The sequence below is a fragment of the Electrona antarctica genome (genome assembly GCF_951216825.1).
Source record: "Electrona antarctica genome assembly, chromosome: 16".
Taxonomy (NCBI): Eukaryota; Metazoa; Chordata; class Actinopteri; order Myctophiformes; family Myctophidae; genus Electrona; species Electrona antarctica.
Window position 1 is genome coordinate 23,612,326 of NC_136797.1, and position 144,179 is coordinate 23,756,504.

A 144,179-nucleotide genomic window follows, 5' to 3' on the forward strand; every position below is an offset into this window, starting at 1 on the left:
GTCCCTGACATAAAAAGCTTGAGAACCACTTCTTTCGTGTATCATGAGATGATACACGAAAGAAGTGGTTGAGGTTCTCAAACTTTTTATGTCAGGGACACCCAAAAATATATGCATTTGGCCAAAATGCATCAAAACATTTTGACCCAGAAGCAAAGATTTTAGTTGAAAAGTCAAAAGAAATCACACCCGTGTGAACTGAGTGGTGCAAGGTCTTATATAGCCTGATCAGCTGTGGTCTGACGTAATGTCAGTGACCATGGTAACCATGCTCACCTGTGCACGGACACGTACACAGGTGCACGGACACGTACACAGGTACACAAACATACAGACAAAGCTGGTTGTTGGAGTGGTTTGCACCACTCAAAAATATGAGAACCACTGATATAGCAACATAGACTTTTGAGAAAGCTGTTCGGATTCGAACATTTAATCGGCCTCAGGTCTAAACAGGTCTAACATTAACCCTGTGCAACGGTAAAACACTCTGTAAACAGATTACCTGAGAACAATGGATTTAGATTAAGAAAATATTGTGACACGTTTTAAGCAATAGCCTTCTGAAATGAGTATCGCAGTAGGAATGTGATGTTTGTTTTCATCTTATGGTTCTTGGCATCATGATGAATACAGTTTGTATCACAAGATATCAAATAGGCCTACTATCAAATACTGCACCTGCAATCCTGAATTCATTCCCACAGCTGAATGTCTTTCTGATAACCTTTTCCTTTATCTTTATTTTGTATGCAGATCAAGGTTTTGTATCATGCTAACTGAGCACATTTAGGCCTACTTGGGGCAGCGGTGGCCAAACGGTTTGCGGAGCGGTCTTGTTATCGGAAGGTCGCCAGTTCGTATCCCCGGACCGGCATGTTAAAATTACCACCACTGAAGTGCCCTTGAGCAAGGCATTGAACCCCTACCATGAAATGTTCTATGAGCAGGGTCTGGCTGTAAACAAGTTCGTCGAGCTTAGTCCATTCACCCTGGGTAAACAAAGAACTTTGCTTTGCTTTGCTTACTTCTATCCTGTTTCTGTTGAGAGATATAGGGGAAAAGGAGATGGCCTAGTAATATAGAGTGCTTGGGGGAGAGACGGCGAACTCATTGGGGACTATATTATATATAGGGTTTAAATGGTTAAATATTTGTCATGGTGGACATCTTGAAAAACCTGATCCAACATTCAACCAGAACAGCAACCTGTACGGACAAGTAGGACCGAAACCTGTGGCAGATAGCTGAAGTAGGGGCTGGACAGAAACAAAGAGACCACATGAACATTAAACAAACGTGTTGTCGTGAATGGGAGACAGACTGACTGGGGGACAATTATTGGTTTTGATTTATACTTATACTACTCAAAAACCTCTTAACCGATTTGGACACATTTTTCCATCATATGATAGAAGGAGACGTCAGAGTAAAACCATGGAAACCACTACTTCTCCCTTCTTTCAGGGCTCAAGTTAAAAAAAAATCTGTGGGAACTAAAGGAAAGCTAGAGAGTGCACTTTGAATGAACTTGGCCTAACAATGTCTTCTTTGGCGGCACCAGTAGAGCCTCATGGCCACATGACACGGGATGTGGCTACTGGCTAGAGAGCAATTAATGGTCCATGCACCTTGTCTGGAAGTGGTCAGATAGGTGGACTGCGTGCATTTTCAGAGCATGTTTATTTTAATGACAAATCAATCGATTTGTGTTCTGCATGGCTCGGATTGGATCAATGGCATTTCTGTGGTTTATTTTAGACTGTATAGTGGCGCTAATACCCTTAAAGATGGAGTGCCACAATTTTTGTATTTTTCCAGTTTTTCATGTGTCTATGAGGTGACAGTACTTCATTAGACACCCTGGAGTCGTTTTTATGTGCAATGGTGTATTACCTTTGTATTTAGGGTTTCTTCCTGGAGGCTGAACCCTTGACAGTCAAACGGGCCAATGAAATAATAGTAATATAGTGACATCACATTATCAGTCCCTCCCCTAACCCCTCCCCCTTTATCATACAACTACAGCTGTGGGTGCGGGTTCAGTTCAGGTGGATCACCACCCATCACCACCCACCAGGCAAACCAGGCATACTTAATGAACTGGTTGGCGTGCCCACATAAAAACAACATTTTAACAAATACTGTACACTTTTTTTGAAAAAATTATACCTCCTTATATAACAAATATAAGACCTGATGATCATGTTTTAGGGTGGAAAAAGATCACGGCACTCCATCTTTAACATCACCAATCACAACCGAGCGGGGCCAGACTAAATCTGATGAGGGCTATTTATTTTTTATTTTTGTGCACTGGCAGATCGAGTCGTCATGGTTTCGAGGCTACAGAATAACATGAAACTGTGTGTGTATGTGTGTGTGTGTGTGTGTGTGTGGGGGCGGGGGGGGGGGGGGGGGGGGAATTTTTTTTTTGTGTGTGTCAGTAGGTTGAGCATTCTTGCAGCAGCCGTCTACTGTCATCTACTCCACTGTACAGCTGTTGGCTCTTTGGAATGCCTCTGGAATGACTCGTCAGGCTCTACTAGTCTTGTAGAAGTACGTAGCTCACAAGTATAACACACTTGATGAGATCATCAAGTGTGTTGATCTCGATGACTGATCAGCACACTCACACCACTGTCCCCCGCAGCCCAATATTTGTAGAGTGAAAGTATCCAAAAAGAACTGTCTACCAATGGAATAAGCACTCCTTTATGTCATGGGTTCCCAAAGTGGGGTCCGGGGACCCCTAGGGGTACTTGAGGGAGTTCGAGGGGGTACCTAGCTAGAGATAGTTAGGAAACAAATGGACCCATATGTGTCTGTAACTCAGAGAATGTACAAATGGACCCTAACGGGTCCATTTGGTTCCATTTGTACACTCTCAGAGTTAAATTAACAGTGGTTTTACGATATAAATTCAGGGGTACCAGAGATAGAAATGCCATTAAATCGGGGGTCCGTAGCATAATGCGTGTGAAACTGGGGGTCCATGAAATTAATATGATTCGGAAAAACTGCTAGAGCCGTAAAAATCCTCCCGTATCGGGGTCACTGGCATATGTTTTCAAATGGGGGTCCGTGGCCTAATAAATTTATTTTTGGGGGTCCTTGACACAAAAAAGTTTGGGAACCACTGCTTTATGTGGCACCAGTTGGTCTTGGAGTGGAGGGAAAGTAGAGACTGTAAGTGGAATTAGTTTGGAGTTTGGAGTTGGACTTGAACTCTGTGTGGCTCCCATGTGACAGTAATGCACCTATTTTTTTCCACACAGATATTCCCAAGGATTCCTGTGTCCTAAAAGGAACTGTCCCTACTTGGCTTTGTAAACATGTCTGGCCAAAATGCTGTGGTTTTGGAAGGAGAGTTAGTGACACAAGCTGGCATCCATGATGCTGGCAAAGGATGGTTAACACTGGCCAGACGCAATCACTGCATCACCCATATCAGCTGTGGTTCTCTCCAGGGGTCCTTGAAGGGCTTCCAGAGGCTCTCCGGTAAAAGGAGGAGGTTTTAGATATTTGGAGGGCTTTTCTGCCTTTATTTGATAGTACAGTGAAGGTTGACGTGGAAAAGGGTCTGTAACCCGCAAGGGTCTGTAACAACAACAAGTGCTCATAAGCCCTATTGCTATTTTGTTTACTAATTTGCTGTACTCAATCCGTTTTTCAGTTCGGGGTGCATACTTAGTTTAGACTATAGTCATTGGTTAGACATGGGTTAAGGTTAGGTTTAGGTGTGCTGCCCCGTGGGAGGTTAGTTTTAGGGTGAGGGTTTGAGATAGGTTGTAGTTGTAGGACTAATGACTGGTCTAACCAATGACTAGTCTAAACCAAAAACTGTTTAAACTAAGTACTGCACCCTTCAGTTCTCGTTTGCTTCTGGGTCCTCTCACCTGACATACACCGTGACACATGTTGAGAGTCGGTGTTCTAAACCTTTTTTCACCAAGTACCACCTCAGCAAATATTTGGCTCTCCGGGTACCACCATTATGACCATTTAAGTTAAAATACAGAGCACAGGTTCTCAACCTTTAGGGCTGGAGAGACCCGCAAAAATACTTTGGCCATGTCTCGCCATGTGTGTGTAATTGGGACACTGCAGCAACATGCGGCTCTGTATTGCTTTTGAGTCTTGACACATCAGTGAATATAGGCCTAAGCTCTTCTTGGATACATAATAGATTCAAAACAAAAGTAGTAAAGGTGGTTGCACACTGGGCGCAGCTACAAATCCGAAAACGCGTCCAGTGTGCAGGGACCTTAAGTATAATCTGGAAGAAAAAATATATATATTCGTTATTGTGCTTCTACTGAATAGGCCTAGGCCTATTTAACCAGGTTTTGGGGGGTTCCCCAGGTGATACTAAACAGGAACCAACATACATGCAGTATAAGAGCACAGGGTATACATACATCCTAAGAACTAGACTAGACAATTTCTACTAAATTTGGAACAACTGGATAGATAGTACACATTGCCCCTCTGAGAGCAGACTTCGTGTGATCTCACTGGTCCTAATTGCCTGCTTTATGATCTTTGTAGAAAATGTTTAAGACACCCTTCCTCTTCTCATGGTCGAAGTCCAAAGCTGTTTTGTTTTTGTTCCCCTCAGCAATAATGTAAATACTTTCGTTTCTTGGTTTTTTTGTCTTTGTCTTTTTCTGCCCACTCTTTCTTCTTTTTCTCCTTCTGAAATGTACACTCTGAAGCGATATTGCCCTTTGTCCCTGTTAAGTGTTGACTTGATGCCATATGTAGTCCATCTGAAGAAAGCAAGGATTATACAGAGACATTGGAGATGGAGTCACTTGTGTCCTATGTATACAATGCTGTCTATACTGTACTGCTTTTTCCACACAAAAAAAAAAAAAAGAGAGAGAGAGAGAGAGAGAGAGAGTACAGGGTAGCCTATATCTGCACATTTCTAAAGTTGGTCTATAGAACACTGTGTCCTTCCTGTACACAGAACAGAAACGGTGCAGAGCACGTGCGCCATTTCCCATTTTGTGGATTCCTTATATTGTAACTTGTAAGCCAGTGGTTCTGAAATTGAGGTCAGGGTTCCTTTTGCTAGGGGGATCCAAATGGACCCTTACAGGTCTGTACCTCTGAGAGTGTACAAATGGAACCAATAAGGGTCCATTTGGTTCCATTTGTACACTAGTCTACAGACATGTGGGTCCTAGAAATGAAAAAAGTTACGTGGGTCCTTGAACTGAAAATGGCCTATCATCATGAGGACACCAATCTGGGAATCCATTGGCAAAAAAGGAAAGAGAGTGTCCTCTGAGGATACTGATAGTGTGTGTGTGTATCTTTTACCGGATAGAGTAGTATACGCATGCAGTCACTCAGTCCCTGGCCTGAGTAAACATCATTCAGTCATTGCATAGATAAGACAGGGCCAAAGAACCAGATAAAACGCGATTGGGCCTTAAATTAGCAGGAACCAAAACAAAGCGCTTACTGAGCAGAGCCCAGTGCAGCCAGTTATATCAGGATGTGAGAACTTCCTTTCTGTAGGACCTGGGCTGCACGGCGTTACAACTTCAAAACGAGAGCTTGAGATTGTACAGAGGCTGAACGCAGGGCGGAATGTTCTAGTCGGGGTCAAACGGGAACCGTTTGCCTTTTACTGGAAGTCAAAGACGAATCAGATTCTGTGTATAGTGTAGGGGTGAAAAGGTTAATCCAACTGATGACATTAATCTATTATAAAATTAACAATCGTTTAATCGTTAATTGTGAGGGCTCCTTGGCACAAACGTTTGAGAATTTAGAATAAAAAAATACTGGAAAATATATTCTCAGCTAATTACAGGTGTGTGGGGATTCATCGGGATTTTCAGGGTTCAGGCCACAGCAGCTGCCTGTAGTATGGTAACCTCGCCTCACCAGGCTTTCCACCTCGGAGGAAAGCCTGGTCTCTGTTCCAAAAGTGCCGTATGATTCGGTCGGGAGCGGATGATATCGTTACGTCATGTTGTAGTGTTGTTTTGTAGTCATCATAGGCAGGAACAATCAAACGGAACTTATTCCTTTTCCCTCAAACCGGAAGAATAGCAATAAAAGCTCTCGTAGCCTGTATAGCTTTTATTGAGAAAAATCTAGATTATGAAGAGCAATAGGTCTATGCTTGTGTGTCCATCTCTGTCAACCCATTTTGGGCGGGAACCCCTTTTGGTGTTAGCATTATGTTGTACTTTAGCTATTGAAAAATAGCAGATCTACAAGCTCATAGCACGCCATCGAGTGGCGCGCTACGAGCTTGTAGGTCTGATATTTTTGAAAAATCGAAGCACGACTGACATAACATAGCTTTTTCAGAAAACTGTCAGGATGTAGAAGACATTTTTAGAATCTGATCTCAGGTCAAAATGGGTCAACTGGCTGAGCTGGCTTCAATATAACACTGAGGATTTCCCAAAATGACAGAGGATATCAAATGGGGTTCTGTGGCCTAGTGTGTTTCCAACTGGCTCTCCTTGTTTGAAACGATAAAGGTTGAGAATGAATGACTGATCTAGACTTGCAGGCTAGTTGTTACATTTGTGTGACTGCTCCATCTGGCTGTCACAGACGGGTAGTGAATGACTTGGTGAACAGACAAGACCAGCAGAATAGAGGAGGTTAAGGCCATTATGTTTACCAGTGATAGTATATATATGACCTTGTTCTTACATGGTTTCCATAACGGTGAAATGACCTGATTGATTGATTGAAGTATTTATTAACAGTATGCAGAATAGGTACAGCACAACTCGATACAAAAACTGTATCGAGTTGCATTTCACTTTTTTACAATAGGGTCCACCATTTTCAATTCATGAGACGTACAAATATACACCTACCGAGGAACTTTGATGGAAGGTCAAAGTTAATTTGTGTACGTCAGCGGTCTTCAACTCGGGGTCCTCGTCACATATTTGTGTAGTGTGATAGGGTCTTATTTTTTTACATTAACCATTTGAACATTCACATGCCTATTCTGGGGGGAACATTAGTAGGCCTATTTGGTTTGTGTTAGTTTGGCTTTATTTTCAAAAATAATAGTTTTTGAATCGTCTAATCTATAGATTTATAATAGATCTACAGCTCACAATGAGTTTGCGATGGCTATTTTTGGCAAAGAGATATAGGGCTCCGTTTTCGTCACCACTAAACCCCTTATCCCTAAACTTCTTTGCCTTTATTTACTATTTTTAAAAACATTTTTGAATAGTTCAACTAGCCAATCTACATCGACACGTTGTGAGCTTGTAGACTGGCCATTTTAACTATTCAAAAATGTTTTGCAAAATAGTAAAAAAAAAAAGGCAATGAAGTTTAGGGATAAGGGGTTTAGCGGTGACGAAAATGGAGCCCATAGGGCTATATCTTGCGCCACCCCTTAACACTTATTTGCCATTTTTTTACTATTTAAAAAAACCTTTTTAAATAGTTCAAATAGCTGATCTACAATCTCACAACGTGTAGATGTAGATCGGCTAGTTGAACTATTTTCAAAATGATTTACAAAATAGTAAAAAATGGCAAATAAGTTTAGGGATAAGGGATAAGGGTGGTGCAAGATGGAGCCCTTAGTGTAGGCCTACAGGGAAAAAGACCCGACCAAGTAGGACCGTTTAAATCGATCCAATACTGGGTATGTAGTATCAGCTAAGGGGTCCTTCTTGGCCTGAAAAGCTTTGAAGACCCCTGGTGTAGGTGATCATGAGGTGAGATTTCTCCAATTTGCACAGTAAATGTTACCCCACTGGCTGTTTTTTTCCCACTGGCCCCACACCTGCACCGTCTACTTGTGCCACCGTTTCCACTACAAGGACCTGGGCTTATAGTGGTGTCAAAGGGGTCTGAAATGGATGCCTATATTTTGGCATCACTCATCCAGATTAGGTCTGTCTGAGTTTCGCAAAACGGGGCGAAACACTTCATAGTCATAGTGAATGATCACTCATTGACTTCTTAGACCTTCTCACATCGATTGGAAAGATGAAGTTAACTGACCTGAGGTTGTGGTGAAAGATCAAAGTTCTGTTGAGTTGTGTAGGCTATGTGATTGTGAGTTTTTAGTTTTTGGAATCGGTGGGGTCAAACAGTGCTGGCATCGTGTCTGTGGAGGTGGCAGCATAGCCATTGTCATGCATGCAACACTGTCTGAAACAAGGTATAATTGTATATATTTCTTGGCAGGGAAACCTATATTGCAGAAGAAATCAGTCAGTGAGGACAATTATTGGTTCCTTCCTTTTCTTTATGTAAAAGCGACTTTCTCTTTGCAAATGTGAAAGCCACATCTTCGTATCGTGGATCTACACAGTATATTGACACTGGGTGCCCTAACCACTTCCGACATTAAAAGAAAATGGGGCATTGTTTTATTTTCTAAAACAAATTCAAAGTTTTGGATGCCATGGTTGAACAAAATAGGACAACAATGTGTATACCCAATGTTACCACCAGGGGATGCCAGCAGTCAGGTTAAAGTTTAAGTTCCACAGCAGTGAACCCAGTTCATTACTACAGCTTCCTGTTTGATCATGACTCCACTTATTGTTTTTACAGCATTGCTGCCTGTAAAGCCCAAACCACACCGGCCAAACCATGTGCAACCCAGATTCGGCACAAACAAGGGACTAAATTAATTTCGCTCCTATGCCACCAAAATGTGGAACGCCCTACCAACAGTCATTAAGACATGCGAATCCCTTGACTACTTCAAAACCGCCCTCAAAGGGCACCTACGGACGGCTGCAATTAGAAACTGGCCCCCGTAAAACCTGAATCCCCCCCCCCCACCCCTTTTTCCCCTCACTGTATATGTTTCTTTTCCCTTTTTACCTCCTCTATGATGATTTCCTGTTTTGACTATAGTTGTGTATATTCGTACGTCTCTAATTGTTTTTGATGAATTGAAAATGGTGGGCCCTATTGTAAACAAGTGTAATGCTTTATGGTGTCGTCCACTCACAGTTAACAGTTGTTGTATTGAGTTGTACTTGAAATGTACTGTAATTCTGCAAACTGTTAATAAATCAATCAATCAATCAAAAACCGGTAGGGACTCCTTGGGACAAAACCCTTTTAAAGTCAACCACACAATGCAACTCATTGCAACTCAATGAGTTGCATTGGTGTGGTTGACTTTAACCCATTTAGACCTGAGGCTGACAGTTTTCTGAAAAACCTATGTTTCTATGTCAGTGCAGTGTTCAACCTTTTTCATGTCAAGGACCCCCAGAATTATCTGTATTAGGCTGCGGAGTGCGGACCCCCATCTGAAAATATGTTGTTCCAGGGACCCCCCAGAAGCAAAGATTTGAGTTAAAAACATTTGCTCTGAAAAAATATATATTCAAAGATTTGCATCAGATTTTCACGATCTACAAGTTCGTAGCGCGGCACTCGTTGCCGTGCTATGAGCTTGTAGATCTGCTATTTTTCAATAGCTAAATTATTACATAATGCTTAAAACACCAAAAAAACATTTCATCCCGTCAATACCCATTCCATATGTTGATCTGACCCCCCATGCCAAAGTGCCTAACTGCCAGAACCCACCTCACCCCCACTCATTTTTGTCTCCACCAGGCCGAAGGCATGGGGAGAGAGTATGTTTTGCACTCCGTCCGTGTGTGTGAGTCCGTCCGTCTGTTCGTCCGTGTGTGCGTCCGTAGAAAACCATCCCAAGACCAGCTGGCTACACATTCCAAGTTCCAACCATGGACTGTTTGAGATGCTTCCAAGCGGCCCTGTAGCCACGCACAGGGCCGCTAGCAGGAGGCTGCTAAATAGCAACTTCCTCCGGACAATCAGGTTTATGAATGACCAGGCCAGGAAAAAAAACATTAACAGTTGCTGCCTGGCTATGTCCAGAGGAAGCCTACTGTACATGTTTAACACACACACACCACGAACAAATGTACACTGGTACTTGGCACTTTGAATATCAAGACTGCACACATACTGTAATAATTTATTGTGCATGCATGTACATATTATAGAGATACGTGTACAGTAAACAGATTTTTATTATACACACACAGTGTACTGCACACAGTGCGCTGCATGCTGCACACATGGATAACATTTAGAAGTAGGAACCATGCATGCACCACAGCACCTTCAAGCACCTCAAAGCGTGAACCAGAAACAAAGGATTCTACTATCTTGTACTCTTGCACATAATAAGTGATACAAGTCACAAGTGATGAACCCATGGTGGAACTACTGAGGCTCCAGCGAATCACGGTGCAACAGACTATATTGTGCTTCTGATCAACTCAAGTGATGTCAACAAAGATGAACACGCTGGTGAGGAATAGGCTATAGCTCCGGGGTTGGAGTTAAAGGGATATTTATAATGGGAGCCTGTGTTTTCTGTTCTGTCCCTCACCGGGAACTCGTAATTACTGCAAGAGTGCTGTTAAAGAAAGAAGCCTATTTAAACCACAGACCTTCTCTCTCTACCTCTAACCACTCTATGTGGCGCCGGCCGCCGCCATGATGATAACATCACATTAGTGGCCCTGTGTTGAGCCACGGCAGCTCCAAACAAATCATCCAAATGAACCTTCTCATATCAAATGTCCTTCCAACTCACCTATGTAGGCGCTTAACCTCCACCTCATCCGCTGTCACTCCCATTTGTTTCTGCGCTGTAAACTACTTCGATAGATGTTTTATTTAGATCTAGGCCTATATGTTACTTAGCGGCGGCAAAAGTAGGCTACTCTTACAAGCAAAAGTCCAGAATTCAAAATGTACTTGAGTAAAAGTACAAAAGTATTGGCATCAACACACACTTAAACAGTAACAGTACCCATTATGCAGAATGTCCCTGAATGTCCCATTTCATGTACAGGTTTTAAATATAATATAATAATAGTATAGTAGTAATAGTATAATATAAAATGTATACAAATCTTTTGAGCTTGAAGATGGCAAGATGGAGTGAAGAATTTTTGTATTTTTCCAGTTTTTCATGTGTCTATGAGGTGACAGTACTTCATTAGACACCCTGGAGTCGTTTTTATGTGCAATGGTGTATTAACTTTGTATTTAGGGTTTCTTCCTGGATGCTGAACCCTTGACAGACAAACGGGCCAATGAAATACACAGAAATATAGTGACATCACATTATCAGCCCCTCCCCTAACCCCTTCCCCTTCATCATACAACTACAGCTTTTGGTGCGGCTTCAGTTCAGGTGGATCACCGACCCATCACCACCCACCAGGCAAACCAGGCATACTTAATGAACTGGTGGGCGTGTCCACATAAAAGCATGATTTTAACAAATACTGTACACTTTTTGGAAAAGGTTCTTCCTCCTTATATTATAATAATACCTGATGATCATGTTTTAGGGTGGAAAAAAATCATTGCACTCCATCTTTAAAATACTCCAGTAAAGTAAAAAAATACCTCAATCCTGTACTTAAGTACAGTACTTAAGTAAATGTACTTTCTACTTTCCACCACGGTTTACAGTACTTGTTTTGGTAGCACTATAATAAAAGTATAGCGCCATTGGCGAGACATGGCCAAAGCATTTCCGGTGGTTACCGGCCAAAAACCAAAGGAATCTGACCACATGCTGTGCTATACAATTTGTGTACTGTAGGCCTAAGTGAGATGGAAGGTGGGATGACACAACCGCTTCACCAAAACATCAGTCTTCCTTTTGAAGGGTTCAATTTGTCCAGGGAAAACAAGAAAAAGAGGACGGGGTGGGCATTACGCTACCCGTATATATATATATATATAGGTCCACAACTCCACACTTCTTTATACGACAAATAGTGAAAACAGCCTATCTATAGGCCTAAGCTCAAAACGCATGCATCACAATGCAGTGTGAGCTTAAATATCTGCAACTTTTGCTATACTTTAAGTCTTGACAGATTCTGAAAATGTACCCATTTTCTAAAGTAAATTGTTAAACTGTGATATTATCAAACATATCAGACAAGTCTATTGTATTTAATTCAGGTTGCATGAATATTAGCTATATACCCTCCAGCTAATCCAACCCAAAGGTTAAAGACTTAAAATGAATATGACAATTTGATTTTTGCTGACCCGCCCCAACACACACACACACACACACACACACACACACACACACACACACACACACACACACACACACACACACACACACACACACACACACACACACACACACACACACACAATGGACCATGTACACAATGTACTGTAATTGTCCTACTACTACTACTACTATTCTAGAGACACACATAATGCTCAGACGTACACAAACACCAACATCAGAATCACGGCAGGTTCTGCAGAGTGATGGCCGCAGCCTTTTGTATATTTAATGCGTCCGTCCTTTCTTCCCCACGCAGCTGTGAGTGATGAATGTTTGATTATGCTGTATCATCCCAGGCCCCTCAACAACACATGACCCAAGGCCAGCTCACCATGCACATCTCGTCCACATCGTCTAAACCAGTGCAGGTTATAATCCCCCAAATTTGCAAAAATGTATTTGCCCCTGGTTGCGCCCATCTGAAAAAAATATATATATTGTTTTTTAGCCAGGGACCCCAATAAAAGAGAAAATTCTAGATTGTTCCAAATTCTTCTAGTTTTTCAAGATGTTTCAAAAATATGTCACAAGGATACTGCCCTACAAAGCCAAAGTAACTACGTTTTTGGACACATCGACTTATTTGTGTATGATTGTATCCCAAAGGGGATAAACAATTACCTCAAGAACATATTTACAATTAGTGTAATATAACGTATTTGCCGATATCTCTTTTGACTGACCAGTTGAAACACTTTTAAACTAATTGTCAGCCTTTTTTTCCCCCTGATGTTGCTGCACTTTGGCTTTGTAATTATAGGGCAGTATAATATATACTTAAAGTGGTTAAACTGATTCTCGTGCTATATTAATTAACACCCCCCCTCCCCCAAGGGTTTCTGGAACCCCCCCATTTTGAGAACCCCTGAAATATTAATATCCAAGGTGCAGCCGAGTGGGGCCCCTGGCTGGCTTGTCCCTTAGGAATGAGATGTTTAAGTCAATAATGCACCCTGTGTGACCTTGTCCATGAGACAGAATCACATTAGTGAGGCTTGTCAGAGGGAAACCCCTTTGTAAATATTGTGTGTGTGTGGCTGCGTGTGTGCATGCATGGGAGTCACGTTAAACACACTACACACACACACACACACACACACACACACACACACACACACACACACACACACACACACACACACACACACACACACACACACACACACACACACACACACACACACACACAAACACAATCCTTTTCCTGTCATGTTTTTTCCTTTCATTTGTCATTCCTCTGTTGTCTCCTGTCTTTAACACTTGACTGTGTTCTCTAACGAATATGAAACATTTAGATTTGGTGTCTGTAACAATGAGAGAATACAACTTACCGTGAACCCTATAAGCCTATACTGTTTTGACTCACATATGATGCTAATGTTTTAAAATAACATGTATACAGCGTTCCGAATGTCATGTGCTTTCTGTATGATGTATCTTCATTTGTTTTTTTTATCTCTTTCCCTTTGCTCTCACTCTATCCTTTCTTCTCTTAAACCCCCACTGGTTTACACGTGTAAACTGTGATGTGACAAATAAAAGAAAATCTGATTGTGACCATGGTGTCCCCCAGGGGTCTATATTAGGCCCTCTCCTTTGTTCCCCTCTTACACCATTATCTTCACCAAAAATGGCACATCTACGTCTGATGAAGAGCCGTGAGGCTCGAAACGTCATGTCCCTGTGGTGAGAAAATAAAAACATAAGCTTTTGGAGCATCAGTCCAGTGTGCGGACCTTACTTTCTTTTATATTGTTTGCTTCAGCCCAGCACCTGGCGTTCATAGTTAGTGGATGTGCGTGTTCTATTGTTTCCTTTTACATCTACAGTAAGCTCACAACGAATCACGTGATGCATTGTGAGCTTGTAGATTGATCTATTTTTGAGGGGCGCTATTAAGTGAAAATTATTTTGTTTAGAATAAGTGTTAAATAACTCTATATTATTTTGAGGGGCGATATCCCCTCCCTATATGTCCAGCTTTTGGTGTGTGTGCTAACACAAACTTTGTCCTACACAAACATTACATTCTCATTGACAATGAAAGGAGAATTTTACGTCATAGTGTACATTTTACGTCATAGTCAAATTACGTCAAATTTTACGTCATAGTATAAACACAAACATTGCGTAACACAAACATTGATGACGAAGGTGAAGACGCAAATTGTGATTGGTCGGAATGAGATGATGTATGATAATGTACGATGATAAGAGTGCCCCTCACTTCACACGGGTGTGATTTTTGAGGGCTGCCAGCCCCTCCTATACACCGGTTTAATGTTTGTCTTTAGTTCATTGACAATGAAGGGAACATTTACATCATAATGTGCCTCATTACGTCAAATTGTCTCACTTCACACGGGTGTGATTTTTATTATAAATTTAGAGCAGCAATTATTTTTTTGCCCTTTTGCTCCCCAATTTAGTCATTATGCCAAATGATTCCTCCCCACACATGTCTGCGTCATCACTGCTGTTGTATCCTACTGACTCACCACCAGTGAGGAGCCCCCATGGGAGGACGTACCCCTACCCTACTCCTCCCGCCCAACACTCCCCGTTGACAGGTGTCACCCCAGCCTGTAGGAGTATGTGCAACGACCATTAATTATCACCCTCCCCGCTCGGCTTTCCTCCCCTGAACACGGGCCAATTGTGTTTGCGTATAGAGAAGACATCCGATAAAGCCGAATGCACCGCGATGGATTCAAACCCACGACCTCCGTGATGGTGGGCAGGACATTTACCACCACACTGTGCCACCCGGGCACCCCAAAAATGATATATATATTCTAATAGTAATCATTGATACAGAGTGTTTGTTCAGTAACAGCTATAGGGTCCCTTTGTCTCTCAAGCTTTTTAACCCATTTGGGCCTGACCTCAAAATTTAAAAAAAAATCTTCTGAATCCTCCAGTTTTCTGAAATAAATATTTTCACGATTTTTCAAAAATAGCAGACCTACAAGCTTGTAGATCTGCTATTTTTCAATAGCTAAATTATAACATAATGTTTAAATCACCAAGGGGTTCCCGCCCAAAATAAACTGAAAATGCATTTTCAGGATTCCAATTTTTAGAGAGAACTCGTACAGGATACAGGATAAACAATTGAAATTGGATGTGATGACAAAATTGGAACTGGACCAATATCACATTTAAGCTGATAAATGGGCACTCTTTCTTTATTGGTTTAAAATTTTGCAGCCCACCAAATGCATTTCATGTTTACTAAGCTGGAGAGATGGGGAGGACTCCTATATATATAATATAATATACAATATCAGAATAGTAAACCTGTATTATTTTGACCAAAAAAATATCACTTTACCCTACCTTTTAAATAGGTCAGTTTGGAGCCAGAGGTGAGCTTGTAGATCTACAATTTCGCAGAATGTTTGCTCCAGAACGTTTTTTTCAACGCTGACGAAGGCCCTTGGCCGAAACGTGTTCGTTGTGTTGCTGCTTGCTGCTTACCTTTCCCTTGTAAAGCTAAAACAATAAAGTGCCTTAAAGGACTACTCTGTGAGTGCTGGTATTCTCCTTCTTCTAAAGTGTTTCCTGACCGTGCACCCGGTAAAATGTTCCAAGAGATTGAGTGAGACAGTGGAGTTGTGCGTGCTTCCCTCTTTTCCAAAATGCTCCAGAACAGGGACACTGGTTCAGGGATATGAAACGATTCATGTGAAGCATGTGGTGAAAGCTGACTAACTCTTATAGGCCTGGTGGGCTGTGAGGATATTGCAAGCGGGCCCCCAGATAATTAGCTAAATTAGACAAATTAGTTTTCATGTTTGATCCTGTATATATATATATATAGGAACTTAAATCATACGTTAGTTCCTCTAATAGGCCTATACAAACCGCAACATAATCGATTGATTGATTATTAAAATGCCCCCGACATGTACATGGCACACAGACACATCTGACCACTTAAAGGTATATTCAGTGATTTGACTTAATCTAAATATCACTTATTTTTTCTTTTTTTCTGGAAAATCCTCCCTACTATAGAGTGTGCTGACCATATAAGGAGTTCCTCCCTGTCCCCAGTGAGCCCCTGGGGTCAAAAAACCCTAGTTTCAGTTTTGGTGGCGGGTGGCAAAGCCTTCATCCAATCAGGATGAGAGGGGCCTTCCTCCAATCATGATCGAGTGGGGGCGGGTGGGTGCACATGCTGTTGGCCTGTTGCACTTCCCCCCACTGTAGAGCGTGCATGTGCACATTTTGTTACCGGGGCGGACTGGGTGGTTTTCCAAATCACTCAAATCACTGAATGCTCCTTTAAGGGGACATTTCACCACTGGAAGAAACTCAATGTTAATATAGCCTATTTGTATTTTGTATTTTGCACCCTATGGCCCGAAAAAGAATGAAATTGAAGTCTGTGTTTGTTTGACTATAGGGTTTGACTGGATTGCTGAATTCCTACAATGACCACAATGCTTTGGTGCATTGTCCCTCCTTGTGGAGAGGGGGGAGGCTGCGCGGAGGTGTGACTTGCAGTCCAGGAAGGAAGTGCATGAGTACACATTCATGACAAATGTTGGTCATGGCATCATGACTAAAATATCTAAAAACCACATATTACACACATAAAAAAACCCAGGGCCAGGAAAGTGTTTCTTGTGTCCTATAAACATAAATAAGATCTGGTTCGTTGCAAAAGGGCTGAATTGTGGTCCTTTAACTCTAGTGTAAAGTGGGATGAGTGTATAGGGCCGCATGAAGCACTGTGGTCGTGGTTTTAAAGTGGGCCCTGCATGACCCAGAACATGTTGAGAACCACTGTAATGTAGTGGACAGAAATAAATCATGTGGGGCCCCCGAGGTTGGCATATGTAGCAGTATAGCGCCCTATCCCACTACAATTTTCAATATATATATATATATATATATATATATATATATATATATATATATATATATATATATGTGTGTGTGTGTGTGTGTGTGTGTGTGTGTGTGTGTGTGTGTGATTGTGACAGTATTAGACACTTTTTTGGCAGTTTGAAATTGTGACCACTTGCTGAGGACAGGCTAATACATATGCATTTTTGGGTACAGAGCCTGCTTTTAACTATTTCAGATGGCATATGAAAAAAATGATAATGAAATTAATGTCATAAGAATACACAACTGTATTACATTTAACTTTTCAAGTGCTTTTATTTTTATGAATTAATTTATTTTTAACATAAATAAGGCTCTTATGTGTGGGACATGTTTTTTCCACTTTTGTCCCTCATCTCAAGAATGAGTGATAGGCCTATATCAAATTCAGTTGCTCTGTTTTTATTCTATTTGTCTTTATATTTTTGGTTCTCCAGTTGCTTTGAGCTTGCTGAATGAGGGATGACCTCAGCTGCTGTGAGTGTGCGAATTTCCCCCTCTTCTCCTTCTCTCCCCGGTTACTGAATATGAGTATGACACAGTGGTGTGGTGTCTGCGGGTATAAAAGGGATGGGGCCACTCCTATCACGGCGTTCAGCCTATATTGTTGTACTGTAGTGTGGAGCCCATGTCTGGAGATCCAGCACCTCCCCGCTCCACCGACTAACGTACCAGCATAGGGCGTGAGTGAGTGTGAGTGCGTGTGTTTGTGTGTGTGTGCGCGTGTGCGTGTGTGGCCGACCGTGCGTGGTGGTGGAACAGAGCACTAGAGGATGGCGACTCTTGTAGAATCCGCAGCAGATAACATGATGATGATGGAAACGCTAACATTGGGCAACAACAGTGCGAGCAACGCCATGGCATCTCCGACGTCCGCGAGCCTCTCGCAGCACTTTGTCGACAGCAAATTCTACCTTCTGGTTGTTATCGGGGAAATCGTAACGGAGGACCACTTAAAGTGTGCCATTGCGGACATTGAGAAAGGTAGGCTAAAAAAGAAGAGGCTCATGGCTGGAACGGACGGAGTAAAACATGTTACATTCTATTAGGAGGATTCAACGGTTCAGACTATAGAGCTGTCTGGTGGTGGCGGCGTCAGCAGGCGCAAAGCAACTCTACATACAATAGCATTATTATGGCGAAGCGGCGTTGAAGTTTATGTTTTATTCTGTACTCCGTCGTACGACGGTGTCGCACGCCGACAATGGCAGATCTACAAGCCCCACACCACACACGCCCATGCATGCATGCAGCCATGATGAGCCATGCATGCACAGGCATCGTTTTGTGATCAATCATCATCACTCATTTTGTCCCATCTGTGCGTATTTAACGCGCAGGCCGTTAATGGATAAGATCTTAATGGATCCTGTACGTTTTGGAGATATATTGGATAGTAGTTTATTGCGACACCGGAGCTATATCGATCAGCCCCTCCCTTTATTATTAGGCCTATGTCATCAATTCTAGACAGTTTGCCTTTAAAGAGGCAGCTCGCCTGTGCAGCTGCGTCTCTTCGCCCCCCATGCTGAGACCTTATAATTCCCTGACACCCCCGTGTAATGTTTCTATATATATATGCCATTGCTCACCAATTTGTTTTCCTCGTGTTTGTTCACATTGGAATATATCCATTCCCAGACGTAGCCTACGTGGATCATTAAGTCCGCTACTAATAAAGTTGTCAAGAATGATTCAGCATTTTTTTTTAAATCTATGCGTCAATATCAGATATAGGCCGTAGTAGCTCTGTCTTTCTTTGGCCGCATTCCAAGATTACAGTATGAATAATAGCGCTTTCTCCTGTAAACACCTGCCTAGGCTATATAGGTGGGTCTGGGTGGGTGGGAAGGGTCGGGACAGACAGTGTAACAGGGAGGGGGGGGGGGGGCTTTTGTTTCAGGAATCCGTGCATGAACCCCCTTTTTATGTTTTCTTTTAGTAGCCTATATAAAAGTGCGTTTTCGAACTATCTCCTCTCCCCTATAGGCTGCATGCATGCAGACCTGTCCTAAATTCGTCTTGAGAATGTAATGTTTCAAATGATGCTATACCCCGATTTATAGCCAGCCGCCCAGCCCAGCCCATTATGCTTAATTTATTATATATATTCCACTGAAAACAGCCGATCTACAATGGCAACTCGTGGCTCGATCTGCGAGTTTGTATAGATCGGCTATTTTCGGGGCGCATCATCGTTATTTGTCCGTCATCGTCACAACAGTAGACATCAGAACTCCTGGATCCATCCAGCTGTCTGTCTCTCATCCGATACCGGCTAGTGGGCGTGGCTCGGTCCGCACTGCGGTCCCTACGGAAAGTCGTAAGGAGCGCTATTCACAGAGAGCATGTGTGTGTGTCGGTGTCTTGGTCGGTGTGCGTAACAACTATACAGTAACACTACAGGTTGTTTTGATACAACACATACGAGTGTGCGTGCCAGATTTTATGCCATTTGTTTGATTGGAAAATTGTGATGGTAGTGGCCTATGGGTGACAGTTCTGTAAACATTGTGTAGTGTAGGCTAAGGCTACATATAGTCCTATAGGCTAGAATTGCAGAAGGAATAGGCTATATTTGGTCAATAAAATAGCCTTTAACAGTTTGTTTATTGATAATCTAAAAAAAGAAAAATTAAAAACATCCTTCAAACGTGTTAATGCCTAAGTGTTTTGTTTTTTGCTCAGGTGGATGTTTTTTTTATTTTTTAATGTTGCAGATTTTGATTAAAAAAAGGGTATTTGAAAGGAACGTTAAGCCTTTTCATTTACAAAACGCTTTCAGTCATATAGTGCAATTGAGGTTATATAGGACCTACACAATAACCTCAATTGCACTATATGACTGTGGGACTTTCCATGATTTATTTGTTAAGAATATGATTCATGGATGTAGCCTACCTATTTATGTGTGATGCCTGGCAAATTTGTAGTCCCCGAACCCTGAATACGCTGTAAATAACAAACTATAGCCTAATCATCTATACACAACAAGTCATAGTCTTTTAGAGACCCATTTTCTTCATTGCTGTCTTCCAAACTTTTAATACGTTTAATAACTGTAGCCTACATGAAAGGCATAGCTTAGCTAGTTTTCTGGATTGTTGTGTTGTGTAAGGGCCACTTCTACTTTGCCACGCCCTTTGTTTTAATCATGGACAATTTTTTATAACTATACCGTATCATGCATACCTCAGTATCAGAAGAGAAAACGGGATCAAATGGTAAAGATTTACTTTGCATATAGTTGCTAGTACTGATGCACACAGACCTTACATTTGATAGTAGGCTTACGAGTTTTACCTGTGGAACCTTACATCTACGATGTAAAATCTTCAGCGTTACCTCTGAGAATGTACAAATGGAACCAAATGGACCAGTGGCTGATTGTGTGGTATGTCTTTCCGTTTGGGTTAACCCACTAAACCCGGGAAAGCATCTGTGTCATTTTAGATTGTTTTGCACTATAAGGTCAGCCTTGTGCAGCCTGCTTTCTTTTTTACGCTGCTGTAGTTTTTGAAGCTGAACAGGAAATTAGCAACAAAATCAGCCCATGGTTTCATCGTGCTTTTAGACTAGCTTAGAGTTAGCCAAAACACTATTTAGAAATGAGTCTGGGGGAGACGGATGCACACGCTTATCCAACACACCAAAAGTCCGACATGCGCAAATCACCCGTTGCTCCCGACATGCGTTGGCCCGACATCCGTTGGTCCGACATGCGTTGCATCCCACGTGCGTTTAGGGTTATAGGTTAGGGTTTGTCGTAGGGTGTCGGACTAATGGCTGTCGGACTGTTACAGTGCGTTTTAACAGCGGGCGACAGACAGACACATTTTCCGGAAGTGCATTATTTGTCTAATGGGACCCGGCAACTATACTGGCGATAGCAGGCGAACGGGCCATAGGCGGAGGAACGTCGCCCGAAAAGATAAAAATAATTCATCTTTTCGGGCGACATCGTCCGGCGATAAGCGGGCGATTTAGGCGATAGCCAATGAAATTCATGATCGCTCGCTCGTCGTTCTCCCGCTGTTAAAACACACTGTTAGTATGTCGGAACTTAGCCTGTACCCGAGGAGCCAATATAGATGCCCGTCATGTGCAATGCACATTGCATATTATTGGTTGCTGTTATGTCTAAATGAGATGTTCATACAGTCTGAACTTTCTCACAATGCAAGTTTACCTGCAGGGGAAAAAACATTGAGGTTTCCTGACTTGCAAGCGTTTTTTTTTTGTCTCTTTTACCATTTAATCCCTGCACCATACTTATTACCATTAATATAATTTTTTATCCCACGATTTTGTAACCCATTTTTCACCCCTGTGTCAATTATCTAATGTGATCCTGGGCTCTACACACCCTCCGCCAACCTAGTCCCCATATATGGGGGACATGGGGAGAGCAACGGACTTGAACTCATGCTTCCTTCATGCCTGAGTGTCCAAGTTGCTCCTTTACACCTGACAGGGGGGAGTTTCCCTGGTTGGACGTAGCGCGTGGAAGGACGTTATTCCAACCAGTTCCTTTCCCCTCCATCAGGCGCCCCGGCTGGCCAGGGGGAGGCAGTTTAGAGACCAGGATTACTGCATGTTTTTTGTGAGGGTACCTACCCTGCACCATACTTAACAGAGAGCTGTTCTGGACCTGCTATTTCCTTTGTGAAATCATCATCATCATCATCTCAGAAGGCTGCTGGTGGGCCTGGTCCACAGGGCACATCAGAATCGGCTAAATGCCCATTTCTGAGGATAGATTTTCCTCTCATGCCAGCACAGAACCGGTACTTGTTCAGTCCGGGGCCTTATTGAATGGCAGGGAGTCTAGTAATAGGGCACCAGGTTCAAACAGGCATGTGGGATTTATAATGAAAAATGGTGATGGATATAAATGAATATGCAATGAATGCAGCAATTATGTGCGGCAGACTAAATTAACTTGTTCATGTTGCCTTCCTCCTCCTTGTCATTCTTTCTCTTTTATTGGTTTTCTCTCTTCTTTTCTTTCTCCTCATACCATCCAGGAATCCGTTCATGGGACACCAACCTTATCGACTGTAACCTGGACCAGGAACTCAAGCTCTTTGTGTCTCGACACTCTGCTCGTTTTTCCGCTGATGTCAAAGGTAAGACAACACAGGCCTTCCACAATTCAACTATATCGTGACGGTCCTGAAGATGGACTAACAGCTGGAAGTTTGTACACTGTTAAATCGTGCATGTTCATTTATCACTGAGAGGGTATAATACATACAACCAAATTGTACCATCTCAGAGTATAGTTACAAATTGAAAATCACTCCCGTGCCGTGTGAAATGAGGGGCGATCTTATCATCGTACGTCGTCATAAAGGATAAAGGCGCTATATATATAAACGCACCATTTACCATCATAAATCATCTCATTCCGGCCAATCCGAATTTGCGCCCGTCCTCACCTTTAGTCTATTAGTCTCACTTATATTGACTGTGTATACAAGAAAGTGCTTCTTGCCTTCCGCGGAAATTAACAGCTGCAGCGTTGTCCATTTTTAATACCTCATAAATAAAAGCCTTTTAAGAAAAATCTGACCTCATACGGTATAGCATACAATGCCAGCTCATAGTCAGCTGCCCTAGAGCTCCCCGCAGACCTACACTAAGCACCGGTGCTTTATTACCTTTCTCCGGATGTGCCCCGTTGGCTATCGGCTTCTATGGGCCTATGGCAGTGATTTTAGCAAGGTAAAGAATGGAGTGGACCCTATAGGGGACAGAATGGATCTACAGCAGGACATGTGGTGAGTCAGGGGGAAGTATGACCTTGATCACAGACAGGTCTCCGTTTGGCTGGGTTCCATATTGGTTATTTTGACCCGCAGGGCTTCATTCAATCCCGAGGGCTCTGTCTTTCAATAGAAACCCATTGCTCAGAGCCACCATTTATAGATAAGATAACATGAGATAAGATGAAATAAGACACATTTTGTGTCCATTAACCCGTTTAGACCTGAGGCCGATTTAAAATAAATGCCTTCTAAATCCTATATTTAATATAAAAAATCACACCCATGCATGTGAACTGAGTGGTGCAAGGTCTTATATAGTCTGATCAGCTATGTCAGTGACGTCACATACTGACCATAGCAACCATGCTCGTTTTTTTGTTTGCTAACCATGGCAACCATGCTCGTTTTTTTGGTACGAACATACACGGGTACACGGGTACACGGGTACAAAGCCAGTTGTTGGAGTGGTTTGCACCACTCAAAAATCTCACCCGTGTATGAAGTGAGGGGCGCTCTTATCATCTTACAACATTGAGGAGGGAATTAGCTTGGTATGATTAGGTGATGTAATGATGATGTAAAACAAACGGTGACAAAAAATTAATTATTTTTATTGTTAATGGCGTTTTTAAAACAAACATTGAACTAAAAACAAACATTAAACCTGTATATAGGAGGGGCTAGCGCCCCTCGAAAACTGTCAGGTGAAACAAGCAATCTCCGTTGTGCATCTGTCCCTTTTATTTATTTTATTGAGTGGTGCAACCACTCCCTTACGGAGCTATGTGTGTGGCTGGGTGGGTAGTCTCGCGTAGCCAGACAACTATTCCACAATCTCCGAATGCTATATAAAGTCTGGGACTATAGCCCCCATGAGCTGAGTAACGGAAGCTGCCATTTCCGTTCACGAAAATCAAAATATATATTTTTATTTCCTTTTCTGCTAAGCAGCAAGCTATAGCCTTAGATGTTTTCTATTTATATTAGGATAAATATGCGCGACTGTAAAGACGAAACGGAAGTGGCGAGGAGGCTCCACTTCCGCTGTATCTGGATACTCATGAGACTTTTTCCGTTGGCCCAGACTGTATGATGAAGCGCTTGGAAATTGCGGAGGCACAGTCTGGTAACGCGAGACTATGGGTGGGTGGCTAGCCTCGGAAACCCAGACGTTTTTTTTTCCAGGGAGAAAAAAAAAGTCTGGGTCCGAGTCCACTTCAATTCGGCATAGAGTAGTGCAAACATCTCTCACTCTCTGCTTATTTCTGATCGTCTGCACCTTTGTTAAATTGACACACACGCACACATGTACATACACACACACACTCCTCTCTCTCTCTGTCGCTCTAAGTAATTAGTCTCATGTCGCGCAGCTGCGCATAGTTTCGGGAGCTGCCTATGCCATAAAAAGCATAGGTGAGTTCCAGGCTAGTGGGTGGCTGGCTGGGTGGCTGGGTGGGTGGCTGGGTGCGTCTGAGCACGAAAACAGCATGGTTGTTTTTCACCACCTGTGCGCAACCTAACACACACACAAACACACACGCACATATTAACTGGATATATGGTGATTTGGGTGTGCCAGTACAGTGACAGTACAGTACAGTGACAGTAGAGGGTACAGTAGAGGGACCCCCACACGGTAACTCTGTCATTTCTCAACCGTTTCGGACGCGGGACGGCTTGCTGGAATCGGGCCGGCACCCTGGGTGCGTTCCTGTGGGTCTGGAACTCCCCCCATGGAGTTGCAAGACTCACTTCACACAGGTGTCTGAGTGCAGACGTCCGCGTTGCACCATGTCAGGGCTGCGTGATAGCCAATCATGACTAGGTCCTCAAAAGGTCGCTAAAAGGGTCGCCAACATGAGCGATCAGAAGCCAGGTTTTTCACCGATTTTTAAAGGCCTAACTAGGTATAGGCTTTCCCGGTCTAAATGGGTTCAATTTAACCCATTTTGGGCGGGAACCCCTTTTGGTGTTTTAAGCATTTTGTTATCATTTTAGCATATTACATATCATTTTTGGGGTCCTTGACATGAAACATTGAGCACCACTGATAGAGAAACATAAGGTTTTTCAGAAAACTGTCAGGATTCTGAAGACATTCTTTTTTATTTCGACGTCAGGCCTAAATGGGTTAACCAAATGACCTACACATCCGACACGACAGTGAGGGTCTTTTCAAAAGTGTTGAATCTAATGCTATCAGGCGTTCGCGGGGGGTTGTTTACTTTCCTGCTGGCGCAGCTATACCATACGTCACGTAGACGCACGTCAATATGATTGACAGACGGTCCCATCCAATCACCTGCCAAGTAGCTTGACAAAAGGGATGGCTTTCTTCTTTGCGATTGGGCTACAGAGGTCCCAGATGGAAGTACGTTGTGAAACAAATGTGATTTGTGATAATTTGTGAAGCCGGCATCTCTTCCATCTGGCGGAGTCAGGTTAGGTTAAATTAGCAATACAATTTAAGTTTTGCCATCGGCATTCTGCCAACACAGTGTAAAACAGTTAACCCATTTTGGGCGGGAACCCCTTTTGGTGTTAGCATTATGTTATGCTTTAGCTGTTGAAAAATAGCAGATCTACAAGCGAGTGGCGCGCTACGAGCTTGTAGGTCTGCTATTTTTGAAAAATCAAAGAACGAAGAACATAGAAACATAGCTTTTTCAGTAAACACGGACACACGGATAGGGGTGAAAACATAATCTCCACCGACCTGCCTGTTGGCCCACTGTCGATAAAAACACAGGTAAAATATAGGAGTGGGCCTACATAACACACTAGACTCATACATCTCAAATTCTATCATCAATAGCAGCAGCAGCGCAGCAACAACAACGGCACAACTGTGTGTGTGTGTGTGTGTGTGTGTGTGTGTGTGTGTGTGTGTGTGTGTGTGTGTGTGTGTGTGTGTGTGTGTGTGTGTGTGTGTGTGTGTGTGTGTGTGTGTGTGTGTGTGTGTGTGTGCGTGTGCGTGTGCGTGAAAATAGCCATTGTAGAGGCCGTCAATAATTCTTTCTTGTATCGTTTGGTTTCGTCTTGGCTAGTTAGTTTCCTGCCAGATGGTAACAACTGTAGTGCCTCTTTTGGATTTTTTTCTGGTCATTTCAAATTCTATCTCAAAACAAGTGCTCAGGAGGAGGTTTTTGTCACAAGCTCTTGTTCATGCTTTTCATAAATATGTGCCGTAAATATCTTGCCGTTCCTATTTTGGGCATGTCATTATATAGGTGGAAATCTGTCCGAATCTTAATTTTATCATAGCCAATAAACAATTGTTGTTTTTGGTACTTTTGTTTGACACCGTTACAAAGTATAAAATAGGGCATTCATTTGTATACATAAAAATCACACCCGTGTGAACTGAGTGGTGCGGTGACGTCACACACTAACCATAGCAACCATGCTCACCTGTACATGGCCCCACGTACAGGTACACACCTGGTATACAGGTACACGGGTACACGTACAGGTACACGGGTACAGACAAAGCTGGTTATTGGAGTGGTTTGCACCACTCAAAAAAAAGATTATTCAAGGTTTCTGCCTGACAGCCACTGCATTTTACATGAACCACAGCCCAAACCTGTGCAAACTATTGGTTCATTAGACCAAATCCATAGCACCCGTGGCTGTCACCCCACCCTGTTTGTACTAGTTTTTCCTCCTGCGCTCCTTTCTCCTGTGCGTTGGTGGTTGCCCTGCGACGCAGCAGAGATGCAGCACCGAGATGTGGGTAATTAGCAGACTTAGAATTCCCCTGATGGCTCGACTCTGTCCCTGAAAAGAACGGGAGGAGGAGAACACAAAGGACGGGGGGAAAGAAGAAAGGGTGTGGAGAGACAGACACGGAAGAGAAGGACGATTCAAAGAGAGAGAGAGAGAGAGAGAGGGGACGGGGGGACGGACAGGGCGGATAAGGTAGAAGAGGGAGACTGAAGGCAACTATAGGTCTGCCACAATCACATTTTTTGTTTGGGTTTTAGGCATCGAACATTGGAGCATATAAATTCAAATGATGTTTTCTTCTTTCACTTTAGGCTTTGTAAGCAGAAATTGCACAGTAAATGCAAGATAAATGCAATGACAGATAACATTAAACACAAAGCCATACGGTACTTGTTGACCCCCGATGTTCAAAAAGGGCACGTGTCGTGTCGTGTTGCGGGATTACATCTGCAAGTTTCTTAGAATGAACATTTTCAAACGGCTATAAATATTTTTGCACCGAATGAACATAGGGACGGCAGGGCCGTCAAGAGTGTGGACAACAACATGGAAATAATAATGGAACTATGACATTTTTGTTCATTTTATCCAGCTTTTTTTTTCCATACACGGACGAATGAAAACGATTCTAATAATTATGCGAGACAATTGCGATGAGCTCAAATAGTTGGGATCAGGCGATTTATGAAATAATTGTGACTGGCCTAAAAAAGGCAACCGAGCTGATATGAACAAGAAGTGGGAATAAAGAGACGTACAGTAGTCGGTTTTAATATTTTGATTAAGTTTTTTCAAAATAGGACAGACAGATAAATACAAAAAAATATATAAAATTAAATAAAATTAAAAAAAGACAAGACAAGAAAAAAAAAAGGAAAAAAAGAAAGAAAAGAACAGGGCATGATTTCATTCTAGACGTACAGTAGTCGATAGAGATATAGATACATGGACAGCAGAACAGGTGTAGTGTAGGGGGGATCCCTGGTGTCCCCTGCTGCCTTGGCAAACAGTTCCAACCTGTCTCCCTCAGTCTACTCCATATGGCCAACTAATCATCTCTCAGTGTAATTGGCTTGATGATACCAAGTAACGACCCCCCCCCTCCCTCCCACTCTCTCTCCACCTCAAACTGATGATGTGTGGTGACTGGTGAGCAGCCCGGTGCAAAATGGCTGCCGTGCCCGTGCATGACTCAGGTCACATAAGTGGTGGATGACATCACTTTGCTGTGAAGCACTTTGGGTGATTTCAAGATGAGTGCTGCTGTATAAATGTAATCAATAATTATTTGTTTTATTATTATTATTATTATTATCATTATGGCGTGGCTCCGTGGGAGGCCAGCTGTCTACAAAATGTCTATGTCTGTGTGTCCGGGGCTAATCTCGCAAACCGCCGGGCCGTTCTGCTTCAAATTACTTTATGTGCAGTAGGCAGAGGGAGTATGTGTATTGTATATTGTTCCATTATTTTATAATGGAAGTGAACCTAGGTGCATGGTGGGTGAGGCGGGAAGGCTAATACCAAATATCAACTTGTGTAATTGTTTTAACTAGTACTTGTTTTAACCCATTTTGACCTGAGATCAGATTTCTATGTCAGTCGATTTTTCAAAAAATAGCAGACCTACAAGCTCGTAGTGCGCCACTCGGTGGCGCGCTATGAGCTAAAGCATAACATAATGCTAACACCAAAAGGGGTTCCCATCCAAAATGGGTTGACTGACAATTTTTGTACGTACATTACAAGAGCAATTTGATGCACTGACCACAAACAATAACGCACAGCTTACACGGTAAAAGTATAGACAGACTAAAAGTGACATTCATGAAATAAGAATTAACCTTCCAATAGCTTCAGGAAGACAAAATAAGTACAAGCTATTGTTTCTAGATGACATTAATAATCAGAGCACGTTTGCGCAATAGTAGTACAATTTATGGACTATTCACTGTCAAAGTTAGCAAGCTGTGGAACTAAACTCGTTTGCTGTCTGTCTGCTCCGTTTCACTAACCTACTTCTTTCTGTCATGGACATGCAGCAACACCCCCACACACACACACACACACACACACACACACACACACACACACACACACACAACTAACAGCGCTGTCCATGGTGCTGAATCCCATATAGTCCACATCTGTCACCTGATTGTCACCAGGTGGCTTGCAGTGACATTGACCCAAATTATCGCGGGCAACAATAATACCATAATCCAGGATACAGTGTGTGTGTGTGTGTGTGTGTGTGTGTGTGTGTGTGTGTGTTTCACACTCGGTGCCGCGCTATGAGCTTGTAGATCTGCTATTTTTCAATAGCTAAAGCATAACATCATGCTAACACCAAAAGGGGTTCCCGAACAAAGACAGCACCATAGCACATTGTTCATTACATCTGAAGACTCACCTCTTTGGACTCCACCTCAGCCCGTAGCACTTGCCGTAGCACTTTTGCCCTACCCTTGACGACCTTGCAGGCTTATGCAAAGGCTAAAATGCCATGCTATAGTGTGTGTATAGTTTCAATGTACAGATTATTAAAGGTATATTCAGTGATTTCGCTCATATTATTTCATTCAAATATCACTTATTTTTGAGTGGTGTAAACCACTCCTACAACTGGCTTTGTTAGTCTGTGCAGAAAAAATGAGCATGGTTGCTATGTTCACCCTGTTCACCCGGGTGTGATTTCATTACATCAGACATGATTTCATTACGTCAGACAGGCTATATAAGACCTTACACCACTCTACTATAGAGTGTGCTGACCATATAAGGAGTTCCTCCCTGTCCCCAGTGAGACCCTGGGGTCAAAAAACCCTAGTTTCGGTTTGGGCTTTGGGTGGCAAAGCCTTCATCCAATCAGGATGAGAGGGGCCTTCCTCCAATCATGATCGAGTGGGGCGGGCATTGGTGCACGACTGCACGTGCTGTTGGTCTGTTGTACTTCCCCCACTGTAGAGCGTGTGCATGTGCACATCTTGTTACCGGGTGGACCGGGTTTTTTTCCAAATCACCCAAATCACTGAATGCTCCTTTAATTTTTTGTACATTAGGCATATACGGTATATAGACTGATGACAGGTTTACCTATGATCCTAGATTACTATCTCTATGCATTTATTTTATTTTTATGTTTTGTTTTTTTGTGGCTTTCGTCTTTATTTTATATTTTTTATGGAGGGACAGACAGTATGCTGACAGGAAATGGGGAGAGAGATGGGGGGGAAGACATGCAGTAAAGGCCGTCGGGATCGGGAGTCGAACCCGCGGCACACTGCCAGACTGGATTGCCAGCCATGGTGCCTGGACCGCTGAGCCACGGCCCAGGCCCTCTATGCATTTATTACCTCGTGTTTACCTTGCTTAATGTAAGTCGCTCTGAATTCTGAGCGTCTGCTAAATGCCTAAATTGAAAATATTGTAAAAACATTACCGTACATCTGAATGGTAAAACACTGACAATCACAAGTGGTGCTTCTGAAACAGCGTTGTCTAATGAAATCAGTGGATCTGCGTACCTATAGAATGATGTGCGTTTAAGCAATTCTTCCCATTTCAAGTTTAACTTAAAAAGCAGTGGTTCTTTCAAGATTTTTCAAATATGTTCAAAATAGCAGCTTCACAAAGTGACGCGCTGCAATCTCGTACATCTGCTATTTTTTTGAGTAGCCAACGCTAAAATCTAAAATGACACGGATTCTTTCCCGGTTTGCTGGTCATTTAAATGTTACAATTTCAATTCAGGCATTTAGCAGACGCTCTTGTGCAAAATGGTAATGAACAGAGTAGGCAACATGAGCCCTAGTCAATAAAAAAAAACAAGATAAATAATCTCTTAAAAGAGTGTAGTACCTCGAAGAAGCTTGGATATATACCGGCAAAATGATAAACCTAGCATCTGTCTAAACAACATATCTAAATTTCATTCTTTTAAAATACAATGTATCTGCGGCGCCGTAAACAAGAAAGGATGCAAGGAGAGTGCTAGGGTGCTGAGGATCCGTGTGTCATTCACTAGAAAACACACAGCAAAGTCCTCGTTGTCCATTTATTTTCGCAGGGGCTAAATTACACACTAATCATTTTACTGTGTAGGATTGTATTTCTTGCTGTGGGGGAAATACAAGGCAGCAGTTGGTGTTTCTACTGTTTTGCTTTACCTGTTAGTGGACAGAAAAGGATAGAGGGAGGACCAATGCAATTATCCCCCGCCTGCTTGACAGATGATATGCCAGCATACATCACAGTGAGTTAGGACTCCTCTGTGCGCCATGGATGGAAGCACAGGCCCTAGTACACGTCTTGATGGAACACAGAGCAGAGGAGAGCTAGAAGAGAGAGAGGGAGAGGGAAGATGGGACAAGGAGAGAGGCTGAGACTCCTTGCTTCGTCTAGATGGATATATTATCCCATTTTGACCTGAGATCAGATTCTAAAAATGTCATGTGAAAATGACAGTTTCCTGAAAAAGCTATGTTTCTATGTCAGTGGTTCTTCGATTTTTCAAAAATAGCAGACCTACAAGCTCGTAGCGCGCCACTCGGTGGCGCGCTATGAGCTTGTAGATCTGCTATTTTTCAATAGCTAAAGCATAACATAATGCTAACACCATGGGTGTTATCTACCAGTGTATATTATATAGGTTCTCCTGCCCATCCTCTCTCCTCTAAGGACGGCACGCTAAAGGCCTGAGAGGCTAACTAGAGAATTAAAATGTCTCATCTCGAAACCACAGATCTATATGCGCGCCCCTCCCATGTGGAATGGTTCAGGGACTCCAGGTAATGATCAATAGCGATTTAAGAATGACAGATCACATTTCATGAACATGAGCGTGCGTGCGTGCGTGCGCGCTCGCAACATGTGCGCACGTCGCGCGTGCGTGCCTATATGCATCTGTGTGAGTCATATTCCTAATATGCAGTCTATGGAATGTGATATTGTACTCCCAAATAATCCTCAGGCAGTATATAGTTTTATTCGGTGCAGGCAGGAAGTTTAATCAGGGAAACGGAATCACCAGTCAAAAATAAATAGTAGGCTATGTGACATTAGTGAGATGCGATGATGACACAGGTGGCTGAATAAATGAAAATGTCAGTCGGGTGGACATCCAGTGGCATCAGGAACACACAGAGGGCCCTGGCTGGTATTTTTAGTACCCAGTTTCTCCTTCTGTGCTTCTAGTCTAACCCATTTTGACCTGAGATCAGATTCAAAAAATGTCTTCTACATCCTGACAGTTTTCTGAAAAAGCTATGTTTCTATGTAAATGGTGCATTTATATAGCGCCTTTTATCCAAGGCGCTTTACATAGATTGTGCATTACATTCACCCATTCATACACCGATTGTGGCGGAAGCCATGCAAGGTACCAACCAGCACATCAGGAGCTATTTGGGGTTCAGTGTCTTGCCTCAAGGACACTTCGACATGTAGACAGGAGGAGCCGGGATTCGAACCGCCGACCCATGGATCATTGGACGACCTGTTCTACCTCCTGAGCCATAGTCGCCCCTATGTCAGTCGTTCTTCAATTTAAAAAAAATAGCAGACCTACAAGCTCGTAGCGCGCCACTCGGTGGCGCGCTATGAGCTTGTAGATCTGCTATTTTTCAATAGCTAAAGCATAACATAATGATAACACCAAAAGGGGTTCCCGCCCAAAATGGGCTAATGGAGCTGCCAGTGGTGGAAAAAAGTTAATTCCAGTTCAGTGTAACCACACCCTCAGGGCTTCTGCAAAAAAAACATGTTCTGTCCACATTGAAAAGCATTGGCAGAATCCACCCTCATGAATTCAATTAAGATTAAATTAATTAAGAATTAAAGTTTGAGAGTGTGACCGCAACCTTACAAGTGAAGGTTTTACTCAAGTAAAGTACTGGCAAATTATACTTAAATTGCCCAAGATAAAACTAATGATAGAGAGTTCCCATTTCACAAGTTTGTAGAGAGAGAGAGGGAAGATGGGACAAGGAAAGTGGCCGAGACTCCTTGCTTCGTCTAGATGGATATATTATCCCATTTTGACCTGAGATCAGATTCTAAAAATGTCTGTTTGAAAATGACAGTTTCCTGAAAAAAGCTATGTTTCTAGGTCAGTCGTTCTTCGATTTTTCAAAAATAGCAGACCTACAAGCTCGTAGCACGCCACTCGGTGGCGCGCTATGAGCTTGTAGATCTGCGCGCCACACTGGCAAATTATACTTAAATTGCCCAAGATAAAACTAATAATAGAGAGTTCCCATTTCTAGTTTGATTGTTTTAAGCCCAAGAAAGTTTCAGAAATCTTTTGGAAATAGCTAATCTACAAACACATCACATCACATTGTGACTTGTTGCAAGCTCCAAGATCGGGTATTTTCAAATAGACAAAGTGTAAAATAGGACTTGATTGGTTAATGCATGTTTTGTAATAATTCCAAATCTAAATCAAATGTATTTGTAAAGAAAGTGCAATTAGATATAAGAATATTGGCCTCTGAGATGTACCGGTAGGTAGTAGAGAGTAGAATTATAAAGCATTGAAAAGTGGATATACACAAGTAAAAGTAAAAGTACCTCAAAATGGTACTGTACAGTATGGGAGTAAATTAGCTTAGTTACTTTGCCCCACTGGGAACTTCCCATGACAGTGTTGGGTCAAGTGACATCGAAAGTTATGTTCAGGGTCAGCTGAATATCATGAGGGAGAAACGCAGCAACACAAAGAGCTGAGGGATACTAAAGAAAGCAGTCTAAAAATAAACTAAGCTTAAGATAAACAGTAAACACATACGCAAATAAACTAAGATAAACAGTAAACACATACGCAAATAAACTAAGATAAACAGTAAATACATAAGCATTTATCATCAACACATTTCTGAACATTTCTGTTGAAATAGAAATATGTGGATCTCATAACATTACATAGAAACAGTGTGGATCTCGGACATCATGTGACCATCCGGTGACATCATAGACTGGAAACCATACAAATCTGCTAGTGCAAAAAAAGAAAACTTCCCCCAAAGTTGTGGGGCACCAATCAGGAACCAGTATGCAAATACAGGGCGGGTTTATCACCAGATGCAATTTTTTTTATCTGCCGCTTGGATATGAAGGTTGCACGCACGCACGCACGCACGCACGCACGCACGCACGCACGCACGCACGCACGCACGCACGCACGCACGCACGCACGCACGCACACGCACGCACGCACACACACACACACACACACACAGATCCACGCTGTAAAAAGATACTGCATTTTGTGTCCTGTCTGTTTTTGATAACAATAATAAAGCGTAGCGTGTCCTTAATTAATTGGTGGTTCAGTATATTTTCAGCTGGTGCGTGGTGTTATGCCTGATTTGTGGGCCATTTTTCGGCGATGTTAGCAAATGTGACATTTGCTCGACCTTCCACGCAGAGAGAGAGAGAGATCTATGCCAGGCCCACGGATTTAACAACTTTCAACCTGGCTGGCACTGCTATTTTGAGCATGCCAATGATGAAAGGAAAATTCCTCCCCTCAAAAATGGCAAAGCTCACAAAACGACACGATGTGTGGTCTCGTGTTTAGCCAGATGATCAGAGATCTCTGCTTTGGGGGCCATGGTGGAACAGTCGGTAGTGCTGTGGCCTCACAGCTAGAAGGTCCTGGGTTCGATTCCCGCTGGGGGCGCTGTGTAATCGCACTAATCGGTTAGTAATCCTGGTCTCTAAACTACCTCCCCCTGGCCAGCTGGGGTGCCTGATGTAGGGGAAAGGAACTGGCTGGAATAACGTGCTCTTTCTACGCGCTATACGTCCGGCCGGGGAAACCCCCCTGTCAGGTGAAAAGAAGCAGCTTGGACTCCTCATGCATAGAAGGAAGCATTCTTCCTCCTCTGCCCCCAGGTTGGCAGAGGAAGCGTAGCACCCAGGATTACATTAGATCATTGACACTGGGGCCTTTCCACCAAAAGAACGTCGGTTCAGAACCAGTGCGGTTCAGAACCTTGGTGCTTTTTGCGAACCGGTCGCGAACCGGCTGCATTTCCACCAGATTGAACGGCCGGTTCATTTGGTGGCGCTATTGTACCTAAACACAAAATGTTTAAAAGTAGGAGGATCCGTCATACACGCAGACACCCCGAGGGCGTTGCACAACACAAGCCGATGTAAACAGTATCCACAAGGTTGTGATGTTACAGTAGGGTTACAAGTTATTACAACTATCAAGATACACCCTGCAAGCCTCAGCTGGATTCTGGATTGCGATGCATCCGAACGTTTGGATCGTTTCATGTTTGCGTTGGCAATTAATGAAAACGTATTTTTGTTCCCTGCATGCTTTCAAGCATAGAATATCTGCGAGCGTTCGTGCTGTTAACATTGACATTTATTTTTATCCAAAAAACCTGTATGGATCAACAGCTGGTTTGCAGGTCTATGTCCCAATGCCCCGTCGATGATGTCATAATAGGGAAAGGCATCAGCCTTTTATAGCTCTATATGATCATACCCCGCTCCACTTTTGGACAACTCTTTTGGCATCGCGGTAATCCGATTTTAGTTTATTTAGTTTATTGATTATTTGCTCTGCCGTTCGAGCGAACCCAGCTTTCGCCAACTCTTCTACCAATGCCGAATATAATTTGGCCTTTCTCTGGACTCTGGGTACTCTCCAACAGTCCAACTTCTCCTGAAACAGTCAGGAGATGCCCATACATACGGACAACAAACACTCATCAGACCATTGCACATTCTTTGAAGATAGATACATTATTTTGTTTTGCGGCATCATTTATCTGTTATGTTATGTTATGTTATGTTGCGTGTGTCTGCGTCCTCCCAAGTTCCAACCCACTGACACACCCACTTATATCGTCTCGGTTCACGAAGCGCTGCGTGCAATTACAAAGCTGAACCACCGCTTTGTGGTTCACATTGGGAACGAACGTTTATGGTTCGGAAACCAACTCATTTTCAGTGGAAACACTCTGAACTGGTTCAATATTTGGCGGGAAGAAAGAACCGAACCGGTTCAACCCCGGTGGAAAAGGGGCCTGGGTGAAAAGATGGGTTGCAAAATCGTGGGATAAAAGACAAATCTCTGCCTTCTGCTGCTTCTGGTGAACATCTTCTACAGTAAGGGCTGAAAACGGGTGGAAACAATTCAGTGATTTTGTGCAAAGACTTTACGGTAGAGATGTGCCAATACCATTTCTTCCTTCCCGAGTGGCGCGCTTGTAGGTTTGCTATTTTTGGCTCTCAAAGTGTGGTCCAGGGACTCTCTGGGTTCCTTTGAGGGGTTTCCAAATGGACCCTCACAGGTCTGTAACTCAGAGACCCCTTTTCCACCGGTTGGTTCCCAATGGGAACCAGTTCAGTTCTTTTTGGTTCTTAGTCCATGAGCCAGAGCTCCAAAATTGGTGGGAAAACTAGACCTATATTACATTGTTATATAGGTTCAATACAAGTAAATTAATACATGATAACCCTTCCACAGTAGTAGCTTTTTCATATTTTCGATTATGTTGCATACTTTCCTACATAATGCCTCATTTGCATATTAAAAATGTAAAATTTGTAATACAATAAATCATTGTCTTCGTGTAAGTACTCAATTGAGGAAGTTTCATGGTGATACAAATCTAATATAGGTATGGTTTTGCACATACAATTCATAATTAACGTTCTAAATTTGGAGCTCTGGCTCATGGACTAAAAACCAAAAAGAACTGAACCGGTTCCCATTGGGAACCAACTGGTGGAAAAGGGGCCAGAGTGTAACACATTGATCCAAATGGACCTGTACACTTTCAGTACACTCTCAGAACAATTAAAAGGTTTGAGAACCACTGAATTATTAATGGAATAAAATTCCATTAATAATCGTTAAAGTGCAGCTACAATTTAGTAAATAATAATTAAGTAAATAGTACAGTAAGTGTGTAAAACAGTAGTGCAACATCAACTGAAGCATTTAAAATGAAAACGTATTGATTAGTGCAAATGACATCATCATCGTGTGATGAATTACATGGTATCAGAATGGCATCATAGACTGACATACTCGCCGATAGCGATGCCAGCATTTTAGACCTTATTGACAGCTTTTCCCATACTGGTATTGGTATCGGAATAACTATACTTAACAGTTTGACGTCATAAAACGCTTTACCCGCTATTTAATCAAATATTCTACGCTGCCGAGATTGTTTTATTACCTTTAGAGCATACGCTGAAGTATTTGCAGCTTTCAACCACGAAGATCCGGCGAAAAATGGTCCGTCGGCTTGTTATGATCAGACGCACCGGTGGCCATGACAATGCGATACGAGACCACAGAGGAGAGCAAGTTGTAATTGTAGTCCACTTGCATTGGGCTCAATTTCCCTGAAGCCCTAGCAGCCCAGAGGTCGACTTGATTTCCGTTTTCGTCGTCATAACCTGACGGCCTCGTCACCAGGTCCCCGGATAAATCCGCTGTTTCTTTTTAGTTATTTTAAAACGGCGAATTAAACGCATTAAACAAATGTCGGGTATAGCGTTTTACGCGCGGTGGAACCCGGTGAAAAGCAGTAGACATACTGTAGTGTTGTTGGTCTTCTCCAGCGTCCAAGCCGATTCAATGAGTTGAGATTTCGCCCCCCGATGTGTCGGAGACCTCTGATCGACTGGCTACTAAAGACTACACCATGTGACGTGGTGTATGTAGAATGGCTAAATCAGGGCTTATAGGTACCGGTTAGAAGGTTTTACACATTGATCCAAGGTGATTGCCAGACTAAAAGCATGCTCCAATACCCATAACTAGGATTCCCTGTCCTCACATCTCACATTCTGTCCTTTTTTAATAGGTCACATACCAAAAGATAATTAAATGTAGAAGCATAAACATCAAAAAGGGTATCTTTGAAAGACAAAGAAAAGGTCCCGCACACTGTCAGACACTTGCCAAAATGTTGCTCTTTTATTAGGTCGATGTTTCGGTCGATTAGACCTTCATCATGACTAATGTCCTGATGAAGGTCTAATGGACCGAAACGTCGACCTAATAAAGACAAGAGCAACATTTTGGCAAGTGTCTGACAGTGTGCGGGACCTTTTCTTTGTCTTTCAAAGATACCCTTTTTAATATATGCCCTACGCACCTGTCACACCTAACTCCTGAGGTGTGCATCGGCCTTTTGCTAAAAAAAGAAACATAAACATCAACATGACACCACTCTAACTCTAATAACTGTGATATTAGCAGGTAGAAAAAATGCTTTGACCTCGTTTGTTTTACTGTACTAAAAGTTGTTTCCGCGGGCCTTTTCTAAGAAAAGCTCAGAGTTTTAGGATCGCTGATGCTGCAGTCCAGTTTGTACAAAGCGGGGTACAAAGTGTGATGCCATTGCAGCCGCTATTAAACTCAACAGAACGAAAACCCAGCGCGTCAGAGAGACAGAGTTTGCACTTGAAAAGCCTTGATGTTGTTGTAGCATTTCCTGGTAAATATCTTGAACGTAATTGGCTGAGTGCAGTGGCACTATACTGTCAAAGCCAATTCATTGTTCTCAGGAGCAAATGAAACATCATTTCTTCCATGGGGAATGACACAGGCAGCCCTCTGGGAGGAGTCTACGGGGTTAATGGCTATACAGCCTCATCATGAGAAACTGTCTGCTATATAAAATATGTATGGAAAATTGACCCAGCGGACGGACGGACGGACGTACGGACGGACGGGCGGGCGGGCAGGCAGACAAACATTTGTCATCCCGCATGCACTGGCGTGCGTACACGCACACTATTTTCACTATTAGTGATTTTTTTTAACCCATTTAGGCCTGACGTCGAAATTTAAAAAAAAAAGTTTTCTAAATCATGACAATTTTCGGAAAGATTTGAGGCACATTTTAACGATTTTTCAAAAATAGCAGACCTACAAGTTCATAGCGCGCTATGAGCTTGTAGATCTGCTATTTTTCAATAGCTAAATTATAACAACAATGTATGTAACAACCAAAAGGGGTTCCCGCTCAAAATGAGGTTAACTTTCATCCTAGTGTTTACCGTATAACACCATAGAAATCAAATTATAGTGCATTAGTAATTATGTTTTCTCTGAGCATTGCATGTCATAATTATTATAGCGTCCGGTTGGACTGTCACTGTGATGAATGTTTACCGTCCTGTGTCCTGACAGCAGTTTGAGCTGCTGGTTGCTGTTATTGTTGGATATGGGCCATGCATTGTATAGTCACATTATAGTGTGTTTTTTAAAATATCAAGGCGTCGTACGGGCCATGCATTGTACTGTACAGTGTGTATTTTCTGTTTCAGTGAAATTAAAGCTAACAGTATCTCAACGGCCGTGTTAGGCCGGCAATTACCGGTTCTGGCCATATTTGTTATGACAAAGAACAGAAAATATCATTCCCTCCGGACATCCTGGCCGGTAAAAAAAACAAAAAAAACATCACAGCATTTATTATTATCATCATCGCAATTCAGACAATTTCAAATCCTCTGTTCCACAATTATTTTTTGGAAAGGCGCGCCACATTACGCAAACATGAACCACCCGAATCTTTGTTTAATTTCGAAATTCATATTTATTTAAACGATAGACTCACCACTCTCTCTCTCTCTCTCTGTACCACAGTACTCCGGTGTGATTGGTTAAATAATAAATATCCTACAGTAAAGGGCATCCATCCTATTGTTCATCTTGCAGAGAAAGATCACATGAACCACATATGTTTTTTTCTTTTTTAAGAGTCTATAATCCATTATCAGGGTGGGTATATAGTAGGTGACACATGACGGAGCAGGCCTTGTGCGGGCCAGTGGATGTCAGGTCATGGGTCGATAATTGGATGTGCAGATCCAGTATGATGGAGAGGATAGGTCATCTGGTGGTCAGAAAAGCCAGATCAACTTGACAGGAAACAAGAAAAGTCATATTAGATCCAGTGTGTTACTGTGTATAGCCAGTGTGCCTTATGCACTTGCATGCGCTGACAATTTAGGCATTTAGCAGACGCTCGTATCCAGAGTGAGATAGTGAGGGGCGCGGCAGTTCCAGGGGGTCCCCAGCTAAATGTGTTAATACAGCATCACAATCATTTTAACCACTTTATACTTTTATAGATGTACAGATGTACATCTATAAACATGTGCAGATGTACAAGCTCACAGCATGTCACTTTGTGCCGCGCTGCGAGCTTGCACGTCTGCTATTTTCTAAATCTTTTTGAAACATATTGAATTTTTTGGGAAAATGTTGAACCATTTTTTTGTTTGTTTTAATATAAATCTTCTCTTCTGGATGTCCATTTTCAGATGGCCGAAACAACGCACCATATTGTGATATATATTTGTACGGTATAGTCTTGGGTTACTTAGTTAGTTGGGTTAATATATATATATTTTTTGTTGTTGTTTTTTTTAGGACAGAGGATTCTTCACCACAAAAGCACTGTCCTGGAGACTGTGGTGCTTATCAACCCGTCAGAAGAAGCAGTCAGCACTGAGGTAAAAAACAAAAAAAACTTTTTCTCAGATTTATCATTCTAGTAACATCTCTTTCCTCCATTGCTCTCCATTGTCAATCACAGGTCCTACAAGCATGCATTACAATGTGACTCATTATACTTGAAAAGAACGACGAGTTTGAAACAACTTAATCAGCAGATTATGCAGCCTTGGTAATACAAGCTGCTGGTTAGAGTGCCCGCTAGACGAATAATGAAGAAATGTGAAAGATTAGAAGCTCTGAAGAACACAGACTGCAGCCGTACTGGACATCATTTCCTGTGCACGCTGCCAGATGCCCACATTTCTTATCGCATATTGTCAATATTTGATTTGTGCATATTTATATAAGAATTGGCCAATGGGAGGGTAGACGAGGGCCAGCGGACCGTCACTATGACGCAGAGATAACCCCCGTCGTCACATGCCCATATACAGTATAGGCAATAGGCATTAACCCATTTAGGCCTGACGTCGAAATTTAAAAAAGGTCCTCTAAATCATGACAGTTTTCTGAAATACCAATGTTTCTATATCAGTGGTGCTCGATATTTCATGTCAAGAACCCCAAAAATCTGTATTTGGCAACCCCCATCTGAAAATATGTTGTTCCAGGGACGCCCCAGAAGCAAAGATATGAGTTAAAAATGTTCGCTCTGAAAGAATATATATTCAAAGATTTGAGGCACATTTTCACGATTTTTCAAAAATAGCAGACCTACAAGCTCGTAGCGCGCCACTCGGTGGCGTGCTATGAGCTTGTAGATCTGCTATTTTTCAACAGCTAAAGCATAACATAATGCTTAAAACACCAAAAGGGGTTCCCGCCCAAAATGGGTTAAAAGACATCGGGGATGTCCATCCGTATTATGTTTATAAAAGGGAAAAGGAATGACAAATATAGAGCTCTCCATACAATTACATGTAATAATACATGTATACAATATGTATACAATAATATCCCCATATTATTGGTCGGATCGGTGGCTGCATGCGGCATACAAGTGTACGCGTCCGGAAAGGTCCGGACAGGTCTTGTGAATTCATAATCTCAGATGCTGTCGTCCCTCCATATTGATGATGTCAAGACTGCAATATGATGTCATCAGCATGAGAGATCCACAAGGAAACTGTGACGTTATTAAATAGACACCCTCTTGTCTTGTAACTAAGAACATTTACTTAACTACTGTACTTAAGTACAATTTTGAGGTATTTGTACTTGAGTACTTGAGTAATTGCAATTTCCAATACTTTTACTTGTACTCCACTACATCTCAAGAGGCAAATATCGCACTTTTATACTCCACTACAATTATTTGAAACCTTTAGTTGAGCGATTGGGGTGGGGTTACATTTTCTGTGTTATCCCATTGAGACCTGGAACGCATCCATGTCACGTTAGCGTTTAACCACATTAACCATTAACCCATTTTGGGGCGGGAACCCCTTTTGGTGTTTTAAACATTGTTATAATTTAGCTATTGAAAAATAGCAGATCTACAAGCTCATAGCGCGCCACCGAGTGGCGCGCTATGAACTTGTAGGTCTGCTATTTTTGAAAAATCGTTAAAATGTGCCTCAAATCTTTCCGAAAATTGTCACGATTTAGAAAAAATAAAAAAATAATAATTTCGACGTCAGGCCTGAATGGGTTATACCCGTCCGTGCCTGTCTGCTTTTACACCAACCCAGCTGCATCTGCGGTCAAGCTGTGCATTCATATCACCTCCCAGCCGCTGCGGGTTTGACCTGGCCAGCAGCCCGGAACAGATAGATGACATTGAAGTGGAAGAAATGCTGGGACTCACTGGGAGATGCTGAACACCAGCAATAGAGGGCGAGAGAGAGAGAGAGAGAGAGAGAGAGAGAAGAAAGAAAAGGGTTTAGAGGGGATGGAGTGACTCAGCTAATTAACTAATGGACTTGACTGAAATTTATGTGGTGATATTTTAACCCATTTAGGCCTGACGTCGAAATTTAAAAAAAAATCTTCTAAATCCTCCAGTTTTCTGAAATAAATATTTTCACGATTTTTTGTGAAATAGCAGACCTACAAGCGCGCTATGAGCTTGTAGATCTGCTATTTTTCAATAGCTAAATTATAACATAATGTTTAAAACACCAAAAGGGGTTCCCGCCCCAAAATGGGTTTTAAATGCATATTTAACGCCAAACGGGACCCTAATCCAATAACGATTTGGCTTCTCGGGATTTCTTGAGGCAAGTCTGCGATGTCTGTCAGACTATAACGTATAACGTATGCCTCCAAGGTTTCAGCCTGTTCCGACCGCCATTCACCTCCGATACATAGAATTCATGTAGGATATTTTAAAAATATATATATGTAGCACCCCGGTACCGTCTTAAAGGGAATAACGGGGTGTTTGAGTTCGTTAACTTAACCTCTGTATAACCCTGTATTTATAGAATAAACCACAAGGCTGAATAACTTGACTTTAACTGCAAACTAGCAGATCTACAAGCTCAGTATACCTATTTTAAAGAAATATACCAGACCACACTTTAAATGTAAATCAGATTTACTGATAGGGTTAATAAAGTTATTTGCTTTTACAAATGCGTTTAACCCCTTTTTAAAGTGGTAAAGAAAATAATAACAACATGAAACATACAATACAGTAGACATACAATACAATACAAAACAAGAATGGTAAACCCTTTTTAGAATGAACCAACACTAGGCCTTGTAGGCCTTGTAAAATAACCAACTAGGCACAAGCCTTTAAACCAGTGAAACCAAATAAACTCTACCTAATGTAGAGTCCCTTAATTAGCTTCAATAAAACCAAACACTCTTGACTTGGCTTAAAATAAAATATCAAAACCCTAATACATTAAACACACAGTGGGCCCACACTCATACACACGCGCGCACACACAAACCAAAAGTTGCAGGCCTGATCGTGGTGATGGTGGGGTGCTGATGATTTAATCCTCCTCAGTCCTTGTTGATGTTGAGCAAAAGTCCTACTCACAGTTCTTTGTCAGATCTGTAGAACAGTTTGTGAGGTGGTGAGATGTGATGAAGCCGAGCAGACTGCAGGAACGTCGAATCCTCGTCAGGAACACACTCCAAAACACAGTCTCTTAGAATGAGCCAAAGTCTCCTCTTGTTGAGAAACTACACGCTTTCTTCACTCAGTCCAAGCACATGTTACTTTACCACTCACTTAAGACTTTTTATAACTCACTCAAACAAAACAGACACAAGAATCATGCACTGTGCATCAAACTATCAGAGAAAACTTCCACTTCACTTCTGTGTCATGTCAACCTGTGTCAGGTCATACACACTCTGGTGAAACTGTCCAGTAAAGTTCCACTCACTCAATATTCTCTCTCCTCCCCACTTCACCCAATTGAGAAACCCCCAATCAGAACACATCACATGATCACACACCAATCAGAATGAAGAACTCCAGTACCTGGTTAACTGTCTCATTTACTCTTGGCTCAGTAAACTCATTAACCCTGGAACACACCTGTTTAACATTGCACCTCGTTATTGGGTTTTTACCACAGTCTCTCCTGTGCATTTTACCCTTTAACTGCTATGAACGGCATGCATCGTTTTACACATAAGTCTTGTACTAAAACCTATTTATTTAGAGATCTATTTATAACAGACAACTTTTTATTAAAGGCATACATTTTTAACTTAGTCAACTGTTTTAGAATGACTTGTACTATGTATTAAAATATAAGAATAAGGCTAAGGGCATGAAATAACCACTGGGCTACACCCTCCCCCTTCTTAGATTTTGATGTCCTCATCAAATGACATGGCATTAGACTATTTGCAGCTTCTTCCTCCTTGTAGTACAATCGGGACATCTGGCCATGGGATGACACCACACAGTGTTACATAAACGGTCTGGATCCAAGTTGGTACTGCACTGTACTAGCGCTCCTTTACTCAGTATGGACCAGGATTGAGTGGAAGGTTGTCCCAACTCATCATAAGTGAACCGATCAACTGGTCTCCGCTCCCTCCGTGGGAGTCTCTGTGGGGACTCTTCAGTGTCAACAGTTAACTGAGGGTTATCAATTCCTTCTCCCTTTTCTAGACCTTTGTCCTCCACAGGGTCTAAGGGGACTGCATCATCTGCAGGTTCCACTTCAGCGACGGCAGGTTCCATAGCCCTCGCATCTTCCATATCCTCATCAAGAGGAAGTGAAACTTGAGACTCATCAATTATGGGATGTACTTCCTGAACAGGGTGTTCGGGTAGTGTAAAAGACTCATTCCCTGTCTCATGGTCTCCATCCATAACTCTTCGTTGAGACATGTCCATGTCTTCATCCTCCGAGTCTGACAATGTCAAATCTGGTAATCTTTCATCACTTTGTGCTGTCTGGGTCACTGTCTGCTTGTCTTGTGACCTTGTCACAGCCTTTGGAGCAGGCTCCGGTTCATCAGTGTCGACTGGTAGTCGAACCAAGTATCCAATTGGCAGCAGGTGATTCCGGTGGACCGTTTTCACCTTTCCAGTTCCTCTTTCCGGCTTAATTGTATAAACTGGTAGATTCGGCATCTTACTGACCACTACATAAGGCACAGATCTCCACTTATCCTGCAACTTGTGTTTGCCAGTTAATCCAAAGTTTCGGAGCAAAACTCTATCTCCTTCTTCCAACACTTGATCTCGTACTCTTTTATCATGTGCTCTTTTGTTCTTCTGATGGTTCCTGCCTGCAGCTTCTGAGGCCAACTGGTATGCGTTGCGTAGGTCAGATCTCAACTTAGCTACATACTGGTGGTACTGAACGTCTGCATCCCCATCAGGAGAAACGCCAAAACAGAGGTCAACAGGCAACCTTGCTTCGCGTCCAAACATTAAAGCATAGGGCGAGTATCCTGTGGCTTCATTCCTGGTGCTGTTATAAGCATGCACCATTTGGCTTATGTGCTGACTCCATTTCTGTTTCCGTTTGGGATCCATAGTCCCCAGCATGGAGAGGAGGGTACGGTTGAACCTCTCTGGCTGAGGGTCTCCCTGGGGGTGGTAAGGAGTCGTTCGTGATTTCCTGATCCCCAACATTCCCAGTAGCTCTTTGATTAGTTGGCTTTCAAAATCACGGCCCTGGTCAGAATGTATCCTGGCGGGAAGACCATAATGGATGAAGTATTTCTCACAGAGAATCTTGGCTACCGTTGTGGCCTTCTGGTCTTTCGAGGGAAATGCTTGCGCATAGCGCGTGAAATGATCAGTCACTACTAATATGCTTGACATGCCCTGGGAATCTGGCTCAAGTGAAAGAAAATCAATGCATACCAGGTCAAGTGGTCCTTTGCTGGTGATTTGCTCCAAGGGTGCAGCACGCTGGGGAACAGTCTTGCGTGCTATGCATCGGCCGCAATTCTTGATGTACTGATCAATCTCATTAGCCATCTTAGGCCAGTAAAATCTTTGTCTAAGCAGCTCTGTGGTTTTCTCCACTCCTAGATGTCCAGACTCATCATGCAAGGATGCTAGTACTGCTGGTATGTACTCCTTTGGTAGTACAAGCTGTTGCAGTTCTTGTCCAGATTGATTCTTTATCACTCTGTGGAGTAGGTCTCCCCTGATCCGCAGCTTTCGGCCTTCTCTCCGTAACAATGTTACGTCTGGGCCACCACCCTTGACGGAACTCAACATCTGTCCATCTCTGACAGCTTGTTTTACAGGTGAGATGAGCGAGTCTCGGTCTTGGGCTTTGATTAAATCTCGCTTACTAAGCTGCTCGAGACAACCAATCTGCAGGAGTGTTGGGCAAGCGTAGCATTCAGGGATGGCATCTGGATCAACACCTAGCTGTTCTGCACAGTAGGGGAAAACATCAGACAACTCTTGACAATGAATGGGTTTGCATAGTGCATGTATGCCATCTGGGGGAATCTCAATCCACTCTGCTCTTTCATCTTTCCTTGACAACAAGTCAGCATCGATGTTATTCCGACCCGGCCGATACTGGATGTGAAAGTTGTAGGTAGCAAGGGCTGCTAACCATCGATGACCAGTCGCGTTTAACTTGGCTGTTGTCAATACATATGTAAGAGGGTTGTTGTCAGTTCTCACTGTAAACCGAGCTCCGTAGAGGTAGTCGTGGAACTTATCAACAACTGCCCATTTCATTGCTAGAAATTCTAACTGATGAACTGGGTAGTGCTGTTCTGAAGTGCTGAGCTTCCGGCTGGCAAAGGCAACGGGTCTCAGACCCTCAGGGTACTCCTGGTTGAGGACTGCGCCTAGCCCGTTGAGGCTCGCATCAACATGGAGAATGTACGGTTTGGTGGGGTCTGCGAAGGCCAACACTGGTGCATTCGTGAGACAGTATATAATCTTCTGGAAGGCATCAGTGCATGACTGATCCCACCGTACTCCGAAGGGCTCTGATTCCTTGTAGTATGACTTCTCTTTGGATCTTTTAGTCTTGTTACTTCTCTGAGCTGGGGGATACCCCTTGGTGAGCTCTGTCAGAGGTCTCACGACAGAAGAGTAACCTGCGATAAAACGCCGGTAGTACCCACAGAATCCTAGGAAGGAACGCAGGGACTTGAGATCTGTGGGTCGCTTCCAGTTAGCTACCGCTTCCACCTTGGCTGGATCTGTGGCAATGCCATGTTCTGAGACGATGTGTCCCACATACTTCACTTGTGGCCTGCAGAACTGGCACTTGTCGATCGACAGCTTCAGACCACATTCTTCAAGTCGGTCGAGGACCTTAAGAAGACGATCCTCGTGTTCCTCTAAGGTCTTCCCGAACACAATTAAATCGTCAAGGTACACTATGACCTCTAGGAGGTGCATGTCTCCAACAGCCTTTTCCATAAGCCGCTGGAATGTCGCAGGGGCTCCTGTGATTCCTTGTGGCATTCGTTCGAATTGAAAAAATCCTAGAGGACAAATAAAGGCTGTTTTTTCTTTATCCTCTTCGGCCATGGGGATCTGATAGTATCCACTGCGTAAATCGAGGACAGAGAACCATCGGCTGCCAGTCAGGCAATCCAAGGCGTCATCTATGCGTGGTACAGCATACTGATCTGGTATGGTTCTGGTGTTCAGTGTCCGGTAATCAATGCACATGCGCACACTCCCATTCTTCTTCCTGGCTATAACTATGGGTGAGGCATATGGACTACGAGACTCTTTTATGATCCCGGCAGCCAACAATCCCTGGATATGGCGCCGAAGGTCGTCCACATCTGCGGGTGCGATGCGACGAGATCTCTCACGGAAAGGCTTGGTATTAGTGAGTCGAATATGGTGTTCTACTCCCTTAGCGAGGCCCACATCCCATTCCTCAAGTGAGAAGACATTGGCTCGTTCCGACAATTTCTTGGAGAGTCTGTCCCTCCATCCATTAGGAATTGGGGAGTCCCCAAAATCAAACAACTGTGGGTCAATGGTTGGTGTTGATTCCAAACCATTTTTCTGAGTCACCGTAACAGTGTCAGGGACATACAGATGAGCTATCACAGTGCCAGGGGTAATAGTGATCTCTTTCAATGACTCATTGCTTAGCAGCACTGAAAAGTTATTCTTGTTTAGGGCGGAGGAGAACAATACTGTAGGCTGTATGAATACACCTGCGGGGAGCTCTAGGTCAGCAGGCTCTTCTGTCAGAAGGATATTGTTTCCTAGTGGCTGTTTCTCTTCCACTTTGCAGCTGGCAATTCGCTTACTGTTGGGAGGAATAATGAGGTCTCCAGGACCCATCCACTTGACTTCCGCCACGACACCATCCAAGGTCTGCTCTGCTGTGGGTTTCAATTGCGGCTTCACTCTTGGTTCAACAGTGCACACCTGTATGACTGGTGTTTTTCCAGCCAATTGTCTGACCTTTCTGGCATTAGTGCCAACAAGGATGGGAATTCTGTCAGAGCAGCGAGGATCCGGGCACACAAGCGCAAGGAGGGTTATGACCTGGTGGTCTCCAGGGAACTCCACCTCAACTTCTATGTAGCCTTTGTATGGGTAGCTTTCTGCAGAATCGCTGAGACCCCAAATGGCCAACCCACCAACAGGATGAAGAGGCACATTCTTCAGGTGTTCGGAATACCAGCTGTCAAAGATGATAGTTACTTGTGACCCGCTATCCAAAAGGGCATCACAATCGGTTCCATTAACCTTGACTGAGGTAGTGGAGGGTGGTCCTATCAGTCCGTCCGGAATGCAATGGGCTTGCATGATCTTCACAGCACTTTTATGCGCAAAAGCATTGTGCCCAGTCTCCTCAGAACTGGTGTCTGGTTCTCTCGGTTGGCGTTTTGCGCCACGCTGAGCACGAATCAGTTTTTGTATCACCTTCTGAGGGTTCTCAGGAGCGGTGCATCGGGTAGCAATGTGCCCATCTTCTCCACATCTGTAGCAGAAATAACCATCTGATGATGTAGATGTGGAGGAACGCACTCCCTTAGTAGAGTGAGAGTGAGGCTCTTTGTTAGGTGTTTGTCCTTTGAAAGCTGGAGTGGGTCTCACAGACATTACTTTCATCTGTTTCTGCAACTTCCTCATTTCCTTTTTCAGTGCTTTCACATCCTGGCTGTCGGTGTCCTCAACGTCATCAGTCACAGACGCTGATTCTGAAACACTTGTAGCTTGAACTGTGGCGTGGACTGGCTGTGTACCTGTCAGCTGGGAAACCTGTGACTTCAATTCTCGTATTTCAGCTCTCAGGTCTTGCAGCGGTGATGCTGGTGACGGCTTGTCACTTTTGATGCCAACATTCTTCACTGTGGCGTTCAACTTGCGTCTCGCAGACTCATAGTCTTCTTCCGCTCGAATTTCACTCAGCAGCTCTAGAAAAGTAGGCGGAGTATCTTTCCGTTCTCTTAGTCGGAGATTAAGCATCATTATGTCAGACTCTGTAGCACCTTTAATGAGCTGTTCCAGGCGAGCTTTGCCCACTGAGACAAGTGGCATGCCTCCTTTCTGCACAACTTTATTCAGGGCTCTTTCCATTCTTCTGAGGAAATCTGACATCTTTTCTCCAGGGTGCTGGCTTAGCATCCTGAAAGTGAAATACAACTCCTCTCCGGACTCCGATGTCCCGAATGTGTTTTCTATGGCTTCCAGGTATTCTTGGGAAGAGGCATAAGGGTTTGTAGATCTCACTGCATTGATGATCTCCAAAGCAGGTCCTTTCAAACTTTCTGCAATTCTCATTTTCTTTTCTCTGTCAGGGCGATCGCTTTCCTCCACCATGAGGCGTGCTTGCTCTATCCAGTTATCCAAGTGTTCCTCTCCGACCGGGGTTGGAACGACTCCAGAGAACGTTCTCAGTCGTCTGAACACATTTTCACTGGAAGGTTTTGCAGTTTTTGCCATCAAGTCTCCGACGGCTCTGATTATGGCCTCTGGGGAACTGGCGTGGAGTGTGGGGTCAACTTTTGCCCCTTCTTCATCTCCAGTTGAAAGTCTCCAAGGCATCGTTCTGCCCTCAGGCTGCACATTCGGGGGTAAGACTTTAGGATCCACCTTTTCACGGCATTCGCATAAGACTGTCAGACACTGCGTTTCAGGATTGTAAGTGCGTCCCCTTACTTTCACCCGACCCAGTGCTTTGACAGTTTCCAGTGTTTGTATGATGAAGTCCACTTCAGTGTCTTCTGGTACATCATGCACTAACAGAGCACGTTCAGGGTCTATCATTTCTCCCTTGCACCAGTTTAGGAAGGTAGCCATGTTGTTGGGGTTTTGACAACTGCTACTTTTAGAACTAAAATAAGCTAAGGGGTTGTTTTTGTTTTTTTTAGATATGAGCTTGTAGTCTAAATTATTGCCTAGTTAAACTGTTTACTAGTTGTTGTTGTTGATTTCATCTCAGCAGTGCCTCCATTTTATGTAGCACCCCGGTACCGTCTTAAAGGGAATAACGGGGTGTTTGAGTTCGTTAACTTAACCTCTGTATAACCCTGTATTTATAGAATAAACCACAAGGCTGAATAACTTGACTTTAACTGCAAACTAGCAGATCTACAAGCTCAGTATACCTATTTTAAAGAAATATACCAGACCACACTTTAAATGTAAATCAGATTTACTGATAGGGTTAATAAAGTTATTTGCTTTTACAAATGCGTTTAACCCCTTTTTAAAGTGGTAAAGAAAATAATAACAACATGAAACATACAATACAGTAGACATACAATACAATACAAAACAAGAATGGTAAACCCTTTTTAGAATGAACCAACACTAGGCCTTGTAGGCCTTGTAAAATAACCAACTAGGCACAAGCCTTTAAACCAGTGAAACCAAATAAACTCTACCTAATGTAGAGTCCCTTAATTAGCTTCAATAAAACCAAACACTCTTGACTTGGCTTAAAATAAAATATCAAAACCCTAATACATTAAACACACAGTGGGCCCACACTCATACACACGCGCGCACACACAAACCAAAAGTTGCAGGCCTGATCGTGGTGATGGTGGGGTGCTGATGATTTAATCCTCCTCAGTCCTTGTTGATGTTGAGCAAAAGTCCTACTCACAGTTCTTTGTCAGATCTGTAGAACAGTTTGTGAGGTGGTGAGATGTGATGAAGCCGAGCAGACTGCAGGAACGTCGAATCCTCGTCAGGAACACACTCCAAAACACAGTCTCTTAGAATGAGCCAAAGTCTCCTCTTGTTGAGAAACTACACGCTTTCTTCACTCAGTCCAAGCACATGTTACTTTACCACTCACTTAAGACTTTTTATAACTCACTCAAACAAAACAGACACAAGAATCATGCACTGTGCATCAAACTATCAGAGAAAACTTCCACTTCACTTCTGTGTCATGTCAACCTGTGTCAGGTCATACACACTCTGGTGAAACTGTCCAGTAAAGTTCCACTCACTCAATATTCTCTCTCCTCCCCACTTCACCCAATTGAGAAACCCCCAATCAGAACACATCACATGATCACACACCAATCAGAATGAAGAACTCCAGTACCTGGTTAACTGTCTCATTTACTCTTGGCTCAGTAAACTCATTAACCCTGGAACACACCTGTTTAACATTGCACCTCGTTATTGGGTTTTTACCACAGTCTCTCCTGTGCATTTTACCCTTTAACTGCTATGAACGGCATGCATCGTTTTACACATAAGTCTTGTACTAAAACCTATTTATTTAGAGATCTATTTATAACAGACAACTTTTTATTAAAGGCATACATTTTTAACTTAGTCAACTGTTTTAGAATGACTTGTACTATGTATTAAAATATAAGAATAAGGCTAAGGGCATGAAATAACCACTGGGCTACATATATAAAGAAATATGTGGGAAAACAATGCATGAAGGTACTCCCTTGGCCTACTGACAGTATGCACACGACATTTGGCACTGATTGGTCCAGTAGTTAAAACACTGTAAAAAAATAACTCTTTTACCGCTGAGCTCGCCATTTGACACCCTTCTGCTCGAAATGCCCTCCAGGCAGTCCTGGAGTACATCATTCAGCCACGAGACGGTGGTGTTGGTGGTAAACGAGTTCTGCTAAGAAGGAAAAAAAGACACACAAGGGAGAAAATGAGATCCCCTGTGTCTTATTGTCTCATGTCTTATTGTCCTGAACTGTTGTTCTCTTTTTAATTTCAAGGCTCGTTTGATGATCTCAGACACTGCCAGACACAAGCTGCTGGTCCTCTCTGGACAATGCTTTGAAAACACAGGGGAGCTCATTCTTCAGTCTGGATCCTTTTCTTTCTTCAACTTCATAGATATTTTCACTGACCAAGAGGTGAGTCGTGATTTCTTGTTCCTATTATTTTTTTTAATTGTCTGTCAATGAAAACGGGCAATCTACAATCTCACAGCACGTTGCGATGTGACGCAGTGTGAGCATTGAATTGCATTGAATATTCGACATATTCTTTATTGTTACCCATCGTCAGATGTTGACATATTATTCATTCATTACATTCTGTCACTGGTTGCTGTGTTTTGCCATTAAATACAAACTTGACATAGCATTTTCCCCCATTCCTAGATTGGCGAATTGCTCAGCACCATTCATCCAGCGAACAAGGCCAATCTTACCCTCTCCTGCCCCGAACAAGGCGACTGGAAAAACTCCAACTTGGACAAACACAACCTGCAGGACTTCATCAACATGAAACTTAACTCCACTCTCATACTCCCGGAAATGGAGGGCCTCTCTGAGTTTACAGAGTACCTATCGGAATCGGTGGAGATCCCATCTCCATTTGACATGCTAGAACCGCCCACCTCAGGCGGTTTTCTGAAGCTGTCAAAGCCATGCTGCTATATCTTCCCCGGTGGCCGCGGTGACTCCGCTCTCTTTGCGGTGAACGGGTTCAACATGCTGATTAACGGCGGCTCGGACAGGAAATCGTGCTTCTGGAAGCTGGTGAGACACCTGGACCGGGTGGATTCCATCCTCTTGACCCACATCGGCGACGACAACCTGCCAGGCATCAACAGCATGTTGCTGAGAAAGATTGCGGAGATGGAGGAAGAGCAGTCGCAGGGCTCCCAGGGCAACGGTGACTGGGTGAAGAACCAGATTTCTCCAGACATTGGCGTCGTGTTTGTGAACCTCCCGGAGAGCCTGAGTAGCCCCGACGCTAACTACAGGGTGCGGAGGAATGTGGAGGAGGCGGCGTTCACGCAGCAGTTCCTCACCAAGCTAAATCTAAGGATAGAGTCTTTGCACAGACCCGTTGGAAACACGATAGAGCCCATCATACTCTTCCAGAAAATGGGCGTAGGGAAACTAGAGATGTACGTGCTTAATCCCTCAAAGAACAGCAAGGAGCTGCAGCACTTTATGAAACAGTGGACGGGCAGTGACAAAGACAAAGCCTCCATTCTGTTGCCAAATGGAAAAGAATCAGAGTTCCCCGTCTCGTTCTTGGCGTCCATCTCCTCTCTCATTGTGTGGCACCCTGCGAACCCCTCAGAGAAGGTAGTGCGTGTTCTCTTTCCTGGAAACGCCACACAACATCACGTCCTTGACGGTTTAGAGAAACTAAAGCACCTGGACTTCTTGAAGCAGCCCGTTGTCACTCTAAAGTCAATGTCTCCTAATATGGCGCCGGCCCCGGCAGGCCTTAAGCAGGCTAAGCTGAGACAGAGAACAGACAGCAAGGAGAGCATCAAGTCTACCCCCAAGGCGTCGCCGAGCAAAAGTTTAAGAAAGGAATCAAAGGAGGAAGTCCCGGAAAAGGCAAAGACGGATGCGGAATTATCCCAAGAAAAAACTCAAAAGGCAGAGAAAAAAGAAAAGGCCCCAATTAAAAAGGCAAAGGCGCCCGAGAAAGAAAGCAAGACGAAAGTAGAGCAAGCTTCACAAAATGAGACTCCGGAGAAAAAGAAGTCTGACATCAAACCCAAGATTCTAAAGGACAATGTTACTAAGAAGGAACCCAAAAAAGCTGTGGAGAAGAAAAATGAAGTAACAAAGAAAGACGAAAAGCTTACACCCAAAAAGGAAAGCAAAAAGGATGAGAAAGTTAAGAAAGAAGACATTAAAAAGGATATCAAAAGAGATGTCAAAAGAGACTCTCCGATGAAGGAAAGGAAGGAAGAGAAGAAAGAAGTGAAAAAAACCTCTAAAGACATCAAAAAGACTGTTGGAGAGGAAAGGAAAATGGCACCAAAACCAAAGCCTTTGAAAAAGGATGATGCCTCAAAAAAAGATACTGGAAGTCCCTCGAAATTAAGAGAAAAGGGCAAGTCAAAATCAACAAAGAAGGACACAAAGGTGAATGACATTAAATTGGCAGCCGGCGCAAGTGCTGTAGCAGGTGCTGTTGCAGGAGCTGTTGCTGTGGCTCTAGAAGCAGAGCGATCTCTCATGTCCTCACCAGAAGATCTCACCAAGGACTTTGAGGAGCTCAGGGCTGAGGAGTTTGTGGAGGATGAGGCCACAGTGCAGCAAAGCCCACAGCAAGACACCGAGATGATCAGTTGTGAGGAAATAATGCAGACCAAAGGGTCACCCGAGGCGGGGGAGTCCGTGGACGAGGGAATAACAACCACAGAGGCTGAAGGAGAAGGCGAGGAGACTCCTGATGAACCAGAGAATAAGGCAAAACTGAGTGGAAGTGGAAGTGAAAGGTTTGAGGATGAGGGCACCGGACTGGAAGAGACATTGGAGGGAGGCGATTATGAAGAAAAGGGAGAGACGGAAGAGGTTTATGAGCCACAGAAGGCAAAGGGAGAGTCAGAAGAGGTTTATGAGATGCATAAAATAGGTGCAGATAAAGAGGAAGTACAAGAAGAAGAAGAAGAAGAAGCAGGTGCAGACATTGACGACAAGGCTAATGAACACACAGCTGATAAGCACATTAATGAAAGGGAGATAGAGAAGAATGCTCTGAGTGTATCGACCCCAGTGAAAGTGTCCTCGCCTGTTTCTCCAGCTGCATCCATTCACGATGAAATGTTCCCCGTCGCCTTCGAGAGTGAAACCGCCTCGGATGACGAGAATCGCGATGAGCCACCCGAAGAGTTCACCGCCACCTCCGGACACACCCAATCCACCATGGAGATCTCCAGTGTGCCTACAGCGATGGATGAGATGTTGACTCCCAAGGACATCAGTGACGAAACCACCAACGATGACACCGACTCCCCTTCCCAGGACCTTGTCAGGGAGTTTGACATGAGGAGGCGTCTCTCTCCACTCCAGGACGGTCCTGAGTCGGACCACTCAAAGAGTGCTCTCACAGACGGCGGGGACTACCAGCACTCCGCTTCGACAATATCTCCCCCTCCGTCACTAGAGGAGGATAAACTCTGCAAGGAGTTTCCCCCAGGGCCAGGCGAGACAGTGGGGGACTTGGAGTTCGATCAGGAGACATGCAAAACAAATGTCCATGACACAGCCAGACTCGGCACCTTTTCCACCGCGGCACCCCTTATTCGTTCTCCCTCAGGAGATCACAAGAGGACTTTTGAGGCTCCGTCACTTTTTGCTGCACCAATAGAATTGTGTACAACAATGGCAGGAGCAGCCATGGGATCAGCGGAGTCCCCCCACAGCCCAATTGACAGGGCATTAGACGGGGGAAACTCGCCTCAATCCTCTGGTCACACACCCTACTATCAATCCCCAGTGGAAGAGAAAGCTGGGGCTATGCCATCTGTGACGGAGGGAAATGCTGAAGGTCCCACCATTGTAGAGGTCACAAGTGATAAAGAGGAGTCTTCAAGCAGAGTGAGCCCGGTAGATGGTCCTGCCGCCCCTAGGGTGAAGATGGGGTCCCCTCCCAAAAGCCCCACTGTACCTTGTTCAGAATCTCCAACAAAGAAAGAAGGGTCACCTTTTGATTCAGATCACAAGACAAATGGAGAAAACGGTAATTTGGTGTTGTCCTCTGCATCAGTAACAAAGCATGAACAAGACACAAATCCTTTTGCCGGTTTCAAAGAAGAAAGCAAAATGTCAATATCAGAGGGCACCACATCCGACAAGTCAGGCACCCCATTGGAGGAGGCAGTAGCAGAGGACACATTCTCACATTTAGCTTCAGCATCGACTGCCTCTCTAGCTACCAACTCCTACCCGGAGCCCGCAACAGACTCCCGTTCCCTACATGCCGAGGTGGGCTCTCCTCACTCAACAGAGGTGGATGACTCCTTTTCCGTCTCTGTGGCTCAGACTCCAACCACCTTCCATGAGGTTGAGGGGTCCCCATCCAAAGAGGACAGCCCCAGGCCCATGTCCATCTCCCCAGATATCTCGCCAAAGACAAAAACCAGGCCAGAGAGCCAGGACACAAAATCCCCAGAGCAATCAACCATGTCCCTCGAGTTTGGCCAAGACCAGTCCTCTGACCATTCCTTGGCTCTTGACTTTAGTAAGCAGTCACCAGAGCACCCGTCTTTGGGAGCCAGCATACGTGCTACTGAGAATGGCCCCACCGAGGTGGACTACAGCCCCTCGGATGGAAGTGAAATGAAAACACCACCTGCCCAACATAGTTCAATCCTATTTAAAGACAGTGACTCAGGCCGTGCAGCCTCTGCATCTCCTTCCGATGGATCTCAGTCCACTCCTTCTGTTACCACGCCCTGCCACATGGCAGGGATGTCACCAGGAGCAGCACAGCAGGCAGAGAAGTCTCCAGTCACACCAAAAATGGCCTCCATTACCCACTCTCCTGTCTCCGCTGACTCATCGCCAGTGGCAGGAGGTCCCCGAGCTAAAACCGAAGCAAGCCCAACCTTGTTGTCTGTGGAGGATAATTCAAATAAACTTGGCACACGGCAGAGATACGATAAGGGAGAGGCACTATCCCCAGCGCGGGAGACTAATCCTTTTAAATGTGAGGGTTCTATTCAGTCCAAATCCCCTACCGGCCATAATATTCCATCCCCATCATATCTGCCTCTCTGCTCCAATCTATCAGACTCCAGGTATCCCGATTCATCCAAGAAAAGCCCCTCTCCCCAGTCTAGGACGGATGTGGACCTCTGTCTGGTCACCTCATGTGAGTACCGTCACCCTAAAACAGAGCTCTCACCGTCTTTCATCAACCCCAGCCCACTCGAGTACTTCATGAACGCGGAGAATCCTTTGGACGAAGAGAAGCTTCTGACCAAGTCCGGAGGAGGACCCCCGCCTCCCGGGGGCAAGCTGCCCGCCAAGCAGTGTGACGAGACACCGCCCACCTCCATCAGCGAGTCTGCACCCTCCCAAACGGACTCCGACGTACCCCCGGGGACAGAGGAGTGTCCCTCCATCACCGCCGACGCCAACATCGACTCCGAGGACGACTCGGAGACCCTTCCCACGGACAGAACCCTGACCTACAGGCATCCGGATCCTCCTCCCATGGCGGCCAGGGACCCCACTCCGTCTTCAGCCCAGCCCGACACCTGCATGGTGGACCCGGAGGCCCTGAAGGCAGAGGAAAAGAACCAGGACGCCAAAGCGGACGGCGCGGAGAAGCCCAAGAAGAAGAAGCTCACCAAGAAGGCCTCCTCGCCGGCCAGAAAGGGGGGACTGTCCAAAGTCAAGGATTTGAAAACCGCCTCCCCGAAGAAGAGTGTGGGAGAAGGGAAAGACGCAAAGAATGCGACCAATACCTCTGCCTCCAGGGGTGTGAAAAGTGCCACTTCGGGTGAGCTTTTACATGCACATAATTATGATAATAGAAATACATTAAACCACTCTCACATTAAAACATAAATGGTGAGAATCACTGAACTAAACTATACTGTAACCCCAATCTATAATGTATAATACTCAGTATTAATGTTCAAGCTCACAGCACGTCACTTCTTGGCCCACCGTGAGCTTGTAGGCCTACATTGTTAAGCATTTTTGAAAAATCTCAAAAGTGTAAGAACTACTGATTTTAGAAGGCATTTGTAGAATCGGGCCTCGGGTCTTAATGGGTTAAACTAATTAATTATGTGATTTTGTTTGTTTGTTTAATTGTTTTTTTGTGTGTGCCTTTAGGTTCAGGCAGTGCAAAGGCATCAGGTGGTGCCTCTGTGTCCAGCTGCCCTCCTATGTACATGGACTTGGTCTACATCCCCAATCACTGCAGCGCCAAGAATGTGGACGCAGAGTTCTTTAAGCGGGTGCGGTCCTCCTACTATGTAGTCAGTGGCAACGACCAGACCGCCCAGGAGCCCAGCAAGGCTGTCCTCGATGCTCTGCTGGAAGGAAAGGCCCAGTGGGGAAACAACACACAGGTAAGACTGAACCCATTTATTAGGACTGTAGACCAGATTCTACAAAATGTCCTGACGGTTTTCTGAAAAACCTGTTTCTATATCAGTGGCTTTCAAACTATTTCATGTCAAGGACCCCAAACATTATATGTAACTAATTGCCCGCCGACCCCCATCTGAAAATATGTTGTTCCAGCCCCCCCCCCCCCCCCCCCCCACCCCCACCCCCACCCCCCGAAGCAAAGATTTGAGTTAAAAACGTTAATAATATACTGTATATTCAAAGATTTGCACCACATTTTCAGTATTTTTCTAAAATGGCATTCCCAATACTTGATTCTGATTGGCTGGTTACCGTCACGTGACCGTTGTAAATCTCACCGAGAATCCACACCTTCAATCACTTTATACTGGGGAAGGGCGGGAGCACTTGATTGCCTTACACACACGCTGGCCGTGCGGGCGTGTAAGCACCGCCCGCACTCATGTACTGTGAATGTGTGGCTCCAGGCAGCCCCGTAAAGACATCAAGCGCTGTTCTCCCGTCACATAGCCTACTTGCCGAGCAAAACAAGGAAGTGTCGCTCGCTCTAATGGGCGCAAAGCGTAGCTACTTTTGTGAATTTAATAGTTTTTTTTTTACATAATAGGTAGTTAAACAACTAGTCGACTAGTAAACTAGGCAACTAGTCAACTAGTACAAATGACTAGAAGTGAATGCCCTGCCTCTCCCGTGGTGTTTCCGTTACATGACATATTTTTCCGCTATCGGAAAAAAATGTTTTTTGTCAAGATGAAGAGTGATGCGATCTAATATTTGTGATAGGTGTGATAAAACATTATAGTTAGTGGCCCATGGACTGGCAGAACCATATCCACGGTTCACTGCACAGAACAGCCAGTGCCAAGCAGAGCTGTTACCTAGAAGTGGTCACGTTTCTTGGGTTTTGTGATGTACGGTAACGCTAAATTAGGTTTAGGTATAATGGAACAGGCGATCTAAGTTTTCTGGGCGGGACCCCCTTTTGGTGTTCTAACCCTTCTGGACGGGAACCCCTCTTGGGGTTCTGTACAGTAGGTAGGCCTACAGTATTTAAAAAAATTGTTTATGGTGCTATGTAAATATTTTAAGTTTTTCTTAAGTCAGTATTTAGAGGGTGTTTTTAGAATCGGCCTCAGTCCAAAATGGGTTAGGAGGGGCCATAGCCCCTCCTATGTCCAGCTTTTGGTGTGTGTAACCCAGATTTTGTCCTAACACAAACATTAAATGCCATTGACAATGAATGGACAATTTTGAGTGTTTGTTTAAACACAAACATTGCGTAAAAACAAACATTGATGACGAAGGTGAAGAGGGACGCAAATTGTGATTGGCCGGAATGAGATGATGTACGATGATAAGAGTGCCCCTCACTTCACACGGGTATGATTTTTTTTTAGCTTAGAATGACTGGCCTATGAGTTTAAAAAGTATTGCCTGGGAATTATGTTAGAGATGGTCATGTTTTAAGCACAAGTCAAGTCAATTGGAAATTATACAGTGCCAAATGATATCACAGCAAGTTGCCTCAAGACACATGCAGAACAGACCATAATCACTCTTACATCGACCCAACCCTGAGCAAGCACTTAGCGACAGCAGCCAGGAAAACCTTCACATTAACTGGAAGAAATGTTGAGCAGAACCTGGCTCTACGTGGGCAGTTGTGAGAGAGAGAGAGAGAGAGAGAGTGAGAGAGAGAGAGAGAGAGAGAGAGAGAGAGAGAGAGAGAGAGAGAGAGAGAGAGAGAGAGAGAGATTACTTTCAAGTAGTGGTAATACGTTGTCAAATAAAGTGCAGGATTGATTATGAACGGTCATAATGTTCAAGTAACCATTCTTTTTAGATTGTACTCGAAGGATGGAAAAGTAGGACAATCTCCCTTATGGCCAATGGAAGGTCATTCCATGTCGAACTACTCTGTACTGAAAGGACATTGTGTCCGAATGTGCGGTTCGCCTGCGCTGCACTTCACAATCCCCTCTAGGGTTTGACCTGGTGCCGATTCCACTATCAGGCATCCTGATAATACAAACAACCCCCTAAATAAGTGGTTTTCAACCCTTTTCATATCAAGGCTCATTATTTCTTTGGTATTTGAGCCACGGCCCCACCATTTGATGACATTTCATCAGATCTCAGACCCAAAGTATTTTGACCCAAAAGATTTTGTCCCACAATTCCATGCTGTGTTGATGTTAATTGGTACCATTAGGAGAGATAACAGGCAAACATTGATCAAAAATGTAAAAAAAAGTCTTCTACATTCTCTAATTGTATAGACTTCTTGTAAATTAAATTGTAAGGTAATGTATATGTAATGCAGATGAACAACAATTTAACTCTTGAGAGCGTAAAATGAAACCAAATGGACCCGTACGGGTCCATTTGGTTTCATTTTAAGCTCTCAAGAGTTAAAGATCTATAAGGGACCATTTTGGTTACCAACTCTCCATCATTTAGCTGGAGACCACCTGGAACCCCCCCTCAAGGACCACTGGTTGAAAACCACTGCCCTAAATGGCCCTAAAAATCCTATCATGAAAAAAACCAACATGTCTTACTTACTTCATAGCGTGCCACTCGGTGGCGCGCTATGAGCTTGTAGATCTGCTATTTTTCAATAGCTAAAGTATAACATAATGTTTAAAACACCAAAAGGGGTTCCCGCCCAGAATGGGTTAAGGCCCTAAATCTATTCCCACGTAGACTGGTCATGATTCTATGGAATGCGACCAGACCTCTGTTTATGCCATGGTGTCTCTTGTCTGTTGTTGTCCTGTATTGTTTTGTATTGTTTGTATGTCGGAAACCACTACTGTTGCTGTAAACACAATTGCCCTTCTGGGACATTAATAAAGACCTTGAACCTTGAACCTTGAACTACTTACACTTGTGTTTTCCACCTCCTCTCCCTCATACAGGTAACCCTCATTCCCACCCATGACTCTGACGTGATGAGGGAGTGGTACCAGGAGACCCACGACAAGCAGCAGGAGCTGAACATCATGGTGCTGGCCAGCAGCAGCACGGTGGTCATGCAGGACGAGTCCTTCCCGGCGTGTAAGATAGAGCTGTAACTCTCTCTGTCCAGCGAGGGATTCCCTAAAATCAACGCCGTCTCACCACCAAAAGGCATATTATTGTGACTTGGGGGGAAAAATGTACCAAACGTCTACATGTCACACATGTTGACTTTTGAGGAATCTCTGATTTTACGATTCTGTCCCAGGTCGGCACATATCGGACGGCGCTGAGTCGTCGGCTCAAGCGGACTTCGAAATGTTTGCCGCAGCGACTTGCTGACGTCTGAGCTCGCTCGGCGTGCCTCCGGCGGTTTAACGGTTGATTTATTTTGCTGGACACAGTCAAAAGGCTGAGAACTGGACTTCTGCATTGATGTAGTAGTGCAGAAGTCCCAAGAAGTCAACATGTGCCTTATTTGCCCCCCCTCCAAGTCACAGTTTGATGTTTGGTCAATAAGTCACAATATTGTTGGGGGTGAGACAGTGTTCTACAGACCACCATAACTCTGAGAGTGTACAGAGTTACCGAATGTGTCCACTCTCAGAGTTATGGACCTGTTAATGGTCCATTTGGAACCCACTCAAGACCCTACTTTGAGAACCATTGCAAATAACAGGTGACAGTGGACCATTATTCCTGATGTTAAATATGAATCATACAGTATAATGCAAAACTAGAAGGGACATGTGATAAACGTACATACAGTATGCTCAGTAAATGATCCTATATGAGAGCAAAAGTATACAAATAGATAACTTGATTGCGGTCAGCCTATACTCTTTAGTTTGGCCTATGAATTAAATATATAATACAATAATTATGATAAAGGCATTAGGAGTAAATTAAATAAGACCATCTCCTGATGGGGAATCAGAACTTTCGGCTGTAAATGGATTGTATTGCGGGGACGACGACATGAAAACTAAAACATGACCCTGGCCACATAATCTTGTATTGCTAACACTGATCTTGTTATACTAGCGCTGGCACACTTAACTTAAGGCCCTAAATCTATTCCCACGTAGACTGGTCATGACTCTATGGGAATGGATATCAAAATGTCTGTTTAGTGTGTGAACTATGAATCCGCCCTCCAAGACTAAACCTTACATTATGTCGATACGCCGAAGGATCACAACTAACCTGTTTTCTGTTATTGCCTTAGTCTAAATGAATGTAAAACAATAATTGATGCACTTAATCTAGCAGGCAAGCATAGCAGTCACGTAAGCTTAGACTTAACTAGAACATATTAAACACAGTACCACGTAAGAGATGCCACGCTTAATATTATGAATGCCAGTATGGGGATGTACAGTACGTGTACGGTTGAGCAGTGGGAAATTAAATTCAATCGATGGGATACTTCTTTAACTGATCATCATAAAACATTATGGCTGTCTGACTTTATATGATGTGCAAGGCAATATGTGCTTTCTAATGGGAAACAGTTGTTCCTTATGTTTTATTTATTTATTTATTTGTGCGTGTGTGTGCGTGTGTGCGTGCGTGACTTGACGTGTGTGTTAAGAAGTTTCTGGTCTTTTTTTAATAGTGTATGACTGTTGATTAATATGTTAATTTATAATGATCCGCTACTGAGATAGCTTGTAGCTATGAGGGATTTTGCCTAGTATCACGTCTGTGAAATGTATTTATTATTATCTCCAAAGGCTAAGCTTGATTTACAACAAACTTAGACTGTAGAAGATAACTTTCTAGTTTTGTTTGTTGCTTCAGAGTTGTTTCAGAACTCACAATTACACACAGGAAAGAAATGCTAATTTATCTCTGAAAGTGTACAAATGGATCCTTCCAGGTTTGTTTTTATGTTTTAGACTTGCCAATTATCTCCCCCCCCCCCCCCCCCCCCTGCCCCCCCTTTCATCCATTTTAGACCTTATGCCAATTCCAGAATTCCCCACATTGTTGTTGGTTCACCTAAGTGAGAATGTAGCGCAAATGCTTTAGCTCGAATTTAGATTTTTCATGCAATTCTTGGAATGCATGTTTTTTTTATGCCCCCCCTAATTTCTGAAAAAAAATAGATTTTTTTTAAAATCTTTTGGGAAAATATTTGTTTTCTTTTTTTTAAATAATGGCTGCGTGACCAGGAACTGGATCCATTGTTTGGGAGCCACTGCTCTACTCCTCATGTAGGAGTCTTTAATTGGTACATGCAGTGACAGTGATTGCCCCTCCTCCTCGCCTGGCCTGGCCTCCCTACCGTACGAACAACGGGCTCATTTTTACACTTCAGAGTTAAATGAATAGTCCTTTCAACTGTGTAGCCGTGTGCCAGGTCTGACCTTTTTACGCCATGTTTTTTTGTGTATAATTGCTGAGCTATGAGGCCACTAGCATTTTCCCAAGCAGAATATTTTACTATGGCTTCTTGTTTTGTAAAGCACTGTACTATAATTATAAATAGCTTTGTGGCAGGGTGAATGGTTGGAAGGAATGCGCATGAGCAATGTGATGCTGGATGGATTGCTTGCTCTTCTTTTCTTTTTCTTTTCAAAAGGAAATCAAATTTGCTCAGAATTGCCATGTGGACTAGTACACAATTATAGGCTTGAGAAACTATATTAAGCATTGACTAATTAGTAACTTGACTAAGTATACAGAGCATTTCAGGAACTACGAGCTGTACTGCAGCATTGTGTGCTAATTCCAGTTATTGTTGTCCATGGCACTGTAATAGTTCAAAGTACAAGCAATCTGCTAGTAACATTGTCCATTTTAATCTCTCTCTCCCTTAACATTCTTACATCTGGAAAGCCTCTAAAGCTTGAGTTATGTCTTTGTCGTGCGATCATTGCGATGGTGTCGAGAGTGCCGAGAATAGAGGATCTTCAAGCTCACAGTGCGCTGCGGTGCAATGCGTGGTGATCTTGCAGATTGGCTATTTCCGGCAGGCAGAAACCATTGTACGATGGAGAGTAAATTAAGCAGAAAACCAGTAGAACAGAATGAGCAGACTGACTGACTGCTTTGTGTTGAAGAGAAAAGACCTACACAACTACACGATGGTGGATGGATGACAATGCAGAGAGCCCAAAGATCAACCTTAGGAGGCCAGCCACTTGCAGCACCTTCAGCAAACTGACAAACTTGTGTTGACCGCTTGACAAGCAAGCGCTTAACACAAAGTTGTTGTATATTGCTGTATGTTGCAGGTTTTGGTGCTATGCACTGGTCAGTTTACTCATGGCACTGAGTCACTGACCATGCATTTCATCATTTATTGATTGGTTGAGAATGAGTTCTAGCAAAATATCACCTATACTGACATGGAATGATAGAGCAGGAATAGGATCAAGGGATTCCAGCCGTGCTTGTTGTTCTCAGCACTGCAAGTTTGGTTGATCAGATTTTTGCCATGTAGCAGTTTTTCCTGCAATGGAATCTCTATAGCATGTACGTCAAATCAATAACACACTGACTCTCTCTCTCTCTCTCTCTCTCTCCCTCCTTTTATATCTCGATAATCTGTCTATATAAATCTTTATTAATCACTCTTTATCTCTTTCTCTTGGGCGATTGTTAATCATGTTTGTCTGCAGCTGTGTGTGGTACTGTATATTTGTCTTGTGATCTTGCATCCTACCTTAGTACCTTCCCTTTCCCAAACTCATATCTAACCTCTAGCGATTAGTTTCAAGTGAAAATATGACTTTAGTGCTTTTCTGATGTTGTGTGCAAAACCTCATCTACTCTTACTGGGAAATTTGATGTAAAGTGACCCCCTACTAAAAAACCCAAATAAACCTTCAAAACAAACTACAATAAAAATCTGACACGGAAATTGTTTTGTGTCTTTGCTTTTGTCTTTCTCCTCAAACTAGAACAGTTGGTGACTGAACAATGTTCAGTCACCAACAATAGCTCATCTACAAGCTCACAACGTGTTGCTGTGAGCTTGTAGATTGGCTATTTTAAACTATATTAACCAGGTATAACAGAAGAAGAAGTTCATGAAAGTTCAGAAGAAGAAGTTCATGAAAACGGCATTGTTTGTTATATACAGATAGCTTGTGTTACTGTCAGGGAAGGAAATATCCCAACACAAAACCTTGCCATGGCTATGATGAGGAACTCAGTCAAACATGATGTAACAGTAGGACGTAGGGCTATACACATGATAATGTCAGAATTCATACGATGGTGTATACAGTAAATTAGGCTTAACAACAGTATGATAGTTAATGATTTAAAACTGGTCAGGTTTTGCCAAATGAAGACTGTTATAATATACCCCAGCAAGCACGGTCAGGCCCTGGATCGGAATTAGTGACGTCTTTATTGGGGCTAGATCAAGTCAAACCAAGACTAGTCAGGTCTGGCCCAGAATATCACCTGATTTCAACCAACATAAATTCTGCCCACTGAGACAGACACCCCTGGATGAATAAGAGAGAGTTCGATCGAGGCCAGATCAACTTAAGTCACATCGTAACTAGTCGGATCTGGCCCAGAATAAACTGTATTATTTAAACTGGTGAAGACGTCCTGGAAATGACGTAAAGATCATCCCCATATGGGCTGTGATCTGGCCTAGTTCTGAACGTCCTGAACGTCACCGGAGGACGTCATCATTCATAACGTCGTCATGACATAATTTGGCTTGCTGGGACTGTAACTAAAGTTATATCACCTCTCACAACAACAATAACCGATGTCCCTGGGACACTGGAACAGATTCTTCAGTCAGATTTACTTTATTTAGACAGGAAACAGAGACAAGAAACCAAGGAAGAGGAAGAATATAACACTTATCTCCAGCCAGAAACAAACCAGGGACGTTACGAAGGAATTATCTGGCCTGCTCCTGAGCTCTGAAAACAGAATTTTAAAGATGTGCCACAATTTTTGTATTTTTCCAGTTTTTCATGTGTCTATGAGGTGACAGTACTTCATTAGACACCCTGGAGTCGTTTTTATGTGCAATGGTGTATTAACTTTGTATTTAGGGTTTCTTCCTGGAGGCTGAACACTTGACAGTCAAACGGGCCAATGAAATAAACAGTAATATAGTGACATCACATTATCAGCCCCTCCCCTAACCCATCCCCCTTTATCATACAACTACAGCTGTGGGTGTGGCTTCAGTTCAGGTGGATCATCACCCATCACCACCCACCAGGCAAACCAGGCATACTTAATGAACTGGTGGGCATGTCCACATAAAAGCATGATTTTAACAAATACTGTACACTTTTTGGAACAAGTTCTTCCTCCTTATATTATAATAATACCTGATGATCATGTTTTAGGGTGGAAAACAATTGTGGCACTCCATCTTTAACTTTGTATAAAGACTAAACTGGCCAATTAGAAAAGACATGGATGGTATTATTATTGTTGAAAGATATAACATAACTACTGTACAGTAGCCTATATCACATATCTAACTCAGAAAAAGTTGTATACATTGCATACATTCTTTATCACTGTGCCACAGTCACTTTGCTATAACATGTTTCAGTTGGGACATTTATTAATGATGATAATAGCAACATGCCCAAACCAGGAGTCATCGGCGTGTTGGCTTGTGGTGGACATTTTTGTCAACATATTTGTTTGCCACGGACATACAGAATGAGACAATAATATTACCAGAAACATACATAGATTGCCCTGAATAATTTGGTTCCATTTGAACACACTTCTTTTCCACCAGTTGGTTCCCAATGGGAACCGGTTCAGTTCAGTTCATGAGCCAGAGCTCCAACATTTGTGGGCAAACTATACCCTATATTAAATTGTTTATAGGATCAATACAAGTAAATTAATACATGATAACCCTTCCACAGTAGTAGCTTTTTCATATTTTCGATTATTTTACAAATTTTCCTACATAATGCCTCATTTGCATAATTAAAAATGTAAAATGTGTAATACAATAAATCATTTTCTTTGTGTAAGTACTCAATTGGGGAGGTTTCATGGTGATAACAATCTAATATAGGTATGGTTTTGCCCACTCAATTCATAATTAACGTTTCAATTTTGGACTAAAAACCAAAAAGAACTGAACCGGTTCCCATTGGGAAACAACCGGTGGAAAAGGGGCCCCAGAGTTACAGGGGTCCTTTTGAGAACCACTAGTACTAGTTGGACTCCTAATGTGCCATAGTGTCATAATAAATAATTCTGGAGAAAACCTGGAGACTTGACATTCAGTAATTGGGTCGTATGATAAAAAGAAGAACATTACAATGGTGCGTAAAACAGAAAATCAAACATTTGCCACGGACAAGACCAAGGGACGTGTTAGTTAGTGACCCCTGGTTCCAACACCCCGGCATCCACACAGAGATGAATGAAAGGAGGATGCAGATAAAACCGGCACGTTGTTTGTCATGGGATGTCTGTCTGGGCCCATTGCAAACTTCACACAGTGTAATGGTATTCACAATGGTAATGCTATCTCATCAGTCATCGCGATAGGTCTGCCACTCGTTTCTTATACATTGCCCAGTCTGCCATCCATCCATCTTCAACCGCTTATCCGTAGTCGGGTCGCGGGGGCAACAGCTCCACCAGAGTGCTCCAGACTTCCCTCTCCAGAGCAACATTAGTGACTTCCTCCTGGGGGATTCCGAGACGTTCCAAGGCCAGTGAGTCGATGTATTTCCTCCAACTGCGCCTTGGTCTGCCCCGGGGTCTCCTCCCAGTGGGACGTGCGTCGAGGACCTCCCTAGGGAGACGCCCGAGAGGCATCCTAACCAGATGCCCGAACCACCTCAGCTGACTCCTTTCCAGAAGAAGGAGCAGCGGTTCTACTCCGAGTCTGTCATATCTATAAAAAATCTAATAAAAACTAATATAACAAAAACAAATTAATGGTATTCAAATCATGCCAAAGAAAGAAAGAAAGAAAGAAAGAAAGAAACTAAACTCCCTGATTGACCATGAGGCAGTCTCAGCTGAATGGGTTGGGCTGCTGTTGCTAGGGTAACAGAGGAGAGAGACCCACCCTGTATCCATCCATCATCTCATGTGCTCCTGGGCAGCACAGTACGTAGGCCTACACTAACACAAAGCATAGTGAAGGTTCAGTGATTCTCAACCTTTTGAATTTCAAGGACCCCCGGTGTGATATCTATGCAGTAGGCCAGTGGTTCCCAAACTGGGGTCCCCCCCCAAAAAAAATAAAACCGTGGAAATAGCCGATCTACAAGCTCACAGCACCTCACAGTGCGAGGTGTTGTGAGCTTATAGTCTATTTCCGTAATTTAGGCTATATCTGTGGAGCAGAGTCAAACTAAACATAATGCCAAGTGCATTGCCACACCCTGAGCTCCCTCAAATATCATGCCAATGTTGTTGATTGGACAAAAAGTGGCATACATTGCTCTATTTTCAAAATGTTTACTCCCAGGGTAAACAAAATTGTAGGCCACAGATCCCCCTTTCGATACCATAGAATACCATAATTATCTCTGGGCCTCAACCTACACTGTAAACTCCTCAGTGTAATTTAACAGATTAACAGACGCACACGTAAGGTTCCATTTGGACTCCCAGTGGTTTAGATTTAGATTAGGCTATGATATCTTTCCGCTGTGCAATATGTTATAGGCCTACAAATGACAAAGACTTCACTTGTAAGGAGAGGGACAATGGAAAATACACATACAGCACATAAACACGAACACACACACACACACACACACACACACACACACACACACACACACACACACACACACACACACACACACACACACACAGTCACACAGTCACACACACACACACACACACACACACACACACAGACACACACACACACACACACACACACACACACACACACACACACACACACAGCTGTGGAAGACAGTTGAGGAATACGCCGACATTAATATAGATGACTCAGTAGTTCCCAGTCAGCATGTATGGACTCGGAGTAACATATATTTTGTACCAAGATAAACGGACATCTGAATTCAAAATGGTAAACAGGAGATAATGTTCTTGGGTGAAATTTCTAAAAGCTAGGCTTTTAAAATGTACAAATTGGACAATTGTGTTCATATAATTTAGATAAATAAATAGGCCTAAATCCAAAGCAAACAATCAAATGCTAAAAAAAAGAGGATACACAACATGATATCTAAATAGCATGAGGGCAGATCAGATCTTCAGGACATTACAAAGAAACAGTATAGGTCTACAGTAAATAAGATTCTACCATACACTTGCTGCTGATTTGCACATTTCACACATTTGCACCACCTGCCGGTTAAAAGAGGAAATTACATGCCTGGTAACTACCTGGGTTAAACCAGGGTTAAACAAAATCATGCGCTCTAGGGCGCTGCCATATTGGAATAAACCAATAATTTACAGCGTATTGCATAATCAAAACAGCATTCTGTACCTTTGATCATATTTTTAAAACAGTGTGCCATTATAACAAATCCTATATTAAATTGTAATGCATATATTTGGTGTCTAATTTGAGATCTATAGCACATGATTAACAGATATCCCCTTGTTTTCATTGTGATGGTTCAGTCGTGCACAATATGGCGTTTGGGAGAGTGGGCAGATATGCCTTCATATCCTTAATTCATTGCCATTCAAAAGGACTTCTGCGTCTATCTGTACAGCCAGGCTGGCTGGAATGTTGTACGGGAGGTAAATGAGCCATATTGTCATCTTGATTTGAACATAGGCTAATAATTAGAATAGTATTTAGTAGCCTTGGACCAAGAGTAGCCCAAACATTAGCCCGTCTCCGGACCCCCCGGGTTGAGCTCCTTTGGACGGGTCCAAAGGAGCTCAACCCGGGGGGTCCGGAGACGGGCTACCCAAACATAGACTCTCGTAGAGGTTTTAAAAAAACCTACGAGAGTCTATGTTTGGGCTAGACCAAGAGACTTTAAGCAGCTTTGGGCTTCCCATTTTGCAACTGAAAATAGCTGGTCTATCAAATTCAAGCTCACAACGCGTTGCTATATGTCCTTAAGACCTATTTTAAATAGTCTATATTGTTTCTCCAGTTTTCACTCATCTCATCTCATCATAGCACTCTGCTGCACAATTGTATCCATACAGCCTATTATCATTAATACTGTAGGCTAACTAACTATAAACCTTTCCCCCAGCAAAAAGGCATCTCTTGTCAGAAGATGTCATCAAACTACAAGACTTTCAACAAAGGAAACTTGCTGTTGCTCACCTTGTCACCGGGTCAAAAGGTACAAATATACAGTCAAGTTGACTCAACACTTGACTGTATGGGTTACCCAGCAACCTTACCTTGCTGCAATTAAAAGTTGTCCATATTATTATAATGTATAAGTACTGTATTAAGGCTGACATGTTACCTACATATGTTTACAGACAATTATTTTGAGCAATTCAACCAGAAACTACAGAAACATGAGCTGATCCTGGAAAAGGAGCTGAAGCTGCTCCTTCACATGTGTCAGTCTGCAGAGGACCTTGTGACAGCAAGAGATGCCATCTTTAGGTTGGTAGCCTACACTGCACACTGATGGAGAGATTGAGAAAGACATTTGCCAGTACTGCTAACTAGGTTGATGATAATCAGGGTTTGGGGGGGGAGTCAAACGCAGTGGAATGGATCAGCAGGAGCCTACCGGTATCTCCTGTTTCTGTAGCGTGAGGTAAGGTTTGACATGCATGCCCGGAACGGTAGTATGTTGATGCTGAATGCCAAGCAGGGATAATTAATTTTTTCCATCTTTGAACCCCAAACTCCCAATCTCAAGGTGGACACTAAACATAAAAGCCACTGTTCAGCTATGGACAGTGGACACCCCCATTACCCCCATAGCCTACCCCCAGCAAATCCAACCCTACACATTTTAAACCACTCCAAATAGCAAAAACCTTGGATTTCTTGACTTTGTGAAATGTGGAGGCACTATGCCTCTGCTCTCTGTGGTCATCTTTAGTTGCTATAGGGGCAAAGTTGGCAAACGTTTCCTGTATGTTCCCTTCACCAGGTATCATGAAGAGAACCGAAACCTGGCATTTGGAGAATTTAAGTTTGGTCCACTTTTCATGAGACTGTGTTATGAGCTGGGAGATGAGGAGATGGCGGCCTCAACACTTACTGATCAGGTACACACCTTTAACCACTTGAAGCCTAGCATCCCTATTATGGAAGCAAACATTCAGAGCAAATTGCAGATCTACAGGTTTTCTACGTTAAACCTGCAATCCAGATTTTTGTCTACAATCTTAGTTATTTAGATTTTTGATATAGCATCAACGTAAAAAAGCTATTTAGCCTATGCAGTGCTGTGCTGTCTCTTAGGGTCACACAAATGACTCATTAAAGTTCGCTGATGCTGGATAATGCAATGTTTTATTGCTGTTTTGTAACGTTTTTGATCTCCTGTCCTGATTTGTCATTATTTTGTTAAGTTGTATGACTTCCCTTTTATAACCTGTATTTTATTAAGTCTGCTTATTCTCTTTGAATGTATCGTTGAACCACTATGTTGTTAAAATAAGTGCTATACAAATGTATGCATTTGTGTTATTATTATATATGATTCATTACAGCGTTTGAAAGGATTCTTCAACAACGGAACCTCCTTCAACATTGCCATAGACATGTTATTCACAAAAGAATGTTACGAGAGTAAGTGAGAGGCTAACGGTAACTGAACATAGTGGATAATACAAATATTACTCCAGTATTTATACTCTATTTGATTCTTTGTACTGTATAATGAAGAGAACAATATGCATTGCAGGGGCACTTGATGTTGTAAGAGAGATGAAGAACCAAGGTGTGTTATTCAACAAGGACACTTACATGTTGGCATGTGGCACCTGCTATAAACTGGTAAGTAACAAAAAGTAAATTTGTTTTAGTTTTTTCTGAAATGGTAACATCTGCTTCTGGGATCCATTAAAACCGGGAAAGCATCTGTGTCATTGTAGATTTCAGCCATATTTAATAATTTGGCTATTCAAAAATAGCAGATATACAAGCTCATGCCACACTATGAGCTTGTAGATATGTTTTTTATTATTATTATTATTATTGTGAAAGATGTTGTAAATCTTATATATATTTTTAAAGCGAACAGTTTTAACTCAAATCTTTCCTTCTGGGGGTTCCTGGGACAAAATATTTTGAGATGAGGGGTCATAATTGTGGGGGTCCATGACACGAAAAGGTTTGAGCACCACTGATATAGCAACACGTTTTACAGAAAACTGAATCGGCATCGGAATAAGTGGTGAATGTATATTACCTTTTTGATTTGATATAATTTATATCCTTTGCCACTATCTAAATAACTTGAGTATTTACTCCCCATTACTCACCATGTCACGTACAATAATTAATGAGTTGATTTCCATTTTTCTCAGAACTCAACAGAAACGTATAGAATTTGCTCTACTCTACTAGAGGAGGGACAATCCAAAGGACACTTTATCCCCAGACATGCCTACTGTTTTGCTGTGGCATTAGCACTTAGACAGGTAGGTCTATCCTCCTTTAATGGCGTTCCAATTTTCCATCAAAATATATATATATATAAAATACTAAAATGACCCCCCCCCCCCCCCCCTTCTGCCCCAGAATGATGTTGAAAAGGCACAGTCACTATATTCACAGATACAGGGTACAGATGGCAAAATATGTCAAAATCTGGAGGTAAGGAAGGGTTCATCATGTAATAGTAATATTGGCAGTTTTTTATCAACATTAGTTGATTGATCCTTTTTGTTTGTTTTTTAATGAATAGGTGGTGATTTCTGCAATGTCCGGTGCAGTAACAGACTGTATCCGTGTCTTGCATGCAGCCTTGGTACCCAAAAGTCCAACTTTTGTGAAGAAGCTTGAATTTTCTCAGGAAGTTGTAAGTGAAACTTCGTTTGGTAGATGTTTGGGTTAGTGTAGTTACCTTGCCATGATAACTCAAAATATGTGTGAGTTAGCTTCGATTCACAGTTGCTCTGTGGCTTTAGGAATCCAGAAGATAATCCAAAATACAGTATTCTCCATGGTGAAACAGCTCTCAAAGTCACTCTTTTAGAATTGGCACATTACAAAGTATAACTAACTAATTATTGTAAGATCAACAAGTTGATTGTGCTTTTAAACGTTTTGATGATAATGATAATTTTAATAATATTCATTTTTATTTTCCCCCGAATGTCTCCTCCTATAATGACATGCCCAAAAAACATTCAAGATTCAAGTTTAAGTTGCCCATGCAAGCACTTTGGACTCACAAAGACCTGGGTCACATTTAACCTTGACTTTAGAATATCTGTCCAGCTAATTGATTACTGTTCTCATCCAGGTGGAACTGCTGCGTTTGCGCAGTGAGCATGGACTATACATGGAAAGAGTGGAGCAGATCGTGTGGCAGCTTGAGCAGGCTGGTCAGGTGACCGGGAAAAGTCTGGATTATATGCTGTGCCAAGCGCCCAAGACGAAGAGGAGGCCACAACCAATATTGGAGGAGAGGAGGATCAGCCAAAGGACTTTGATGCCATTGAGATCCAGTCTTCGGTCTGAGTGAAGTGGGCTGCGTGCTGGTCTGATGTGAAAATAGCCGATCTACAAGCTCACAACGTGTCACAGTGCTACATGTTGTAAGCTTCTAGATCGGCTATTTTGTCCTGTTTAAGAGGCTAGACTCTTAACAATTAAAACCACCATGGACTCCCCTGGCATACAGTACTGAACTGAGTGGATTATTGAGATGTAGCAAGCCAATATGGGGTATTGACTCTGACTGTAGTTGACTTTCTTTCAATGCTATCTACCTCTCTAGGCAGAAATACCCCATCTACTTCCTTTCTGGCCTCACACTTTAGTTTGCCTAATCTCTAAACGTATTATCTGTGCTGCTAGGCAGAAACCTTGAAATCTTCCCAGCAAGCACGGTCAGGACCTGGACGAATTAGTGACGTCTCGATTGGGGCTAGATCAAGTCAAACCAAGAATAGTCAGATTTGACCGAGAATATCACCTGATTTCAACCAACATAAATTCTGCCCACTAAGACGGACGTCCCTGGATGAGTCGGAGAGAGTCTGATCGAGGCCACGATCATCAACTAGTCAGATCTGGCCCAGAATAAATTATATTATTTCAACTGGTGAAGACGTCCTGGAAATGACATAAAGATCATCCCCATATGGGCTGGGATCTGGCCTAGTCCTGAACGTCACCAGATTCACCGGACGACGTCGTCGTCATAACTTCATCATGACGTCATTTGGCGTCATGTAAGTGGTCAGCAGTTGCTGGAATCCCTCTGCACACAACTCTGCAAGGTGATGCAATAATGGCAGTAAGTGATTGGGGGAAATGTGTGTTAAATTGTAAATAAATGAATAAAATTGTATTATTTGTAATAATTGTGCGGAAAACCGTTTTTTACTAATAGTACAACATAAACATTACAGAGACTTTAGTTGTCACGGAACAATACTTTAAAACAGTTGTCATTTTGCATACCTAAAATTGCCTATATTCGCGCCGCTCTCGTTGAAAACAATGTATTTCAATTAACTCCAGCTTGTCCCCTTTCAGTCAGGCTCTGCACGAAGAGCGCTCGAGCGCTCTCTGAACCACGTGACTGTGCTGTTTTCTGCCCCCTCAATGTCGTAACTAGTACTCTATGGCTCTGCCTCACACGTAAACAAACCATGACGTGGTACACGAAGCTCCTCCCACAGGAACAAAAACATTACAACAACCTCCGAACAACAGAGCCGTTAGCATTTAGCATTAGCTACCACAAAACTACAGACCGCTGTCGTAGGATTAAATGCCAACGTATTAACAGTGTAATATATTGCGGTAGGAACAACAACAGGGCATGTTTGTTTGTGTGAGCGCAGGAGAAGAAGTTTACGGCTTCAACGTGTCGTGAGTGGAAAAATAACGCTTGTAGTTTATGGTAGCTAGGTTGCTAATGCTAGGATAGCTCACGTCAGTTTGCAGCCAGCCACACAACTGTACCAGCTGTGGTGGGTGGGACTGACTGTAGCTCTTTGTTTGGCAAAACAAAAGACATTACAAACACGGTTCATACATATATATATTTTTAGAGCATTTATCTTAAACCTCGCGACGTTCCTGCCAGGCATTTATTTTATTATTATTTATGCATGTATTTGTTCCTTGAAAAGTAGGTTAAAGTAGTAAGCTCACAAAGACCCAGTGAGTTATAGCTGTATTGCTGGGTGGTCTCTCTACTGTGTGACATCGCTGGATTTATTGACAGTGTTGCTAACAGTTAGCTTTAGAGGCTGCTGTCTGCTCCTGCCATCGTCACCATGATGAGCACCAACGACTCTGCTGCTGCTGTCGCCACCGATGATGATGGCATGACATGGTGGTACCGATGGCTCTGCAAGATAGCTGGAGTTCTGGGAGGAATATGTAAGTAGTAGTAGTTGTTGACCAAAGAAAGTTCCATGTCTTGATTTGGGACCCCCCCCCCCCAAAAAAAGGACTGCTATGTGGTCTATAAACCCACGCCTGTTTATTTCTAGAAATAATGTTAGTTTGTGGCTTGTCATCTATTTCTGAATGTCAAATAATGTGTTTTATTTTAAAGCACTTTTTGAGTAATTTCATGTTTCAAGTTAATGCAACATCTATGTCTATGAAACAGTAAATATTGTACCATACTGGTGCTCTCTGATCTAACCCTATCAGGGCAAACTGGCTAGTAATTATCATTTAAATGATCTATTGTCGAATATGTATTTATATTTTAATCATTATTAAATAATTAATTATTTATTGTACTTCTATGGCCCTGAGACCGCTAATAAAGATGTGATTGATGTAATAGTAGTCATGTGTTCGTCTTATGTAAACTGGAACCAATTCGATGTGCGTCTTCGGTCTAGAGCGGATACGGAAAAGTGTAACATACATATTATGTATGTGTGGAGATGACCAGATTACAGTAGGTGGACTGTAGACCGGATATAGGCACCGAACAGGAAATAGAAAACAGGCCTTTTACGGAGGTTAGTCATGGGTGACATGGCCTTTTTAATGTTTATAACGCAGGCATGCCAATCACCCTCATAAGATCTTGTGACAAGATGTGACAAAATGAGAACAGAGAGAGAGAGAGTTGAGAAGGATACTAGATGTTTTATAGGCAAAGCATTTCATAGTTCTTGAACCCATTTAGACCCGAGGATGATTCTACAAATGTCTTCTAAATTCTGACAGTTTTCTGAAAAACCAAGGTTTCTATGTCAGTGCTTCTCAAACTATTCCATGTCAAGGACCCCCAAAAATATATGAAATTGGCAGCTGACCCCCATCTGAAAATCTGTTGTTCCAGAGGGACTCCCCAGAAGCAAAGATTTGAGCTAAAACGTTCGCTCTGAAAGAATATATATATAAAGATTTGCGCCCCATTTTCACGTTTTTTCAAAATAGCAGACCTACAAGCTCGTAGATCTGCTATTTTTCAACTGCTAAATCATAACATAAAGTTTAAAACACCAAATGGGGTTCCCGTTGAGAATGGGTTAATTGAACCCGGCAGTATCAGAGTCAGTCAGACAAAGGCACCACATCACCAAGGCAGACCTTTATTAAATCGCGTGGGAAATTCAGTATCTGCTTCACACAGCTGCTCTGTTCAAGAGCTCGGCTCCATCCACATAATGAGTCAGTTTATTTTATTTTATTTACTGTAACAAAGGTAAGGAATCTGTACAGTCTTTAGTGTATTAATGCCTGGATTCATTAACTCCGAGGAGTTTACTGTGAGCAAGAGCTATAGAAAAAGCCTCTCCCTCTTAGGGATGCGATGATATGAAAATTACATATCTGCGATTGCAAAAATAATTTAGGTTATTGCGATATCATCATTAATCGCCGATTAATGATGAAATATCTAAATATATTGCTTAAAATGGAGCTTTTGTTAACCACTTAAACACCCAGCATCACTATTCTGAAGGGAACGTTTGCCAAAACTTTGCGTTTTCCAAAGCTCTTACAAGATCACAACACGTTGCCATGTTGGCATGTTGTGATCTTGTAGATCTGCTATTTTTGGATAACCTATTTGTATAGAGTGAATTAAGAGCGTACCAAATGTGCTCTTTACAGGTCAGTTCTTTAATAACTGATGTGTAAATGCATAGTCCGCGTTTTCTTCCTCTTCTCATGGGGGAGAAGACCGTCGGGATCGGGAGTCGAGCCCGCGGCACGCCGTCAGGCTGGCTCAGCAGCCTAGATGCCCAGACGGTTGAGCTAACCGCCCAGGCCGTTCATTTTGAGTTTTGACAGAAAATTAATTTATAGTCATTTAAATAATAAACAATTTGTTTTAGTCCTATTTTAGTCATCTGAAATTGTTTAATCTTAGTCGACTAAATATCAATATTTTTAGTCTTAGAGCAGATTCACACTGAGTCTGTTTTGAGTCAAACTGTTCCCGAATACGATTGCCTGGTCCCCACTGGCCATGATTCACATTGGCCTTGATTCTTCCGCACCCGAGTACACTTCATTCAACTGTATTCAATGTTTTTACATTGCAGCGATCCGTATCCGAGGTCCCCCTATGGTCAGATTCACACTATATGGTCCCCCTCCATGTGGTCCCTCCCGGGAACGCTTGGGTGATCCGCTCCCGGGAACGGTACGCAGCATTCACACTAACCACAACATCTGCCAAGTGGTCCGGGTGCGCATCCGGGACCATAGTGTGAATCTGCCCGTAGTCAATACAATTAATACTGTTTCAAAACTGAATTAAATGATGAGATTCCAACATTTCTTTTAATTTTCATTAGTATTTTGGTTGAACTACTATTTGTTTTTCCCCATCCCAACCACATAGCATGTGCCACCTCGGGAGTGTGGAACTGTGTGACCGTCAACCCCTTAAGCATTGCCGCTGGAGTCTGGATGGTGTAAGTACATCAAATGCCGCTAACATGCAGCCTAATAGGCCTATCTCACAGCCTGCTTTTCACGCCCACTTCCGGTAAATAGTGGTGTCTTTAACATTAGCATTTACACGTTTTTTTCTCTGGAGAATCTAAGTACATTTTCTAATGTAAAAATGTGACAGACCAATATTATTATGAAGCAAACAAGATGGTAAATCAGCTCGAACAGATAGAACAAACCTTACCTTGAGAAAACAAAAGTTGTAGACTTCTTAAATTACCACTGTTAACATGTAGCGTCTATGGAGTGACGTCACGCTATCACCACTAACCCCAAAAGGGGGCGTATTAAGGGGGGCGGGGAAATTCTGTGAGATAGGCCTATTGTATGTGTAGATACATTCTATATCATCACTGTTGTGTTTTCCGATGGGATCCAATGTAGTTTTCATTTAGTCACAACAAGCTCTTGTTAATACTTTACATTGGTTAAACATTTATCAAACCCACAGACTGACTTTAACCACTGTCAACCTGGCATCCCTGTTTTGGGTCTGTCAGTGGCACGGCACAGCACACACACACACACACACACACACAAATTGCTGATCTACAATCTCACACAACGCATTGCAAATGTTCTTCTGAGCTTGAAGGTCTGTTATTTTCATTACTTTGTGCGACACTGACATAATGACAAAGTATAAAATGGGGCATGAATAGAAGAAGAAACTTTGTATCTCCATTATTTATATATATATATATATATATATATATATATATATATATATACACACACACAAAGTTTCTGCCTGTCTCACGATTTTCCTATGCACATGTTCAGGCTCGTTTGGAGTGCACATGCACGTTTGGAGTGCACAAGACAGTTCACACCCAGTTGTTTGTTTGCTTCTGTCCTCTCCTGTTTGCAGGTTAAATGCCTGTGTGCTGTTCCTGTGTGAGGTGCCATTCTGCTGCCAGTTCATAGAGTTTGCTAACGCAGTAGCGGCACGTGCAGACAAACTCAGACCGTGGCAGAAAGCCTTCTTCTACTGTGGGTAAGACGAACATGTGCCTTTTTGGGACCGCAACTATCGATCATTTTCTTAGCAATTATTTTACTGATTATTTATTCGAATAATCGGGAAGCACTTAAAAAAGGAAATATGTATTTATCAAGGCAGTTCCATTTACTGTTGCACCCCTAAACCTTTTACAATGGCCAAGGTTCATTCACGGTCACATTTCACTGTACATTTCTCACAATATGACAAATTACATGAGTTATGACTCATTCTTGAAGTGTACAGCATACAGGAAATATGCTTGAATTGGCATAATTGTTTTGCTCTGTTCTTGGCTGTCACTCACTGTCTGCCTGACTGTCGTTCATTTGCAGAATGGCGGTGTTCCCCATATTCTTGAGCTTCTCCTTGACAACATTGTTTGGGAATGCCATTGCCTTCGCTACAGGAGTCCTGTATGGCCTTGCCTCTCTGGGCAAAAAGTAAGTGCTCTGCTTAAGTAAACACATTTAATTCAATACGATCTAGCCACTTAAACTTAAATCCTTCATTGTACATCAAATGTAAAAAATAGCAGATCTTCAAGTTCACATTGTGACACGTTGTGAGCTTGTAGATCTGCAATTTTTGTCAAATTGATCACCTATTTTCAGCCTATTTTTGGCCTATTGTGACATGCTCACACTAGGGATCCCAGGGTTCATGTGGTTAAATCATGAAAATCGTATTTTTTGTTGTTGTGCCATGTTCTAGCTGAATGTTATCGGACGAGTTAATGATTTTGGAATTTCTCATTCTCTCATTTCCCCCTCCTGCATAAGAAACCCCACTCTAAAATGTTACAATGGCTCATCCTAAACACTCCCCCTGTCAGGTTATAATCAATTAATAATTAACTTCTTTAACTTCTTTTTCATGATGTCCTGGAGCGCCAAGGACGTCTTTAACGCCTTTTTAACATGGGGGGAAAATATATATATATATTTGTTTAGATTAAAATAAATAAATATATATATATATATATATATATATATATATATGGTGGCGGTCTGGGACTTTTGGCGCCCCTTGATGGCGGTGAATGATGTAATATTGTGTTTAACCTCCGCTGTCGTACATGCTCTATATCGATTAACTCCTTTCATGTCCTCCTTCTACATAACATTTCTTCGCTATCACTCTGCTTCTGAACCCCCCCCCCTCCTCCCACACACACACACACACTTGTATCTTCAGGGGTGATGGAGTGACCTACGCCAGACTGCACCATGGCAAACGTGAGGACGAAGAAAAGATGACGGGGACGATAGACGGGGCTCCCGAGTGAAGCATCCGCCATTTTTCAACCGGTTGTCACAGAGACGTTTCTTCCTTCCTTCCTAACCGCCTCCGTCAGTCTGTCCTACCTACATCATCCATCCACCTTTCCATGCTCCTTAAGCCTGATGCGTACTGGCGTCGTTGCTTGCCGAAAATTGCCTTCCCACGAGCTTGTAGGTGGGTAGGTGTTCGCCAATCGATGCCGCCATGCGACGGAGCATGGATTAGGCGTTACCTGTTGTCACGTAGCGATGTCCCTAACTTTATTTATTACTTAAACTGCTATATACACTATTTGTTAGATGACGACTTAAAGGACCACTTCACCACTTTTCAACCTATTTTCATATAATAGGTCCTCACTAATAATCATGATAAAATGGCACGTTTTTTTTCTACTCGGTCTGTGTCTCATACATTTTTTTTACACAATTCTTTTGATTTTCATTACCGTGAGAACGATGGCTTCCATTTTCGCATTGCAACTTTTCAGGACTAGAAAGCCTGCAGTTTCTATTAGCTTGGATTCCCCATCGATGATGTCACTGGAAGACGGTTTCTGAACTGCCCACAGCCCTCCTATGAGACACAGACCGAGTAGAAAAAAATTGCGCCATTTTTTTCATGATTATTAGTGAGGACCTATTATATGAAGATAGGTTGAAAAGTGGTGAAGTGGTCCTTTAAAGAAACGGTTTGGTACGCAATGTGGAGTTTCTCAATTGGAATGGGCATGGTTAATAGGAAGGTTTTTGTTTTTTCCTTTATTTTTATTCCTATTGATTGTATTTATTATATTTCCTTTTGATGTTTGTGCTGCTGTCAATGGTGATAGGTCATTTTTCAAGTATGGTGGGAGTGGCATCCTCTTAACTAATGAGCCTTTCAGGGAGTCTGAATAGAACATAATGGCATTGTGAAATTATATTTTATAATTTCATGCATACATAAAATCGTAATGAATGCCACAGACGAAAAACAGTCCACACTATTGATCCATAATGTATAAATGATAGATAAGGGATCAGGACAACGAGGCCTTTTCGTGGAGGGGTCAGAATGAAATTTGGACTTAGACTGTTTTTCGTCTGTGGTACTCATTATTATACAGCACACACACACGCACAGACACAGACGGCGTAACATTTCGGCATTAATCTTTTCCAGTATGATTGTAAACGTATCTTTAAGATTTGTTTTTATTGGGAAATTTGTATCCAGTACAGCCAAAGATCAAGACATTCGCTCTTTGTATTTGTTCTACACTTTAATTTGCATCCGTTGTTCCCCGAGTTATCTTCGGTTAAGAAGTTCTAACACAGAATGGGATCATGTGTAACAAAATCTTTCAAAGCATAATGAGCAGAGCTTGAGTTTCATCTCACTTTGCTGCATTCTGACATGGGTTTTGTTTCCTTGTTATCACTTGTATGTGAGTGTGAGCTTAATTACTGTACTTTGAAGAACTTTCTATCCTTCATGGTGTTTTTGCTATTGAATATCTGCTGATTGATTGGTCTGTTTATAAATCTACTGAGGTATGCTCTGCCCAAGCCTTATTGAGGGAAATTATCTTGAATCAGGGAGTAAAGCCTACTTTATACTTTGTTATATGACAGGGTCACTAGTTGAAAATAGAGGGTAAAACCTGCTATTTTGATCAAGCATATAACTTAGGTTTAATTGTCATCGGAGCCATGATTCACATTTGTCATTCAGATAAGATGCTGCACAGTACTCGGTCAGCAATGTGTCACCTTTGTCTTCGTGTTATTTTCAGTCATCGGTTTGTTTTTACAGGAATGCGTTGGTAATGGTTGTTTGCACATACTTTTTGCATCAGTGGATCTTCAGACTGGTTTTCCCTGGTTAGTACAATGGTACAATGGTTCTAAAACCTTTCAGGCTGCGTAACTCCCCAAAAGAATCATGTTTTAACTGGGGACCCCGCACCCTGATGATAGGAATGTAGGAGATTTTGTTTGACTCGATTCCACAGATAAATACTGTAAAAATAGCTGAGCTTTCAGATCGACTATTTTCAAATTATTTCCATGTTTCTTATATTATTTGACAATTTGGCCAATGTTTTACCAGTTTTTATAGTATAGTTTATTGATTACTTTTGATGCAGTAAATGTATTTTTAATGTTTGATTTTTTTATCCCCTCAATTGTTTTGTTTTTTTTACAAATGTCCTTAAATTGTCACTAAGCTGTCATCTGCGGACCCTGCCAAAATCAGACTCACAGGTCGAGAACCACTATTCTAGAAATGAATGCATTTCCACCAGCTTTCAAGTAATATGGTCGCTGTCGGGCCGAAACCAATCTCCATATGCCATCTTTTAGTTTTATTATATTTTTTCATAAATGTGTCACCCTGTTTTAAAAATACTTATGAAGCCTATGAAGATTATTTAGATCTTGTGACTTAATCTCGGAAGTCCATTGGATTCATAGGAACACCGATTTCTTTCTTTGACCCCCAATTTGGACATGCATGGTTTCCTCCCAACAGCACTGGAAGCCACGGAACTCAAATATCTGAACCAACGTAAAGAAGAGAAAAACAAAGCATTTGAAAACACAGAAGCCAGCATTTTAAGTCTTAAGTAGTAAAATACTACACATACACCAGCAGTATGCTATATTTTGACACTACAGTTGGAATTTAGTTATGTCGGAACAATTAAGCAAAAACAACGAAAGATTTCCCTGGTAATGTGGCCTAGGTTTTGATAAAAGTACTGTCTGTCTGTACCTTTTAGTGGTTTGAATTATTACATCCCCATTACATGTTTTGAGTGTTTCACCGCAAGGCAGTGGTTCCCTAACTTGAGACCCAAAAGACAAATTAGCATTTTTTTTAAACTAGGCTACTTATTAAATTATTATTTTAAATTTCTAATTTATTGTTTTTTTTAATTTATGAAATTCCTTTGAAATATATTTATATTAGTTTTAATGTGTGAACATTTTTGATAATCTTTTGAAATGATTACAAAAAATATAGGGATATTTATTCACAACCCATAAATGGACCTTGAGTCCCGACCTACTGTTTGGGAAACACTGCTGTGAGGGATGTGTGCTAAAACAAGGTGTCCTAATCACCACGATGGCTTTGCGTTTGTCATGTTTTCCTCTGATCTAATAGCAGGAATAAAATATGCCTTTTCCATTAGGCCTAGTGTTATCTGGTTTTTGCTTTAATTATTTACATACAAAGAGAGAAAGTGTTTTTTATGGTGCATCTTAAAAGTGTGGACTTGGATTAAAGGTAGTGTAAGTGGTTTTCTTTAGTTAAATTGCGTTTGTTGCAGTAACAGGTGTCAACATGTTTTTTTTCCCCGTCGTTTTCCGTAATTTTTTTGTGATGTTTTCCGTCATTAAAAAAAAAAGAATGACAGTCACGAAAAATGGACATATGCCTACTATAGTCCATGGTTTCAGACTGCATATACTATAGTATGCCGCTTTTCATGATTTTGGAGGATAGAGGATTTGAGAAAAGGATGAAAATCACGGAAAACGGGCATACTATAGTCCATGGTTACGGACCGCATACTATAGTAGGGTCAGGGGACCTTAGTATAATTGCCTTATTTGAATCCCTGACCGATAACACTTAAAAGCACTAAAGACACCTTTGATGCACAGCACCATTCAAATGCTCTGTACATGATCCCAAGGCCCCATTTGAAAAGTGACACCAAGAAGAACAACTTACAACCTAAAAATCACTGAGAGCTCAGTGGCACCCTTGTTAAGATGATGTCCATGTGAGCCAGAGGTTGTGAGTTCAAATCCGGCTGAGTTCCTGCTACTTTCACTTTGCAGCATGTTTTGGAGAATAACATCCAGAAGAGAACTGGAAAGAGATGGAAAGCTGAGGAGATTCTCAGAGAGCATGGTGGCCTCTGTGATAAGCTGCTCTCTATGTGAACCACAGGTCGTGGGTTCAAGTTCAGCCCATGGCCTCAGACGGCATACTACAGCATGCCGTTTTTCATCATTTTTTAGGATTTAAAAAAAAGACGAAAATCACTCCGAGACCATGGGCTATAGCCCATGGCCTCGGACGGCATACTATAGCATGCCGTTTTTCATAATTTTTGAGGATTTGAAAAAAAGATGAAAATCACTCTGAGACAATGGACTATAGCCCATGGTCTCGGAGTGATTTTCGTCTTTTTTTCAAATCCTCAAAAATGATGAAAAACACTCCGAGACCATGGGCTATAGCCCATGGCCTCGGACGGCATACTATAGCATGCCGTTTTTCATCATTTTTGAGGATTTGAAAAAAAGATGAAAATCACTCCGAGACAATGGACTATAGCCCATATATATAGTTTTTCTCAGCTCAATCAACAGGACCAGAACACACCTGGGCTGGCTGCCAGGATCACATCCACCAATGGGGAGGCTGTCTGTGTCCTGTCATGGTTTCTCCTCTGTATTATCTGATTAACATCCACGATTACACTTAAAAGCACTAAAGACACCTTTGATGCACAGCACCATTCAAATGCTCTGTACATGATCCCAAGGCCCCATTTGAAAAGTGACACCAAGAAGAACAACTTACAACCTAAAAATCACTGAGAGCTCAGTGGCACCCTTGTTAAGATGATGTCCATGTGAGCCAGAGGTTGTGAGTTCAAATCCGGCTGAGTTCCTGCTACTTTCACCTTGCAGCATGTTTTGGAGAATAACATCCAGAAGAGAACTGGAAAGAGATGGAAAGCTGAGGAGATTCTCAGAGAGCATGGTGGCCTCTGTGATAAGCTGCTCTCTATGTGAACCACAGGTTGTGGGTTCAAGTTCAGCCCATGGCCTCAGACGGCATACTACAGCATGCCGTTTTTCATCATTTTTTAGGATTAAAAAAAAAGACGAAAATCACTCCGAGACCATGGGCTATAGCCCATGGCCTCGGACTTCATACTATAGCATGCCGTTTTTCATAATTTTTGAGGATTTGAAAAAAAGATGAAAATCACTCCGAGACAATGGACTGTAGCCCATGGTCTCGGAGTGATTTTCGTCTTTTTTTCAAATCCTCAAAAATGATGAAAAACACTCCGAGACCATGGGCTATAGCCCATGGCCTCGGACGGCATACTATAGCATGCCGTTTTTCATCATTTTTGAGGATTTGAAAAAAAGATGAAAATCACTCCGAGACAATGGACTATAGCCCATGGTCTCGGAGTGATTTTAGTCTTTTTTTCAAATCCTCAAAAATTATGAAAAACACTCCGAGACCATGGGCTATAGACCATGGCCTCGGACTTCATACTATAGCATGCCGTTTTTCATCATTTTTGAGGATTTGAAAAAAAGATGAAAATCACTCCGAGACAATGGACTGTAGCCCATGGTCTCGGAGTGATTTTCGTCTTTTTTTCAAATCCTCAAAAATGATGAAAAACACTCCGAGACCATGGGCTATAGCCCATGGCCTCGGACGGCATACTATAGCATGCCGTTTTTTCATCATTTTTGAGGATTTGAAAAAAAGATGAAAATCACTCTGAGACAATGGACTATAGCCCATGGTCTCGGAGTGATTTTCGTCTTTTTTTCAAATCCTCAAAAATGATGAAAAACACTCCGAGACCATGGGCTATAGCCCATGGCCTCGGACGGCATACTATAGCATGCCGTTTTTCATCATTTTTGAGGATTTGAAAAAAAGATGAAAATCACTCCGAGACAATGGACTATAGCCCATGGTCTCGGAGTGATTTTCGTCTTTTTTTCAAATCCTCAAAAATGATGAAAAACACTCCGAGACCATGGGCTATAGCCCATGGCCTCGGACGGCATACTATAGCATGCCGTTTTTCATCATTTTTGAGGATTTGAAAAAAAGACGAAAATCACTCCGAGACAATGGACTATAGCCCATGGTCTCGGAGTGATTTTCGTCTTTTTTTCAAATCCTCAAAAATGATGAAAAACACTCCGAGACCATGGGCTATAGCCCATGGCCTCGGACGGCATACTATAGCATGCCGTTTTTCATCATTTTTGAGGATTTGAAAAAAAGATGAAAATCACTCCGAGACAATGGACTATATCCCATATATATAGTTTTTCTCAGCTCAATCAACAGGACCAGAACACACCTGGGCTGGCTGCCAGGATCACATCCACCAATGGGGAGGCTGTCTGTGTCCTGTCATGGTTTCTCCTCTGTATTATCTGATTAACATCCACGATTACACTTAAAAGCACTAAAGACACCTTTGATGCACAGCACCATTCAAATGCTCTGTACATGATCCCAAGGCCCCATTTGAAAAGTGACACCAAGAAGAACAACTTACAACCTAAAAATCACTGAGAGCTCAGTGGCACCCTTGTTAAGATGATGTCCATGTGAGCCAGAGGTTGTGAGTTCAAATCCGGCTGAGTTCCTGCTACTTTCACCTTGCAGCATGTTTTGGAGAATAACATCCAGAAGAGAACTGGAAAGAGATGGAAAGCTGAGGAGATTCTCAGAGAGCATGGTGGCCTCTGTGATAAGCTGCTCTCTATGTGAACCACAGGTTGTGGGTTCAAGTTCAGCCCATGGCCTCAGACGGCATACTACAGCATGCCATTTTTTAGGATTAAAAAAAAAGACGAAAATCACTCCGAGACCATGGGCTATAGCCCATGGCCTCGGACTTCATACTATAGCATGCCGTTTTTCATCATTTTTGAGGATTTGAAAAAAAGATGAAAATCACTCCGAGACAATGGACTATAGCCCATATATATAGTTTTTCTCAGCTCAATCAACAGGACCAGAACACACCTGGGCTGGCTGCCAGGATCACATCCACCAATGGGGAGGCTGTCTGTGTCCTGTCATGGTTTCTCCTCTGTATTATCTGATTAACATCCACGATTACACTTAAAAGCACTAAAGACACCTTTGATGCACAGCACCATTCAAATGCTCTGTACATGATCCCAAGGCCCCATTTGAAAAGTGACACCAAGAAGAACAACTTACAACCTAAAAATCACTGAGAGCTCAGTGGCACCCTTGTTAAGATGATGTCCATGTGAGCCAGAGGTTGTGAGTTCAAATCCGGCTGAGTTCCTGCTACTTTCACCTTGCAGCATGTTTTGGAGAATAACATCCAGAAGAGAACTGGAAAGAGATGGAAAGCTGAGGAGATTCTCAGAGAGCATGGTGGCCTCTGTGATAAGCTGCTCTCTATGTGAACCACAGGTCGTGGGTTCAAGTTCAGCCCATGGCCTCAGACGGCATACTACAGCATGCCGTTTTTCATCATTTTTTAGGATTTAAAAAAAAGACGAAAATCACTCCGAGACCATGGGCTATAGCCCATGGCCTCGGACGGCATACTATAGCATGCCGTTTTTCATAATTTTTGAGGATTTGAAAAAAAGATGAAAATCACTCCGAGACAATGGACTATAGCCCATGGTCTCGGAGTGATTTTCGTCTTTTTTTCAAATCCTCAAAAATGATGAAAAACACTCCGAGACCATGGGCTATAGCCCATGGCCTCGGACGGCATACTATAGCATGCCGTTTTTCATCATTTTTGAGGATTTGAAAAAAAGATGAAAATCACTCCGAGACAATGGACTATAGCCCATATATATAGTTTTTCTCAGCTCAATCAACAGGACCAGAACACACCTGGGCTGGCTGCCAGGATCACATCCACCAATGGGGAGGCTGTCTGTGTCCTGTCATGGTTTCTCCTCTGTATTATCTGATTAACATCCACGATTACACTTAAAAGCACTAAAGACACCTTTGATGCACAGCACCATTCAAATGCTCTGTACATGATCCCAAGGCCCCATTTGAAAAGTGACACCAAGAAGAACAACTTGCAACCTAAAAATCACTGAGAGCTCAGTGGCACCCTTGTTAAGATCATGTCCATGTGAGCCAGAGGTTGTGAGTTCAAATCCGGCTGAGTTCCTGCTACTTTCACCTTGCAGCATGTTTTGGAGAATAACATCCAGAAGAGAACTGGAAAGAGATGGAAAGCTGAGGAGATTCTCAGAGAGCATGGTGGCCTCTGTGATAAGCTGCTCTCTATGTGAACCACAGGTCGTGGGTTCAAGTTCAGCCCATGGCCTCAGACGGCATACTACAGCATGCCGTTTTTCATCATTTTTTAGGATTTAAAAAAAAGATGAAAATCACTCCGAGACAATGGACTATAGCCCATGGTCTCGGAGTGATTTTCGTCTTTTTTTCAAATCCTCAAAAATTATGAAAAACACTCCGAGACCATGGGCTATAGACCATGGCCTCGGACTTCATACTATAGCATGCCGTTTTTCATCATTTTTGAGGATTTGAAAAAAAGATGAAAATCACTCCGAGACAATGGACTATAGCCCATGGTCTCGGAGTGATTTTCGTCTTTTTTTCAAATCCTCAAAAATGATGAAAAACACTCCGAGACCATGGGCTATAGCCCATGGCCTCGGACGGCATACTATAGCATGCCGTTTTTCATCATTTTTGAGGATTTGAAAAAAAGACGAAAATCACTCCGAGACAATGGACTATAGCCCATGGTCTCGGAGTGATTTTCGTCTTTTTTTCAAATCCTCAAAAATGATGAAAAACACTCCGAGACCATGGGCTATAGCCCATGGCCTCGGACGGCATACTATAGCATGCCGTTTTTTCATCATTTTTGAGGATTTGAAAAAAAGATGAAAATCACTCTGAGACAATGGACTATAGCCCATGGTCTCGGAGTGATTTTCGTCTTTTTTTCAAATCCTCAAAAATGATGAAAAACACTCCGAGACCATGGGCTATAGCCCATGGCCTCGGACGGCATACTATAGCATGCCGTTTTTCATCATTTTTGAGGATTTGAAAAAAAGATGAAAATCACTCCGAGACAATGGACTATAGCCCATATATATAGTTTTTCTCAGCTCAATCAACAGGACCAGAACACACCTGGGCTGGCTGCCAGGATCACATCCACCAATGGGGAGGCTGTCTGTGTCCTGTCATGGTTTCTCCTCTGTATTATCTGATTAACATCCACGATTACACTTAAAAGCACTAAAGACACCTTTGATGCACAGCACCATTCAAATGCTCTGTACATGATCCCAAGGCCCCATTTGAAAAGTGACACCAAGAAGAACAACTTACAACCTAAAAATCACTGAGAGCTCAGTGGCACCCTTGTTAAGATGATGTCCATGTGAGCCAGAGGTTGTGAGTTCAAATCCGGCTGAGTTCCTGCTACTTTCACCTTGCAGCATGTTTTGGAGAATAACATCCAGAAGAGAACTGGAAAGAGATGGAAAGCTGAGGAGATTCTCAGAGAGCATGGTGGCCTCTGTGATAAGCTGCTCTCTATGTGAACCACAGGTTGTGGGTTCAAGTTCAGCCCATGGCCTCAGACGGCATACTACAGCATGCCGTTTTTCATCATTTTTTAGGATTAAAAAAAAAGACGAAAATCACTCCGAGACCATGGGCTATAGCCCATGGCCTCGGACTTCATACTATAGCATGCCGTTTTTCATAATTTTTGAGGATTTGAAAAAAAGATGAAAATCACTCCGAGACAATGGACTGTAGCCCATGGTCTCGGAGTGATTTTCGTCTTTTTTTCAAATCCTCAAAAATGATGAAAAACACTCCGAGACCATGGGCTATAGCCCATGGCCTCGGACGGCATACTATAGCATGCCGTTTTTCATCATTTTTGAGGATTTGAAAAAAAGATGAAAATCACTCCGAGACAATGGACTATAGCCCATGGTCTCGGAGTGATTTTAGTCTTTTTTTCAAATCCTCAAAAATTATGAAAAACACTCCGAGACCATGGGCTATAGACCATGGCCTCGGACTTCATACTATAGCATGCCGTTTTTCATCATTTTTGAGGATTTGAAAAAAAGATGAAAATCACTCCGAGACAATGGACTGTAGCCCATGGTCTCGGAGTGATTTTCGTCTTTTTTTCAAATCCTCAAAAATGATGAAAAACACTCCGAGACCATGGGCTATAGCCCATGGCCTCGGACGGCATACTATAGCATGCCGTTTTTTCATCATTTTTGAGGATTTGAAAAAAAGATGAAAATCACTCTGAGACAATGGACTATAGCCCATGGTCTCGGAGTGATTTTCGTCTTTTTTTCAAATCCTCAAAAATGATGAAAAACACTCCGAGACCATGGGCTATAGCCCATGGCCTCGGACGGCATACTATAGCATGCCGTTTTTCATCATTTTTGAGGATTTGAAAAAAAGATGAAAATCACTCCGAGACAATGGACTATAGCCCATGGTCTCGGAGTGATTTTCGTCTTTTTTTCAAATCCTCAAAAATGATGAAAAACACTCCGAGACCATGGGCTATAGCCCATGGCCTCGGACGGCATACTATAGCATGCCGTTTTTCATCATTTTTGAGGATTTGAAAAAAAGACGAAAATCACTCCGAGACAATGGACTATAGCCCATGGTCTCGGAGTGATTTTCGTCTTTTTTTCAAATCCTCAAAAATGATGAAAAACACTCCGAGACCATGGGCTATAGCCCATGGCCTCGGACGGCATACTATAGCATGCCGTTTTTCATCATTTTTGAGGATTTGAAAAAAAGATGAAAATCACTCCGAGACAATGGACTATATCCCATATATATAGTTTTTCTCAGCTCAATCAACAGGACCAGAACACACCTGGGCTGGCTGCCAGGATCACATCCACCAATGGGGAGGCTGTCTGTGTCCTGTCATGGTTTCTCCTCTGTATTATCTGATTAACATCCACGATTACACTTAAAAGCACTAAAGACACCTTTGATGCACAGCACCATTCAAATGCTCTGTACATGATCCCAAGGCCCCATTTGAAAAGTGACACCAAGAAGAACAACTTACAACCTAAAAATCACTGAGAGCTCAGTGGCACCCTTGTTAAGATGATGTCCATGTGAGCCAGAGGTTGTGAGTTCAAATCCGGCTGAGTTCCTGCTACTTTCACCTTGCAGCATGTTTTGGAGAATAACATCCAGAAGAGAACTGGAAAGAGATGGAAAGCTGAGGAGATTCTCAGAGAGCATGGTGGCCTCTGTGATAAGCTGCTCTCTATGTGAACCACAGGTTGTGGGTTCAAGTTCAGCCCATGGCCTCAGACGGCATACTACAGCATGCCGTTTTTCATCATTTTTTAGGATTAAAAAAAAAGACGAAAATCACTCCGAGACCATGGGCTATAGCCCATGGCCTCGGACTTCATACTATAGCATGCCGTTTTTCATAATTTTTGAGGATTTGAAAAAAAGATGAAAATCACTCCGAGACAATGGACTGTAGCCCATGGTCTCGGAGTGATTTTCGTCTTTTTTTCAAATCCTCAAAAATGATGAAAAACACTCCGAGACCATGGGCTATAGCCCATGGCCTCGGACGGCATACTATAGCATGCCGTTTTTCATCATTTTTGAGGATTTGAAAAAAAGATGAAAATCACTCCGAGACAATGGACTATAGCCCATGGTCTCGGAGTGATTTTAGTCTTTTTTTCAAATCCTCAAAAATTATGAAAAACACTCCGAGACCATGGGCTATAGACCATTGTCTCGGAGTGATTTTCGTCTTTTTTTCAAATCCTCAAAAATGATGAAAAACACTCCGAGACCATGGGCTATAGCCCATGGCCTCGGACGGCATACTATAGCATGCCGTTTTTTCATCATTTTTGAGGATTTGAAAAAAAGATGAAAATCACTCTGAGACAATGGACTATAGCCCATGGTCTCGGAGTGATTTTCGTCTTTTTTTCAAATCCTCAAAAATGATGAAAAACACTCCGAGACCATGGGCTATAGCCCATGGCCTCGGACGGCATACTATAGCATGCCGTTTTTCATCATTTTTGAGGATTTGAAAAAAAGATGAAAATCACTCCGAGACAATGGACTATAGCCCATGGTCTCGGAGTGATTTTCGTCTTTTTTTCAAATCCTCAAAAATGATGAAAAACACTCCGAGACCATGGGCTATAGCCCATGGCCTCGGACGGCATACTATAGCATGCCGTTTTTCATCATTTTTGAGGATTTGAAAAAAAGACGAAAATCACTCCGAGACAATGGACTATAGCCCATGGTCTCGGAGTGATTTTCGTCTTTTTTTCAAATTCTCAAAAATGATGAAAAACGGCATGCTATAGTATGCCGTCCGAGGCCATGGGCTATAGCCCATGGTCTCGGAGTGTTTTTCATCATTTTTGAGGATTTGAAAAAAAGATGAAAATCACTCTGAGACAATGGACTATAGCCCATGGTCTCGGAGTGATTTTCGTCTTTTTTTCAAATCCTCAAAAATGATGAAAAACACTCCGAGACCATGGGCTATAGCCCATGGCCTCGGACGGCATACTATAGCATGCCGTTTTTCATCATTTTTGAGGATTTGAAAAAAAGATGAAAATCACTCCGAGACAATGGACTATAGCCCATATATATAGTTTTTCTCAGCTCAATCAACAGGACCAGAACACACCTGGGCTGGCTGCCAGGATCACATCCACCAATGGGGAGGCTGTCTGTGTCCTGTCATGGTTTCTCCTCTGTATTATCTGATTAACATCCACGATTACACTTAAAAGCACTAAAGACACCTTTGATGCACAGCACCATTCAAATGCTCTGTACATGATCCCAAGGCCCCATTTGAAAAGTGACACCAAGAAGAACAACTTACAACCTAAAAATCACTGAGAGCTCAGTGGCACCCTTGTTAAGATGATGTCCATGTGAGCCAGAGGTTGTGAGTTCAAATCCGGCTGAGTTCCTGCTACTTTCACCTTGCAGCATGTTTTGGAGAATAACATCCAGAAGAGAACTGGAAAGAGATGGAAAGCTGAGGAGATTCTCAGAGAGCATGGTGGCCTCTGTGATAAGCTGCTCTCTATGTGAACCACAGGTTGTGGGTTCAAGTTCAGCCCATGGCCTCAGACGGCATACTACAGCATGCCGTTTTTCATCATTTTTTAGGATTTAAAAAAAAGACGAAAATCACTCCGAGACCATGGGCTATAGCCCATGGCCTCGGACTTCATACTATAGCATGCCGTTTTTCATAATTTTTGAGGATTTGAAAAAAAGATGAAAATCACTCCGAGACAATGGACTGTAGCCCATGGTCTCGGAGTGATTTTCGTCTTTTTTTCAAATCCTCAAAAATGATGAAAAACACTCCGAGACCATGGGCTATAGCCCATGGCCTCGGACGGCATACTATAGCATGCCGTTTTTCATAATTTTTGAGGATTTGAAAAAAAGATGAAAATCACTCCGAGACAATGGACTGTAGCCCATGGTCTCGGAGTGATTTTCGTCTTTTTTTCAAATCCTCAAAAATGATGAAAAACACTCCGAGATCATGGGCTATAGCCCATGGCCTCGGACGGCATACTATAGCATGCCGTTTTTCATCATTTTTGAGGATTTGAAAAAAAGATGAAAATCACTCCGAGACAATGGACTATAGCCCATGGTCTCGGAGTGATTTTAGTCTTTTTTTCAAATCCTCAAAAATTATGAAAAACACTCCGAGACCATGGGCTATAGACCATGGCCTCGGACTTCATACTATAGCATGCCGTTTTTCATCATTTTTGAGGATTTGAAAAAAAGATGAAAATCACTCCGAGACAATGGACTGTAGCCCATGGTCTCGGAGTGATTTTCGTCTTTTTTTCAAATCCTCAAAAATGATGAAAAACACTCCGAGACCATGGGCTATAGCCCATGGCCTCGGACGGCATACTATAGCATGCCGTTTTTTCATCATTTTTGAGGATTTGAAAAAAAGATGAAAATCACTCTGAGACAATGGACTATAGCCCATGGTCTCGGAGTGATTTTCGTCTTTTTTTCAAATCCTCAAAAATGATGAAAAACACTCCGAGACCATGGGCTATAGCCCATGGCCTCGGACGGCATACTATAGCATGCCGTTTTTCATCATTTTTGAGGATTTGAAAAAAAGATGAAAATCACTCCGAGACAATGGACTATAGCCCATGGTCTCGGAGTGATTTTCGTCTTTTTTTCAAATCCTCAAAAATGATGAAAAACACTCCGAGACCATGGGCTATAGCCCATGGCCTCGGACGGCATACTATAGCATGCCGTTTTTCATCATTTTTGAGGATTTGAAAAAAAGACGAAAATCACTCCGAGACAATGGACTATAGCCCATGGTCTCGGAGTGATTTTCGTCTTTTTTTCAAATTCTCAAAAATGATGAAAAACGGCATGCTATAGTATGCCGTCCGAGGCCATGGGCTATAGCCCATGGTCTCGGAGTGTTTTTCATCATTTTTGAGGATTTGAAAAAAAGATGAAAATCACTCTGAGACAATGGACTATAGCCCATGGTCTCGGAGTGATTTTCGTCTTTTTTTCAAATCCTCAAAAATGATGAAAAACACTCCGAGACCATGGGCTATAGCCCATGGCCTCGGACGGCATACTATAGCATGCCGTTTTTCATCATTTTTGAGGATTTGAAAAAAAGATGAAAATCACTCCGAGACAATGGACTATAGCCCATATATATAGTTTTTCTCAGCTCAATCAACAGGACCAGAACACACCTGGGCTGGCTGCCAGGATCACATCCACCAATGGGGAGGCTGTCTGTGTCCTGTCATGGTTTCTCCTCTGTATTATCTGATTAACATCCACGATTACACTTAAAAGCACTAAAGACACCTTTGATGCACAGCACCATTCAAATGCTCTGTACATGATCCCAAGGCCCCATTTGAAAAGTGACACCAAGAAGAACAACTTACAACCTAAAAATCACTGAGAGCTCAGTGGCACCCTTGTTAAGATGATGTCCATGTGAGCCAGAGGTTGTGAGTTCAAATCCGGCTGAGTTCCTGCTACTTTCACCTTGCAGCATGTTTTGGAGAATAACATCCAGAAGAGAACTGGAAAGAGATGGAAAGCTGAGGAGATTCTCAGAGAGCATGGTGGCCTCTGTGATAAGCTGCTCTCTATGTGAACCACAGGTTGTGGGTTCAAGTTCAGCCCATGGCCTCAGACGGCATACTACAGCATGCCGTTTTTCATCATTTTTTAGGATTTAAAAAAAAGACGAAAATCACTCCGAGACCATGGGCTATAGCCCATGGCCTCGGACTTCATACTATAGCATGCCGTTTTTCATAATTTTTGAGGATTTGAAAAAAAGATGAAAATCACTCCGAGACAATGGACTGTAGCCCATGGTCTCGGAGTGATTTTCGTCTTTTTTTCAAATCCTCAAAAATGATGAAAAACACTCCGAGACCATGGGCTATAGCCCATGGCCTCGGACGGCATACTATAGCATGCCGTTTTTCATAATTTTTGAGGATTTGAAAAAAAGATGAAAATCACTCCGAGACAATGGACTATAGCCCATGGTCTCGGAGTGATTTTCGTCTTTTTTTCAAATCCTCAAAAATGATGAAAAACACTCCGAGACCATGGGCTATAGCCCATGGCCTCGGACGGCATACTATAGCATGCCGTTTTTCATCATTTTTGAGGATTTAAAAAAAAAAAGACGAAAATCACTCCGAGACAATGGACTATAGCCCATGGTCTCGGAGTGATTTTCGTCTTTTTTTCAAATCCTCAAAAATGATGAAAAACACTCCGAGACCATGGGCTATAGCCCATGGCCTCGGACGGCATACTATAGCATGCCGTTTTTTCATCATTTTTGAGGATTTGAAAAAAAGATGAAAATCACTCTGAGACAATGGACTATAGCCCATGGTCTCGGAGTGATTTTCGTCTTTTTTTCAAATCCTCAAAAATGATGAAAAACACTCCGAGACCATGGGCTATAGCCCATGGCCTCGGACGGCATACTATAGCATGCCGTTTTTCATCATTTTTGAGGATTTGAAAAAAAGATGAAAATCACTCCGAGACAATGGACTATAGCCCATGGTCTCGGAGTGATTTTCGTCTTTTTTTCAAATCCTCAAAAATGATGAAAAACACTCCGAGACCATGGGCTATAGCCCATGGCCTCGGACGGCATACTATAGCATGCCGTTTTTCATCATTTTTGAGGATTTGAAAAAAAGACGAAAATCACTCCGAGACAATGGACTATAGCCCATGGTCTCGGAGTGATTTTCGTCTTTTTTTCAAATTCTCAAAAATGATGAAAAACGGCATGCTATAGTATGCCGTCCGAGGCCATGGGCTATAGCCCATGGTCTCGGAGTGTTTTTCATCATTTTTGAGGATTTGAAAAAAAGATGAAAATCACTCTGAGACAATGGACTATAGCCCATGGTCTCGGAGTGATTTTCGTCTTTTTTTCAAATCCTCAAAAATGATGAAAAACACTCCGAGACCATGGGCTATAGCCCATGGCCTCGGACGGCATACTATAGCATGCCGTTTTTCATCATTTTTGAGGATTTGAAAAAAAGATGAAAATCACTCCGAGACAATGGACTATAGCCCATATATATAGTTTTTCTCAGCTCAATCAACAGGACCAGAACACACCTGGGCTGGCTGCCAGGATCACATCCACCAATGGGGAGGCTGTCTGTGTCCTGTCATGGTTTCTCCTCTGTATTATCTGATTAACATCCACGATTACACTTAAAAGCACTAAAGACACCTTTGATGCACAGCACCATTCAAATGCTCTGTACATGATCCCAAGGCCCCATTTGAAAAGTGACACCAAGAAGAACAACTTACAACCTAAAAATCACTGAGAGCTCAGTGGCACCCTTGTTAAGATGATGTCCATGTGAGCCAGAGGTTGTGAGTTCAAATCCGGCTGAGTTCCTGCTACTTTCACCTTGCAGCATGTTTTGGAGAATAACATCCAGAAGAGAACTGGAAAGAGATGGAAAGCTGAGGAGATTCTCAGAGAGCATGGTGGCCTCTGTGATAAGCTGCTCTCTATGTGAACCACAGGTTGTGGGTTCAAGTTCAGCCCATGGCCTCAGACGGCATACTACAGCATGCCGTTTTTCATCATTTTTTAGGATTTTAAAAAAAGACGAAAATCACTCCGAGACCATGGGCTATAGCCCATGGCCTCGGACTTCATACTATAGCATGCCGTTTTTCATAATTTTTGAGGATTTGAAAAAAAGATGAAAATCACTCCGAGACAATGGACTGTAGCCCATGGTCTCGGAGTGATTTTCGTCTTTTTTTCAAATCCTCAAAAATGATGAAAAACACTCCGAGACCATGGGCTATAGCCCATGGCCTCGGACGGCATACTATAGCATGCCGTTTTTCATAATTTTTGAGGATTTGAAAAAAAGATGAAAATCACTCCGAGACAATGGACTATAGCCCATGGTCTCGGAGTGATTTTCGTCTTTTTTTCAAATCCTCAAAAATGATGAAAAACACTCCGAGACCATGGGCTATAGCCCATGGCCTCGGACGGCATACTATAGCATGCCGTTTTTCATCATTTTTGAGGATTTAAAAAAAAAAAGACGAAAATCACTCCGAGACAATGGACTATAGCCCATGGTCTCGGAGTGATTTTCGTCTTTTTTTCAAATCCTCAAAAATGATGAAAAACACTCCGAGACCATGGGCTATAGCCCATGGCCTCGGACGGCATACTATAGCATGCCGTTTTTTCATCATTTTTGAGGATTTGAAAAAAAGATGAAAATCACTCTGAGACAATGGACTATAGCCCATGGTCTCGGAGTGATTTTCGTCTTTTTTTCAAATCCTCAAAAATGATGAAAAACACTCCGAGACCATGGGCTATAGCCCATGGCCTCGGACGGCATACTATAGCATGCCGTTTTTCATCATTTTTGAGGATTTGAAAAAAAGATGAAAATCACTCCGAGACAATGGACTATAGCCCATATATATAGTTTTTCTCAGCTAAATCAACAGGACCAGAACACACCTGGGCTGGCTGCCAGGATCACATCCACCAATGGGGAGGCTGTCTGTGTCCTGTCATGGTTTCTCCTCTGTATTATCTGATTAACATCCACGATTACACTTAAAAGCACTAAAGACACCTTTGATGCACAGCACCATTCAAATGCTCTGTACATGATCCCAAGGCCCCATTTGAAAAGTGACACCAAGAAGAACAACTTACAACCTAAAAATCACTGAGAGCTCAGTGGCACCCTTGTTAAGATGATGTCCATGTGAGCCAGAGGTTGTGAGTTCAAATCCGGCTGAGTTCCTGCTACTTTCACCTTGCAGCATGTTTTGGAGAATAACATCCAGAAGAGAACTGGAAAGAGATGGAAAGCTGAGGAGATTCTCAGAGAGCATGGTGGCCTCTGTGATAAGCTGCTCTCTATGTGAACCACAGGTTGTGGGTTCAAGTTCAGCCCATGGCCTCAGACGGCATACTACAGCATGCCGTTTTTCATCATTTTTTAGGATTTAAAAAAAAGACGAAAATCACTCCGAGACCATGGGCTATAGCCCATGGCCTCGGACTTCATACTATAGCATGCCGTTTTTCATAATTTTTGAGGATTTGAAAAAAAGATGAAAATCACTCCGAGACAATGGACTGTAGCCCATGGTCTCGGAGTGATTTTCGTCTTTTTTTCAAATCCTCAAAAATGATGAAAAACACTCCGAGACCATGGGCTATAGCCCATGGCCTCGGACGGCATACTATAGCATGCCGTTTTTCATCATTTTTGAGGATTTGAAAAAAAGATGAAAATCACTCCGAGACAATGGACTATAGCCCATGGTCTCGGAATGATTTTAGTCTTTTTTTCAAATCCTCAAAAATTATGAAAAACACTCCGAGACCATGGGCTATAGACCATGGCCTCGGACTTCATACTATAGCATGCCGTTTTTCATCATTTTTGAGGATTTGAAAAAAAGATGAAAATCACTCCGAGACAATGGACTGTAGCCCATGGTCTCGGAGTGATTTTCGTCTTTTTTTCAAATCCTCAAAAATGATGAAAAACACTCCGAGACCATGGGCTATAGCCCATGGCCTCGGACGGCATACTATAGCATGCCGTTTTTTCATCATTTTTGAGGATTTGAAAAAAAGATGAAAATCACTCTGAGACAATGGACTATAGCCCATGGTCTCGGAGTGATTTTCGTCTTTTTTTCAAATCCTCAAAAATGATGAAAAACACTCCGAGACCATGGGCTATAGCCCATGGCCTCGGACGGCATACTATAGCATGCCGTTTTTCATCATTTTTGAGGATTTGAAAAAAAGATGAAAATCACTCCGAGACAATGGACTATAGCCCATATATATAGTTTTTCTCAGCTCAATCAACAGGACCAGAACACACCTGGGCTGGCTGCCAGGATCACATCCACCAATGGGGAGGCTGTCTGTGTCCTGTCATGGTTTCTCCTCTGTATTATCTGATTAACATCCACGATTACACTTAAAAGCACTAAAGACACCTTTGATGCACAGCACCATTCAAATGCTCTGTACATGATCCCAAGGCCCCATTTGAAAAGTGACACCAAGAAGAACAACTTACAACCTAAAAATCACTGAGAGCTCAGTGGCACCCTTGTTAAGATGATGTCCATGTGAGCCAGAGGTTGTGAGTTCAAATCCGGCTGAGTTCCTGCTACTTTCACCTTGCAGCATGTTTTGGAGAATAACATCCAGAAGAGAACTGGAAAGAGATGGAAAGCTGAGGAGATTCCCAGAGAGCATGGTGGCCTCTGTGATAAGCTGCTCTCTATGTGAACCACAGGTCATGGGTTCAAGTTCAGCCCATGGCCTCAGACGGCATACTACAGCATGCCGTTTTTCATCATTTTTTAAGGATTTAAAAAAAAGACGAAAATCACTCCGAGACCATGGGCTATAGCCCATGGCCTCGGACTTCATACTATAGCATGCCGTTTTTCATAATTTTTGAGGATTTGAAAAAAAGATGAAAATCACTCCGAGACAATGGACTGTAGCCCATGGTCTCGGAGTGATTTTCGTCTTTTTTTCAAATCCTCAAAAATGATGAAAAACACTCCGAGACCATGGGCTATAGCCCATGGCCTCGGACGGCATACTATAGCATGCCGTTTTTCATAATTTTTGAGGATTTGAAAAAAAGATGAAAATCACTCCGAGACAATGGACTATAGCCCATGGTCTCGGAGTGATTTTCGTCTTTTTTTCAAATCCTCAAAAATGATGAAAAACACTCCGAGACCATGGGCTATAGCCCATGGCCTCGGACTTCATACTATAGCATGCCGTTTTTCATAATTTTTGAGGATTTGAAAAAAAGATGAAAATCACTCCGAGACAATGGACTATAGCCCATGGTCTCGGAGTGATTTTCGTCTTTTTTTCAAATCCTCAAAAATGATGAAAAACGGCATGCTATAAAGCTGAGGAGATTCTCAGAGAGCATGGTGGCCTCTGTGATAAGCTGCTCTCTATGTGAACCACAGGTTGTGGGTTCAAGTTCAGCCCATGGCCTCGGACTTCATACTATAGCATGCCGTTTTTCATCATTTTTGAGGATTTGAAAAAAAGATGAAAATCACTCCGAGACAATGGACTATAGCCCATGGTCTCGGAGTGATTTTCGTCTTTTTTTCAAATCCTCAAAAATGATGAAAAACACTCCGAGACCATGGGCTATAGCCCATGGCCTCGGACTTCATACTATAGCATGCCGTTTTTCATAATTTTTGAGGATTTGAAAAAAAGATGAAAATCACTCCGAGACAATGGACTATAGCCCATGGTCTCGGAGTGATTTTCGTCTTTTTTTCAAATCCTCAAAAATGATGAAAAACACTCCGAGACCATGGGCTATAGCCCATGGCCTCGGACGGCATACTATAGCATGCCGTTTTTCATCATTTTTGAGGATTTAAAAAAAAAAGACGAAAATCACTCCGAGACAATGGACTATAGCCCATGGTCTCGGAGTGATTTTCGTCTTTTTTTCAAATCCTCAAAAATGATGAAAAACACTCCGAGACCATGGGCTATAGCCCATGGCCTCGGACGGCATACTATAGCATGCCGTTTTTCATCATTTTTGAGGATTTGAAAAAAAGATGAAAATCACTCCGAGACAATGGACTATAGCCCATATATATAGTTTTTCTCAGCTCAATCAACAGGACCAGAACACACCTGGGCTGGCTGCCAGGATCACATCCACCAATGGGGAGGCTGTCTGTGTCCTGTCATGGTTTCTCCTCTGTATTATCTGATTAACATCCACGATTACACTTAAAAGCACTAAAGACACCTTTGATGCACAGCACCATTCAAATGCTCTGTACATGATCCCAAGGCCCCATTTGAAAAGTGACACCAAGAAGAACAACTTACAACCTAAAAATCACTGAGAGCTCAGTGGCACCCTTGTTAAGATGATGTCCATGTGAGCCAGAGGTTGTGAGTTCAAATCCGGCTGAGTTCCTGCTACTTTCACCTTGCAGCATGTTTTGGAGAATAACATCCAGAAGAGAACTGGAAAGAGATGGAAAGCTGAGGAGATTCTCAGAGAGCATGGTGGCCTCTGTGATAAGCTGCTCTCTATGTGAACCACAGGTTGTGGGTTCAAGTTCAGCCCATGGCCTCAGACGGCATACTACAGCATGCCGTTTTTCATCATTTTTTAGGATTTAAAAAAAAGACGAAAATCACTCCGAGACCATGGGCTATAGCCCATGGTCTCGGACTTCATACTATAGCATGCCGTTTTTCATAATTTTTGAGGATTTGAAAAAAAGATGAAAATCACTCCGAGACAATGGACTGTAGCCCATGGTCTCGGAGTGATTTTCGTCTTTTTTTCAAATCCTCAAAAATGATGAAAAACACTCCGAGACCATGGGCTATAGCCCATGGCCTCGGACGGCATACTATAGCATGCCGTTTTTCATCATTTTGGAGGATTTGAAAAAAAGATGAAAATCACTCCGAGACAATGGACTATAGCCCATGGTCTCGGAATGATTTTAGTCTTTTTTTCAAATCCTCAAAAATTATGAAAAACACTCCGAGACCATGGGCTATAGACCATGGCCTCGGACTTCATACTATAGCATGCCGTTTTTCATCATTTTTGAGGATTTGAAAAAAAGATGAAAATCACTCCGAGACAATGGACTGTAGCCCATGGTCTCGGAGTGATTTTCGTCTTTTTTTCAAATCCTCAAAAATGATGAAAAACACTCCGAGACCATGGGCTATAGCCCATGGCCTCGGACGGCATACTATAGCATGCCGTTTTTTCATCATTTTTGAGGATTTGAAAAAAAGATGAAAATCACTCTGAGACAATGGACTATAGCCCATGGTCTCGGAGTGATTTTCGTCTTTTTTTCAAATCCTCAAAAATGATGAAAAACACTCCGAGACCATGGGCTATAGCCCATGGCCTCGGACGGCATACTATAGCATGCCGTTTTTCATCATTTTTGAGGATTTGAAAAAAAGATGAAAATCACTCAGAGACAATGGACTATAGCCCATATATATAGTTTTTCTCAGCTCAATCAACAGGACCAGAACACACCTGGGCTGGCTGCCAGGATCACATCCACCAATGGGGAGGCTGTCTGTGTCCTGTCATGGTTTCTCCTCTGTATTATCTGATTAACATCCACGATTACACTTAAAAGCACTAAAGACACCTTTGATGCACAGCACCATTCAAATGCTCTGTACATGATCCCAAGGCCCCATTTGAAAAGTGACACCAAGAAGAACAACTTACAACCTAAAAATCACTGAGAGCTCAGTGGCACCCTTGTTAAGATGATGTCCATGTGAGCCAGAGGTTGTGAGTTCAAATCCGGCTGAGTTCCTGCTACTTTCACCTTGCAGCATGTTTTGGAGAATAACATCCAGAAGAGAACTGGAAAGAGATGGAAAGCTGAGGAGATTCCCAGAGAGCATGGTGGCCTCTGTGATAAGCTGCTCTCTATGTGAACCACAGGTCATGGGTTCAAGTTCAGCCCATGGCCTCAGACGGCATACTACAGCATGCCGTTTTTCATCATTTTTTAAGGATTTAAAAAAAAGACGAAAATCACTCCGAGACCATGGGCTATAGCCCATGGCCTCGGACTTCATACTATAGCATGCCGTTTTTCATAATTTTTGAGGATTTGAAAAAAAGATGAAAATCACTCCGAGACAATGGACTGTAGCCCATGGTCTCGGAGTGATTTTCGTCTTTTTTTCAAATCCTCAAAAATGATGAAAAACACTCCGAGACCATGGGCTATAGCCCATGGCCTCGGACGGCATACTATAGCATGCCGTTTTTCATCATTTTTGAGGATTTGAAAAAAAGATGAAAATCACTCCGAGACAATGGACTATAGCCCATGGTCTCGGAGTGATTTTCGTCTTTTTTTCAAATCCTCAAAAATGATGAAAAACACTCCGAGACCATGGGCTATAGCCCATGGCCTCGGACTTCATACTATAGCATGCCGTTTTTCATAATTTTTGAGGATTTGAAAAAAAGATGAAAATCACTCCGAGACAATGGACTATAGCCCATGGTCTCGGAGTGATTTTCGTCTTTTTTTCAAATCCTCAAAAATGATGAAAAACGGCATGCTATAAAGCTGAGGAGATTCTCAGAGAGCATGGTGGCCTCTGTGATAAGCTGCTCTCTATGTGAACCACAGGTTGTGGGTTCAAGTTCAGCCCATGGCCTCAGACTTCATACTATAGCATGCCGTTTTTCATCATTTTTGAGGATTTGAAAAAAAGATGAAAATCACTCCGAGACAATGGACTATAGCCCATGGTCTCGGAGTGATTTTCGTCTTTTTTTCAAATCCTCAAAAATGATGAAAAACACTCCGAGACCATGGGCTATAGCCCATGGCCTCGGACTTCATACTATAGCATGCCGTTTTTCATAATTTTTGAGGATTTGAAAAAAAGATGAAAATCACTCCGAGACAATGGACTATAGCCCATGGTCTCGGAGTGATTTTCGTCTTTTTTTCAAATCCTCAAAAATGATGAAAAACACTCCGAGACCATGGGCTATAGCCCATGGCCTCGGACGGCATACTATAGCATGCCGTTTTTCATCATTTTTGAGGATTTGAAAAAAAGATGAAAATCACTCCGAGACAATGGACTATAGCCCATATATATAGTTTTTCTCAGCTCAATCAACAGGACCAGAACACACCTGGGCTGGCTGCCAGGATCACATCCACCAATGGGGAGGCTGTCTGTGTCCTGTCATGGTTTCTCCTCTGTATTATCTGATTAACATCCACGATTACACTTAAAAGCACTAAAGACACCTTTGATGCACAGCACCATTCAAATGCTCTGTACATGATCCCAAGGCCCCATTTGAAAAGTGACACCAAGAAGAACAACTTACAACCTAAAAATCACTGAGAGCTCAGTGGCACCCTTGTTAAGATGATGTCCATGTGAGCCAGAGGTTGTGAGTTCAAATCCGGCTGAGTTCCTGCTACTTTCACCTTGCAGCATGTTTTGGAGAATAACATCCAGAAGAGAACTGGAAAGAGATGGAAAGCTGAGGAGATTCTCAGAGAGCATGGTGGCCTCTGTGATAAGCTGCTCTCTATGTGAACCACAGGTCATGGGTTCAAGTTCAGCCCATGGCCTCAGACGGCATACTACAGCATGCCGTTTTTCATCATTTTTTAGGATTAAAAAAAAAGACGAAAATCACTCAAAAATGATGAAAAACACTCCGAGACCATGGGCTATAGCCCATGGCCTCGGACGGCATACTATAGCATGCCGTTTTTCATCATTTTTGAGGATTTGAAAAAAATATGAAAATCACTCCGAGACAATGGACTATAGCCCATGGTCTCGGAGTGATTTTCGTCTTTTTTTCAAATCCTCAAAAATGATGAAAAACACTCCGAGACCATGGGCTATAGCCCATGGCCTCGGACGGCATACTATAGCATGCCGTTTTTCATCATTTTTGAGGATTTGAAAAAAAGATGAAAATCACTCCGAGACGATGGACTATAGCCCATGGTATCGGAGTGATTTTCGTCTTTTTTTCAAATCCTCAAAAGTTATGAAAAACACTCCGAGACCATGGGCTATAGCCCATGGCCTCGGACTTCATACTATAGCATGCCGTTTTTCATCATTTTTGAGGATTTGAAAAAAAGATGAAAATCACTCCGAGACAATGGACTATAGCCCATGGTCTCGGAGTGATTTTCGTCTTTTTTTCAAATCCTCAAAAATGATGAAAAACACTCCGAGACCATGGGCTATAGCCCATGGCCTCGGACTTCATACTATAGCATGCCGTTTTTCATCATTTTTGAGGATTTGAAAAAAAGATGAAAATCACTCCGAGACAATGGACTATAGCCCATGGTCTTGGAGTGATTTTCGTCTTTTTTTCAAATCCTCAAAAATGATGAAAAACACTCCGAGACCATGGGCTATAGCCCATGGCCTCGGACGGCATACTATAGCATGCCGTTTTTCATCATTTTTGAGGATTTGAAAAAAAGACGAAAATCACTCCGAGACAATGGACTATAGCCCATGGTCTCGGAGTGATTTTCGTCTTTTTTTCAAATCCTCAAAAATGATGAAAAACACTCCGAGACCATGGGCTATAGCCCATGGCCTCGGACGGCATACTATAGCATGCCGTTTTTCATCATTTTTGAGGATTTGAAAAAAAGATGAAAATCACTCCGAGACAATGGACTATAGCCCATATATATAGTTTTTCTCAGCTCAATCAACAGGACCAGAACACACCTGGGCTGGCTGCCAGGATCACATCCACCAATGGGGAGGCTGTCTGTGTCCTGTCATGGTTTCTCCTCTGTATTATCTGATTAACATCCACGATTACACTTAAAAGCACTAAAGACACCTTTGATGCACAGCACCATTCAAATGCTCTGTACATGATCCCAAGGCCCCATTTGAAAAGTGACACCAAGAAGAACAACTTACAACCTAAAAATCACTGAGAGCTCAGTGGCACCCTTGTTAAGATGATGTCCATGTGAGCCAGAGGTTGTGAGTTCAAATCCGGCTGAGTTCCTGCTACTTTCACCTTGCAGCATGTTTTGGAGAATAACATCCAGAAGAGAACTGGAAAGAGATGGAAAGCTGAGGAGATTCTCAGAGAGCATGGTGGCCTCTGTGATAAGCTGCTCTCTATGTGAACCACAGGTCATGGGTTCAAGTTCAGCCCATGGCCTCAGACGGCATACTACAGCATGCCGTTTTTCATCATTTTTTAGGATTAAAAAAAAAGACGAAAATCACTCAAAAATGATGAAAAACACTCCGAGACCATGGGCTATAGCCCATGGCCTCGGACGGCATACTATAGCATGCCGTTTTTCATCATTTTTGAGGATTTGAAAAAAATATGAAAATCACTCCGAGACAATGGACTATAGCCCATGGTCTCGGAGTGATTTTCGTCTTTTTTTCAAATCCTCAAAAATGATGAAAAACACTCCGAGACCATGGGCTATAGCCCATGGCCTCGGACGGCATACTATAGCATGCCGTTTTTCATCATTTTTGAGGATTTGAAAAAAAGATGAAAATCACTCCGAGACGATGGACTATAGCCCATGGTCTCGGAGTGATTTTCGTCTTTTTTTCAAATCCTCAAAAATTATGAAAAACACTCCGAGACCATGGGCTATAGCCCATGGCCTCGGACTTCATACTATAGCATGCCGTTTTTCATCATTTTTGAGGATTTGAAAAAAAGATGAAAATCACTCCGAGACAATGGACTATAGCCCATGGTCTCGGAGTGATTTTCGTCTTTTTTTCAAATCCTCAAAAATGATGAAAAACACTCCGAGACCATGGGCTATAGCCCATGGCCTCGGACTTCATACTATAGCATGCCGTTTTTCATCATTTTTGAGGATTTGAAAAAAAGATGAAAATCACTCCGAGACAATGGACTATAGCCCATGGTCTTGGAGTGATTTTCGTCTTTTTTTCAAATCCTCAAAAATGATGAAAAACACTCCGAGACCATGGGCTATAGCCCATGGCCTCGGACGGCATACTATAGCATGCCGTTTTTCATAATTTTTGAGGATTTGAAAAAAAGACGAAAATCACTCCGAGACAATGGACTATAGCCCATGGTCTCGGAGTGATTTTCGTCTTTTTTTCAAATCCTCAAAAATGATGAAAAACACTCCGAGACCATGGGCTATAGCCCATGGCCTCGGACGGCATACTATAGCATGCCGTTTTTCATCATTTTTGAGGATTTGAAAAAAAGATGAAAATCACTCCGAGACAATGGACTATAGCCCATATATATAGTTTTTCTCAGCTCAATCAACAGGACCAGAACACACCTGGGCTGGCTGCCAGGATCACATCCACCAATGGGGAGGCTGTCTGTGTCCTGTCATGGTTTCTCCTCTGTATTATCTGATTAACATCCACGATTACACTTAAAAGCACTAAAGACACCTTTGATGCACAGCACCATTCAAATGCTCTGTACATGATCCCAAGGCCCCATTTGAAAAGTGACACCAAGAAGAACAACTTACAACCTAAAAATCACTGAGAGCTCAGTGGCACCCTTGTTAAGATGATGTCCATGTGAGCCAGAGGTTGTGAGTTCAAATCCGGCTGAGTTCCTGCTACTTTCACCTTGCAGCATGTTTTGGAGAATAACATCCAGAAGAGAACTGGAAAGAGATGGAAAGCTGAGGAGATTCTCAGAGAGCATGGTGGCCTCTGTGATAAGCTGCTCTCTATGTGAACCACAGGTCATGGGTTCAAGTTCAGCCCATGGCCTCAGACGGCATACTACAGCATGCCGTTTTTCATCATTTTTTAAGATTTAAAAAAAAGACGAAAATCACTCAAAAATGATGAAAAACACTCCGAGACCATGGGCTATAGCCCATGGCCTCGGACGGCATACTATAGCATGCCGTTTTTCATCATTTTTGAGGATTTGAAAAAAATATGAAAATCACTCCGAGACAATGGACTATAGCCCATGGTCTCGGAGTGATTTTCGTCTTTTTTTCAAATCCTCAAAAATGATGAAAAACACTCCGAGACCATGGGCTATAGCCCATGGCCTCGGACGGCATACTATAGCATGCCGTTTTTCATCATTTTTGAGGATTTGAAAAAAAGATGAAAATCACTCCGAGACGATGGACTATAGCCCATGGTCTCGGAGTGATTTTCGTCTTTTTTTCAAATCCTCAAAAATTATGAAAAACACTCCGAGACCATGGGCTATAGCCCATGGCCTCGGACTTCATACTATAGCATGCCGTTTTTCATCATTTTTGAGGATTTGAAAAAAAGATGAAAATCACTCCGAGACAATGGACTATAGCCCATGGTCTCGGAGTGATTTTCGTCTTTTTTTCAAATCCTCAAAAATGATGAAAAACACTCCGAGACCATGGGCTATAGCCCATGGCCTCGGACTTCATACTATAGCATGCCGTTTTTCATCATTTTTGAGGATTTGAAAAAAAGATGAAAATCACTCCGAGACAATGGACTATAGCCCATGGTCTCGGAGTGATTTTCGTTTTTTTTTTTCCAAATCCTCAAAAATGATGAAAATCACTCCGAGACAATGGACTATAGCCCATGGTCTCGGAGTGATTTTCGTCTTTTTTTTTCAAATCCTCAAAAATGAAGAAAAACACTCCGAGACCATGGGCTATAGCCCATGGCCTCGGACGGCATACTATAGCATGTCGTTTTTCATCATTTTTGAGGATTTGAAAAAAAGACGAAAATCACTCCGAGACAATGGACTATAGCCCATGGTCTCAGAGTGATTTTCGTCTTTTTTGCAAATCCTCAAAAATTATGAAAAACACTCCGAGACCATGGGCTATAGCCCATGGCCTCGGACGGCATACTATAGCATGCCGTTTTTCATCATTTTTGAGGATTTGAAAAAAAGATGAAAATCACTCCGAGACAATGGACTATAGCCCATGGTCTCGGAGTGATTTTCGTCTTTTTTTCAAATCCTCAAAAATGATGAAAAACACTCCGAGACCATGGGATATAGCCCATGGCCTCGGACGGCATACTATAGCATGCCGTTTATTCATCATTTTTGAGGATTTGAAAAAAAGATGAAAATCACTCTGAGACAATGGACTATAGCCCATGGTCTCGGAGTGATTTTCGTCTTTTTTTCAAATCCTCAAAAATGATGAAAAACACTCCGAGACCATGGGCTATAGCCCATGGCCTCGGACGGCATACTATAGCATGCCGTTTTTCATCATTTTTGAGGATTTGAAAAAAAGATGAAAATCACTCCGAGACAATGGACTATAGCCCATATATATAGTTTTTCTCAGCTCAATCAACAGGACCAGAACACACCTGGGCTGGCTGCCAGGATCACATCCACCAATGGGGAGGCTGTCTGTGTCCTGTCATGGTTTCTCCTCTGTATTATCTGATTAACATCCACGATTACACTTAAAAGCACTAAAGACACCTTTGATGCACAGCACCATTCAAATGCTCTGTACATGATCCCAAGGCCCCATTTGAAAAGTGACACCAAGAAGAACAACTTACAACCTAAAAATCACTGAGAGCTCAGTGGCACCCTTGTTAAGATGATGTCCATGTGAGCCAGAGGTTGTGAGTTCAAATCCGGCTGAGTTCCTGCTACTTTCACCTTGCAGCATGTTTTGGAGAATAACATCCAGAAGAGAACTGGAAAGAGATGGAAAGCTGAGGAGATTCTCAGAGAGCATGGTGGCCTCTGTGATAAGCTGCTCTCTATGTGAACCACAGGTCATGGGTTCAAGTTCAGCCCATGGCCTCAGACGGCATACTACAGCATGCCGTTTTTCATCATTTTTTAGGATTAAAAAAAAAGACGAAAATCACTCAAAAATGATGAAAAACACTCCGAGACCATGGGCTATAGCCCATGGCCTCGGACGGCATACTATAGCATGCCGTTTTTCATCATTTTTGAGAATTTGAAAAAAATATGAAAATCACTCCGAGACAATGGACTATAGCCCATGGTCTCGGAGTGATTTTCGTCTTTTTTTCAAATCCTCAAAAATGATGAAAAACACTCCGAGACCATGGGCTATAGCCCATGGCCTCGGACGGCATACTATAGCATGCCGTTTTTCATCATTTTTGAGGATTTGAAAAAAAGATGAAAATCACTCCGAGACGATGGACTATAGCCCATGGTCTCGGAGTGATTTTCGTCTTTTTTTCAAATCCTCAAAAATTATGAAAAACACTCCGAGACCATGGGCTATAGCCCATGGCCTCGGACTTCATACTATAGCATGCCGTTTTTCATCATTTTTGAGGATTTGAAAAAAAGATGAAAATCACTCCGAGACAATGGACTATAGCCCATGGTCTCGGAGTGATTTTCGTCTTTTTTTCAAATCCTCAAAAATGATGAAAAACACTCCGAGACCATGGGCTATAGCCCATGGCCTCGGACTTCATACTATAGCATGCCGTTTTTCATCATTTTTGAGGATTTGAAAAAAAGATGAAAATCACTCCGAGACAATGGACTATAGCCCATGGTCTTGGAGTGATTTTCGTCTTTTTTTCAAATCCTCAAAAATGATGAAAAACACTCCGAGACCATGGGCTATAGCCCATGGCCTCGGACGGCATACTATAGCATGCCGTTTTTCATCATTTTTGAGGATTTGAAAAAAAGACGAAAATCACTCCGAGACAATGGACTATAGCCCATGGTCTCGGAGTGATTTTCGTCTTTTTTTCAAATCCTCAAAAATGATGAAAAACACTCCGAGACCATGGGCTATAGCCCATGGCCTCGGACGGCATACTATAGCATGCCGTTTTTCATCATTTTTGAGGATTTGAAAAAAAGATGAAAATCACTCCGAGACAATGGACTATAGCCCATATATATAGTTTTTCTCAGCTCAATCAACAGGACCAGAACACACCTGGGCTGGCTGCCAGGATCACATCCACCAATGGGGAGGCTGTCTGTGTCCTGTCATGGTTTCTCCTCTGTATTATCTGATTAACATCCACGATTACACTTAAAAGCACTAAAGACACCTTTGATGCACAGCACCATTCAAATGCTCTGTACATGATCCCAAGGCCCCATTTGAAAAGTGACACCAAGAAGAACAACTTACAACCTAAAAATCACTGAGAGCTCAGTGGCACCCTTGTTAAGATGATGTCCATGTGAGCCAGAGGTTGTGAGTTCAAATCCGGCTGAGTTCCTGCTACTTTCACCTTGCAGCATGTTTTGGAGAATAACATCCAGAAGAGAACTGGAAAGAGATGGAAAGCTGAGGAGATTCTCAGAGAGCATGGTGGCCTCTGTGATAAGCTGCTCTCTATGTGAACCACAGGTCATGGGTTCAAGTTCAGCCCATGGCCTCAGACGGCATACTACAGCATGCCGTTTTTCATCATTTTTTAGGATTTAAAAAAAAGACGAAAATCACTCAAAAATGATGAAAAACACTCCGAGACAATGGACTATAGCCCATGGTCTCGGAGTGATTTTCGTCTTTTTTTCAAATCCTCAAAAATGATGAAAAACACTCCGAGACCATGGGCTATAGCCCATGGCCTCGGACGGCATACTATAGCATGCCGTTTTTCATCATTTTTGAGGATTTGAAAAAAAGATGAAAATCACTCCGAGACGATGGACTATAGCCCATGGTCTCGGAGTGATTTTCGTCTTTTTTTCAAATCCTCAAAAATTATGAAAAACACTCCGAGACCATGGGCTATAGCCCATGGCCTCGGACTTCATACTATAGCATGCCGTTTTTCATCATTTTTGAGGATTTGAAAAAAAGATGAAAATCACTCCGAGACAATGGACTATAGCCCATGGTCTCGGAGTGATTTTCGTCTTTTTTTCAAATCCTCAAAAATGATGAAAAACACTCCGAGACCATGGGCTATAGCCCATGGCCTCGGACTTCATACTATAGCATGCCGTTTTTCATCATTTTTGAGGATTTGAAAAAAAGATGAAAATCACTCCGAGACAATGGACTATAGCCCATGGTCTTGGAGTGATTTTCGTCTTTTTTTCAAATCATCAAAAATGATGAAAAACACTCCGAGACCATGGGCTATAGCCCATGGCCTCGGACGGCATACTATAGCATGCCGTTTTTCATCATTTTTGAGGATTTGAAAAAAAGATGAAAATCACTCCGAGACAATGGACTATAGCCCATGGTCTCGGAGTGATTTTCGTTTTTTTTTTCCAAATCCTCAAAAATGATGAAAATCACTCCGAGACAATGGACTATAGCCCATGGTCTCAGAGTGATTTTCGTCTTTTTTGCAAATCCTCAAAAATTATGAAAAACACTCCGAGACCATGGGCTATAGCCCATGGCCTCGGACGGCATACTATAGCATGCCGTTTTTCATCATTTTTGAGGATTTGAAAAAAAGATGAAAATCACTCCGAGACAATGGACTATAGCCCATGGTCTCGGAGTGATTTTCGTCTTTTTTTCAAATCCTCAAAAATGATGAAAAACACTCCGAGACCATGGGATATAGCCCATGGCCTCGGACGGCATACTATAGCATGCCGTTTATTCATCATTTTTGAGGATTTGAAAAAAAGATGAAAATCACTCTGAGACAATGGACTATAGCCCATGGTCTCGGAGTGATTTTCGTCTTTTTTTCAAATCCTCAAAAATGATGAAAAACACTCCGAGACCATGGGCTATAGCCCATGGCCTCGGACGGCATACTATAGCATGCCGTTTTTCATCATTTTTGAGGATTTGAAAAAAAGATGAAAATCACTCCGAGACAATGGACTATAGCCCATATATATAGTTTTTCTCAGCTCAATCAACAGGACCAGAACACACCTGGGTTGGCTGCCAGGATCACATCCACCAATGGGGAGGCTGTCTGTGTCCTGTCATGGTTTCTCCTCTGTATTATCTGATTAACATCCACGATTACACTTAAAAGCACTAAAGACACCTTTGATGCACAGCACCATTCAAATGCTCTGTACATGATACCAAGGCCCCATTTGAAAAGTGACACCAAGAAGAACAACTTACAACCTAAAAATCACTGAGAGCTCATAGCGGCACCCTTGTTAAGATGATGTCCATGTGAGCCAGAGGTTGTGAGTTCAAATCCGGCTGAGTTTTTGCTACTTTCACCTTGCAGCATGTTTTGAAGAATAACATCCAGAAGAGAACTGGAAAGAGATGGAAAGCTGAGGAGATTCTCAGAGAGCATGGTGGCCTCTGTGATAAGCTGCTCTCTATGTGAACCACAGGTCATGGGTTCAAGTTCAGCCCATGGCCTCAGATGGCATACTACAGCATGCCGTTTTTCATCATTTTTTAGTATTTAAAAAAAAGACGAAAATCACTCCGAGACCATGGGCTAAAGCCCATGGCCTCGGACTTTATACTATAGCATGCCGTTTTTCATCATTTTTAAGGATTTGAAAAAAAGATGACAATCACTCCGAGACAATGGACTATAGCCCATGGTCTCGGAGTGATTTTCGTCTTTTTTTCAAATCCTCAAAAATTATGAAAAACACTCCGAGACCATGGGCTATAGCCCAAGGCCTCGGACGGCATACTATAGCATGCCGTTTTTCATCATTTTTGAGGATTTGAAAAAAATATGAAAATCACTCCGAGACAATGGACTATAGCCCATGGTCTCGGAGTGATTTTCGTCTTTTTTTTTCAAATCCTCAAAAATGAAGAAAAACACTCCGAGACCATGGGCTATAGCCCATGGCCTCGGACGGCATACTATAGCATGCCGTTTTTCATCATTTTTGAGGATTTGAAAAAAATATGAAAATCACTCCGAGACAATGGACTATAGCCCATGGTCTCGGAGTGATTTTCGTCTTTTTTTCAAATCCTCAAAAATGATGAAAAACACTCCGAGACCATGGGCTATAGCCCATGGCCTCGGACGGCATACTATAGCATGCCGTTTTTCATCATTTTTGAGGATTTGAAAAAAAGATGAAAATCACTCCGAGACAATGGACTATAGCCCATATATATAGTTTTTCTCAGCTCAATCAACAGGACCAGAACACACCTGGGTTGGCTGCCAGGATCACATCCACCAATGGGGAGGCTGTCTGTGTCCTGTCATGGTTTCTCCTCTGTATTATCTGATTAACATCCACGATTACACTTAAAAGCACTAAAGACACCTTTGATGCACAGCACCATTCAAATGCTCTGTACATGATACCAAGGCCCCATTTGAAAAGTGACACCAAGAAGAACAACTTACAACCTAAAAATCACTGAGAGCTCATAGCGGCACCCTTGTTAAGATGATGTCCATGTGAGCCAGAGGTTGTGAGTTCAAATCCGGCTGAGTTCCTGCTACTTTCACCTTGCAGCATGTTTTGAAGAATAACATCCAGAAGAGAACTGGAAAGAGATGGAAAGCTGAGGAGATTCTCAGAGAGCATGGTGGCCTCTGTGATAAGCTGCTCTCTATGTGAACCACAGGTCATGGGTTCAAGTTCAGCCCATGGCCTCAGATGGCATACTACAGCATGCCGTTTTTCATCATTTTTTAGTATTTAAAAAAAAGACGAAAATCACTCCGAGACCATGGGCTAAAGCCCATGGCCTCGGACTTTATACTATAGCATGCCGTTTTTCATCATTTTTAAGGATTTGAAAAAAAGATGAAAATCACTCCGAGACAATGGACTATAGCCCATGGTCTCGGAGTGATTTTCGTCTTTTTTTCAAATCCTCAAAAATTATGAAAAACACTCCGAGACCATGGGCTATAGCCCAAGGCCTCGGACGGCATACTATAGCATGCCGTTTTTCATCATTTTTGAGGATTTGAAAAAAATATGAAAATCACTCCGAGACAATGGACTATAGCCCATGGTCTCGGAGTGATTTTCGTCTTTTTTTTTCAAATCCTCAAAAATGAAGAAAAACACTCCGAGACCATGGGCTATAGCCCATGGCCTCGGACGGCATACTATAGCATGCCGTTTTTCATTATTTTTGAGGATTTGAAAAAAATATGAAAATCACTCCGAGACAATGGACTATAGCCCATGGTCTCGGAGTGATTTTCGTCTTTTTTTCAAATCCTCAAAAATGATGAAAAACACTCCGAGACCATGGGCTATAGCCCATGGCCTCGGACGGCATACTATAGCATGCCGTTTTTCATCATTTTTGAGGATTTGAAAAAAAGATGAAAATCACTCCGAGACAATGGACTATAGCCCATATATATAGTTTTTCTCAGCTCAATCAACAGGACCAGAACACACCTGGGTTGGCTGCCAGGATCACATCCACCAATGGGGAGGCTGTCTGTGTCCTGTCATGGTTTCTCCTCTGTATTATCTGATTAACATCCACGATTACACTTAAAGCACTAAAGACACCTTTGATGCACAGCACCATTCAAATGCTCTGTACATGATACCAAGGCCCCATTTGAAAAGTGACACCAAGAAGAACAACTTACAACCTAAAAATCACTGAGAGCTCATAGCGGCACCCTTGTTAAGATGATGTCCATGTGAGCCAGAGGTTGTGAGTTCAAATCCGGCTGAGTTCCTGCTACTTTCACCTTGCAGCATGTTTTGAAGAATAACATCCAGAAGAGAACTGGAAAGAGATGGAAAGCTGAGGAGATTCTCAGAGAGCATGGTGGCCTCTGTGATAAGCTGCTCTCTATGTGAACCACAGGTCATGGGTTCAAGTTCAGCCCATGGCCTCAGATGGCATACTACAGCATGCCGTTTTTCATCATTTTTTAGTATTTAAAAAAAAGACGAAAATCACTCCGAGACCATGGGCTAAAGCCCATGGCCTCGGACTTTATACTAGCATGCCGTTTTTCATCATTTTTAAGGATTTGAAAAAAAGATGAAAATCACTCCGAGACAATGGACTATAGCCCATGGTCTCGGAGTGATTTTCGTCTTTTTTTCAAATCCTCAAAAATTATGAAAAACACTCCGAGACCATGGGCTATAGCCCATGGCCTCGGACGGCATACTATAGCATGCCGTTTTTCATCATTTTTGAGGATTTGAAAAAAATATGAAAATCACTCCGAGACAATGGACTATAGCCCATGGTCTCGGAGTGATTTTCGTCTTTTTTTCAAATCCTCAAAAATGATGAAAAACACTCCGAGACCATGGGCTATAGCCCATGGCCTCGGACGGCATACTATAGCATGCCGTTTTTCATCATTTTTGAGGATTTGAAAAAAATATGAAAATCACTCCTAGACAATGGACTATAGCCCATGGTCTCGGAGTGATTTTCGTCTTTTTTTCAAATCCTCAAAAATGATGAAAAACACTCCGAGACCATGGGATATAGCCCATGGCCTCGGACGGCATACTATAGCATGCCGTTTATTCATCATTTTTGAGGATTTGAAAAAAAGATGAAAATCACTCTGAGACAATGGACTATAGCCCATGGTCTCGGAGTGATTTTCGTCTTTTTTTCAAATCCTCAAAAATGATGAAAAACACTCCGAGACCATGGGCTATAGCCCATGGCCTCGGACGGCATACTATAGCATGCCGTTTTTCATCATTTTTGAGGTTTTGAAAAAAAGATGAAAATCACTCCGAGACAATGGACTATAGCCCATATATATAGTTTTTCTCAGCTCAATCAACAGGACCAGAACACACCTGGGTTGGCTGCCAGGATCACATCCACCAATGGGGAGGCTGTCTGTGTCCTGTCATGGTTTCTCCTCTGTATTATCTGATTAACATCCACGATTACACTTAAAAGCACTAAAGACACCTTTGATGCACAGCACCATTCAAATGCTCTGTACATGATACCAAGGCCCCATTTGAAAAGTGACACCAAGAAGAACAACTTACAACCTAAAAATCACTGAGAGCTCATAGCGGCACCCTTGTTAAGATGATGTCCATGTGAGCCAGAGGTTGTGAGTTCAAATCCGGCTGAGTTCCTGCTACTTTCACCTTGCAGCATGTTTTGAAGAATAACATCCAGAAGAGAACTGGAAAGAGATGGAAAGCTGAGGAGATTCTCAGAGAGCATGGTGGCCTCTGTGATAAGCTGCTCTCTATGTGAACCACAGGTCATGGGTTCAAGTTCAGCCCATGGCCTCAGACGGTATACTACAGCATGCCGTTTTTCATCATCTTTTAGGATTTAAAAAAAGACGAAAATCACTCAAAAATGATGAAAAACACTCCGAGACCATGGGCTATAGCCCATGGCCTCGGACGGCATACTATAGCATGCCGTTTTTCATCATTTTTGAGGATTTGAAAAAAATATGAAAATCACTCCGAGACAATGGACTATAGCCCATGGTCTCGGAGTGATTTTCGTCTTTTTTTCAAATCCTCAAAAATGATGAAAAACACTCCGAGACCATGGGCTATAGCCCATGGCCTCGGACGGCATACTATAGCATGCCGTTTTTCATCATTTTTGAGGATTTGAAAAAAAGATGAAAATCACTCCGAGACAATGGACTATAGCCCATATATATAGTTTTTCTCAGCTCAATCAACAGGACCAGAACACACCTGGGCTGGCTGCCAGGATCACATCCACCAATGGGGAGGCTGTCTGTGTCCTGTCATGGTTTCTCCTCTGTATTATCTGATTAACATCCACGATTACACTTAAAAGCACTAAAGACACCTTTGATGCACAGCACCATTCAAATGCTCTGTACATGATACCAAGGCCCCATTTGAAAAGTGACACCAAGAAGAACAACTTACAACCTAAAAATCACTGAGAGCTCATAGCGGCACCCTTGTTAAGATGATGTCCATGTGAGCCAGAGGTTGTGAGTTCAAATCCGGCTGAGTTCCTGCTACTTTCACCTTGCAGCATGTTTTGAAGAATAACATCCAGAAGAGAACTGGAAAGAGATGGAAAGCTGAGGAGATTCTCAGAGAGCATGGTGGCCTCTGTGATAAGCTGCTCTCTATGTGAACCACAGGTCATGGGTTCAAGTTCAGCCCATGGCCTCAGACGGCATACTACAGCATGCCGTTTTTCATCATTTTTTAGGATTTAAAAAAAAGACGAAAATCACTCCGAGACCATGGGCTATAGCCCATGGCCTCGGACTTTATACTAGCATGCCGTTTTTCATCATTTTTAAGGATTTGAAAAAAAGATGAAAATCACTCCGAGACAATGGACTATAGCCCATGGTCTCGGAGTGATTTTCGTCTTTTTTTCAAATCCTCAAAAATTATGAAAAACACTCCGAGACCATGGGATATAGCCCATGGCCTCGGACGGCATACTATAGCATGCCGTTTATTCATCATTTTTGAGGATTTGAAAAAAAGATGAAAATCACTCTGAGACAATGGACTATAGCCCATGGTCTCGGAGTGATTTTCGTCTTTTTTTCAAATCCTCAAAAATGATGAAAAACACTCCGAGACCATGGGCTATAGCCCATGGCCTCGGACGGCATACTATAGCATGCCGTTTTTCATTATTTTTGAGGATTTGAAAAAAAGATGAAAATCACTCCGAGACAATGGACTATAGCCCATATATATAGTTTTTCTCAGCTCAATCAACAGGACCAGAACACACCTGGGCTGGCTGCCAGGATCACATCCACCAATGGGGAGGCTGTCTGTGTCCTGTCATGGTTTCTCCTCTGTATTATCTGACTAACATCCACGATTACACTTAAAAGCACTAAAGACACCTTTGATGCACAGCACCATTCAAATGCTCTGTACATGATACCAAGGCCCCATTTGAAAAGTGACACCAAGAAGAACAACTTACAACCTAAAAATCACTGAGAGCTCATAGCGGCACCCTTGTTAAGATGATGTCCATGTGAGCCAGAGGTTGTGAGTTCAAATCCGGCTGAGTTTTTGCTACTTTCACCTTGCAGCATGTTTTGAAGAATAACATCCAGAAGAGAACTGGAAAGAGATGGAAAGCTGAGGAGATTCTCAGAGAGCATGGTGGCCTCTGTGATAAGCTGCTCTCTATGTGAACCACAGGTCATGGGTTCAAGTTCAGCCCATGGCCTCAGATGGCATACTACAGCATGCCGTTTTTCATCATTTTTTAGTATTTAAAAAAAAGACGAAAATCACTCCGAGACCATGGGCTAAAGCCCATGGCCTCGGACTTTATACTATAGCATGCCGTTTTTCATCATTTTTAAGGATTTGAAAAAAAGATGAAAATCACTCCGAGACAATGGACTATAGCCCATGGTCTCGGAGTGATTTTCGTCTTTTTTTCAAATCCTCAAAAATTATGAAAAACACTCCGAGACCATGGGCTATAGCCCAAGGCCTCGGACGGCATACTATAGCATGCCGTTTTTCATCATTTTTGAGGATTTGAAAAAAATATGAAAATCACTCCGAGACAATGGACTATAGCCCATGGTCTCGGAGTGATTTTCGTCTTTTTTTTTCAAATCCTCAAAAATGAAGAAAAACACTCCGAGACCATGGGCTATAGCCCATGGCCTCGGACGGCATACTATAGCATGCCGTTTTTCATCATTTTTGAGGATTTGAAAAAAATATGAAAATCACTCCGAGACAATGGACTATAGCCCATGGTCTCGGAGTGATTTTCGTCTTTTTTTCAAATCCTCAAAAATGATGAAAAACACTCCGAGACCATGGGCTATAGCCCATGGCCTCGGACGGCATACTATAGCATGCCGTTTTTCATCATTTTTGAGGATTTGAAAAAAAGATGAAAATCACTCCGAGACAATGGACTATAGCCCATATATATAGTTTTTCTCAGCTCAATCAACAGGACCAGAACACACCTGGGTTGGCTGCCAGGATCACATCCACCAATGGGGAGGCTGTCTGTGTCCTGTCATGGTTTCTCCTCTGTATTATCTGATTAACATCCACGATTACACTTAAAAGCACTAAAGACACCTTTGATGCACAGCACCATTCAAATGCTCTGTACATGATACCAAGGCCCCATTTGAAAAGTGACACCAAGAAGAACAACTTACAACCTAAAAATCACTGAGAGCTCATAGCGGCACCCTTGTTAAGATGATGTCCATGTGAGCCAGAGGTTGTGAGTTCAAATCCGGCTGAGTTCCTGCTACTTTCACCTTGCAGCATGTTTTGAAGAATAACATCCAGAAGAGAACTGGAAAGAGATGGAAAGCTGAGGAGATTCTCAGAGAGCATGGTGGCCTCTGTGATAAGCTGCTCTCTATGTGAACCACAGGTCATGGGTTCAAGTTCAGCCCATGGCCTCAGATGGCATACTACAGCATGCCGTTTTTCATCATTTTTTAGTATTTAAAAAAAAGACGAAAATCACTCCGAGACCATGGGCTAAAGCCCATGGCCTCGGACTTTATACTATAGCATGCCGTTTTTCATCATTTTTAAGGATTTGAAAAAAAGATGAAAATCACTCCGAGACAATGGACTATAGCCCATGGTCTCGGAGTGATTTTCGTCTTTTTTTCAAATCCTCAAAAATTATGAAAAACACTCCGAGACCATGGGCTATAGCCCAAGGCCTCGGACGGCATACTATAGCATGCCGTTTTTCATCATTTTTGAGGATTTGAAAAAAATATGAAAATCACTCCGAGACAATGGACTATAGCCCATGGTCTCGGAGTGATTTTCGTCTTTTTTTTTCAAATCCTCAAAAATGAAGAAAAACACTCCGAGACCATGGGCTATAGCCCATGGCCTCGGACGGCATACTATAGCATGCCGTTTTTCATTATTTTTGAGGATTTGAAAAAAATATGAAAATCACTCCGAGACAATGGACTATAGCCCATGGTCTCGGAGTGATTTTCGTCTTTTTTTCAAATCCTCAAAAATGATGAAAAACACTCCGAGACCATGGGCTATAGCCCATGGCCTCGGACGGCATACTATAGCATGCCGTTTTTCATCATTTTTGAGGATTTGAAAAAAAGATGAAAATCACTCCGAGACAATGGACTATAGCCCATATATATAGTTTTTCTCAGCTCAATCAACAGGACCAGAACACACCTGGGTTGGCTGCCAGGATCACATCCACCAATGGGGAGGCTGTCTGTGTCCTGTCATGGTTTCTCCTCTGTATTATCTGATTAACATCCACGATTACACTTAAAGCACTAAAGACACCTTTGATGCACAGCACCATTCAAATGCTCTGTACATGATACCAAGGCCCCATTTGAAAAGTGACACCAAGAAGAACAACTTACAACCTAAAAATCACTGAGAGCTCATAGCGGCACCCTTGTTAAGATGATGTCCATGTGAGCCAGAGGTTGTGAGTTCAAATCCGGCTGAGTTCCTGCTACTTTCACCTTGCAGCATGTTTTGAAGAATAACATCCAGAAGAGAACTGGAAAGAGATGGAAAGCTGAGGAGATTCTCAGAGAGCATGGTGGCCTCTGTGATAAGCTGCTCTCTATGTGAACCACAGGTCATGGGTTCAAGTTCAGCCCATGGCCTCAGATGGCATACTACAGCATGCCGTTTTTCATCATTTTTTAGTATTTAAAAAAAAGACGAAAATCACTCCGAGACCATGGGCTAAAGCCCATGGCCTCGGACTTTATACTAGCATGCCGTTTTTCATCATTTTTAAGGATTTGAAAAAAAGATGAAAATCACTCCGAGACAATGGACTATAGCCCATGGTCTCGGAGTGATTTTCGTCTTTTTTTCAAATCCTCAAAAATTATGAAAAACACTCCGAGACCATGGGCTATAGCCCATGGCCTCGGACGGCATACTATAGCATGCCGTTTTTCATCATTTTTGAGGATTTGAAAAAAATATGAAAATCACTCCGAGACAATGGACTATAGCCCATGGTCTCGGAGTGATTTTCGTCTTTTTTTCAAATCCTCAAAAATGATGAAAAACACTCCGAGACCATGGGCTATAGCCCATGGCCTCGGACGGCATACTATAGCATGCCGTTTTTCATCATTTTTGAGGATTTGAAAAAAATATGAAAATCACTCCTAGACAATGGACTATAGCCCATGGTCTCGGAGTGATTTTCGTCTTTTTTTCAAATCCTCAAAAATGATGAAAAACACTCCGAGACCATGGGATATAGCCCATGGCCTCGGACGGCATACTATAGCATGCCGTTTATTCATCATTTTTGAGGATTTGAAAAAAAGATGAAAATCACTCTGAGACAATGGACTATAGCCCATGGTCTCGGAGTGATTTTCGTCTTTTTTTCAAATCCTCAAAAATGATGAAAAACACTCCGAGACCATGGGCTATAGCCCATGGCCTCGGACGGCATACTATAGCATGCCGTTTTTCATCATTTTTGAGGTTTTGAAAAAAAGATGAAAATCACTCCGAGACAATGGACTATAGCCCATGGTCTCGGAGTGATTTTCGTCTTTTTTTTTCAAATCCTCAAAAATGAAGAAAAACACTCCGAGACCATGGGCTATAGCCCATGGCCTCGGACGGCATACTATAGCATGCCGTTTTTCATCATTTTTGAGGATTTGAAAAAAATATGAAAATCACTCCGAGACAATGGACTATAGCCCATGGTCTCGGAGTGATTTTCGTCTTTTTTTCAAATCCTCAAAAATGATGAAAAACACTCCGAGACCATGGGCTATAGCCCATGGCCTCGGACGGCATACTATAGCATGCCGTTTTTCATCATTTTTGAGGATTTGAAAAAAAGATGAAAATCACTCCGAGACAATGGACTATAGCCCATATATATAGTTTTTCTCAGCTCAATCAACAGGACCAGAACACACCTGGGTTGGCTGCCAGGATCACATCCACCAATGGGGAGGCTGTCTGTGTCCTGTCATGGTTTCTCCTCTGTATTATCTGATTAACATCCACGATTACACTTAAAAGCACTAAAGACACCTTTGATGCACAGCACCATTCAAATGCTCTGTACATGATACCAAGGCCCCATTTGAAAAGTGACACCAAGAAGAACAACTTACAACCTAAAAATCACTGAGAGCTCATAGCGGCACCCTTGTTAAGATGATGTCCATGTGAGCCAGAGGTTGTGAGTTCAAATCCGGCTGAGTTCCTGCTACTTTCACCTTGCAGCATGTTTTGAAGAATAACATCCAGAAGAGAACTGGAAAGAGATGGAAAGCTGAGGAGATTCTCAGAGAGCATGGTGGCCTCTGTGATAAGCTGCTCTCTATGTGAACCACAGGTCATGGGTTCAAGTTCAGCCCATGGCCTCAGATGGCATACTACAGCATGCCGTTTTTCATCATTTTTTAGTATTTAAAAAAAAGACGAAAATCACTCCGAGACCATGGGCTAAAGCCCATGGCCTCGGACTTTATACTATAGCATGCCGTTTTTCATCATTTTTAAGGATTTGAAAAAAAGATGAAAATCACTCCGAGACAATGGACTATAGCCCATGGTCTCGGAGTGATTTTCGTCTTTTTTTCAAATCCTCAAAAATTATGAAAAACACTCCGAGACCATGGGCTATAGCCCAAGGCCTCGGACGGCATACTATAGCATGCCGTTTTTCATCATTTTTGAGGATTTGAAAAAAATATGAAAATCACTCCGAGACAATGGACTATAGCCCATGGTCTCGGAGTGATTTTCGTCTTTTTTTTTCAAATCCTCAAAAATGAAGAAAAACACTCCGAGACCATGGGCTATAGCCCATGGCCTCGGACGGCATACTATAGCATGCCGTTTTTCATTATTTTTGAGGATTTGAAAAAAATATGAAAATCACTCCGAGACAATGGACTATAGCCCATGGTCTCGGAGTGATTTTCGTCTTTTTTTCAAATCCTCAAAAATGATGAAAAACACTCCGAGACCATGGGCTATAGCCCATGGCCTCGGACGGCATACTATAGCATGCCGTTTTTCATCATTTTTGAGGATTTGAAAAAAAGATGAAAATCACTCCGAGACAATGGACTATAGCCCATATATATAGTTTTTCTCAGCTCAATCAACAGGACCAGAACACACCTGGGTTGGCTGCCAGGATCACATCCACCAATGGGGAGGCTGTCTGTGTCCTGTCATGGTTTCTCCTCTGTATTATCTGATTAACATCCACGATTACACTTAAAGCACTAAAGACACCTTTGATGCACAGCACCATTCAAATGCTCTGTACATGATACCAAGGCCCCATTTGAAAAGTGACACCAAGAAGAACAACTTACAACCTAAAAATCACTGAGAGCTCATAGCGGCACCCTTGTTAAGATGATGTCCATGTGAGCCAGAGGTTGTGAGTTCAAATCCGGCTGAGTTCCTGCTACTTTCACCTTGCAGCATGTTTTGAAGAATAACATCCAGAAGAGAACTGGAAAGAGATGGAAAGCTGAGGAGATTCTCAGAGAGCATGGTGGCCTCTGTGATAAGCTGCTCTCTATGTGAACCACAGGTCATGGGTTCAAGTTCAGCCCATGGCCTCAGATGGCATACTACAGCATGCCGTTTTTCATCATTTTTTAGTATTTAAAAAAAAGACGAAAATCACTCCGAGACCATGGGCTAAAGCCCATGGCCTCGGACTTTATACTAGCATGCCGTTTTTCATCATTTTTAAGGATTTGAAAAAAAGATGAAAATCACTCCGAGACAATGGACTATAGCCCATGGTCTCGGAGTGATTTTCGTCTTTTTTTCAAATCCTCAAAAATTATGAAAAACACTCCGAGACCATGGGCTATAGCCCATGGCCTCGGACGGCATACTATAGCATGCCGTTTTTCATCATTTTTGAGGATTTGAAAAAAATATGAAAATCACTCCGAGACAATGGACTATAGCCCATGGTCTCGGAGTGATTTTCGTCTTTTTTTCAAATCCTCAAAAATGATGAAAAACACTCCGAGACCATGGGCTATAGCCCATGGCCTCGGACGGCATACTATAGCATGCCGTTTTTCATCATTTTTGAGGATTTGAAAAAAATATGAAAATCACTCCTAGACAATGGACTATAGCCCATGGTCTCGGAGTGATTTTCGTCTTTTTTTCAAATCCTCAAAAATGATGAAAAACACTCCGAGACCATGGGATATAGCCCATGGCCTCGGACGGCATACTATAGCATGCCGTTTATTCATCATTTTTGAGGATTTGAAAAAAAGATGAAAATCACTCTGAGACAATGGACTATAGCCCATGGTCTCGGAGTGATTTTCGTCTTTTTTTCAAATCCTCAAAAATGATGAAAAACACTCCGAGACCATGGGCTATAGCCCATGGCCTCGGACGGCATACTATAGCATGCCGTTTTTCATCATTTTTGAGGTTTTGAAAAAAAGATGAAAATCACTCCGAGACAATGGACTATAGCCCATATATATAGTTTTTCTCAGCTCAATCAACAGGACCAGAACACACCTGGGTTGGCTGCCAGGATCACATCCACCAATGGGGAGGCTGTCTGTGTCCTGTCATGGTTTCTCCTCTGTATTATCTGATTAACATCCACGATTACACTTAAAAGCACTAAAGACACCTTTGATGCACAGCACCATTCAAATGCTCTGTACATGATACCAAGGCCCCATTTGAAAAGTGACACCAAGAAGAACAACTTACAACCTAAAAATCACTGAGAGCTCATAGCGGCACCCTTGTTAAGATGATGTCCATGTGAGCCAGAGGTTGTGAGTTCAAATCCGGCTGAGTTCCTGCTACTTTCACCTTGCAGCATGTTTTGAAGAATAACATCCAGAAGAGAACTGGAAAGAGATGGAAAGCTGAGGAGATTCTCAGAGAGCATGGTGGCCTCTGTGATAAGCTGCTCTCTATGTGAACCACAGGTCATGGGTTCAAGTTCAGCCCATGGCCTCAGACGGTATACTACAGCATGCCGTTTTTCATCATCTTTTAGGATTTAAAAAAAGACGAAAATCACTCAAAAATGATGAAAAACACTCCGAGACCATGGGCTATAGCCCATGGCCTCGGACGGCATACTATAGCATGCCGTTTTTCATCATTTTTGAGGATTTGAAAAAAATATGAAAATCACTCCGAGACAATGGACTATAGCCCATGGTCTCGGAGTGATTTTCGTCTTTTTTTCAAATCCTCAAAAATGATGAAAAACACTCCGAGACCATGGGCTATAGCCCATGGCCTCGGACGGCATACTATAGCATGCCGTTTTTCATCATTTTTGAGGATTTGAAAAAAAGATGAAAATCACTCCGAGACAATGGACTATAGCCCATATATATAGTTTTTCTCAGCTCAATCAACAGGACCAGAACACACCTGGGCTGGCTGCCAGGATCACATCCACCAATGGGGAGGCTGTCTGTGTCCTGTCATGGTTTCTCCTCTGTATTATCTGATTAACATCCACGATTACACTTAAAAGCACTAAAGACACCTTTGATGCACAGCACCATTCAAATGCTCTGTACATGATACCAAGGCCCCATTTGAAAAGTGACACCAAGAAGAACAACTTACAACCTAAAAATCACTGAGAGCTCATAGCGGCACCCTTGTTAAGATGATGTCCATGTGAGCCAGAGGTTGTGAGTTCAAATCCGGCTGAGTTCCTGCTACTTTCACCTTGCAGCATGTTTTGAAGAATAACATCCAGAAGAGAACTGGAAAGAGATGGAAAGCTGAGGAGATTCTCAGAGAGCATGGTGGCCTCTGTGATAAGCTGCTCTCTATGTGAACCACAGGTCATGGGTTCAAGTTCAGCCCATGGCCTCAGACGGCATACTACAGCATGCCGTTTTTCATCATTTTTTAGGATTTAAAAAAAAGACGAAAATCACTCCGAGACCATGGGCTATAGCCCATGGCCTCGGACTTTATACTAGCATGCCGTTTTTCATCATTTTTAAGGATTTGAAAAAAAGATGAAAATCACTCCGAGACAATGGACTATAGCCCATGGTCTCGGAGTGATTTTCGTCTTTTTTTCAAATCCTCAAAAATTATGAAAAACACTCCGAGACCATGGGATATAGCCCATGGCCTCGGACGGCATACTATAGCATGCCGTTTATTCATCATTTTTGAGGATTTGAAAAAAAGATGAAAATCACTCTGAGACAATGGACTATAGCCCATGGTCTCGGAGTGATTTTCGTCTTTTTTTCAAATCCTCAAAAATGATGAAAAACACTCCGAGACCATGGGCTATAGCCCATGGCCTCGGACGGCATACTATAGCATGCCGTTTTTCATTATTTTTGAGGATTTGAAAAAAAGATGAAAATCACTCCGAGACAATGGACTATAGCCCATATATATAGTTTTTCTCAGCTCAATCAACAGGACCAGAACACACCTGGGCTGGCTGCCAGGATCACATCCACCAATGGGGAGGCTGTCTGTGTCCTGTCATGGTTTCTCCTCTGTATTATCTGACTAACATCCACGATTACACTTAAAAGCACTAAAGACACCTTTGATGCACAGCACCATTCAAATGCTCTGTACATGATACCAAGGCCCCATTTGAAAAGTGACACCAAGAAGAACAACTTACAACCTAAAAATCACTGAGAGCTCATAGCGGCACCCTTGTTAAGATGATGTCCATGTGAGCCAGAGGTTGTGAGTTCAAATCCGGCAGAGTTCCTGCTACTTTCACCTTGCAGCATGTTTTGAAGAATAACATCCAGAAGAGAACTGGAAAGAGATGGAAAGCTGAGGAGATTCTCAGAGAGCATGGTGGCCTCTGTGATAAGCTGCTCTCTATGTGAACCACAGGTCATGGGTTCAAGTTCAGCCCATGGCCTCAGACGGCATACTACAGCATGCCGTTTTTCATCATTTTTTAGGATTTAAAAAAAAGACGAAAATCACTCCGAGACCATGGGCTATAGCCCATGGCCTCGGACTTCATACTATAGCATGCCGTTTTTCATCATTTTTGAGGATTTGAAAAAAAGATGAAAATCACTCCGAGACAGTGGACTATAGCCCATGGTCTCGGAGTGATTTTCGTCTTTTTTTCAAATCCTCAAAAATGATGAAAAACACTCCGAGACCATGGGCTATAGCCCATGGCCTCGGACGGCATACTATAGCATGCCGTTTTTCATCATTTTTGAGGATTTGAAAAAAATATGAAAATCACTCCGAGACAATGGACTATAGCCCATGGTCTCGGAGTGATTTTCGACTTTTTTTCAAATCCTCAAAAATGATGAAAAACACTCCGAGACCATGGGCTATAGCCCATGGCCTCGGACGGCATACTATAGCATGCCGTTTTTCATCATTTTTGAGGATTTGAAAAAAAGATGAAAATCACTCCGAGACAATGGACTATAGCCCATGGTCTCGGAGTGATTTTCGTCTTTTTTTTCCAAATCCTCAAAAATGAAGAAAAACACTCCGAGACCATGGGCTATAGCCCATGGCCTCGGACGGCATACTATAGCATGCCGTTTTTCATCATTTTTGAGGATTTGAAAAAAAGACGAAAATCACTCCGAGACAATGGACTATAGCCCATGGTCTCGGAGTGATTTTCGTCTTTTTTTCAAATCCTCAAAAATGATGAAAAACACTCCGAGACCATGGGCTATAGCCCATGGCCTCGGACGGCATACTATAGCATGCCGTTTTTCATCATTTTTGAGGATTTGAAAAAAATATGAAAATCACTCCGAGACAATGGACTATAGCCCATGGTCTCGGAGTGATTTTCGTCTTTTTTTCAAATCCTCAAAAATGATGAAAAACACTCCGAGACCATGGGCTATAGCCCATGGCCTCGGACGGCATACTATAGCATGCCGTTTTTCATCATTTTTGAGGATTTGAAAAAAAGACGAAAATCACTCCGAGACAATGGACTATAGCCCATGGTCTCGGAGTGATTTTCGTCTTTTTTTCAAATCCTCAAAAATGATGAAAAACACTCCGAGACCATGGGCTATATAGCCCATGGCCTCGGAGGGCATACTATAGCATGCCGTTTTTTCATCATTTTTGAGGATTTGAAAAAAAGATGAAAATCACTCTGAGACAATGGACTATAGCCCATGGTCTCGGAGTGATTTTCGTCTTTTTTTCAAATCCTCAAAAATGATGAAAAACACTCCGAGACCATGGGCTATAGCCCATGGCCTCGGACGGCATACTATAGCAAGCCGTTTTTTCATCATTTTTGAGGATTTGAAAAAAAGATGAAAATCACTCTGAGACAATGGACTATAGCCCATGGTCTCGGAGTGATTTTCGTCTTTTTTTCAAATCCTCAAAAATGATGAAAAACACTCCGAGACCATGGGCTATAGTCCATGGTCTCGGAGTGATTTTCGTCTTTTTTTCAAATCCTCAAAAATGATGAAAAACACTCCGAGACCATGGGCTATAGCCCATGGCCTCGGACGGCATACTATAGCATGCCGTTTTTCATCATTTTTGAGGATTTGAAAAAAATATGAAAATCACTCCGAGACAATGGACTATAGCCCATGGTCTCGGAGTGATTTTCGTCTTTTTTTCAAATCCTCAAAAATGATGAAAAACACTCCGAGACCATGGGCTATAGCCCATGGCCTCGGACGGCATACTATAGCATGCCGTTTTTCATCATTTTTGAGGATTTGAAAAAAAGATGAAAATCACTCCGAGACAATGGACTATAGCCCATGGTCTCGGAGTGATTTTCGTCTTTTTTTTCCAAATCCTCAAAAATGAAGAAAAACACTCCGAGACCATGGGCTATAGCCCATGGCCTCGGACGGCATACTATAGCATGCCGTTTTTCATCATTTTTGAGGATTTGAAAAAAAGACGAAAATCACTCCGAGACAATGGACTATAGCCCATGGTCTCGGAGTGATTTTCGTCTTTTTTTCAAATCCTCAAAAATGATGAAAAACACTCCGAGACCATGGGCTATAGCCCATGGCCTCGGACGGCATACTATAGCATGCCGTTTTTCATCATTTTTGAGGATTTGAAAAAAATATGAAAATCACTCCGAGACAATGGACTATAGCCCATGGTCTCGGAGTGATTTTCGTCTTTTTTTCAAATCCTCAAAAATGATGAAAAACACTCCGAGACCATGGGCTATAGCCCATGGCCTCGGACGGCATACTATAGCATGCCGTTTTTCATCATTTTTGAGGATTTGAAAAAAAGACGAAAATCACTCCGAGACAATGGACTATAGCCCATGGTCTCGGAGTGATTTTCGTCTTTTTTTCAAATCCTCAAAAATGATGAAAAACACTCCGAGACCATGGGCTATAGCCCATGGCCTCGGAGGGCATACTATAGCATGCCGTTTTTTCATCATTTTTGAGGATTTGAAAAAAAGATGAAAATCACTCTGAGACAATGGACTATAGCCCATGGTCTCGGAGTGATTTTCGTCTTTTTTTCAAATCCTCAAAAATGATGAAAAACACTCCGAGACCATGGGCTATAGCCCATGGCCTCGGACGGCATACTATAGCAAGCCGTTTTTTCATCATTTTTGAGGATTTGAAAAAAAGATGAAAATCACTCTGAGACAATGGACTATAGCCCATGGTCTCGGAGTGATTTTCGTCTTTTTTTCAAATCCTCAAAAATGATGAAAAACACTCCGAGACCATGGGCTATAGTCCATGGTCTCGGAGTGATTTTCGTCTTTTTTTCAAATCCTTAAAAATGATGAAAAACACTCCGAGACCATGGGCTATAGCCCATGGCCTCGGACGGCATACTATAGCATGCCGTTTTTCATCATTTTTGAGGATTTGAAAAAAATATGAAAATCACTCCGAGACAATGGACTATAGCCCATGGTCTCGGAGTGATTTTCGTCTTTTTTTCAAATCCTCAAAAATGATGAAAAACACTCCGAGACCATGGGCTATAGCCCATGGCCTCGGACTTCATACTATAGCATGCCGTTTTTCATCATTTTTGAGGATTTGAAAAAAAGACGAAAATCACTCCGAGACAATGGACTATAGCCCATGGTCTCGGAGTGATTTTCGTCTTTTTTTCAAATCCTCAAAAATGATGAAAAACACTCCGAGACCATGGGCTATAGCCCATGGCCTCGGACGGCATACTATAGCATGCCGTTTTTCATCATTTTTGAGGATTTGAAAAAAAGATGAAAATCACTCCGAGACAATGGACTATAGCCCATGGTCTCGGAGTGATTTTCGTCTTTTTTTTCTCAAATCCTCAAAAATGAAGAAAAACACTCCGAGACCATGGGCTATAGCCCATGGCCTCGGACGGCATACTATAGCATGCCGTTTTTCATCATTTTTGAGGATTTGAAAAAAAGACGAAAATCACTCCGAGACAATGGACTATAGCCCATGGTCTCGGAGTGATTTTCGTCTTTTTTTCAAATCCTCAAAAATGATGAAAAACACTCCGAGACCATGGGCTATAGCCCATGGCCTCGGACTTCATACTATAGCATGCCGTTTTTCATCATTTTTGAGGATTTGAAAAAAAGACGAAAATCACTCCGAGACAATGGAATATAGCCCATGGTCTCGGAGTGATTTTCGTCTTTTTTTCAAATCCTCAAAAATGATGAAAAACACTCCGAGACCATGGGCTATAGCCCATGGCCTCGGACGGCATACTATAGCATGCCGTTTTTCATCATTTTTGAGGATTTGAAAAAAAGATGAAAATCACTCCGAGACAATGGACTATAGCCCATGGTCTCGGAGTGATTTTCGTCTTTTTTTTTCAAATCCTCAAAAATGAAGAAAAACACTCCGAGACCATGGGCTATAGCCCATGGCCTCGGACGGCATACTATAGCATGCCGTTTTTCATCATTTTTGAGGATTTGAAAAAAAGACGAAAATCACTCCGAGACAATGGACTATAGCCCATGGTCTCGGAGTGATTTTCGTCTTTTTTTCAAATCCTCAAAAATGATAAAAAACACTCCGAGACCATGGGCTATAGCCCATGGCCTCGGACGGCATAGTATAGCAAGCCGTTTTTTCATCATTTTTGAGGATTTGAAAAAAAGATGAAAATCACTCTGAGACAATGGACTATAGCCCATGGTCTCGGAGTGATTTTCGTCTTTTTTTCAAATCCTCAAAAATGATGAAAAACACTCCGAGACCATGGGCTATAGCCCATGGCCTCGGACGGCATACTATAGCAAGCCGTTTTTTCATCATTTTTGAGGATTTGAAAAAAAGATGAAAATCACTCTGAGACAATGGACTATAGCCCATGGTCTCGGAGTGATTTTCGTCTTTTTTTCAAATCCTCAAAAATGATGAAAAACACTCCGAGACCATGGGCTATAGTCCATGGTCTCGGAGTGATTTTCGTCTTTTTTTCAAATCCTCAAAAATGATGAAAAACACTCCGAGACCATGGGCTATAGCCCATGGCCTCGGACGGCATACTATAGCATGCCGTTTTTCATCATTTTTGAGGATTTGAAAAAAAGATGAAAATCACTCCGAGACAATGGACTATAGCCCATGGTCTCGGAGTGATTTTCGTCTTTTTTTTCTCAAATCCTCAAAAATGAAGAAAAACACTCCGAGACCATGGGCTATAGCCCATGGCCTCGGACGGCATACTATAGCATGCCGTTTTTCATCATTTTTGAGGATTTGAAAAAAAGACGAAAATCACTCCGAGACAATGGACTATAGCCCATGGTCTCGGAGTGATTTTCGTCTTTTTTTCAAATCCTCAAAAATGATGAAAAACACTCCGAGACCATGGGCTATAGCCCATGTCCTCGGACTTCATACTATAGCATGCCGTTTTTCATCATTTTTGAGGATTTGAAAAAAAGATGAAAATCACTCCGAGACAATGGACTATAGCCCATATATATAGTTTTTCTCAGCTCAATCAACAGGACCAGAACACACCTGGGCTGGCTGCCAGGATCACATCCACCAATGGGGAGGCTGTCTGTGTCCTGTCATGGTTTCTCCTCTGTATTATCTGATTAACATCCACGATTACACTTAAAAGCACTAAAGACACCTTTGATGCACAGCACCATTCAAATGCTCTGTACATGATCCCAAGGCCCCATTTGAAAAGTGACACCAAGAAGAACAACTTACAACCTAAAAATCACACCCGTGTGAACTGAGTGGTGTAAGGTTTTATATAGCATGGTTTCAAGGGTCTCAAAGACTGAATGGCCTTTAGGTCTGATTCTGGTAGGGTCGTCTTCTGATGTGATGATTTGTGACCATGAAGTTGATTCAGCTGGAGTTTTTGTCCGATGTGAGGTATTATATAAGGTAAGGTATTGTATAGCTTGATCAGCTCTGATCTGACGTAATGAAATCACACCCGGATGTGATTTCACAACTGGCTTTTTTTGTGCAGAAAAAATGAGCATGGTTGCTACGGTCATCCAGTTCACCCGGGTGTGATTTAATTACGTCAGAAATTATTTTGAACATAGCAACCATGCTCATTTTTTTCTGCACACAAAAGCCAGTTGTAGGAGTGGTTTACACCACTCAAAAATTACTGAGAGCTCAGTGGCACCCTTGTTAAGATGATGTCCATGTGAGCCAGAGGTTGTGAGTTCAAATCCGGCTGAGTTCCTGCTACTTTCACCTTGCAGCATGTTTTGGAGAATAACATCCAGAAGAGAACTGGAAAGAGATGGAAAGCTGAGGAGATTCTCAGAGAGCATGGTGGCCTCTGTGATAAGCTGCTCTCTATGTGAACCACAGGTCGTGGGTTCAAGTTCAGCCCATGGCCTCAGACGGCATACTACAGCATGCCGTTTTTCATCATTTTTTAGGATTTAAAAAAAAGACGAAAATCACTCCGAGACCATGGGCTATAGCCCATGGCCTCGGACTTCATACTATAGCATGCCGTTTTTCATTATTTTTGAGGATTTGAAAAAAAGATGAAAATCACTCCGAGACAGTGGACTATAGCCCATGGTCTCGGAGTGATTTTCGTCTTTTTTTCAAATCCTCAAAAATTATGAAAAACACTCCGAGACCATGGGCTATAGCCCATGGCCTCGGACGGCATACTATAGCATGCCGTTTTTCATCATTTTTGAGGATTTGAAAAAAATATGAAAATCACTCCGAGACAATGGACTATAGCCCATGGTCTCGGAGTGATTTTCGTCTTTTTTTTCAAATCCTCAAAAATGAAGAAAAACACTCCGAGACCATGGGCTATAGCCCATGGCCTCGGACGGCATACTATAGCATGCCGTTTTTCATCATTTTTGAGGATTTGAAAAAAGACGAAAATCACTACGAGACAATGGACTATAGCCCATGGTCTCAGAGTGATTTTCGTCTTTTCTTTCAAATCCTCAAAAATTATGAAAAACACTCCGAGACCATGGGCTATAGCCCATGGCCTCGGACGGCATACTATAGCATGCCGTTTTTCATCATTTTTGAGGATTTGAAAAAAAGATGAAAATCACTCCGAGACAATGGACTATAGCCCATGGTCTCGGAGTGATTTTCGTCTTTTTTTTTCAAATCCTCAAAAATGAAGAAAAACACTCCGAGACCATGGGCTATAGCCCATGGCCTCGGACGGCATACTATAGCATGCCGTTTTTCATCATTTTTGAGGATTTGAAAAAAAGATGAAAATCACTCCGAGACAGTGGACTATAGCCCATGGTCTCGGAGTGATTTTCGTCTTTTTTTCAAATCCTCAAAAATGATGAAAAACACTCCGAGACCATGGGCTATAGCCCATGGCCTCGGACGGCATACTATAGCATGCCGTTTTTCATCATTTTTGAGGATTTGAAAAAAAGATGAAAATCACTCCGAGACAATGGACTATAGCCCATGGTCTCGGAGTGATTTTCGTCTTTTTTTTCTCAAATCCTCAAAAATGAAGAAAAACACTCCGAGACCATGGGCTATAGCCCATGGCCTCGGACGGCATACTATAGCATGCCGTTTTTCATCATTTTTGAGGATTTGAAAAAAAGACGAAAATCACTCCGAGACAATGGACTATAGCCCATGGTCTCGGAGTGATTTTCGTCTTTTTTTCAAATCCTCAAAAATGATGAAAAACACTCCGAGACCATGGGCTATAGCCCATGTCCTCGGACTTCATACTATAGCATGCCGTTTTTCATCATTTTTGAGGATTTGAAAAAAAGATGAAAATCACTCCGAGACAATGGACTATAGCCCATATATATAGTTTTTCTCAGCTCAATCAACAGGACCAGAACACACCTGGGCTGGCTGCCAGGATCACATCCACCAATGGGGAGGCTGTCTGTGTCCTGTCATGGTTTCTCCTCTGTATTATCTGATTAACATCCACGATTACACTTAAAAGCACTAAAGACACCTTTGATGCACAGCACCATTCAAATGCTCTGTACATGATCCCAAGGCCCCATTTGAAAAGTGACACCAAGAAGAACAACTTACAACCTAAAAATCACACCCGTGTGAACTGAGTGGTGTAAGGTTTTATATAGCATGGTTTCAAGGGTCTCAAAGACTGAATGGCCTTTAGGTCTGATTCTGGTAGGGTCGTCTTCTGATGTGATGATTTGTGACCATGAAGTTGATTCAGCTGGAGTTTTTGTCCGATGTGAGGTATTATATAAGGTAAGGTATTGTATAGCTTGATCAGCTCTGATCTGACGTAATGAAATCACACCCGGATGTGATTTCACAACTGGCTTTTTTTGTGCAGAAAAAATGAGCATGGTTGCTACGGTCATCCAGTTCACCCGGGTGTGATTTAATTACGTCAGAAATTATTTTGAACATAGCAACCATGCTCATTTTTTTCTGCACACAAAAGCCAGTTGTAGGAGTGGTTTACACCACTCAAAAATTACTGAGAGCTCAGTGGCACCCTTGTTAAGATGATGTCCATGTGAGCCAGAGGTTGTGAGTTCAAATCCGGCTGAGTTCCTGCTACTTTCACCTTGCAGCATGTTTTGGAGAATAACATCCAGAAGAGAACTGGAAAGAGATGGAAAGCTGAGGAGATTCTCAGAGAGCATGGTGGCCTCTGTGATAAGCTGCTCTCTATGTGAACCACAGGTCGTGGGTTCAAGTTCAGCCCATGGCCTCAGACGGCATACTACAGCATGCCGTTTTTCATCATTTTTTAGGATTTAAAAAAAAGACGAAAATCACTCCGAGACCATGGGCTATAGCCCATGGCCTCGGACTTCATACTATAGCATGCCGTTTTTCATTATTTTTGAGGATTTGAAAAAAAGATGAAAATCACTCCGAGACAGTGGACTATAGCCCATGGTCTCGGAGTGATTTTCGTCTTTTTTTCAAATCCTCAAAAATTATGAAAAACACTCCGAGACCATGGGCTATAGCCCATGGCCTCGGACGGCATACTATAGCATGCCGTTTTTCATCATTTTTGAGGATTTGAAAAAAATATGAAAATCACTCCGAGACAATGGACTATAGCCCATGGTCTCGGAGTGATTTTCGTCTTTTTTTTCAAATCCTCAAAAATGAAGAAAAACACTCCGAGACCATGGGCTATAGCCCATGGCCTCGGACGGCATACTATAGCATGCCGTTTTTCATCATTTTTGAGGATTTGAAAAAAAGACGAAAATCACTACGAGACAATGGACTATAGCCCATGGTCTCAGAGTGATTTTCGTCTTTTCTTTCAAATCCTCAAAAATTATGAAAAACACTCCGAGACCATGGGCTATAGCCCATGGCCTCGGACGGCATACTATAGCATGCCGTTTTTCATCATTTTTGAGGATTTGAAAAAAAGATGAAAATCACTCCGAGACAATGGACTATAGCCCATGGTCTCGGAGTGATTTTCGTCTTTTTTTTTCAAATCCTCAAAAATTAAGAAAAACACTCCGAGACCATGGGCTATAGCCCATGGCCTCGGACGGCATACTATAGCATTCCGTTTTTCATCATTTTTGAGGATTTGAAAAAAATATGAAAATCACTCCGAGACAGTGGACTATAGCCCATGGTCTCGGAGTGATTTTCGTCTTTTTTTCAAATCCTCAAAAATGATGAAAAACACTCCGAGACCATGGGCTATAGCCCATGGCCTCGGACGGCATACTATAGCATGCCATTTTTCATAATTTTTGAGGATTTGAAAAAAATATGAAAATCACTCCGAGACAATGGACTATAGCCCATGGTCTCGGAGTGATTTTCGTCTTTTTTTTTCAAATCCTCAAAAATTAAGAAAAACACTCCGAGACCATGGGCTATAGCCCATGGCCTCGGACGGCATACTATAGCATGCCGTTTTTCATCATTTTTGAGGATTTGAAAAAAAGACGAAAATCACTCCGAGACAATGGACTATAGCCCATGGTCTCAGAGTGATTTTCGTCTTTTATTTCAAATCCTCAAAAATTATGAAAAACACTCCGAGACCATGGGCTATAGCCCATGGCCTCGGACGGCATACTATAGCATGCCGTTTTTCATCATTTTTGAGGATTTGAAAAAAAGATGAAAATCACTCCGAGACAATGGACTATAGCGCATGGTCTCGGAGTGATTTTCGTCTTTTTTTCAAATCCTCAAAAATTATGAAAAACACTCCGAGACCATGGGCTATAGCCCATGGCCTCGGACGGCATACTATAGCATGCCGTTTTTCATCATTTTTGAGGATTTGAAAAAAAGACGAAAATCACTCTGAGACAATGGACTATAGCCCATGGTCTCGGAGTGATTTTCGTCTTTTTTTCAAATCCTCAAAAATGATGAAAAACACTCCGAGACAATGGACTATAGCCCATGGTCTCAGAGTGATTTTCGTCTTTTCTTTCAAATCCTCAAAAATTATGAAAAACACTCCGAGACCATGGGCTATAGCCCATGGCCTCGGACGGCATACTATAGCATGCCGTTTTTCATCATTTTTGAGGATTTGAAAAAAAGATGAAAATCACTCCGAGACAATGGACTATAGCCCATGGTCTCGGAGTGATTTTCGTCTTTTTTTCAAATCCTCAAAAATGATGAAAAACACTCCGAGACAATGGACTATAGCCCATGGTCTCAGAGTGATTTTCGTCTTTTCTTTCAAATCCTCAAAAATTATGAAAAACACTCCGAGACCATGGGCTATAGCCCATGGCCTCGGACGGCATACTATAGCATGCCGTTTTTCATCATTTTTGAGGATTTGAAAAAAAGATGAAAATCACTCCGAGACAATGGACTATAGCCCATGGTCTCGGAGTGATTTTCGTCTTTTTTTTTCAAATCCTCAAAAATGAAGAAAAACTCTCCGAGACCATGGGCTATAGCCCATGGCCTCGGACGGCATACTATAGCATGCCGTTTTTCATCATTTTTGAGGATTTGAAAAAAAGACGAAAATCACTCCGAGACAATGGACTATAGCCCATGGTCTCGGAGTGATTTTCGTCTTTTTTTCAAATCCTCAAATTATGAAAAACACTCCGAGACCATGGGCTATAGCCCATGGCCTCGGACGGCATACTATAGCATGCCGTTTTTCATCATTTTTGAGGATTTGAAAAAAAGACGAAAATCACTCTGAGACAATGGACTATAGCCCATGGTCTCGGAGTGATTTTCGTCTTTTTTTCAAATCCTCAAAAATGATGAAAAACACTCCGAGACCATGGGCTATAGCCCATGGCCTCGGACGGCATACTATAGCATGCCGTTTTTCATCATTTTTGAGGATTTGAAAAAAAGACGAAAATCACTCCGAGACAATTGACTATAGCCCATGGTCTCGGAGTGATTTTCGTCTTTTTTTCAAATCCTCAAAAATGATGAAAAACACTCCGAGACCATGGGCTATAGCCCATGGCCTCGGACGGCATACTATAGCATGCCGTTTTTCATAATTTTTGAGGATTTGAAAAAAAGACGAAAATCACTCCGAGACAATGGACTATAGCCCATGGTCTCGGAGTGATTTTCGTCTTTTTTTCAAATCCTCAAAAATGATGAAAAACACTCCGAGACCATGGGCTATAGCCCATGGCCTCGGACGGCATACTATAGCATGCCGTTTTTCATCATTTTTGAGGATTTGAAAAAAAGATGAAAATCACTCCGAGACAATGGACTATAGCCCATATATTTTTTTTTTCTCAGCTCAATCAACAGGACCAGAACACACCTGGGCTGGCTGCCAGGATCACATCCACCAATGGGGATGCTGTCTGTGTCCTGTCATGGTTTCTCCTCTGTATTATCTGATTAACATCCACGATTACACTTAAAAGCACTAAAGACACCTTTGATGCACAGCACCATTCAAATGCTCTGTACATGATCCCAAGGCCCCATTTGAAAAGTGACACCAAGAAGAACAACTTACAACCTAAAAATCACTGAGAGCTCAGTGGCACCCTTGTTAAGATGATGTCCATGTGAGCCAGAGGTTGTGAGTTCAAATCCGGCTGAGTTCCTGCTACTTTCACCTTGCAGCATGTTTTGGAGAATAACATCCAGAAGAGAACTGGAAAGAGATGGAAAGCTGAGGAGATTCTCAGAGAGCATGGTGGCCTCTGTGATAAGCTGCTCTCTATGTGAACCACAGGTCGTGGGTTCAAGTTCAGCCCATGGCCTCAGACGGCATACTACAGCATGCCGTTTTTCATCATTTTTTTCAAATTCTCAAAAATGATGAAAAACACTCCGAGACCATGGGCTATAGCCCATGGCCTCGGACGGCATACTATAGCATGCCGTTTTTCATCATTTTTGAGGATTTGAAAAAAAGACGAAAATCACTCCGAGACAATGGACTATAGCCCATGGTCTCGGAGTGATTTTCGTCTTTTTTTCAAATCCTCAAAAATGATGAAAAACACTCCGAGACCATGGGCTATAGCCCATGGCATCGGACGGCATACTATAGCATGCCGTTTTTTCATCATTTTTGAGGATTTGAAAAAAAGATGAAAATCACTCTGAGACAATGGACTATAGCCCATGGTCTCGGAGTGATTTTCGTCTTTTTTTCAAATCCTCAAAAATGATGAAAAACACTCCGAGACCATGGGCTATAGCCCATGGCCTCGGACGGCATACTATAGCATGCCGTTTTTCATAATTTTTGAGGATTTGAAAAAAAGACGAAAATCACTCTGAGACAATGGACTATAGCCCATGGTCTCGGAGTGATTTTCGTCTTTTTTTCAAATCCTCAAAAATGATGAAAAACACTCAGAGACCATGGGCTATAGCCCATGGCCTCGGACGGCATACTATAGCATGCCGTTTTTCATCATTTTTGAGGATTTGAAAAAAAGACGAAAATCACTCCGAGACAATGCACTATAGCCCATGGTCTCTGATGCATATAAATTTAGGATAAGGGAAGGATTGAAGACCAATCAATCATCTGGACTCTGGAGGAGTACCGTGGAGGAGAATTTGTAAGAATGTAATAGAGTACAAATACTCAAGAAGTCAGAATTAAGGACTGTAAACCTTTTAAACAAGTGAATATTAACTTTATCTTTACTGTTATAATGTTCAACTGTAACTCTATAGTAATACCTTTTAAGGATAAATACTTTAGAGGAAAACTATAATACCAAAAGGAAAGAATAGGCAGAGTAGAAGTATCAGAGTATACCAGAATACCTTAGAATGAGTTTGACACCAGACACGGAAGAAAGAAGTCCACACCAGAGCTATGGGGATTTTCCATTTGATATATATTACCAATCACATCGGGAGAGAAATGGCAGGTCCGTACAGCGTTAAAACGATCTCTCACTGACACATCATCAGTGACAACATTTTATACTACATAAGTCATAACATCCTTTGGACATGGGGAAGTAATGTATTTGAGTTCAGAGGGTAACCAAAAGTGAATTATGGCGACACCTATTGCCGGGAGGTTCACTTGGGACAGTACAACTGACGTGGCAAATCACACTTCCGGGAATCCAGAAAGTGTGACCAAAGGGAAACGTAGTTCTTTTAAATGTAGATGTAGTTTATAACTGGTTACTGACTAGTTAATGGAGTTGGTACAACGTAGGTTCAGGAGGAAGGCCATGCCTACAAGCTAAGATCGGTGACCTCCCTTGCCACCATGCCATGCTAATTCTATTCCTAGCCTCAGGTATCTAGCTACCTCCTCCCCCACAGCTACAATCAACTCCACCACTTACCTGCCATGATTACCGATGCCAGCTCCACCCTCGCCACTCACCGAGGCCCTGCTGCCATGGCAACCGTCTGGCGCTCTGCCCTATCACCACCCTCGCTCCATTAAAGGGAAGAGTATATATGCCAGCCTGTTCCACTTGTCACTCGTGCACCGTACCTCGTACAACTCGTACCATACACAGCACAACCAACGACTCGCTGCAGCAATTCGCTTCTTGCAATGGATCGTCTCGACCTCCATCCCCCCGACTCTGACGATGATTTTCAGGACCTTCCCGAGACGCCGGCGCCGCCCGTCCAGAGGTTCCTGCCTGCCGGCGTCCTGCTTCGGTCCGCCCCCAGCTTCCTCAGGGCATCGGAGGCAACCCGGCTGGAACCAAGCCCCCCCCGGTACTCGTCTTCTCGCCGCCGTGTCTTCCCCCCTCTCCCTCCGCCTCACCAACGCCGGCCTCGCATCGATCCCCCACCTCCACCCCCTCCTCGTCTCGAGCCCCTGACAGCGTCCGCCGCTTCGGCTCCACCTTCCCCCGCCAGGCCGACCATCCGCCCATACAATGAGTGGACCATCGCCGGGCTCAGAAGGGCTCTCCTCGAGCGAAACGAGCCCCACTGTAGAAAGGCCAACAAAGGCCAGCTTTTTACCTTACTAATTCAGTGCTCCACTCCAGCTCGACCGACAACAACAACAGCGGCGCGTCCCGATGACGTCATCCCGGGTCCTTCCACCAGACGACGCGTCACCAGGAGAGAGGTCCCTGCGCTGCCTGTCCATTACTCCCTAGGTGAGCAAACCATCCGAAATAATAATAACAATGATGATAATCACAATACCGCCTATCACATCATCACCGGTCAACACCTCCCACCTGTACCTCCAGGCCGGTCTATCCAAAGCCGCCTCGGACCTCCAGCCACCCAGGTCAGACTACCTTCGCTTCCCCCCCAGCATACCTCTCACCCCCCCGTGCCTGCTCCCCCCTCTTTCCCCTCTTTCTACCCCCCCCCCCCCCTCCCAAGCCTTCCTCGGAAGGCTTACATCCCCGTCTTCGCAGGCTGCACTGTCATCCAACCCCCCTGCACACCTCTCTCACCCCCCCCCCCAGCTCTCTCCTTCTCCCCCTCAGTCCCCCAGGCCGCTAGCCAGCCCCACGCTCCCAGGGCAACCGACCCAAGCTGGCTAGCACCTCCCCCACCTCTGGGTGCCCAGCTGCCCCAGAGCACCCTTCCCCCCTCCCTCCCCCTCCCTCCCCCCCCCTCCCCCATGTCTCCCTCCCCCCCTTTTCTCTCTCCTCCGCAGCCGCTGCCGTGATGCCTCCAAACGCACTCGCCCTCAACCCACCTCCCGTGTCAACCCACCTCCGTCAGCAGATCCTACTGGGTAACGATATTGACCTCTCCTCCATCCTCAAACCCTCCTCTCACTCCTTCCAGCCACGAGCTATCGACTGCGGAGGGTTTTCAATAACCCTCCGCGATCTCACATCCTCCTCAGCCCACTCCCCCCTCACCCACACAGAATTCACCCTAGCATTTTCCATATTCACTGACGTCATATGTTCCCAGCACCCACACAGGAGGCAAGAGTTAAATCACTATCTATACCTCATCACGGACCTCGCAGCGCGCTTCAGCGGATCACTATTTTATGAATACCACCGACAGTTTGCGGCGAGAGCAGCAGCCCGCCTCCAGCAATGGAACGTCTCCACGTACTGGGGCGCCCTCGACGTAGAGCTCTACTGCCGGCTCTTCGCCGGCAGTAGAGCTCTCGCCTGCACCATCTGCGGTTGCCCCTCCCACCCCACCACCGAGTGCGTCCTCTCAGCCACCAAACCACCACCCAAACCCGCCTCATCCGCCCCAGCTCACACGTACACGCCGCACTCCCAACCATCCCCCGCAAAAAAGCAAAAAACCAACCACCCCACCGGCCCGACCACCTTCCCCTCCTCCTCCCAAGCCCTGGACAAACGGGGCCGAAAAATAATGTTTGTCGGCTCCCGCATGCTCTGCAACAATTTTAATGCGCTGGGTTGCAGCATGAACCCCTGCAAAATGCTACACGTTTGCTCCTATTGCGGCGGAGCACACAATCGGCCCAGCTGCCCCCACAACCCCCCCAAAATAGCCAATGCTGGTTCCTCCCCATCACCAACCACATCCCCCACCTAGTCAACCTCCCGGATGATTCCTCGCCATCAGCCCCCCCCCCCCCCCCCCCCCGCTCGCAGCCTAACACGCCTCAAGGCTACCTCCTCAGCGCCCGGCATCCCCCTCGCCAATTAAAAAACCATGGGGCTTCTGACAAAAATAGAATTCATGGGCACCAATCTAGACTCAGCCACCTTCCAAGCCTCACTACCCCAGAGAAACTAGATCGCACTTCACTCCTCACCTCCAACTTCCTCGAAATCCCGTCTTGAATGGTACCCCGTTATAGTCGCGGCCTCTTTTTGGGGTCACGATCGGACCAGCCTGCCATTCATCACGGGCCATGCTTCCATCCACCATCCGAGTCTACATAGCAGGCGCTCTTCCCGCGCCTCTCCTCTCGATCCTCCGTTTACTACAGATACCGGAACCTCAGCCACCAGACGCAGGTTCCTCTACCATCTCCGCCAGATCCCGACCAAGGCCGGATACTCAGCATCCGACTTCCCCGGCCACTCATTCCGGATCGGCGCCGCCTCCACGGCCTCCAGACAAGGTATCACTGACCACACCGCCCAACTCCTAGGGCGCTGGTCATCTCAAGCGTACCACGCTTACTTCCGAACGAGCGTTCAGGACCTCAGAGCCGCTCACGGATCTCCGGTCCAGTAAATGCTCCACGATCGATTCTCGATCTCATCTATCCTTTTGGGGTCTCGGATTGGGGGCGTGTCCTCGCACAGTCAGGACGCCCGCTACTCAGACCCCATGCCAAACACCCAGGGTATCCTACCCC

At 42.7% G+C, this 144,179-nt stretch overlaps 3 protein-coding genes across 3 annotated transcripts; all 3 read left to right on the top strand.

Moving 5' to 3' along the window:
- Nucleotides 1–17,880: 17,880 nt before the first annotated feature.
- Nucleotides 17,881–60,819, top strand: map1b (microtubule-associated protein 1B; the record flags this gene model as incomplete). Its single annotated transcript, XM_079524141.1, has 8 exons — nucleotides 17,881–18,010; nucleotides 22,054–22,155; nucleotides 39,959–40,041; nucleotides 51,647–51,787; nucleotides 52,037–56,200; nucleotides 56,288–57,140; nucleotides 57,482–57,720; nucleotides 60,664–60,819. Exons 1-8 carry the CDS (start codon nucleotides 17,884–17,886, stop codon nucleotides 60,817–60,819), a joined length of 5,865 nt encoding a protein of 1,954 aa, XP_079380267.1. The 5' UTR covers nucleotides 17,881–17,883.
- An 8,441-nt stretch (nucleotides 60,820–69,260) lies between these two features.
- On the top strand, nucleotides 69,261–74,137 carry ptcd2 (pentatricopeptide repeat domain 2). Its single transcript, XM_079524774.1, has 10 exons — nucleotides 69,261–69,415; nucleotides 69,886–69,978; nucleotides 70,124–70,253; nucleotides 70,753–70,870; nucleotides 71,318–71,396; nucleotides 71,512–71,603; nucleotides 72,137–72,250; nucleotides 72,351–72,425; nucleotides 72,517–72,630; nucleotides 73,078–74,137. The coding sequence occupies exons 1-10, from the start codon at nucleotides 69,304–69,306 to the stop codon at nucleotides 73,297–73,299; spliced, it is 1,149 nt and encodes a 382-aa protein (XP_079380900.1). The 5' UTR covers nucleotides 69,261–69,303; the 3' UTR covers nucleotides 73,300–74,137.
- A 358-nt stretch (nucleotides 74,138–74,495) lies between these two features.
- On the top strand, nucleotides 74,496–83,196 carry LOC306939843 (calcium channel flower homolog). Its single transcript, XM_079524591.1, has 6 exons — nucleotides 74,496–74,588; nucleotides 75,028–75,173; nucleotides 77,614–77,686; nucleotides 78,598–78,723; nucleotides 79,065–79,172; nucleotides 79,927–83,196. The coding sequence occupies exons 2-6, from the start codon at nucleotides 75,068–75,070 to the stop codon at nucleotides 80,015–80,017; spliced, it is 504 nt and encodes a 167-aa protein (XP_079380717.1). The 5' UTR covers nucleotides 74,496–74,588; nucleotides 75,028–75,067; the 3' UTR covers nucleotides 80,018–83,196.
- The last annotated feature ends 60,983 nt before the right edge of the window (nucleotides 83,197–144,179 follow it).

Bases quoted from the DNA above. Each gene is read 5' to 3' on its own strand.
- ptcd2 (XM_079524774.1), top strand. From the start codon at position 69,304: ATGGCGTTTGGGAGAGTGGGCAGATATGCCTTCATATCCTTAATTCAT. The intron at 71,604-72,136 runs GTAAGTAACAAA...CATTTTTCTCAG, and splicing joins GTGGCACCTGCTATAAACTG to AACTCAACAGAAACGTATAG. The intron at 72,631-73,077 runs GTAAGTGAAACT...GTTCTCATCCAG, and splicing joins TTGAATTTTCTCAGGAAGTT to GTGGAACTGCTGCGTTTGCG.
- LOC306939843 (XM_079524591.1), top strand. From the start codon at position 75,068: ATGATGAGCACCAACGACTCTGCTGCTGCTGTCGCCACCGATGATGAT. The intron at 77,687-78,597 runs GTAAGTACATCA...TCCTGTTTGCAG, and splicing joins GCCGCTGGAGTCTGGATGGT to GTTAAATGCCTGTGTGCTGT. The intron at 79,173-79,926 runs GTAAGTGCTCTG...TTGTATCTTCAG, and splicing joins CTTGCCTCTCTGGGCAAAAA to GGGTGATGGAGTGACCTACG.